A 102283-nucleotide genomic window follows, 5' to 3' on the forward strand; every position below is an offset into this window, starting at 1 on the left:
GTTTAGTGTCAGTTAAGGCTGAAAATGCTGCAACCAGGGCTGCAACATGTCTTCTCAGTCCCCAGGAGGTCTTGTCTAGTGGTTCAATTGGGACTGGGCCAGAATGATAACTAATTCATGGTTTCAGTGGAAGGCAACTCTCATAAGTATTCCAAGTGGAAAACACAATGACCAATCAATTAAATTGATTTCATCTTCATCAATGATGTGTCACACGGGATGGTGACATCAACACTGTGTGTAGTTAATGAAAGGGCATCCTGGCAAGTCCATATATATTGTTCGGGTAACTATATGTTCACAAATGATAAAAATAATCTGATAAACTACATCCCTTTGCTTGGTAAAAGTAAATTTTTTATGCAATATGCACTAAATCATTATCACACACTGGATATTGTGCTCATTCATTCACAACCCCAAAGGCTAGAATCCTGATGATGGCCCTTCTGGTTATTCTTTCAAGAATCCTGTGTCCAATACTGATTCAAGCCAGGTTGAGATGCCATGCCCTTCTGTGATGGCCAACTTAAGACATTGGACATTCCAATTAAAACTCAAACATAAGACACTGAGCATTCCCAATTAAAACCTGAACATGACATTGGACATTCCCAATTGAAAAAAAAATAGGGTTTGGAAAAAGGCAACTAAATGTGTGCACTGTAGGGTCCAAAAGGCTGGAAAACTGAGACCTGGATGGCTAACAAGTCATTCTAAAAAGTGAAAGTGAAAATCACTCAGTTGTGTCCGACTCTTTGCAACCCCATGGACTATACAGTCTATGGAATTCTCCATGCCTGAATACTGGAGTGGGTAGCCATTCCCTTCTCCAGGGGATCTTCCCAACCCAGGGAGCAAACCCAGGTCTCCCACACTGTAGGTGGATTCTTTACCAGCTGAGCCACCAGGGAAGTCATTCTGAAGTTTTAGACAAATCTGGGCTCCAAAATATTTATTGCGTCTCTTATGACCTATTTCTTGGCCTGAATATCAGAAACAGATACTTGTGGCTACATTTTCGCTTCTGGATTTAGAATGAAATCTCAACATGGGTGAAGTTTGCCCCTAGATTCCTAATATCAACTGAGCCAAAGCAACGGAATCTGTAAGCAAACAGAATCTCTTTCAGTCTGCAAATTTCACTCACCCATTTCCAACTGGAATATAACTGGGGCCTGTGGCAGCTACCTGAAGGGCCACCACAATTCAGTGTGGGACCTCATCCGCTATACAGGAAGCCAACGAATGGGTATTTCCTCCTACTATGGCCAAAATTCGCTCTGGGGAATCATGAGACTAGAAGGAGTGAGTGTCACTCAGTTCCAGATTTTGTTTACAAAATTCTTCCAGGAGAGGTTAAGTCAGTCTCCTGGCACTTGACCTTTCCCTGGTCTGCTCTGAGAATTGTACCCTAAGATCTGTTGTTCTTTCATTCTATGGGAACAACCAATGTTTCCTGCTCCTTGCCATCTTCTGATTTAATATTGTGAGATATGTTGAGATGAGTGTGTTTCTCTATTCTGAACACAAAGCCAGCAGAAGGAAGAATGTGAAAAATTAGAGCAGAGATAAACAAAAGCAATGAAAATCAAAAGAAGGCAGTAAGAGAGGAAGGGAGAAGGGGAAAGATACAAGAAACACATAAAACAACAAAAGGACAATAGTAAGTCCTTCCCTATTAGTAATTATTTTAAATGTAAATTGATTCAGTTCTTCAATACATCAATGTATAGACATCATGGAAAATAGATAGGGAAACAGTGGAAACAGTGTCAAACTTTATTTTTCTGAGCTCCAAATCACTATAGATGGTGATTGCAGCCATGAAATTAAAAGATGCTTACTCCTTGGAAGGAAAGTTATGACCAACCTAGACAGCATATTAAAAAGCAGAGACATTACTTTACCAACAAAGGTCTATCTAGTCAAGGCTATGGTTTTTCCAGTGGTCATGTATGGATGTGAGAGTTGGACTATGAAGAAAGCTGAGTGCTGAAGAATTGATGCTTTTGAACTGCGGTGTTGGAGAAGACTCTTGAGAGTCCCTTGGACTGCAAGGAGATCCAACCAGTCCATCCTAAATGAGATCAGCCCTGGGTGTTCATTGGAAGGACTGATGTTGAAGCTGAAACTCCAATATTTTGGCCACCTGATGTGAAGAGCTGACTCATTGGAAAAGACCCTGATGCTGGGAAAGATTGAGGGCAGGAGGAGAAGGGGACGACAGAGGATGAGATGGTTGGATGGCATCACCAACTCAATGGGAATGGGTTTGGGTGGACTCAGGGAGTTGGTGATGGACAGGGAGGCCTGGCGTGCTGAGGTTCATGGGGTCACAAAGAGTCGGACACGACTGAGCGACTGAACTGAACTGAATCCGAATCTGATCTGCCAGCAATGTGGGAGACATGGATCCCTGGGTCAGGAAGATCCCCTGGAGAAGGGAATGGCTACCCACTCCAGCACTCTTGCCTGGAGAATTCCAAGGACAGAGGAGCCTGGTAGGGCTACAATACATGAAGTCGCAAAGAGTCGGACACAGCTAAGCAACTACTACTTTCACCTCTTGCCCTATTAGTACTTATTTTAATTGTAAATTGATTCAGTTCTTCAATACATTAATACATAGACATAGATTGACTAAATGAGGAAAAAGCAACCAGGATACAAGTACATGGTATTTGTAAGAGTCTAAATTTAGATCTATGAACATATACAGTCAGAAACTGAAAGAAAAGAATAATGGGCTCCATGAAAATAGTAACAAAAATATAGCAGGGGATGGAACTATCCCAGTAGTAGATAAAATAGAATTGAGCTTAAAAAACTGATACAAGAGTCAAGGAAGACATTCAGTTCATAGTTATCTACTTCCACAGATGTTGGAACCTGTAACAGGTGAGTTGATGGGAGCCTTAGTCTTAGAGATGAAGAAGATGGGAGCCTTCCTGGACTGGCAAGAGGAATACAGGACAAATATAAAAGTTGCACGATGATCCAGCCTCAAGGGAGAGTTGTGAACCACCATTTTTATTCCAAATGTGAATTGGAATTCTCAGAGGTTTCCAATTCTCATGCTTTATTTAGTATTATTTGAAGTTTCTCCAAGTAAGTTCCTTAGGACCCTAGAAGTGAGGGTTCAAGGTATGGAGGTGGGATAAAGGTCAAAGTTTTGAGACTCAAACTTCAAAGAACCTCTACATAAACTGTTGTGTGTCAGTTACCACAGGGACATGGTATGTCCTTGGAATGAATACAGAAAGTTTGATTAAAATCAACTAACAGAACCTATCTGGGACACTTGGATGTACCTACTAGTAAGCCAGATGAATGTGGGTATGAGGGAGAGTTCAGAAACTGGTGTTTGGTGTAGTGGGTAGGAACTTCTTTTCTGATTATCATAATTAACCCAGGCCAAGCAGAGTGTCTCTCATGCAGTAGGTACTCAAAAAATATTTCTCGAGTTAATAAATGAATGTTTTCCCCTACAGATCCTGCATACTCTATAATACATTGTCTCCTACTCTGTGCAAGCGGCTCAAGTAGAAAGAAGCTGTGAGGACTGGAGGTGACCCAAGACCCCCCCTCCACCGCCACAACCTGCCCTCTGCCAAATTCACCTCCAACACACACATGCTCTCTTCCACACACCCTCTTACATTCCTTCTCACTGAACTTTGTAGCTGAGTCAAGGATGGTAGTTGTTGGTGTAGATCTGGAATGTCTGACCCTGAGGCATTGAGCTTGAAACTGGCCTTTCCTCCACCTTATAGAGAATCAAGTAGATCAATAAAACAGGTTTCCACTGTGCCTCTGATCATGAACAACCCTTAATTTTTCAGAGCACTTTTACTTTCATCCAGAGCATTTGCAAGTGTGATTTCATTTTGACATGTAAATATTTAAAATCACTAAGTTTGAATAAGCATTTTCTATCCTGAAATACAAAAAAATGTAAAAAATATCCATGAAACTATCTGCCATACCATCTTTGCAAACTGTCAACATTTTTCTGTTATAACCTGTTGTTCCTTTTAAAATTACTATCCTGCATTTGGTGTCCATTATTTCCAACATGATTTTATTATTCTGTAATATTTGTATAAATCCTCAAGCAATCTATATTACTTGCATCTCTTAAATGTCATATAAATTCTATTACACTGTATACAGCATTTTTTTTATACTTAACAAATTTTGCGGGTTTTGTTCATGTTGATTTTCAGATTCCACTGCTCTATGGTTTCTATTTTAAGAATATGCTACAAGGTATTGATTCTTCTTGTGACTGGTATTAACGCTGTATCTAATGTTTTGCTAGTACAATTTTACACAAATATTCTCTTTTCTTCCTTGGCACATATGGGAGAGTCCCTCTTCCTTTGGTATGATCCACAGAGTGGACTGTTGGTATCATTCGGAGAGCTAGATATTTTAAAAAAAAAGGTTTTGATCTTGATCAAGTTTTATTCTTTCCATTTATGTCTTTGATATCATTATTTGTGTGTGTGTGTTCGTGTGTGTGCTAGTATATAGGTTGGGATCTTATTTTTTTTCTTCCACAATGATTAATTATCCAGCACTCACTGATGGGCATGGCCACTTTGCCATACATCACTTTCATAAATTTCTGGTTCCTTTAATGAGGATTTTGTTCCTTTGAGCTACTTGGCTCTCTCTGACCAAACTACTCTGTCTTAGTTAGACTGACATTATAATAATTTTTGATATCACAGTGGGGCAAAATTTCCCACCTTTGCTTGTTGTTTAAAATGGTCATGGCTATTTTTGTCCCAAATGCATTTTGCTTTGTTTTCTGCTTTTTTAAAAAATGAAGTATAGGGATGCGGCAGAAGATGGCGGAGGAATAGGACGGGGAGACCACTCTCTCCTCCACAAATTTATCGAAAGAACATCTGAACGCTGACCAAACTTCACAAAACTACTTCTGAAGGCTGGCTGAGGACGTCAGGCTTTCACAAAAACTGCGCATTATCTTCAAAAGAGGTAGGAGAAATTATAAAAGATAAAAAAGAGAGACAAAAGAGTTAGGGACGGAGACCCGTCCCGGGGAGGGAGTCGTAAAAGAGGAGGAATTTCCAAGCACCAGGAAACCCTCTCACCGGCGGGTGTGGGGGAGGATTTTTTATCTCGGAGGGCAACGTAACTGGGAAGAAAAAATAAATAAAATCGACAGATTACGTGCCTAAAGCAACTCCCAGCAAAGAACCCCAGACGCTCGCATCATCCGCCACCAGCAAGTGGGGGCTGAACGGAGAGGAGCGGGCGGCATTGCCTAGGGTAAGGACCGGGCCCGAGTGCCCCGAGGGCAATCTGAGGGAGCTAACGTGAGATAGTAACCTAAACTGTGGGACAGCGAGAGAGAGAGAGAACTATCCCGCGAAAAGCCCAACTCTAAGGCACTGCCGGCCCGCTCACAGAACAAAGGACTGAGCGATACCAGAGGAGAGCTAGCCGGCTGCGGACCGCGCCATCCCCCGCCGGACACAGCGGGCAGGCGGGGCCCGCCAGAGCCGGAAAGGGGCAAACTCGGCTCCAGAGAGGGCACCCCCTACCAAACTGCAAACAGGCTCCCAGTTTTTAAGCAAAGACTGCCTGAGATCCCGGAGGGTCGACAGCAGCCGGGAGGGTCGCAGCCAGAGACCAGCTCCCCAGAACCGACACAAAGCACACCGGAGCCGGGCGCGCCCGTAAACCGAGGCGGGGACCAGGGAGGTGATAAGCCGCACCGCCCCAACAGGGGACAGCGCCCTCGCCAAACTCCTGGCCGCCTGGGCAGCTCCGACCGGGAACGGCACAAGCCGCGGGCAAAATCGAGTCTGCGCCTTTGTGGAGTAACCGGGAGCCTGAACCTGAGCGGCTTAGACCTGGGAAGTGCACGCAGCTCAGGGCCCGCTCCCCGGCCGAGTAACCTGAAGCCTGAGCAGGGTAGACGGGGAAAGCACACACGCCGTGAGCGGGGGCGAACCCAGTGCGGCCGAGACACTGCGAGCTTACCACACACACGCCAGAATTGCAGTGTTCCTTCCTCCCCACAGCACGATTGAACAAGCGAACCTAAAGAGATCACCTCCACCGCTTTGTTGCAGGGCGGAAATTAGATACTGAAGAGATCTCCAAACAGAAGCCAAATAAACAGAGGGAAGTGCTTTGGAAGGGACAGGCCAACAGATTAAGATCCCTGTAGTTAATACCGACTGCATTAAAAAGGACCTACAGATCTTGAAAAGTATAAGTAGGAATAAGGATCTATCTAAAACTGAGCAGATCCCACACTGCTCACAACAGCTCCAGAGAAAGTCCGGGATATATATATTTTTTACTATTATTATTATTTTTTTTTTTTTTAATTTTTTTTTTTAATTTTTTTTTTAATTAAAAAAATTTTTTTTTCTCTTCTTTCCTTTTTCTTCAAGTCCTCTATTACACCTTTAACTTTCATTTTCATAACCCACTATTAACTTGCAAAAAAAAAAAAAAACCCCTATTTTTGAAGCAAACTACATACATATATCTTATACCTTTTGTGTTTTCTTTTTTTTTAATGTTTTTTTCCTGTTCTACATTTTTTTACTGTTTCTTTTTTTACTGTTTTACTGTTTTTTTTCTTTTTACACTGTTCCCTTTTTTTTTTTTTTTTTTAGATTGTAAGTTTTATAAGAGTCTAACCTCTACTCTAGATTTTTAATCTGTGTTTTACATATTTGATATCAACTTTGTACATTTAAGAACCCAATCTTTAGGACCCATTTTTACTCAGGAGTGTGATCACTGGCCTGATCACTCTCTCCCCCTATTGATGCTCTTTCTTCTCCCCCAGGGAACCTCTATCTCCCACCCTCCTCCTTCTCTTCTCAACCCAATTCTGTGAATCTCTGAGGGTGTTCTGGGTACCGGAGAACACTTCAGGAACAGGATACTGCCCAGATCTCTCTCTCCCCTCTTAATTCCTCCCTTTCTACTCATGCTCACCTCTGTTACCTTCCTCCCCCCTCTCTATGTATCTCTGTGAATCACTCTGAGGGTTCCAAACTGTGGAAAGCACAGAGGGAAGTGCTTACTGGCTAGATTGCTCTCTCCACATTTGAATTCCCCTCTTCCCCTCCTGGTCACCTCAACACACCCCCCCCACCTCATCTCTCCATGTAACTCAGTGAACCTTTCTGGGTATCCCTCACTGTGGAGAATGTTTTCACCATTAACCTAAAAGTTTTATTATTGAGGCTGTATGGAAGGAGAAGTCTTGAGGCTACTGCAAGAATAAGACTGAAAGCCAGGGGAAACATTAATTAATAAGAGACCATCCAATAGCCTCCATAAATTCACTGAAACCAAGCTCCACCCAAGAGATAATAAGTTCCAGAGCAAGACATACCACGCAAATTCTCCAGCAACGCAGGAGCATAGACCTGAGCATCAATATACAGGCTGCCCAGAGGCACACCAAATCCATAGACATCTCAAAAATTAATACTGGTCACTCCATTACACTCAAGAGAGCAGAAATCCAGCTCCACCCACCAGAACACCGACACAAGCTCCCCCAACCAGGAAACCTTGACAAGCCACCTGTCCAACCCCAACCGCAGTGAGGAACCTCCACAACAAAGAGGAACTTCATACTACCAGAATACAGAAGGGCCACGCCTAACACAGCAATCTAAACAAGATGAAAAGGCAGAGAAATACTCAGCAAGTAAAGGAAAATGAGAAATGCCCACAAAGCCAAACAAAAGAGGAGGAGATAGGGAATCTATCCGAAAAAGAATTTAGAATAAGGATAATAAAAATGATCCAAAATCTTGAAAGCAAAATGGAGTTACAGATAAATAGCCTGGAGACAAAGATTGAGAAGATGCAAGAAATGTTTATCAAGGACTTAGAAGAAATAAAAAGGAATCAATATAGAATGAATAATGAAATAAAGGAGATAAAAGACACTCTGGAGGGAACCAACAGTAGAATAACGGAGGCAGAAGATAGGATAAGTGAGGTAGAAGATAGAATGATGGAAATAAACGAAGCAGAGAGGAAAAAAGAAAAAAGAATCAAAAGAAATGAGGAAAACCTCCGGGATCTCTGGGACAATATGAAACGCCCCAACATTCGAATCATAGGAGTCCCAGAAGAAGAAGATAAAAGGAAAGGCCATGAAAAAATACTCGAGGAGATAATAGTTGAGAATTTCCCTAAATTGAGGAAAGAAATAGTCACAGAAGTCCAAGAAACCCAGAGAGTTCCAAACAGGATAAACCCAAGGCGAAACACCCCAAGACACATATTAATCAAATTAACAAAGATCAAACACAAAGAACAAATATTAAAAGCAGCAAGGGAAAAACAACAAATAACACACAAGGGGATCCCCATAAGGATAACAGCTGATCTTTCAATAGAAACCCTTCAGGCTAGAAGGGAATGGCAGGACATACTTAAAGTAATGAAAGAGAATAATCTACAACCCAGATTACTGTACCCAGCAAGGATCTCATTCAGATATGAAGGAGAATTCAAAAGCTTTACAGACAAGCAAGAGCTGAGGGAATTCAGCACCACCAAACCAGCTCTCCAGCAAATGCTAAAGGATCTTCTCTAAACAGGAAACACAGAAAGGATGTTTCAACACGAACTCAAAACAACAAAGTAAATGGCAACGGGATCATACTTCTCAATAATTACCTTAAATGTAAATGGGTTGAATGCCCCAACCAAAAGGCAAAGGGTTGCTGAATGGATACAAAAACAAGACCCCTATATATGCTGTCTACAAGAGACCCACCTCAAAACTAGGGACACACACAGGCTGAAAGTGAAAGGATGGAAAAACATATTCCATGCAAACGGAGACCAAAAGAAAGCAGGAGTCGCAATACTCATTTCAGATAAAATAGACTTTAAAATAAAGGATGTGAAAAGGGACAAAGAAGGACACTACATAAAGATCAAAGGATCAATTCAAGAAGAAGACGTAACAATCATAAATATATATGCACCCAACATAGGAGCACCACAATATATAAGGCAAATACTAACAAGTATGAAAGGGGAAATTAACAATAACACAATAATAGTGGGAGACTTTAATACTCCACTCACGCATATGGATAGATCAACTAAACAGAAAATTAACAAGGAAACACAAACTTTAAATGATACAATAGACAAATTAGATTTAATTGATATTTACAGGAGTTTCCACCCCAAAACAATCAATTTTACCTTTTTCTCAAGTGCACATGGAACTTTCTCCAGGATAGATCACATCCTGGGCCATAAATCTAGCCTTGGTAAATTCAAAAAAATTGAAATCATCCCAGCCATCTTCTCTGACCACAATGCAGTAAGATTAGACCTCAATTACAGGAAAAAAACTATTAAAAGTTCCAACATATGGAGGCTAAACAACACGCTTCTGAATAACCAACAAATCACAGAAGAAATCAAAAAAGAAATAAAATTATGCATAGAAACGAATGAAAATGAAAACACAACAACCCAAAACCTATGGGACACTGTAAAAGCAATACTAAGGGGAAGGTTCATAGCAATACAGGCGTACCTCAAGAAACAAGAAAAAAATCAAATAAATCAACTAACTCTACACCTAAAGCAACTAGAGAAGGAAGAAATGAAAAACCCCAGGGTCAGTAGAAGGAAAGAAATCTTAAAAATTAGGGCAGAAATAAATGCAAAAGAAACAAAAGAGACCATAGCAAAAATCAACAAAACTAAAAGCTGGTTTTTCGAGAAGATAAACAAAATTGATAAGCCATTAGCCAGACTCATCAAGAAACAAAGGGAGAAGAATCAGATCAACAAAATTAGAAATGAAAATGGAGAGATCACAACAGATTCCACAGAAATACAAAGGATCATAAGAGAATACTACCAACAGCTATATGCCAATAAAATGGACAACTTGGAAGAAATGGACAAATTCTTAGAAAAGTATAACTTTCCAAAACTGAACCAGGAAGAAATAGAAGATCTTAACAGACCCATCACAAACACGGAAATCGAAACTGTAATCAGAAATCTTCCAGCAAACAAAAGCCCAGGACCAGACGGCTTCACAGCGGAATTCTACCAAAAATTTAGAGAAGAGCTAACACCTATCCTACTCAAACTCTTCCAGAACATTGCAGAAGATGGTAAACTTCCAAACTCATTCTATGAGGCCACCATCACCCTAATTCCAAAACTAGACAAAGATGTCACAAAAAAGGAAAACTACAGGCCAATATCACTGATGAACATAGATGCAAAAATCCTTAATAAAATTCTAGCAAACAGAATCCAACATCATATTAAAAAGATCATACATCATGACCAAGTGGGCTTTATCCCAGGAATGCAAGGTTTTTTTAACATCCGCAAATCAATCAATGTAATACACCACATTAACAAATTGAAAGAAAAAAACCATATGGTTATCTCAATAGATGCAGAAAAAGCCTTTGACAAAATTCAGCATCCATTTATGATTAAAACCCTCCAGAAAGCAGGAATAGAAGGAACATATCTCAACATAATAAAAGCTATATATGACAAACCCACAGCAAACATTATCCTCAATGGTGAAAAATTGAAAGCATTTCCCCTAAAGTCAGGAACAAGGCAAGGATGCCCACTTTCACCACTACTATTCAACATAGTTTTGGAAGTTTTGGCCACAGCAATCAGAGCTGAAAAAGAAATAAAAGGAATACAGATAGGAAAAGAAGAAGTAAAACTCTCACTGTTTGCAGATGACATGATCCTCTACATAGAAAACCCTAAAGACTCTACTAGAAAATTACTAGAGTTGATCAATGAATATAGTAAAGTTGCAGGATATAAAATTAACACACAGAAATCCCTTGCATTCCTATACTCCAATAATGAGAAAACAGAAAGAGAAATTAAGGAAACAATACCATTCACCATTGCATCAAAAAGAATAAAATACTTAGGAATATATCTACCTAAAGAAACAAAAGACTTATATATAGAAAACTATAAAACACTGATGAAAGAAATCAAAGAGGACACAAACAGATGGAGAAATATACCGTGTTCATGGATTGGAAGAATTAATATAGTGAAAATGAGTATTCTACCCAAAGCAATCTACAGATTCAATGCAATCCCTATCAAGCTACCAATGGTATTTTTCACAGAACTAGAACAAATCATCTCACAATTTGTATGGAAATATAAGAAACCTCGAATAGCCAAAGCAATCTTGAGGAAGAAGAATGGAACTGGAGGAATCAACCTGCCTGACTTCAGGCTCTACTACAAAGCCACAGTCATCAAGACAGTATGGTACTGGCACAAAGATAGAAATATAGATCAATGGAACAAAATAGAAAGCCCAGAGATAAACCCACGCACATATGGACACCTTATCTTCGACAAAGGAGGCAAGAATATACAATGGAGAAAAGACAATCTCTTTAACAAGTGGTGCTGGGAAAACTGGTCAACCACTTGTAAAAGAATGAAACTAGAACACTTCCTAACACCATACACAAAAATAAACTCAAAATGGATTAAAGATCTAAACGTAAGACCAGAAACAATAAAACTCCTAGAGGAAAACATAGGCAAAACACTCTCCGACATAAATCACAGCAGGATCCTCCATGACCCACCTCCCAGAATATTGGAAATAAAAGCAAAAATAAACAAATGGGACCTAATTAAAATTAAAAGCTTTTGCACAACAAAGGAAACTATAAACAAGGTGAAAAGACAGCCTTCAGAATGGGAGAAAATAATAGCAAATGAAGCAACAGACAAACAATTAATCTCAAAAATATACAAGCAACTTCTGCAGCTGAATTCCCGAAAAATAAACGACCCAATCAAAAAATGGGCCAAAGAACTAAACAGACATTTCTCCAAAGAAGACATACAGATGGCTAACAAACACATGAAAAGATGCTCAACATCACTCATTATTAGAGAAATGCAAATCAAAACCACAATGAGGTATCATTTCACACCAGTCAGAATGGCTGCTATCCAAAAGTCTACAAGCAATAAATGCTGGAGAGGGTGTGGAGAAAAGGGAACCCTCTTACACTGTTGGTGGGAATGCAAACTAGTACAGCCACTATGGAGAAGAGTGTGGAGATTCCTTAAAAAACTGGGAATAGAACTGCCATATGACCCAGCAATCCCACTGCTGGGCATATACACCGAGGAAACCAGAATTGAAAGAGACGCGTGTACCCCAATGTTCATCGCAGCACTGTTTACAATAGCCAGGACATGGAAGCAACCTAGATGTCCATCAGCAGATGAATGGATAAGGAAGCTGTGGTACATATACACAATGGAATATTACTCAGCCATTAAAAAAAATACATTTGAACCGGTTCTACTGAGATGGATGAAACTGGAGCCCATTATACAGAGTGAAGTAAGCCAGAAAGAAAAACAACAATACAGTATACTAATGCATATATATGGAATCTGAAAGATGGTAATGATAACCCTATATGCGAGACAGAATAAGAGACACAGATGCATGGAACAATTTTATGGACTCTGAGGGAGAAGGTGAGGGTGGGACGTTCTGGGAGAATGGCATTGAGACATGTGTATTGTCATATGTGAAACAGAGCACCATTCCATGTTCGATGCATGTGACAAGGGCTCAGGGCCGGGGCAATGGGATGATCCAGAAGGATGAGAGGGGGAGGGAGGTGGGTGGGGGGTTCGGGAAGGGGAACACATGTAAACCCATGGCTGATTCTTGTCAATGTATGGCAAAAACTATTACAATATTGTAAAGTAATTAGCCCCCAACTAAAATAAATAAATTTATTAAAAAAAAAAAAAAAAAAAATGAAGTATAGTCGATTTACAGTATGATGTTAAAATCAGGTGTACATAGTGATTCAAGAGTTTCATAGGTTTTATTCCATTTTAAAGTTATTACAAAATAATGGCTATATTTCCTTGTGCTGTACAATATGCCCTTGTTGCTAATTTATACAAAGTAATTTGTATCTCTTAGTTTCATAACCCTACCCTTCCATAACCCTATCCCGTTCTCTCTCCCCACTAGAAACTACTAGTTTGTTCTCTGTATCTGAGTCTGTTTCTGTTTTGTTACATACATTCATTTATATTACTTTTTTTATAGCACAAGTGTTAACATAGATTATTTGTCCTTCTCTGTCTGACTTATTTCACTAAATATAATACCGTGCAGGTCCATCCACACTGTTGCAAATGGCAGAATTTTATTCTTTTTTAAAAATGCCTGAGTAATATTCCATTGTATACCACATTTTCTTTAGTTATCTGTTGATAGACAGTTAGATTGCTTCCATTTCTCAGCTATTGTAACTAAAGCTGTTATTAATATTTTAAAGCTGTAATTAATATTAATATATCTTTCTGGCTTAATGTTTCTGTTTTCTTTGGACAGAGTGGAATTGCTGGAAAATATGGTAGCTCTCTTTTTAGCTTTTTGAGGTACCTCCATGTTGTTTTCCACAATGGCTGCACCAATTTACAATTCCACCAACAGTGTATGAGTGTTCGCCTTTCTCCACACTTTTACCTGTATTGTTATTTGTAGAATTTTTGATGATAGTCATTTTGACAGGTGTCAGGTGATGTCTCACCATGGCCTTAATTTGCATTTCTCTAATGATTAACGATACTGAGCATCTTTTCATGTGCGTATTGGCCATGTGTATGTCTTCTCTGGAAAATGTCTATTCAGGTCTTTTATCAGGTTTTATTTATATTGAGTTTCATGATCTATTTATATATTTTAGACATATTTACATTTTTTGGATATATATTTTGTGTATTGGCCATACTATATGCAAAATATTTTCCTCCATTCATTTGTGTTATCACTTTGTTGATGATTTCCTTTGATGTGCAAAAGCTTTCAATTTTAATTAGGTCCCATTTGTTTATATTTGCTTTTGCTTCTTTTGTGTCAGGAGACAGATCTCAAAAATATTGCTACAATTTATCTCAAAGAGTGTTCTGCCTATGTTCACTTCTAGGATTTATATAGATTCCATGTTGCATTTATTTCTTTGATCCATTTACTGTTACTTTTGTGTATAGAAAGTAAACAGATTTTTGTACATTAATCTTCTATTCTGAAACTTTACTGAGTTCATATTTTAATTCTAATAGCTTTTTTTTGTGGCAATATTAGGATTTTGTCTTCAGTTCAGTTCAGTTCAGTTCAGTTGCTCAATCGTGTCTGACTCTTTGCAACCTCATGGACTACAGCACGACAGGCCTCCCTGTCCATCACCAACTCCTGGAGTTTACTCAAGCTCATGTCCATTGAGTCAGTGATGCCATCCAACCATCTCATCCTCTGTCTTCCCCTTCTTCTCCCACCTTCAATCTTTCCTAGCATCAGGGTCTTTTCAAATGAGTCAGCTCTTCCCATCAGGTGGCCAAAGTATTGGAGTTTCAGCTTCAGCATCAGAATTTTGTCTAGATAATATCATATCATCTGAAAATAGTGACAGTTTTGCTTTTTCCTTTCCAATTTTGATGCCTTTTATACTTTTCTTGTCTGATTGCTCTGGATAGTCTTCCAATACTATGCTAAATATTATTAGAATTGGTAAAGGTGGGCATCCTTGTCTTGTTCCTAAATGTAGTGGGAAGGCTTTTCCTGAATGTAGTAGGAAGGCTTTCAGCTTTTCATCATTTAGTATGATGCTAACTCTGGGTTTGTCATAAATGGCCTTTATTTTGTTGAGACATATTCCCTTTATACCAAATTTAATGAGAATTTTTAGCATGAATGGATGTTGAATTTGGTCATAGTTTTTTTCTGTTTCTGTTGAGATGATCATGTAATTTTTATCCTCAATTTTGTTAATGTGGTATATTGCATTGATTGATCTGTGAATACTGAACCATCCTTGCTTCCCTGGGATAAATTCTACTCGCACGTGGTATATGATCTTTTTCATATATTGTTGAATCAGTTTGTTAATATTCTATTGAGGATTTTTTATCTATACTCATCAGGGATGTTGGGCTGTTATGATCTTTTTTTAATCGTGTGTTATCTGGTTTTTATGTCACAGTAATGGTGAACTCATAGAATGAATTATAAATATTCTGTCCTCTTCAATCTCTGAAATAGTTTAAGAAGGATAGCATTAACTCTTCTTTATATTTCCGGTAATATTCCCCTATGAAGCCGTCAAGTTCTATCTTTTAGGTGTGCTGGTAATTTAAAATCCAATTTCACTACCCATGATTAGTGTTCAGATTATCTATTTCTTCCTGATTCAGTCCTGAAAGGTTGTATGTTTTTAGAAACTTGTCCATTTCTTCTAGGTTGTCAAGCTTGTTGGTATAACTGGTCATCATACTCTCATGCCTTTTTTGCATTTCTCTGATATCAATTGTTATCTCTCTTTGTCATTTCTTATTTTGTTTCAGTCCACTCCCTTTTATTCTTGGTGAGCCTGTCTAAAGGTTTATCAATTTTGTTTATCTTTTCCAAAAGCCAGCTCTGTGCATTCATGCATGCTAAGTCACTTCAGTTGTGTCTGACTATTTGTGACCCCACGGACTGTAGCTCACCAGGCTCATCTGTCCATGGGATTCTCCAAGCAAGAACACTAGAGTGGGTTTCCATGCCTTCCTCCAGGGGATCTTCCTGCCCTAAGGATCAAAACTGAGTCTCTTATGTCTCCTGCATTGTTGAGTTCTTTACCACTAATGCCACCTGGAAAGCCCAAAAACCTGTTCTAAATTTCATTTATCTTTTCTGTTGTTTTTTGGTCTCTACTTTAGTTATATCTTCTCTGATCTTTATTATTTCCTTCCTTCTGCTGACATTTGGCTTTGTCTGTTTTCCCTTTTCCAGTTCTTTTAGGTGGTAGATTAGGTAGTTTATTTGATATTTTCCATGTATCTTGAGTTGGGCCTATATTACTATAAACTTCCCTTATCAAACTACTTTATCTATATCTCATAGATTTTGGAAAGTTGCATTTTTATTTTCCTTTGCTCATGATATTTTCTGATTTCCTCTTTAATTTTTTCATTGTCTCCAGATGTTTGTGCTTTTCCCACTTTTTTCCCCGTAATTGATTCCTACTTCCATATCATAGTGGTTGTCAAAAATGCTTACTCTTTCTAAATAGGTGCTTCTGTACTAGATGAATATATGTTAATGAGTTTAATATCCTTGTCTCATATTGATTGATTTATCCTTATATAATGCCTTTTGGTCTTTTGTTTTAGCCTTTGCTTTAAAGTCTTTGTCTTTCACGCCTGTCAGAATGGCTGCTATCCAAAAGTCTACATGCAATAAATTCTGGAGAGGGTGTGGAGAAAAGGGAACCCTCTTACTCTGTTGGTGGGAATGCAAACTAGTACAGCCACTATGGAGAACAGTGTGGAGATTCCTCAAGAAACTGGAAATAGAACTGCCATATGACCCAGCAATCCCACTGCTGGGCATACACACTGAGGAAACCAGAATTGAAAGAGACACGTGTACCCCAATGTTCATCGCAGCACTGTTTATAATAACCAGGACATGGAAGCAGCCTAGATGCCCATCAGCAGACAAATGGATAAGGAAGCTATGGTACATATACACAATGGAATATTATTCAGCCATTAAAAAGAATACATTCGAATCAGTTCTAATGAGGTGGATGAAACTGGAGCCTATCACACAGAGTGAAGTAAGCCAGAAAGAAAAACACCAATACAGTATACTAACACATATATATGGTATTTAGTTAATTGGTAAAGATAACCCTGTATGGGAGACATCAAAAGAGACACAGATAAATAGAACAGTATTATGGACTCTATGGGAGAGGGCGAGGGCAAGATGATATGGGAGAATGGCATTGAAGCATGTAAATTATCATATGTGAAACGAATCGCCAGCCCAGGTTCGATGCATGATACAGGGTGCTCGGGGCTGGTGCACTGGGATGACCCAGAGAGATGGGATGGGGAGGAATGTGGGAGGGGGGTTCTGGAAGGGGAAAACATGTACACCCATGGTGGATTCATGTCAATGTATGGCAAAACAAATACAATATTGTAAAGTTAAAAAATAGATAAATAAACTAATTAAAAAAAATAAAGTCTTTGTCTTTTATGAGTATTGATATCCCTTTTTTCTTGGCATTCCATTTGTATGTAAATGTAAATGTACATATATTTGTAAAATATAATTGTCATCCCCTCAGTTTCAGTCTCCAAATGCACTTTAGAATCACGCTTTCAAATTTCATGAAAAATTGTTTTAGAATTATTTTTTTGATCACATTGAATTTATATATTAATTTGAGAAAATTGAAATCTTCTCTAATATTCAGTTTTCTGTTCATGATTTGATATATCTCTATTAATTTGTTTTAAAATTATTTTAAATTCACAATTTTGCAATTGCTTTTTCCCCAAGTGATCTTATGCATCTCTAGTTACAGTTATTATTAATACTTTCTTATTCATAAAATTTTTAAAAATTATTATTACTGTTTTTAGTAGTTTTGAATACTGTATAGGATTATAATTGAAGTAGATCATGAATGTTAGATCAAGCCACATTACAGAACTTTTACCATTGCTAACAGTAAGGGCATTCTTTTTATGTGTAATGCTTTTAAGATTAAATCTCTAAACATCCAAATAGTTTTACCTTTATCAAAGACTCATATGCAAATAGTTTACAAGTCCAATAGTTCTACATATGAAGTTATACATATGAAAACTGGAGTCTCTAAATTCCTGCCATTTCCACTTCTGAGAGGAAGCCAACTTCAATTCTTTCAACTAATTATTTTAGCCACCTGTCATAAAACATGCTTCTTACTATGTCTTGAAATCTCACTGTTAAGCATTATTCATAGACATCTCAGTACGGAAGCCAGGGAGGTAATATTCTGTTACTCCTGACCTCATGTCACACATGCACATCTTATTCTTTATCACTCTAATACAATTATAATCTTGAATATGTTAATAGACAGTGTCTATGTTATGACTATGAAATTGTTTTTTATATTATAGCTGAGTTTGTTACATTCTTAGTTTTGGCTTATGTTGATCCTGTCTTGTGTATGTTTGTGTAACCACTAGCATGGTCAGATGCAGAATATTCCATAAGCACCAAGTCTCCTATGTGCTAGCCCTTTAAAATAACAAATATCCCCACCAAACCAAGACTCCTGCAAATACCTTTCTGTTTTCTCTATATATATAATTTTGGGAATGTTATACAAGTAGAGTTAATATTTTGAGACTGGTTTTGTTCACTCAACATAATGCCTTTAAGAGATTTATAATTGCCACACCCATATATAGCTCATTCCTTTGGATTGCTGATAGTATATCCTCATATGGAACGGTTGTTCACTTATTTTTAGATATTTTGATTTCTTCCACTTTTCTGCTTCAAAGTAAATCTTTTACAACATTTGTACACAGGTTTTGTATGGACACTGTTTTCATTTCTCTGGAATAAATGCCTTAGAGTGTAATTTCCGGGTCATGCAATCTACTTCCTCTCCTTAAAGAAGTGGAAAATGATTCCTTCTTTTTGGATTCAGGCCATAGCCTGAATAGGTGTGAGGTCCACATTGCACTGTTCATTTGGGCTAAGTTTTGCCAGTTACATCGATAAAATGTTGGAATAAGAAATCATTTCAAGAGTACATCTGGTTCCATCCCAAAGTTGAGAAGGCGCTGATGAGCCCCCTTCCTTTATCCAGGTCAGTCAGTAGATCTTCACTGAGGCAAGTGCAGAATGAGACTGAAATCCAGCCACAACCTAGGGTCCTGGAATTGGAACTCAGCCCCCAGCCGCAGATCCTTCTTGGGGTCTGTGAGTTTGCCTGGGGCTCCCAGCTAGGAATCGCCATAAACGTGGAGAGGAACCCAGTGGAGGAAACAGAGGCCTTGGGTGGAGAGAGAGTTTTATTTCTGCTAGGCCTGTTCTGTCTCTGAAAATGTAAGATGAGTAACTAGCCACATTTTCTGCCTGATTTCTATTTCACATCTGAAATAGGAACTGTCTTGAACCTAGAAACGTATTGTAATCTCATAGCCATTTGACCCTATCACAGGCACTTCCTCTTATATCACGGGGGGTGTGGCTTCTTTCCTTTCCACAGAGCACAGAAGTTCATGCTCTCCCAGCTTACACATTTGGACAGAGCAGATTCCTCAGGCCTCCATGATGCCCATCCCCGCCTCCTCATTACACACTCCTCCTCCTTGCCTGCTAATGATTCTACTGCTGGGATTCATAGGTGAGCATTTCTTGGGGTAGAATCCCCTCTCCCTGCCCTCTGGACCTCCCCGCTGCCCTGTACTTTTAGAGTCTCCATGGAAACATGGGTGTGCCACCAAGGGCAGCCGCAGAAGGCCAAAGACTGGGCATTACCTGAAAGGATGAAATCAGGGATTTGACTGTTTTCTCTGTGGATCCATCACCTCCAGCTGCTTAGCAGAGGTATCCAAATGGATGATGCTTCAAATACCAGCAATGACAAATTTATGTCCATTAACTTGTATAATCCTCACAACATCCCATGTGATAAATGACTATTACTCCTGAATTGCAGATGGAAAGATTGAGGCAGAGAGTAACTTGTCTGATATTAAATGACCTAAGGCAGTGTAGCATCAGATTCAAATCTAAAGTGTCCAGCTCAAGTTGATTCTTTTAATTATATCATGCAACTCAGCTTCTCAGAGAATCCTAATGGCAGAAAAATCAGAAGATACTGAGAAATAAACAATAGACATCATGCCACTCAGAGAACAGAAGCATTCAAATCTTGCATTGTGTACTCCCAAGTTTTGATCAATGATGTGTTGGATGGTTCCCATGTGTTGAAGTTTGCACTGAGTCTTTAACAGGTATTGTAATTTCATTTGATCCTCAAAACAACCTGTATACTACAATGCTAGGCTATTCTCTAATACATGTTTGTGGATGCATGTATTTATATGTGTGTGTGTGTATGTGTATGTGTGTATGTGTGTGTGTGTATGTGTGAGCATGAGGAAGTCTTTCCAGACACATGGGATTTCAAAAAGACTTCTTTAGTTTTTAAGTCTATATGAAATGATATGAATATATGTTAAGTTTTTGCTGTCTTTCAACAACATACCTGCTTTCTACTTCTCTATAAACTTCTCTCACCCAAACTGTTACTTAAGACAAAACTTCTCTCCTGATAAATGAGTAGAATTCTATGCATTGCTATCTTAGAGTCCCCTCTTCCATGCTGGTTCAGGGTGAAGAGGAACGGAGGCTAAAAAGGACTCAGAGACTCTTGCCTATATGATCTGTATATCCATATCTATATCTGTAATTATAACCACATCCCTGTCTATAACTTTATCTATATCACCTAATGCTGGTTGAAGCTTCCATTCCTCAGGACATCTAATGAGTAATAACAATTCATTTTCTTAAACATTCATCATGGGCCAGAGTCGGAAATTCCCATAGTTGCCAACTCATGTGATCGTTATATCCAAGGTAGATCCTCTTGTCATCAATACCTTATAGATAATAAAACTGAGAAAGGAGAAGTTCAAGGACACTCAGTGTTACCTGATAGAGGTATGGTTTGAACTCAAGACATCTGGTAGTAGAGCTCATGAGTTTAACCACTGCTCTTCTTGATACTGTGGCCCTTCTTCCATCCCAAGATATTTCTGTGTCTTCTGCCAATGGGTCTGAAGAAGGGGAAGGGTGGGGTAGAGAGTTTGTGGTTTTCTTCTCCTAGGCTCTTTTTTTGCTTCCTCATACAAGCAAATTCCTTTTTGCTTCCTCATACAAGCAAGTTCCTTTTATTTTTCACCAAGTTATTTACATGGAAACTCACCTTCTGACATAATTTCTACAGAGATTAGCTGCTTAAAAATAGAGCTCACTGTCTTGGGGAGATATCACACTAGGCAGTTCACATATCATATGTATATTACTTTGATATTTAGTATATGACAGGAAGGAACTTGGGGTGAATTGTTGAATAAAAGAGACAAAGTAATTGCCTTCATTGATGTTTATCTTAGTGAAAGAAATGACAATAAACAATAGACTTATAATTCAGCAAATAATACAGAATATTAGAAAGTGCTACATGTTAGAAAAGAATAGCTCACATGTAAAAAATGAAATTAGTTTGTTCTTTAACTTCATACACAAAAATAAGCTCAAAATGCATTAAAGACCTAAATTTGAGACTTGACACTATAAAGCTCCTAGAGAAAAATATAAGCAGAACACTCTTTGACATAAATCAGAACAATATCTTTTTTGATCTAAGTCCCAGAATAATGGAAATAAAAACAAAAATAAACAAATGAGACCTACTTAAACTCAAAAGTTTTTGCATAATAAAGAAACAACAAACAAAATGAAGGACAACCCACAGATTGAGAGAAAATATTTGCAAATGATGTGACTGAAAATGGGCTAGTCTCCAAAATTTACAAACAGCTCATGACACTTAATAGAATCAAAGAAAAAAGCCACTCAAAAAATTAACAGAAGACCTAAATAGACATCTCTCCAAAGAAGATATACAGTTGGCCAAAAGGACCTGAAAAGATGTCAACGTAATTATTAAAGAAACAGTTTGAGATGGACACGTACAGTCTGCTGTACTTAAAACGGAAAATCAACTGTACAGCACATGGAACTCTGCTCAATGTTATGGGGCAGCCTGTATGAGAGGGGAGGTTGGGAATGAATGGATATACGCATATGTATGGCTGAGTCCCTTCACTGTTCACCTGAAACTATTACAGCATTGTTTGTCAATTGGCTGTACCCCCAATACAAAATAAAAAATTTAAAAGGAAACAAAACAAAGAATAATTGGATAACTGAATTGGGAGAATTTGCTGGGTGGGATGTATTTTAAACCTGGTAGTCTTGCATGGGCATCACAGAGATGGGGAAGTTTGAAAGAAAGTTCTGGGATGAGCATTGTGGTTATCTCGGGGAGGAGCCTTCCTGACAGAGAGCAGCATGTTGCAGAGGCCCTGAGAGTAGAATCATCCTCCTGTGTTGAAGGATTTGGGCTTTTGCCCTGAGTGAAATTATTGCCATTGCGGTTTTGAAGAGAGAAGTGACTTGATCTGACATGAGTTTTAATTTATTCGAGCATTTGATTGAGAATAGACTACACAGGGAACTTCCCTGGTAGCTCAGCTGGTAAAGAATCCACTCGCAATGCAGGAGACTCTGGTTCAATTCCTGGGACGGAAGATCCCCTGGAGAAGGGATAGGCTACCCACTCCAGTATTCTTAGGCTTCCCTGGTGGCTCAGACGGTAAAGAATCCACCTGCAATGAGGGAGCCCTGGGCTCGATCCCTGGGTTGGGAAGATTCCCTGGAATGATGTGGCAACCCACTCCACTATTCTTGCCTGGAGAATCCCCATGGACAGAGGAACCTGGCAGGCTATAGTCGATAGGGTCGCAAAGAGTTGGACACAACTGATTGACTAAGCACAGCACAGAACAGCAGAGACTACACAGGACATTAATAGAAGCAACTAGAGCATTTGAAGTCATAACATTCATTCAAAAAAAGTAAAAATGGCTTGCACTGAACAGTAGCTAGTAGAGATAAGAGAAAGAGGTCAGATACTGGATGCACACTAATGAGGAGACAACAGGATTTTCTGATGCATAGGACTTGGGATGGGAGAGAAAAACTTCAAGGTTTTGATAACTGGGCATCTGAAAGAAGAAATGTGGCTCAGCTGAAATATAGAGGTTGTGGGGGAAATTCAGATCAGTGTTAGATGTGTTAACTGTGAGATGTTTATTTCTGTCCAAAAAGTATGTCAAGTTGATAGTTGGACATACAAGTTCAGAGTTCTGGAAAAATGCCTGGGCCAGAGAGATAATTGGAGAGTTATTGATATACAGTTGGCAGAATTTTTGCAGTCTCCTGGCTCCTCTCACCTCTCTGATCCCTAGTCTCTTCTCCCTCTTCTTGTCCCTCCATTTCTCCCTCCAAAGTTCTTTCACATTTCTTCCCATTTTTGTCTTAGCAGTTCAACTTCCCCAACCTCACTTTTTCTCTCCAGACTTAACAATCTAAATCATCTGAAGCTGTTGGCACATCATAAGACCTGCCCTGTAATAGTTTGTCCCCTCCTTCGGAGGTATGATTGTTTACAAATGGTGCTTAGTGTATGGGTTTATCAGCTCACACTCCACAAAGTTGAACTACAAAGGAGTAGGGAAGAAAAGGAAAAGAACCCAGGGTTTATTTTGAGGCCAAAGCAGCCTGCTCCTCTTATTTACATCCCTGGAATGAAACCCATGCTTGTTTAATAGAACATTTCAGATAAGAGGGATTGTGTTTGTATTTCTCTATATCTTCAGAAACTGGATAGTCAATGAGGCAGTGAAATCAAGTGGATAGCTTGAATCTGTAGTGAAATAATTGGCCCAATGGTGACTCATGGCTATTCAACTCGTAACTTGCTGTCCAATCATAATCAATCACCCAGATTCTTTTTTTAAACGTTTTATTTTGTATTGGAATATACTCAATTAACAATACTATGATAGTTTCAGGTAGACAGTATAGGGACTTAACCATATGTACATTTGTATCCATTCTCACCCATCCAGACTGCTACATAACATTGATCAGAGTTCCTTGTGCTATACACTTGCATATATACAATGCAATACAGTACATTAACTCTATAGATTACTTTGGGCCAGTCAGTTAGTTCAGTCACTCAGTCATGTCCAACTCTTTCCAACCCCATGGATTGCAGCATCCGAGGCTTCCCTGTCCATCACCAACTACCAGAGCTAGCACAAACTCATATCCATTGAGGTGGTGATGTCATCCATTTTATCCTCTGTTGTCCCCTTCTCCTCCTACTTTCAATCTTTCCCAGCATTAGAGTCTTTCCAGTGAGTGAGTTCTTTGCATCAGGTGGCCAAAGTATTGGAGTTTCAGCTTCAGCATCAGTCCTTCCAATGAATATTCAGGACGGATTTCCTTTAGGATTGACTGCTTGGATCTCCTTGCAGTCCAAGGGACTCTCAAGAGTCTTCTCCAACACCACAGTTCAAAAGCATCAATTCTTTGGTGCTCAGCTTTCTCTATAGTCCAAATCTCTCACATCCATACCTGACTACTGGAAAAACCATAGCTTTGACTAGACAGACCTTTGTTGGTAAAGTAATGTCTGCTTTTTGACATGCTATCTAGGCTTGTCATAGCTTTTCTTCCAAGGAGCTAGCGTCTTTTAATTTCTTGGCTACAGTCACCATCTGCAGTGATTTTGGAGCCCAAGAAAGTAAAGTCTGCCACTGTTTCCATTTTTTCCCTATCTATTTCCCTAAAGTGATGGGACCAGATGTCATGATCTTAGTTTTTTGAATGTTGAGTTTTAAGTCAACTTTTTCACTCTCCTCTTTCACTTTCATCAAGAGGTTCTTTAGTTCTTCTTCACTTCTTGCCATAAGGGTGGTGTCATCTGTGTATCTGAGGTTATCAATATTTCTCCAAGCCATTTTGATTTCAACATGTGCTTCATCCAGCCTGGCATTTTGCATGATGTACTCTGCATATAGGAGAAGGAAATGGCAACCCATTCCAGTACTCTTGCCTGGAAAATCCCAAGGATGGAGGAGCCTGGCAGGCTGCAGTCCATGGGGTCACACAGAGTCGGACATGACTGAAATGGCTTAGCAGCAGCAGCAGCAGCACTCTGCATATAAGTTAAAAAAGCAGGGTGACAATATACAGACTTGACTTACTCCTTTCTCAATTTGAAACCAGTCTGTTGTTCCATGTTCAGGTCTAACTGTTTCTTCTTGATCTGCACACAGATTTCTCAGGAGGCAGGTCAGGTGGTCTGGTATTCCCATCTCTTTCAGAATTTTCCACACTTTGTTGTGATCCACAGTGAAAAGGCTTGGCATAGTCAATAAAGCAGAAGTAGATGTTTTTCTGGAACTCTTTCTTTTTGAAGATCCAACAGATGTTGGCAATCTGTCCTCTGGTTACTCTACCTTTTCTAAATCCAACTTGAACATCTATAGTTCACGGTTCACGTACCATTGAAGCATGGCTTGGAGAATTTTGAGCATTACTTTGCTAACATGTGAGATGAAGGCAATGGTGTGGTAGCTTGAACATTCTTTGGCATTGCCTTTCTTTGGATTGGTATGAAAACTGACCTTTTCAAGTCCTGTGGCCACTGCTGAGTTTTCCAAATTTGCTGGCATATCAAGTGCAGCACTTTCACAGCATCATCTTTTAGGATTTAGAATAGCTCAACTGGAATTCCATCACCTCCACTAGCTTTGTTCGTAGTGATGCTTTCTAAAGCCCACTTGACTTCACATTCCAGGATGTCTGGCTCTAGGTGAGTGATCACACCATCATGCTTATCTGGGTCTGAAGGTCTTTTTTGTATAGTTCTTCTGTGTTTTCTTGCCATCTCTTCTTAATATCTTCTGCTTCTGTTAGGTCCATGCCATTTCTGTCGTTTATTGAGCCCATCTTTTCATGAAATGTTAACTTGGTATCTCTAATGTTCTTGAAGAGATCTCTAGTCTTTCCCATTCTATTGTTGTCCTCTATTTCTTTGCATTCATCACTAAGGAAGGTTTTCTTATTTCTCCTTGCTATTCTTTGGAACTCTGCATTCAAATGGGTATATCTTTCCTTTTCTCCTTTGCCTTTAGCTTCTTTTCTTTTCTCAACTATTTGCAAGGCCTCCTCAGACAACCATTTTGCCTTTTTTCATTTCTTTTTCTTGGGGATGGTCTTGATCACTGCTTCCTGTATAATGTCATGAATCTCCATCCATAATTCTTCAGGCACTCTGCCTATCAGATCTTATCCCTTGAATCTATTTGTCATTTTCCCTGTATAATCGTAAGGGATTTGATTTAGGTCATACCTGAATGGCCTAGTAGTTTTCCCTACTTTCTTCAATTTAAGTGTGAATTTTGAAACGAGTTCATGATCTGAGCCACAGTCAGCTCCCAGTGTTGTTTTTCTGCTGACTGTATAGAGCTTCTCCGTCTTTGAATGCAAATAATGTAATCAATCTGATTTCAGTATTGACCATCCAGTGATGTCCGTGTGTAGAGTCTTCTCTTGTGTTGTTGGAAGAGGGTATTTGCTATGACCAGTGCGTTCTCTTGGGGAAATTCTGTTAGCCTTTGTCCTCTTCATTTTGTACTCCACGGCTAGATTTGCCTATTACTCCAGGTATCTCTTGACTTTCTGCTTTTGCATTCCAGTCCCCCATGATGAAAAGGACATCTTTTTTGGGTGTTAGTTCTAGAAAGTCTTGTATTCAGACCTTAGTGGTTTTGTATTCAGACCTTCAGCATTAGTGGTTGGGACATAGACTTGGATTATTGTAATACTGAATGGCTTGCCTTGAAAATGAACAGAGATCATTCTGTCATTTTTGAGACTGCACCCAAGTACTGCATTTGGACTCCTTTGTTTACTCTGAGGGCTACTCCATTTCTTCTAAGGTATTCTTGCCCACAGTAGTAGATATAATGGTCATCTGAATTAGATTTGCCTATTCCAGTCCATTTTGGTTCACTGATTCCTCAAATGTCAATGTTCACTCTTGCCATCTCCTGTTTGATCACTTCCAATTTGCCTAGATTCATGGACCTAACATGCCAGGTTCCTATGCAATATTGTTCTTTATAGCATCAGACTTTACTTCCATCACCTGTCATATCTACAACTGGGCATTGTTTTTGCTTTGGCTCTGTCTCTTCTTTCTGGGGAGAAGGCAATGGCAACCCACTCCAGTACTCTTGCCTGAAAACTCCCATGGACAGAGGAGCCTGGTGGGCTGTAGTCCATGGGGTTGCAAAGAGTCGGACACAACAGAGCAACTTCACTTTCACTTTTCACTTTCATGCATTGGAGAAGGAAATGGCAACCCACTCCAGTGTTCTTGCCTAGAGAATCCCAGGGATGGCGGAGCCTGATGGGCTGCCATTTGTGGGGTCGCACAGAGTCAGGCACGACTGAAGCGACTTAGCAGCAGCAGCAGCTTCTTTCTGGAGTTGTTTCTACACCCTTCTCCAGTAGCAATATTGGACACCTATCAACTGGGGGAGTTCAGCTTTCAGTGTCATATCTTTTTGCCTTTTCATACAGTTCATGGAGTTCTCAAAGGACGAATACTGAAGTGGTTTGTCATTCCCTTCTCCAGTGCACCACATTTTGTCAGAACTCTCCACCATGACCCATCCATCTTGGGTGGACCTACAGGGCATGGCTCATAGTTTCATTGAGTTAGACAAGGCTATGGTCCATGTGATCAGTTTGATTAGTTTTCTGTGATTGTGGTTTTCATTCTGTCTGTCCTCTGAAGGATGAAGATAAGAGGCTTATGGAAGCTTCCTGATGGGAGAACTGACTGTGGGAAAAACTGGATCTTGTTCTGATGGGTGGGGCCATGCTCAGTAAATCTTTAATCCAATTTTCTGTTGGGGGGGGCTGTGTTCCCTCCCTGTTATTTGACCTGAGACCAAACTAAAGTGGGAGTAATGAAGATAATGGCAACCTCCTTCAAAAGGTCTATTGAAGGTACTGTTATATTCAGTGCCCCTGACCCTGCAGCATGCCACTGTTGACCTACACCTCCACCAGAAACTCTTCTACACTCACAGGCAAGTCTGGATCAGTCTCTTGTGGGGTCACTGCTCCTTTCTCCTGGGTCGTGGTGCACACAAGGTTTTGTTTGTGCCTTCCAAGAGTTTGTTTCCCCAGTCTTGTGGAAGTTCTGTAATCAAATCCCACTGGCCTCCAAAGTCAAATTCCCTGGGGATTCTCTGTCCCAGATCCCCAGGTTGGAAAATCTGCTGTGGGTCCTAGAACTTAACAGTGTGAGAATTTATTTGGCATAATTATTCTGCAGTTTGTGGGTCATCTGCTCAGTGGCTCTATGGTGGGGTTAAGGGTAGTATAGTCACTTTAACAATATTCATTCTTCCAATCTGAGAACGTGGTATATCTTTCCTTATGTGAAGAACCAGAGATCAAATTGCTAGCATTCGTTGGATCATAGAGAAAGCAGGAAATTCCAGAAAAACATCTACTTCTGTTTCATTGACTAGGCTAAAGCCATTGACTGTGTGGATCACAACAAACTGTGGGAAACTCTTAAAGGGATGGGAATACCATAACAGCTTAACTGTCCTCTGAGAAACCTGCATGTGTCTCCAGAAGCAACAGTTAGAACCAAACATGGAACAACAGACTGGTTCCAAATTGGGAAAGGAGTACGTCAAGGCTGTATATTGTCATCTTGCTTATTTACTTGTATGCAGAGTACATCATGTGAAATGCTGAGGTGGATGAATCACAAGCTGGAATCAAGACTGTTGGGAGAAATATCAACAACCTCAGATATGCAGATAATAGCACTCTAATGGCAGAAAGTGAAGAGGAAATAAAGAGCCTCTTGATGAGGGTGAAAGAGGAAGTGAAAAAGCTGACTTGAAACTCTAAATTCAAAAAACTAAGATCATGACATATGATCCCATCACTTCATGGCAAACACAATGGGAGAAAAGTGGAAGCAGTGATAGATTTTATTTTCTTGGGCTCCAAAGTCACCATGGATGGTGACAGCAATCATGAAATTAAAATATGCTCCTTGGAAGAAAAGACAGCATATTAAAAACCAAAAGCATCATTTTTCTGACAAAGATCTGTATAGTCAAAGCTGTCACTTTTCCAGTAGTCATGCACAGATGTGAGAGTTGGACCACAAAGAAGGCTGAGCACTGAAGAACTGATGCTTTGAATTGTGGTACTGGAGAAGACTCTTGAGAGTCCCTTGGACTGCAAAGAGATCAAAGCAGTCAATCCTAAAGGAAATCAACTCTGAATATTCATTAAAAGGACTGATGCTGAAGCTGAAACTCTAGTCCTAGATCCTGATTCTGGGAAAGATTGAAGGCAAAAGAAGAAAGGGGCAGCAGAAGATGAGATAGTTAGCATCACCGACTCAATGGACATGACTTTGAGCAAACTCTGGGAGATAGTGAAGGACAGGGGAGTTTGGCATGCTGCAGTCCATGGGTTTGCAAAGAATTGGACACAAATTAGCAACTCAATGACATGTGACTTCTTTGGTTTCTTTCAACAGCATCTTATAGTTTTCAGACTACATGTCTTATACCTCCTTAGGAATGTTGATTTTAGGTATTATATTTTTTGTGATGTGATGGTAAATGGGATTGTTTCTTTCATTTTTCTTTCTGTTCTTTTGTTGTTGTATAGAAATGTAACAGATTTCTACGTATTAATTTTATATCCTGCAACTTTACCAAATTCTTTGATGAGTTCTATTAGTTTTCTGGTGGTATCTTTTTGTTTGTTTGTTTGTTTGTTGTTGTTTTCACTTTAATGAAGAGAATTTATTACAGAGAGTTCATTAAAGAGTTATTAAAGGATAAAATGCAAACAAAACAAAGCAGTAATATGTCAACCATGAGTGAGGAAAGAAGCTAGTACACCAAGGGCTTGAGTAGTGTAAAGGGAACAACTGAGCATTTAGGGCAAAGAGAATTTTACTGACCAGTATTGAGTCAAATGAGTATTTAGTAAATGAACAGAAGGCAGAATATAGAGCAGTGATTTCACAGCAAAAGCAAAGTATGCAAGTGTGAGTTTGGGTCAGAAACAATATTTTAATAGGCTAAGCTCTATAGTGAACTTCCAGATGTTCAAGCTGGTTTTAGAAAAGGCAGAGGAACCAGAGATAAAATTGCCAACATCTGCTGGATCTCGAAAAAACAAGAGAGTTTCAGAAAAACATCTATTTATGCTTTATTGACTATGCCAAAGCTTTTGACTGTGTGGATCACAATAAACTGTGGAAAATTCTGAAAGAGATGGGAATACCGGACCATCTGACCTGTCTCTTGAGAAACCTGTATGCAGGTCAGGAAGCAACAGTTAGAACTGGACATGGAACAACAGACTGGTTCCAAATAGGAAAAGGAGTATGTCAAGGCTGTATATTGTCACCCTGTTTATTTAACTTACATGTAGAGTACATCATGAGATATGCTGGGCTGGAGGAAGCACAAGCTGGAATCAAGATTACCGGGAGAAATATCAATAACCTCAGATATGCAGATGACAACACCCTTATGGTAGAAAGTGAAGAAGAACTAAAGAGCCTCTCGATGAAAGTGAAAGAGGAGAGTGAAAAAGTTGGCTTAAAGCTCAACATTCAGAAAACTAAGATCATGGCATCCAGTCCCAACACTTCATGGCAAATAGGTGGGGAAACAGTGGAAACAGTGTCAGACTTTATTTTGGGGGGCTCCAAAATCACTGCAGATGATGATTGCAGCCATGAAATTAAAAGATGCTTACTCCTTGGAAGGAAAGTTATGACCAACCTAGATAGCATATTAAAAAGCAGAGACATTACTTTACCAACAAAGGTCCATCTAGTCAAGGCTATGGTTTTTCCAGTAGTCATGTATGGATGTGAGAGTTGGACGGTGAAGAAAGCTGAGCACTGAAGAACTGATGCTTTTGAACTGCAGTGTTGCAGAAGACTCTTGAGAGTCCCTTGGACTGCAAGGAGATCCAACCAGTCCATCCTAAAGGAGATCAGTCCTGGGTGTTCATTGGAAGGACTGATGCTGAAGCTGAAACTCCAATACTTTGGCCACCTGATGCGAAGAGCTGACTCATTGGAAAAGACCCTGATGCTGGGAAAGATTGAGAGCAGGAGGAGAAGGGGACGACAGAGGATGAGATGGCTGGATGGCATCATTGACTCGATGGACACGGGTTTGGGTAGACTCTGGGAGCTGGCGATGGACAGGGAAGCCTGGTGTGCTGCGATTCATGGGGTCACAAAGAGTCGGACATGACTGAGCGACTGAACTGAACTGAACTGAACATTTAGCAATGTTGAGCAGCTTTTTATGTGCTTTTTGGTCATCTGTATGTCTTCTTTGGAGAATGTCTATTTAGGTTTTTTCCCCATTTTTTGTTTGGGTTGTTTGTTTGTTTGAGTTACTGAGCTGCATGACCTGTCTGTAAATTTTGGATTCTAATCCTTTGTTGGTCACATTATGTGCAATCATTTTCTCCCAAAATGTGGTTATCTTTTCATTTTGCTTATTGTTTCTTTGCTGCACAAAAGCTTTTGAGGGTGATTATGTCTCATTTGTTTATCTTTGTTTTTACTCCTTGGAAATGGATGGAAAAAGATATTGCTGCTTTTAGTTCAAGGAATGTTTTATCTTTGTTTTGCTGTGTTTTATTGTGTCTGGTATTAAATTTATCTTTAAACTAGTTTGAGTTTATTTTTGTTTATGGTATTAGAGAATGTTCTAATTTTATTTTTTTTAACATGTAGCTATCCTGTTTTCCCTGCACCATTTACTAAAGAGACTGTCTATCCTCCATTGTACAGTCTTAGTACATATAGTACTCTTGCCTGGAAAATCCCATGGATGGAGGAGCCTGGTAGGCTACAGTCCATGGGGTCGCGAAGAGTCAGACACGACTGAACTACTTCACTTTCATGCATTGGAGAAGGAAATGGCAACCCACTCCAATGTTCTTGCCTGGAGAATCCCAGGGACAGCGGAGCCTGGTGGGCTGCCGTCTATGGGGTCGCACAGAGTCGGATACGACTGAAGTGACTTAGCAGCAGCAGCAGTACGTATATGCAATGGATCATTACTCATCCATTAAAAAGAATGAAATAAAAAAAATAAAATAAAATAAAAAGAATGAAATAATGCCATTTGAAGCAATATGAGTGGCCCAAGAAATTGTCATACTGAGTGAAGTGAGTCAGAAAGGGAAATATATACTAATATGTGGAATAAAATATGAGACAAATGAACTTATTTACAAAACATGAACCTTATGTTTCTTTCAGACTTAGAGAATAAATTTATGGTCATGAGGGCAGAAGGGTTAGGGAGAGGGATGGATAGGGAGCTTGGGATTGACATATACAGATTGTTGTGTCTAACATGGATAACTAATGAAGAACTACTGTATAGCACATGAAAGTCTGCTCAATATTATGTAGCAGCCTAAATGAGAAAAGAATTTGAAAAAGAGAGATATTGGTCTGTATTTTCTTGTTATGCCTTTATGTCACTGTGATATCTGGATAATGCCAATAGAACTCTGAAAAAGTTGAGAGGTCCTGGGAGAATAGCATTGAAACATGTATATTATCGTATGTGAAACAGAACACCATTCCATGTTCGATGCATGAGACAAGGGCTCAGGGCCGGGGCAATGGGATGACCCAGAGGGATGGGATGGGGAGGGAGGTGGGTGGGGGGTCCAGGAAGGGGAACACATGTAAACCCATGGCTGATTCATGTCAATGTATGGCAAAAACTATTACAATATTGTAAAGTAATTAGCCCCCAACTAAAATAAATAAATTTATAAAAAAAAAAAAAGTTGAGAGGTCTTCTCACCTCTTAAGACTTTTTTGAAGAGTTTAAAGAGGAATACTGTTAGTTTTCTTTAAAAGTTTGGGACCATTCACTAATGAAGACAAGTGATTTTGGGCCTTTCTTTGTTGGGAGGTTTTTTATTATTAATTGAATCTGATTGCTAGTTACAGGTCTACTCTAATTTTTTATTTCTTCATAATTCAGCTTCAGTATTGTGTCCTTACAAGAATTTGTCCAATTTATCTGTGTTATCCAATTTTTCTGGTGTTTAATCATTCATAGAACTGTTTTAAAATCCCTTTTATTTCTTTGACATTATTAGTGTGTTTTTTATTTCTGATTTTAATTATTTGGGTTGTCACTCTCTGTTTTTTTCCCTTAGGCAGTCTAGCTAAATTTGCTTAATTGTGTTGATCTTTTTGAAGAACTCCTCTTGGCTTTATTGATTTTCTCTGCTATACTATTCACATTTTACTTTTCTCTTCAATAATCTCAGCTATCTTCTTTCATTTGCAAACTTTCGGTTTGGGGTTTACTTTACTCTTCTTTCTCTAGTTTCCTGCAGTATAGTTCTTCAATGTCTGCATTTTCAGCCATAAATTTCCCATAGGGATGCTTTCTGTGCATCTCATATGTACTCGTAGTATGCGTTTATGTTTTCATTTGTCTCCAAGTGTTTTTTAATTTCCCTTGTGATTTCTTCCTTGACATGTTGATTTTTGAAGAGAATGTTGTTTAATTTCTATGTGCCTGTGACTATTTTATTTCCTCTTCTGTCATTGATCTAGTTTACTTTTACAAACAGTTTGAAGAGCATTTCTTTCAATTTCAATAAGTTGCCTTGCCATTCTTTGTGTGTGACAATGACATATATATAGATTTTTTGTTATGGCAACTGGTTTATGTAACTGTAGACACAAAATAGCCCCCTGACATAGGAGGAACATCAAAATTGCTGAGTGCTAGGATGTGAAGCTCACTTCTTCCCACAAATACATCAAAAACACATCAACATGTGGAATGATTCTCACATAATGTCTACTGAATGCTGGCAGAGGATCTCAGACATCTGAAAGGGTAATAAAATCTTTTTGTATCTGGGTAAGACAAAAGAAAAGAGAAGAAAAAAAGAAAGAAAGGAATCAGGATGGGACCTGAACACTTGGGAGGAGCTATGAAAGAGGAAAGTTTCCTGTAACCTGGGAAGTACCCCCACCAGCAAGGAGATCAGCTGGGATATGGGGAACCTCAGAGCCTTGAAGGAGAGTGTAGCAACCAGTTTGCAGCAGTTAAACATTGAGAGATACGCACAAATGGTGGCCAGTGCAACTGCCCTACGCTTCCCAACCTGTTTGTCTGCTGGTAAGGGCAGGAGCAGGGTTTGAAGCTCACCCCCACTTTGGAGCAGTTGTTTTGCCACTGTCATCCTGGACTCCAGGTGGAGTCATGAGCTGCTTCTACTCCTATCGAGCGCTCTGGGGGCACGCATGAGCCACCACTGCCACCAAGAACTCCAAACTGGATATCAGACACCACATGGGCACACCCCCATAAGGGAATAATGGCTAGCTCATGCAGAGGAAAGAGGTGACAGGCATATGTACTAAAAACAGCCCTTGCATCAGAAATATTAAACCCACACAATCTACACGTGGATGCTCCCATGTATAAACAGTCCTCCAAGACCACAGGAGATAATTGTTTCTCCTAAACTTCCAGAATAAGAGAAATATAAGTAAAATGAAGAAGCAGAGGAACCACGCCCAGTTAAAAGACCAAGAAAATTCACCTGAGAAAGAAAATGAAATAGACCTCTTTAGTCTAATAGACAATAGTTTCAAAAAAGAGATCATGAAAACACTGAAGAAAACAAGAGACAACCCAAATAAACAAAATAAGAAATGAGAAAGGAGACATAAGACCAGTGTTACACAAGTACAAGAAAAAATAAGGAAATCTATGAATAGTTAAATGTGAACAAATTCAACAACCTAAAAGAAATGGAAGTTTCTAGAAAAATGCAGTCCACAAGCTGCATGTTGTGGCCAAAGAGAGATAAAGAGATAGGTGTACCTACGTATGAAACAGAAGCAGACTCACGGACATAGAGAATGGAGTTTCAGTTGTCGAGGTAGATGGGGTAGGGGTTAGGTAAGCTATTATATATGGAAAGGATAAAAAACAAGATCCTACTGTACAGCACAGAGAAGTATATTCAGTATCACGTGATAAACAATAACAGAAGAGAATATATTAAAAATGTATATGTATAACTCAGTCACTTTCTATACTGCAAAATTAACACAGCATTGTAAATTGATATACTTCAATTAAAGCAAGTTATAAATCAAGTAAACAAAACATAGACCACCAAAGAGATCTATGTCCTAATACTCACCAGTGAATGTTTCACTTTACATGGCAAAAAAAATTTGTAAAAGTGATTAAGAATCTTACTAGGGGAAGAATATTCTTGATTATCAATGTAAGCCCAATGTGATCTTATAAGAAGGAGGCAGGAAAGCCAAAGTTAGAGGACAAGTGACAATGGAAGCCCAATTGGAGTCATAAGAAGATAGAAATCTTGAGAAAAAGAATGTGGACAGTCTCAAGAATTTGGAGAGGCAATGATTAGAGCCTCTAGATGAAACGTAGCCCAGCTGACTCCTTGACTTTAGTCCAGTAATACTGGTTTTGGTCCCTTCATATCCAGAATCATAAGATAATAAAACTGTCATTTTTAGTCACTAAGTTTATATAATTTATTACAGCTGCCTTAGGTAACTAATATAACATGACTGTGTCATTGGAAAAAATCCCAAGGAGTTGAAACAAAGTTTTACTTTCTTCATAAACTAAGTGTTCATTGTGTTTTGGGAGCTCTGAACATCACTGTCACTCAAGTATACAGGTTGTTGGAGCCAGTTCTATCATGAGTATGGGGAGGAGAGAAGCTGGCCCGTAAAGTTACTTGCAGTTTAATGAATAACATACAAAATACATGCATCACTTCTCCTCACAACTCAGTGATCTAAGAGATCACCAAGTGGTCCCACCTAATGCAAAGGACAGAAGTGTAGCACTCCCTGAGGACACACAGTGAACACCCAGGAATATTGGGTGGATCATGACACTTCCAGAGAGGGCTCAAGTACTCAGTCCCAGTCTCTGCCACATCACTGACCTCTGTGCCTCGGCTCCTCTCTTGTGTTAGTGTCTCATATTACAGGCTCATTGTGCAGGCTATATGTAATGTACATGCCGTGTGCTGAGTTTAGGGCCCATTCATGGTGCATGCAGACAATGAAAGCTGTTGTTGATAAACACTTGAGAAAACCTACAGAATCACATGAGGATGAATAAATAACTACTTTGTGTTTTCCTCCAGGAGCGGCAGGTGATGGGGAGCTGCAGGTGATTCAGCCTGAGAGGTCAGTGTCTGGTGTAGCAGGAGAGACAGCTACTCTGTACTGCACTGTGACCTCCCTGAGACCCGTGGGGCCCGTGAAGTGGTTCAGGGGAACTGGACCAGGTCGGGAGTTAATCTACAGTCAAAAAGAAGCCCCCTTCCCCAGAGTTACAAATGTTTCAGATGCCACAAAGAGAAACAACGTGGACTTTTCCATCCGCATCAGTAACATCACCCCAGCAGACACCGGTGTCTACTACTGTGTGAAGTTCCAGAGAGGAGAACAGGGTGACATGGAGTTTAAGTCTGGACCAGGCACTCGTCTCACTGTGAGTGGTGAGTATGGCCTGGGTCTCCTTTGTCCCCTGGTCTCTGACAATAAGTCAACAAGAATATCCTTAACTCTTTACGCAAAGAAAAGGGAATCAGGTGCAACCGTACAACAATGATCTGGACACTATCTGGTTTTATTCCCTTCTACAAATCAGGGTATTTGAGTTCATGACAGTTGTGCTATTGCTCAAGGCCCTGTGCTGGTAAATGTGGGAAAAGTCTGGATCTCCAGTCTACCTGCCTCCACAGTCCTTGTCTTTTCCATCACTTTTAGCCCTTTGGTTCCAGGGATGAGGGAGATGAAAATCTGAGTGACTTGTTCCGTGGCAGACCAGATCTAACTTCTTACTTCTGGACAGTGCTCCCCTCAGTGTGGCTGAGTCTTCTCTTATTCAGCTCTTATTTAACCCCTACTGTGTACCAGGCCCTGCTCTGGATGCTGTGGAGGCAGCAGAGAACAAAGCTGACAAGGGCTCTTCTCCCATGAAGCTTATGTCCTCTTTCCCTTTCAAAGAGGAGAAATCCATCCAGGACAGGGAGGGGAGATGTGTTTCTTTATTTTCTATTCAGACTGTCACACTGGGAAGAGATTCTAAGAGACACTGTTTCAGTGCTTATTCTGATGGCCCTGATTGGAGACTATGCCGAGAGGCTGGGTGTTTCCAGAGGATCTGTTGAAAAAATCCTTCTATCATTCAGGGATTGACTCACACAGTCACTGAAGTCTCCGAGCAGCATTGGGTCATCTCAGAATGTCCCTCCTCAGGGGAGCAATTCTTCATGTGGGTGACTTAGGAGCTGGAGCAGCCCTGTTGAGGCAGAAAAGGTGTGTTTTTTTAATATAAATATACTTATTTTAATTGGAGGCTAATTACTTAACAATATTGTAGTGGTTTTGCCATACATTGACATGGATCCATCACGGGTGTACATGCGTTCCCCATCCTGAACCCCCCTTCCATCTCTCTCCGCATCCCATCCCTCTGGGTCATCCCAGTGCACCAGCCCCGAGTACCCTGTCTCATGCATCGAACCTTGACTGGTGATCCGTTTCACATATGATAATATACATGTTTCAATGCCATTCTCCCAAATCACCCTGCCCTCGCCCTCTCCCACAGAGTCCAAAAGACTGTTCTATACATCTGTGTCTCTTTTGCTGTCTCACATATAGGGTTATCATTACCATCTTTCTAGATTCCATATATATGTGTTAGTATACTGTATTGGTGTTTTTCTTTCTGGCTTACTTCACTCTGTATAATAGGCTCCAGTTTCATCCACCTCATTAGAAATGATTCAAATGTATTCTTTTTAATAGCTGAGTAATATTCCATTGTGTATATGTACCACAGCTTTCTTATCCATTCATCTGCTGATGGACATCTAGGCTGCTTCCATGTCCTGGCTATTATAAACAGTGCTGCGATGAACATTGGGGTACACGTGTCTCTTTCAGGTCTGGTTCCCTCAGTGTGTATGCCCAGCAGTGGGATTGCTGGGTCATATGGCAGTTCTATTTCCAGTTTTTTAAGGAATCTCCACACAGTTCTCCATAGTGGCTGTACTAGTTTGCATTCCCACCAACAGTGTAAGAGGGTTCCCTTTTCTCCACACCTTCTCCAGCATTTATTGCTTGTAGACTTTTGGATAGCAGCCATTCTGACTGGCGTAAAATGGTACCTCATTGTGGTTTTGATTTGCATTTCTCTGATAGTGAATGACGTTAAGCATCTTTTCATGTGTTTGTTAGCCATCTGTATGTCTTCTTTGGAGAAATGTCTGCTTAGTTCTTTGGCCCATTTTTTGATTGGGTCTTTTTCTGGAATTGAACTGCAGGAGCTGTTTGTATATTTTTGAGATTCTTTGTCAGTTGTTTCGTTTGCTATTATTTTCTCCCTTCTGAAGGCTGTCTTTTCACCTTGCTTATAGTTTCCTTTGTTGTGTAAAAGCTAAGTTTAATTAGGTCCCATTTGTTTATTTTTGCTTTTATTTCCAATACTCTGGGAGGTGGGTCGTAGAGGATCCTGCTGTGATTTATACCGGAGAGTGTTTTGCCTAGGTTTTCCTCTAGGAGTTTTATAGTTTCTGGTCTTATGTTTAGATCTTTAATCCATTTTGAGTTTATTTTTGTGTATGGTGTTAGTGTTCTAGTTTCATTCTTTTACAAGTGGTTGACCAGTTTTCCAAGCACCACTTGTTAAAGAGATTGTCTTTTCTTCATTGTATATTCTTGCCTCCTTTGTCAAAGATAAGGCATCCATAGGTGTGTGGATTTACCTCTGGGCTTTCTATTTTGTTCCATTGATCTATATTTCTGTCTTTGTGCCAGTACCATACTGTCTTGATGACTGTAGTTTTGTAGTAGAGCCTGAAGTCAGGCAGATTGATTCCTCCAGTTCTATTCTTGTTTCTCAAGATTGCTTTGGTTATCCGAGGTTTTTTGTATTTCCATATAAATTGTGAAATTATTTGTTCTAGTTCTGTGAAAAATACTGTTGGTAGCTTGATAGGGATTGCATTGAATCTACAGATTGCTTTGGGCAGTATACTCATTTTCACTATATTGATTCTTCCAATCCATGAACATGGTATATTTCTCCATCTATTTGTGTCCTCTTTGATTTCTTTCATCAGTGTTGTATAATTGTCTGTATATCGGTCTTTTGTTTCTTTAGGTATATATATTTCTAAGTATTTTATTCTTTTCATTGCAATGGTGAATGGAATTGTTTCCTTAATTTCTCTTTCTGTTTTCTCATTGTTAGTGTATAGGAATGCAAGGTATTTCTGTGTGTTAATTTTATATCCTGCAACTTTACTATATTCATTGATTAGCTCTAGTCATTTTCTGGGGGAAAAAGTGTTTATTTAGATTTTTCTGACAAAGACCCTGAATCCTGGACTCTCAGAACAGGATCCTCCCAAGCTCCCATGTACAGATAGTGGCCAAGGCCAAGAGATGACAGGGGTCCAGACCACAGTCACCTGGACAATGAGAGGATCCATTAAGAATCCAAACTGATTCCAAGCCAGTCTCTTTCCTGCACCAGCACTGGAACTCCTTTCATGGAAGAGACGTGCACACACAAGTTGCAGAATAAAAGTTCCTTGAGTTAACCATGAAACAGGCTCTTTTCATTGCTTTCCCCAATGTTCAGAAGGCCCCTCACATTCAGACCCTGAGCCTGAGGTGACTAGTAAACTCTCCGTACTTTCAGCTGTATGATCCCCAAACCCTCATTCCATATCAGCACCTAGAGCTGCCCTATTTTTCAACAGCTACTTAACACTCAGCATATGGCGACACCATCATTCATCTTACAGTCTCTTATTGATGGACACTAAGTTGTTCCTAACCTTGGGCTACTGAAACAGTTCTGAAGGGATAACTTTTCCATGTGTCACTCTCCTCAGAGGAGAAATATCTGCCAGAAATGGCATTGCTAGTTTAGACAGTATGAGGATTTTAATTTGTGTGACAGTGTTGCCAAATTTCCCTTCTAGTCATAGTAGCAAATGAATCTCCCCAAACATCTAGACATCAGCAGGGCAGGTGGCTTTATCATGATTTTGCAGATATTACTAAACTTCCCAGATGGTGGGTCCCCTGCTCAGTCTCAATACAGCTAGTAAGTGGCTCCCCCACCTCTCAGATCTGCTGGCTCCCAGGACTGCTCATCCTCTTCCGCAGGCTGCCTGCCCAGGTGATTCCCTGGATGAGAAAGGAGGGAGAGGAGGGGAGGAGCAGCCTGTCAGATGGTGAGTACTCCATATGGCATGTACTCATTATAAACAGTGTTCACAAGGAAAGGCTGTCTGTTTTCCATTTTACAGATGAGGACCCTGAGGTTCAGAGAGGGGTCTTGATTTATGAATAGGTAGAGGAGCCAAGATGGAGCCCTAAACACTCACAGTCATAGCCCTGCTCTCTGCACACCCCACTGTGCTCGTCAAAGTATGGAGAAAACTCCAACCCCATCCTCTTAAAATCTTACTTTGTTCTTTCCTTTAGAAATAAACACTTTAAAAAGTCCTGTAAGAGAGGCAAGTCCAGTTTTGCAACCCATATGAGATGGATCATTCAGTGCTGTGTGATGTGTTGAAATGTTCCTCAATGACAGGGATCAACACACTGAAAGACATCAGGAGATTTTCTCCCCATTGTTGTGATGTTGCCCCTTCACCAGACCCCTGTGGAGCAGGTCTGGGAAGGGTGGTGTGGACAGAGCCCAGAGGGGCCACTGCGATCCCAGCAGCACCAGGCATGCCCATTCCTGGTTCTGCAGACTGAGGATGAGGAGGGGGAGGTGTTTCCTAGAGGGAGTGGGGCCCCGTGTGAGCAAGAGTTCCTATTCTAGACTCAGGTGTCAGGAGTCCATGTCTTCCCTTCTGGCTTCAGGGTCCCCAGGCCTGGGCCCTCAGAGGCCTCTCCTCCCTGTAGTCTTTCAAAGTCAAGAATCTGAGGAAAAAGGGGAGGGTGGTGGTCAGTCTGGGGGCTCCTGAAGGTGGGCACTTGCTCTGCTAATGAACCTGAAGCATGTTTCAGGTTCACTTTCATGGAAAATGAAAGTCGCTCAGTTGTGTCCAACTCTTTGCAACCCCATGGACTATACAGTCCATGGACTTCTCCAGGCCAGAATGCAGGCGTAGCCTTTCCCTTTTCCAGGTGATCTTTTCAACCCAGGGATCGAACCCAGGTGTCTCGCATTGCAGGTGGATTCTTTACCAGCTGAGCCACAAGTGAAACAGAGGTGACAGGAAATACTGGGACACAGTGGGGAGTGAGAGGAGACAGTCTCTTCATTTCTCTCAGCGTCGGTTTTCTCTTCGTAGAATGGTGGTCCTCATGGTCTCCTTTCAGGAGAATTAGAAGTATTTGAGGTGCTCTGTCTAAATCACCAGCACAGAGTAGGGACTCTAAATAACTAAAGGTGTTATTTCAAAGCTGAGACATAGTTCCTTGTGCTTGTCCCCATTCCTCACCTGTAGAAAGAGGATAATCAGACAAGCTTTGCAGGGTGTCCTGGGGGCATAATGACCTGGTGACAGCACCACCCCTCAGGGATTGATGGTGCTATCCATGCCAGGAGGGCAGTGGGATCCTGGGAAATTCTCAGTTCCCTTTAGTCCTCAGTTTCCCTATCTGTGAAATAGTTGTAATTACATTACCTTTCAAGAATCAATGATGACTGGAGAGGGTCTAGAAAGCCCTGGGCTCAGGGCACTGTGGTTGAGAGCCTGGGCCTTACCCCTGCCCAGGCCCCCATCCCAGCTCTGCCCCGTCCCGGCTCTGGGACCTCTGACAAGTCCTTCCCTATCCTTCCCTACACTGTATCAGTGTCCTCGTCCCTCAATGTCAGCCCCATCCTAACAGAGTAGCTGCAGAGATTGAATGAGGGACGCATGTCAAGTGATTAGAGCAGAGCCTGGCATGTCATCCACCAGCATGAGCTCTGACATGCCAAAGCCAGAGGATGTTCTGTGGGCCACTTTCCCTCTAAGACTAAGTACAACTAGGGTTGGTGTGGAACTAGGTGCCTTTCAACTTCAACCATTCATGGCATCACCTGGGAGTTGGTGAAAAGATCCCCAGACCCTGGCTCCACCCTAGAAATTCTGATTTAAGTGCACAGACATGGCCTGGGCAGCTGAGTGTCTTAATTCCTGCAGAGGATGCTGGTGCCCAGTCAGGGCACAGGAGCCCAGAGCTACATGCTTTCTGGGGTCACAGAGGGAGAGCTGCAGTTTTTCCCTAATAGACATGGGCCCTTCTGGTGCCTGGGTTGAAAGAACAGCTTTTCCAGGGGCGGGTGCTTCAGAATAGGCTGTGATGTTGACAGATCTTAGGAGGCCCAAGAAAATCAGCCCAAGTGGAGTGGCAGGAACAAATCTCACCTCCAACCAAGCTCTCCTGATCTGAGAGGGTATTATTCCCCACTCAGACCACCCTGTGCAGACCTGAGCTTCATCACTGGGGAAACCTTCCCAATTTTAAACACAGGTGTCTAAACAGGTGCTGGAATCCCTGCAAACACTCCCTGCTCAGCCAGGAGCCCTCCTGCCTCAAACACCAGAGAGGCTCTGATGAAATCTGTCCTCCTTCCTTTCAACTTGCTTGCAGATTCTGTAATGAGCTGATCTGCAGGAAAATTGCCTGTGGTCTCTTGTGTGTTTTGAAAGCCAATTTCCCAAACTTACCTCTTGAAGGGATTATGTTTTTTAAAGGGGTCAGATTCATAATTTGGTGTTCCTACTATTTCTTTTCATGTTGATTTTTGCAAGGCAGCTGTATGGAGCAAGACTTGAGACTCTCCTTTGTACTTCTATTGTGGTTTTGTTTTGCTTTCTTTTGTCTAAAAAAGTAATTTCAGAACCAGAATGATCAGCTCATATGATAACAATCACAAATGTTACTAATTAAGCACCTACTGTAGGCCAGGCTTTGTGTCTTACATACATCCTCACTCATCTTACAGATGGTGCTTGTATCCACTTTGTCCAGAAACGGGCTCCAGGATAAAGAATAGAGACACTGAAATCAGTATGTCTTGTGTGCAGTGAGATGAGCTCTGACCTTGCCTGCTGGGTGCCCTAGGCCAGCTGCATCCTTCCTGAGCCTCATCCCATGTATAGGGCCACTCTCAGGCACCCCCTCAGGGCTGGTGGGAAGATTAGAGAGCTGAGGGTGATCAAGAGTTCAGCCCATCTTTAAGCTCTGAACAACTCTGGACAAGTGGTATCTAATCACAGTACCTTTAGGGGCATCCATGACGCTGATGTTTGTTCGATTTGACATATTAAGGTAACTCCTAACTATGTCCTCAAATGTTTGAGTTTTAGGAAGCAAGTTAAATATTTAGAAATGAAAATATTTGTTACATTTGCTGTCTGACAACTTATACAGGAGATGATATGTAATAATAAACAATTAAAGACGCCCTAGAGGAAAACAACAGATTGGGAAAGACTAGAGATCTCGTCAAGAAAATTAGAGATACCAAAGGAATATTTCATGCAAAGATAGGCTCGATAAAGGACAGAAATGGTATGGACCTAACAGAAGCAGAAGATATTAAGAAGAGGTGGCAAGAATACACAGAAGAACTGTACAAAAAAGATCTTCACAACCCAGATAATCATGATGGTGTGATCACTCGCCTAGACCCAGATATCCTGGAATGTGAAGTCACGTGGGCCTTAGAAAGCATCACTACGAACCAAGCTAGTGAAGGTGATGGAATTCCAGCTGAGCTATTTCAAATCCTCGAAGGTGATGCTGTGAAAGTGCTGCACTCGATATGCCAGCAAATTTGGAAAACTCAGCAGTGGCCACAGGACTGGAAAAGGTCAGTTTTCGTTCCAATCCCAAAGAAAGGCAATGCCAAAGAATGCTCAAACTACCGCACAATTGCACTCATCTCACATACTAGTAAAGTAACGCTCAAAATTCTCCAAGCCAGGCTTCAGCAATACGTGAACCGTGAACTTCCAGATGTTCAAGCTAGTTTCAGAAAAGGCAGAGGAACCAGAGATCAAATTGCCAATATCCGCTGGATCATCGAAAAAGCAAGAGAGTTCCAGAAAAAACATCTATTTCTGCTTTATTGACTATGCCAAAGCTTTTGACTGTGTGGATCACAATAAACTGTGGCAAATTCTTCAAGAGATGGGAATACCAGACCATCTGACCTATCTCTTGAGAAACCTGTATGCAGGTCAGGAAGCAACAGTTAGAACTGGACATGGAACAACAGACTGGTTCCAAATAGGAAAAGGAGTATGTCAAGGCTGTATATTGTCACCGTGCTTATTTAACTTATATGCAGAGTACATCATGAGAAACGCTGGGCTGGAATAAACACAAGCTGGAATCAAGATTGCCAGGAGAAATATCAATAACCTCAGATATGCGGATGACACCACCCTTATAGCAGAAAGTGAAGAAGAACTAAAGAGCCTCTTGATGAAGGTGAAGGAGGAGAGTGAAAAAGTTGGCTTAAAGCTCAACGTTCAGAAAACTAAGATCATGGCATCTGGTCCCATCACTTCATGGGAAATAGATGGGGAAACAGTGGAAACAGTGTCAGACTTTACGTTTTTGGGCTCCAGAATCACTGCTGATGGTGATTGCAGCCATGAAATTAAAAGACGCTTACTCCTTGGAAAGAAGGTTATGGCCAACCTAGATAGCATGTTTAAAAGCAGAGACATTACTTTGCCAACAGAAGTCCGTCTAGTCAAGGCTATGGTTTTTCCAGTGGTCATGTATGGATGTGAGAGTTGGACGGTGAAGAAAGCTGAGCACCACAGAATTGATGCTTTTGAACTGTGGTGTTGGAGAAGACTCTTGAGAGTCCCTTGGACTGCAAAGAGATCCAATCAATCCATCCTAAAGGAGATCAATCTTGGGTGTTCATTGGAAGGACTGATGTTGAAGCTGAAACTCCAATACTTTGGCCACCTCATGCGAAGAGTTGACTCATTGGAAAAGACCCTAATGCTGGGTAGGATTGGGGGCAGGAGGAGAAGGGGACGACAGAGGATGAGATGGTTGGATGGCATCACCAACTCGATGAACATGGGTTTGGGTAGACTCCGGGAGTTGGTGACGGACAGAGGGGCCTGGTGTGCTGCAACTCATGGGGTCGCAAAGAATCGGACACGACTGAGTGACTGAACTGAACTGAGCTGACAGCACCAATCAACAGAGAGAAACCACTCTCACTTTTGATTTGCTGATTTGTGAATCTACAGATTTAATAACAGTTAAAAAATTAACCAGACTTCCCTGGTTGCTCAGACAGTAAAGAATTTGCCTGCAATGTAGGAGACCGGAGTTCAATCCCTGGGTCAGGAAGATCCCCTGCAAAGGAAATGGCTACCTACTCCAGTATTCTTGCCTGGAGAATTCCATGGACAGTGGAGCCGGGCAGGCTACAGTCCATGGGGTCATAAAGAATCAGAGACAGCTGAGCAACTAACACAAACACATACATAAGAAATTAACCACCACTGGTTTCTCAGCACTCAGTAATCTTTCTTTTCAACCCAATACTAACCCAAGAGAAAAACCCAGACTCAAAAAAAACACCTTTTTGCACCATTCCTTTAAAATTCAGTGACTGATACATTGGTCCTACTGGAATATTCATGGAAAGAAAGACAACTGTGAAGGAAATTCATAAATTCCTGAGAGGACAGTTCTGCATATAAATACATTCTGGGTTAAACAGAGGTCTGTGTTTCTTTAGTTTTGTAAAGCATCTGACATTTTTCTCCCAGAAAAAAATGCTTCCAGTGCCTGATTTAACCCTCATTGCAATCGTGAATTTAAAAATAATATATTTGCAATTTCTTAACATTGTCACAAGCTTTTTGTAGTGATGATAATCACAATCATGTTCTTCATTTATAAATGTTCCTTTTGTAGCCAAGCCCTCTCCACCCCTGGTATCCGGCCCTACAGTGAGGGCTACACCTGAGCAGACAGTGAGCTTCACCTGCACATCCCACGGCTTCTCCCCCAGAAACATCTCCCTGAAATGGTTCAAAAATGGCAATGAGCTCTCAGCCTCCCAGACCAGTGTGGACCCAGAGGAAGACAACGTTTCCTACAGCATCTCCAGCACAACCAAGGTGCTGCTGGCCCCGGGAGATGTTCACTCCCAGGTCATCTGTGAGGTGGCCCATGTCACCCTGCAGGGGGGCCCTCCTCTCCGTGGGACTGCCAACTTGTCTGAGACCATCCGAGGTAGATGTCCCTTATGTCAGCCCTAGCCCACACCTGCCCCCAAGACCCCAGCCTTCCCCTCCTCCCTGCCTTTTGCTCCAGGCCTTGAATTGCCTGAAATCTACTTCCTAACAGTCCTGTCCAATCACTGGGCTCCTAGAAGAGTTGGTCACTCTATTTTAATGAAAGTGCCAGATGTATAACTGCCATGTGCCAGGCACTGTAATAAGTAGTTATCTTTACTTTATCAATAAGTATCTCCAATTACTGAGCACCTACACTAAGCCCAGGTCCCTATGTGCTTGGTGATTTCATTTATTTTGCTGCAGTCTTATATTCCAACTGCATGCCAGAGGCTGAGCTTGTTGATTTCACACATTATAACCCTAATAGGAGGTCCCTGTCCTTGAGCAGTGTACTTTCACTGTGTTCCGTGACTTCATTCATATGCAAACAGACCCTCAGTGTTTGAGCACCTACTGCATGCCTGACTCTGTCCTGGGTGACTCCCTTGCTGCGCTGGGAGCTGTTTTCCAGCCCCTCTCCCATGGTGATCTGTCTGTGTCATAAGGTCAGAGCTTCTTCCTGTGCTGTTTCAGTTCCACCCACTCTGGAGCTTACTGCATACCCCACAACGGAGAACCAGGTGTTTGTCTCCTGCCAGGTGAACAAGTTCTACCCCAAGCACCTATGGCTGATCTGGTTGGAGAACGGAAACGTGTCCCAAACAGAAGCAGCTTCAGTCCGCGTAGAGAACAAGGATGGGACCTTTAACAAGACAAGCTGGCTCCTGGTGAACTCCTCTGCCCACAGGGAGGCTGTGGTGCTCACCTGCCAGGTGGAGCACGACGGGCAGCCGGCGGTCTCCAAAAACCATACCCTGGAGGTCTCTGGTCCCCAGAAGCATCAGTGCACCCATGAACTTGCTGGTGAGGCTTCCATTACATCTCACAGGGCTTTTCAAATTTTATCTTTTTTAATTATTAAGAATAGTAATTCAAGTTTATTATAGAAGAGTGTAAAAGTCTGTAAATAAAAAGTAGAATTTTGAACTGAGCGCCTCTCCTCCAAATTTCATACTCCAACAGCCACAATTCAAAACAGGTTGGTACAATTCTTTATATGACTGTTGACATAAATATAATTAGAGAAGGAAATAAGATACGGAAGGAAATCATCTCATTCATACTGTCCTGCCTCTCGCTTTCTTCAGCTATTAGTAATTATGTTCACCATTCCGTGTTCGCACACCTCCCTCCTCCTTGTTCTTTCCAACCTCTGCCTACTCTGTCTCCAGCCTAGACTTTCCGTCCACATCAGGAACATCATCCCAGTAGACGTCGGCATCTACTACTCTGTGAAATTATGGAAGAGGAGCCCTGAGGACACGAAGTTTGAGTCTGGTTCTGGCACACAGTTGACCATGAGTGGTCACTGCACAGGGCTCCTTTGTCCTTTGATTTCTGACAGTGGACCAGCAGTGATCACAGTCACTCACTACACGTTTACCAAGTGCAGCTCTCAGTTCATTTCCTGCTTTAGCCACCCAAAGCATTTGGACCTTACAGAAGGGACTCATGGAGAAGTAGGGAGGGGGTGATGTTGTTGAAAATGTGTCACTTTTAGTCCAGATGACTGGGCTAACATAATCAAGGTGAGTCTGAGTCTCTGAGGACAGGGACCACCAGTCTATATAATAAATATGTGCTAATTAGAGACAGGTTCCCCGCTCAGCTGGGGGTTGTCCCAAGGACAGTCCCCCTTTCTACAAATAAAACATCTTGTAGGCTCTCATGTAACATCAAGAGAGGGTCAAGTCAGGTTCCAGGAATCATTACTCCAGAAGACCTATCAAAGGCCCACATTTCTTCCAACATACGTGTTGTCCTCATCTGCTGGGTCAATACTGGGTCACCGAGTGTCCATGTCCCTGCCTGCTGGAGGAATAAAGAGAGGAAGGGGAGAATAAACAGCTTTCCTTAAACAATAGATATAGAACAGTTTCATAATAATGTCCACTTTAATTTAGTCCTGTGCATAACCAGTCAATGGCTTCCACAGTAGTGTGGTTATCTGGTTAAATATATTGACTTTCTACAAAAATCATAAAAGGTGCACACTTAATATAATCAATTCTAATTGACTAATACCATTTCAAATGGAGTATAAATTCAAATTTTCCAAAATACTATTATTGTTGTTTTCTGTGCACCAAAATTGTTTTTAATTTATATGTAAGTTCTTGGCAAAATTTTCCCATGAAACCATCTGACCTTGAGAATCTTTTTTTTTTTGAAAATTAATTTGAATCAAATATTTAAGAGTATTCATATTATTCATTTCATATTGTATGAGCTGAGGTAGTTGTTTTTTTTTTTTTGAGGTGTTTGTTCCATCATCTCTGAGTTGTCAAATGTCTTTCTGTACAGTTGTTCATGACATTTCCTTATTATCCTTTTGTCTGCAGTATCTGTAGTGACATCCTTGGTTCCATCCTAATACTGGAAATGTGTCATTCCTCCTTTTTTATTTATCAGTTGTACTGGAAAATTTTCAATGTTATTGGTCTTTTAAAAAGAACACCTTCTTTCATTCAGTGATTTTTCTCTATTGCTTCTCTGTTTCTAATTTCATTGGTTTTTCTTATTTATTTATTCTTTCCTTCCTTCTACTTGCCTTGGGTTTATTTTGCTCCTCCTTTTCTCATTTCTTGAGGCAGTAATTTAGATCATTGGTTTAGACTTTTTCTTTTTTTTTTTTAATAAATTTATTTATTTTAGTTGGGGGCTAATTACTTTACAATATTGTAGTGGTTTTTGTCATACATTGACATGAATCAGCCCTGGGTTTACATGTGTTCCCCATCCTGAACCCCCCTCCCACCTCCCTCCCCATCCCATCCCTCTGGGTCATCCCATTGCCCCAGCCCTGAGCATTTGTCTCATGCATTGAACCTGGAATGGTGTTCTGTTTCACATATGATAATATACATGTTTCAACGCTATTCTCCCAGAACGTCCCACCCTCACCTTCTCCCTTAGAGTCCATAAGACTGTTCCATGCATCTGTGTCTCTTATTCTGTCTCGCATATAGGGTTATCGTTACCATCTTTCAAATTCCATATATATGCATTAGTATACTGTATTGGTGTTTTTCTTTCTGGCTTACTTCACTCTGTATAATGGGCTCCAGTTTCATCCATCTCAATAGAACTGATTCAAATGTATTCTTTTTAATGGCTGAGTAATATTCCATTGTGTATATGTACCACAGCTTCCTTATCCATTCATCTGCTGATGGACATCTAGGTTGCTTCCCTGTCCTGGCTATTGTAAACAGTGCTGCGATGAACATTGGGGTACACGCATCTCTTTCCTTAAAAAACTGGGAATAGAACTACCATATGGCCCAGAAATCCCACTGCTGGGCATATACACTGAGGAAACCAGAATTGAAAGAGACGCGTGTAGACTTTTTCTTTTTTCTAGTGCCACACTTGAGTCTCCTCTTGTACTGCAGAGTTAGGAGAGTGGACCTGACTGACTACTGTGTTCTTCCTCCAGATCTCAGATCCCTAGACGGTCTGCCTCCTCTCCCACCTCAGAGTCCTCCTATGCTTGTCTCTTGTGCTCTTTCTAGGGTTCAAGTTGTACTTAACAGAGAGCAAAGGAGAGAAAAACCCATGCCATTTTGTCTGCAGTGGCTTGGAAATGCTTTTAGTCTTCAATCGCCTGATGGGCTCAACCAGGGCTGCCTGATTCAGCATGCCTACTAGTGTGTTTTTTAGGGCATCTAGGGTGTCAGGCTGCAGAGAAGTGTAAGATGCTGATGTGACTTTTCTACTGGGACCCAAAACCTACCCTGGGCATTTGAGGGCTCCAACCACTCCAGTGCTGGGTCCAGTCAGTCTGGTGTAAGGATGGACATCTTATTGTTTGTTTTTATGGTATTGGGGTGTTTTACAATATATTCCTATCCTAATGACTTCTCTTTCTGCAGTATAGAAAAATCCAATACAGTAAGGGAGTTTTTGGCTGGTTGGTTGGTTGGTTTTGATAGAGGGAAAAAAGTTCTGAGTCCTCTAATTCTTTGGTTCTCTTTTATCTTTCAAGAACAAATATCTGAAATCCCTTCTCCCTATATTTTTCTTTTTCTCTTTATCACTCAATTGCCAAATAGCACTTCTTTTCTCTTTTTGACTTTTCTACCCAGAGGGTATGCATTTTAAATCATGCCTGTCTATAGAGTCAAATCTGTCTTCCTTGAATTATGCTCCTATAGTCACTGTGAGTAATTAATATGTTTAGTGATTTAATACAAGATAAACATATTATCATATAGTTGTAGAGGTCAGACATTATAATGGGTGACTAAGCTGTGTTCCTTCTGAAGATTCTAGAGGAGAATCCATTTCCTTGCCTTTTCCAGCTCCCAAGGATACCCACATTCCTTGGTAAAGGGCCCCACATTACTCTGACCTCTGCTTCTGATCACATCTGCCTCTCCAAATGATCTGCCTCCATCTTTTACTTATAAGAATCTTCATAACTACATTGGCTCCACTTGGAAAATCTAATTTAACGTACCCATCTCAAGATGCTTAACAAATCACTAGTGCTAATCCTTCTTGACATGTAAGGTAACGTATGCACAAAACCTGGGGATTTTGCGCCAATCCTTTAAAATCAGGCTTACCTTGAATCCCTTTCCTATATTCTGTGCTCTTAGGAAATTTCCCCAATATTTTCAAAGTTTAGATATATTCAATATTGATAGTGATAATTCCAAATAACTCTAGGCACCTGTTCTAGCTGCCTTGCCTATTTCTCCTGCAATTTTCCTGATGACTTCCAAGGATGGAATTACACCCTAATGAGAGATTGTGCAAAAAGATTTGCTGAATTTTTCTTGTCTCACAGTTATTTTCAATTCTGGCATTTTCTCTTCAAATAATAGGACTCTTGCACCCTGAGAAAAGAAAGAGGGAAAATGAGGGGATTCTGTACCTTGACTTCTGCCTTGAGCCTTAGCTCAGGTTGCAGGTCAAAGCCATAGCATATTGATGGGCCTAGGCAGCCTCAGATGGAGTAAGTGGAGGCCCCTGGGAATGGCTCCTGTGTGGCGCATCTAATCGCTCCTCTCGTCCCCTGATTTCCAGGTCCAGAGCTGTCTTCTCTTTGGGCAGCTGTCTTCCTAGTCCCCAAGGTGCTGCTGCTGCTCAGTGTCTCTGTCATCTTTGTCCGCAGGAAGTGTTGAGCCTGACTGTAAGTTATGGATGAGGGAAAGCAGAACAAAATCCAGAAGACACAGGGTCATTAGGGGGACCACCCACAGGCCACACAGGGGCAGGGCTCACATGGAGTTAAGAGAAGGAGGCACACCTCCCTCAGTACCCTCGGAAGTACCATGTTTCCCTCTAAGAGGTGCCCAGCTCCCAGGACATGGTGAGGTCCTGGAAGAGGTGGACTGGATCAGGGATTTCAAAGTGTTTCTCCTGGTGATTCTGTGGAGGAGGTAGGCAGAGTGTGCTGAATGAGGAACAGCTGGGTGGGTGGCTCCCTTGGAGACCATTTCTAGATCACTGAACTCAGGGGCTCCCTGGGGCAACAGGTATCCACACTTAAGGTAATATTGATTAGTCCCAGATCGGCTGTTCTGATGGCTGCTCCAACCATGACCTCTGTGTGACAGAGTGGAAGGCCTGGGGAGGGAGCGCGAGGACCTGGGGAGGAGGCTGAGGGGTCAGAGTCCTAACTCAGGGGCTGTCCATCCTTTCAGGACTGGCATCCCAGGAGGAGAATACCTGGGTATGTGGGAGGCATGCAGAGAACTTTTCCTGAATGATGAGCAGATAATTAAGTATGAAAATGTTTCCCACAGCTCCTTTCTTCCTCCCTGCTAGGTGCCACCATCAGCCTCTACCGTCTCCTTCCCTCACTGAGGGCCCAGCCCACAAGAAGGACCCAGCTGAAAGCTTCCACAACTCTGCTCCAAAAGTCTTCTGTCCATGGAGATCTGCCTGCCCACATGTTCATGAAACCCCCAGAGCTGGATCTTCATATGTGATCCTGAGCAGGGATCTTGGGAAGTAGTTCTGGAGACTGACTCACAACATCTCCCTGGGACGTGAGAATTAAGTCCAACAAATACAGATCATCCATCACCTTGGACTTGGCCATGGACTATACACTGATACCTGTGGAGAAGAGTTATTCTGTCTTCTGGATTCTTGCCTTCATTTAACTCCCCACCATTGAAGTGTCTCTTTAGTTTTAAACCAAGTGCCATCTTGGTTTTAAGAAAAACTTTTCTCCTTCTCCATTTGTCTAGATAGCCTACTTCTCAAACCCAGAAATTAGTGTTTCGTCCTCTTTCTGCAATGGAAAGAGTAGTTTTCCATCGACTTGAATCTTTCACAATCCTTATGAATTGCTCATGGAAAATATGCTGTGTCCAGAAGCTTTGAAGTCATCCTTGATTTCTCTTCCTTTTATACTGTTGTTGTTGTTCAATCATTCAGTCATATCTGACTCTTTCCAGACCCACAGACTACAGCATGCCAGGCTTCCCTGTCCTTCACAGTCTCCCAGAGTTTGCTCAAACTCATGTCCATTGATTTGATGATGCCAACCAACTCATCCTCCGTCACCCCCTTCTCCTGCTGACCTTAATCTTTTCCAGCATCGGGGTCTTTTCCAATGAGTCAGCTCCTCCCATTAGGTAGTCAAAGTTTTGAAGCTTCCACAACAGCACAGTCCTTCCAATTAATAATTAGGGTTGATTTCTTTTAGGAATGATTGGTTTGATCTCTTTGCTCTTCAAGGGACTCTCAAGAGTCTTCTCCATCACCAAAGCTCAAAAGCATCAATTCTTCAGCGCTAAGCCTTCTTTACAGTCCAGCTCTCACATTGGTACATGACTACTGGAAAAGCCATAGGTTTGACTAGTAGGATCTTTGTTGGAAAAGAGATGTCTCTGCTTCTCAATATGCTGTCTAGGTTGGTTATAGCTTTTCTTCCAAGGAACAAGCATCTTTTAATTTCCTGACTGCAGTCTCTGTCCACATTGATTTTGGAGCCCAAGAAAATAAAGTCTGTCACTGTTTCCATTTTTATCCCCATCTATTTGCCTCCATTTTTATCCCCATCTATTTGCCATTCAGTGATGTGACTGGATGCCATGATCTTCATTTTTTGAGTGTTGAGTTTTAAGTCAGATCTTTCACTTTCCTCTTTCACCTTCATCAAGAGGCTCCTTAGTTCCTCTTCACTTTCTGCTATTAGGGTGGTGTCATCTGCATATCTGAGGTTGCTGATATTTCTCCTGGCAATCTTGGTTCCAGTTAGTGCTTCATCCATTTCACATGATTTTTCTCTGCATATAAGTTAAATAAGCAAGGTGACAATATATAGCCTTGATGTACTCCTTTCCCAATTTGGAACCAGTCCATTGTTTTATGCCCGGTTCTAACTGTTGCTTCTTGACCTGCATACAGATTTCTCAGGAGGTAGGTAATATGGTCTGGTATTTACATCTCGTTAATTATTTTCCACAGTTTATAAGTCATATTCAATTCTGCCTTCAAAACGGTAAAGTCCAGTGGTGAGATAGTAAACCTTTAACACTGATTCCTTTTTTTAAATTAATTTATTTATTTTAATTGGAGGCTAATTACTTTACAATGTTGTAGTGGTTTTTGCCATACACTGACATGAATCAGCCATGGGTGTACATGTGTTCCCCATCCTGAACCCCCCTCCCACCTCCCTCCCCATCCCATCCCTCAGGGTCATCCCAGTGCTCTGGCCCTGAGCACCCTGTCTCATTCATCAAACCTGGGCTGGTGATCTATTTCACATATGGTAATATACATGTTTCAGTGCTGTTCTCTCAAATCATCCCACCCAACAACTGACTCTTAAAAACAAAGAAAAGCCTGGTTGGTAGTACATGCCAATTCTTTCTGTAAATACCCTCAATGTGGTCAATTTTAGGTCAGCATCAGTTTAACAACTTGCTTGCAAAATTCCTCAAAATGCAACTATCAAGTCTCACGAGCCAGTCCAAGCCTCTTCCAGCACACCACTGGGCTCTTTCCATAAGGTCCACATTCTCATCCCCACCAGCACTCCCTCGTCTCAGCCACCATCATCTCTTCGTGTACCATTGCTGTTATCTCTAACTGGCTTTCCTGTTTCAGGCACAGTGAATTTTTGGGAATGTCAATCAAATCCTACCACTCCTCTGCTCCCCACCCCCACACATATGCACCTCTCTCTCTCTTCTTTCCAACCTCTGCTCAAATGTGACTTTATCCAAGGCACCTTTCATACACTACCCTGTATAAAATGTCAGTTCCTCTCTTACCCTGGCATTCCATGAGCTCTTAACCTGGTTAATTTGTTTCCTAAGTACTTATTGTCTTGGTCTGTACGCAAGCTGGAAAAGAATTTCTAAACACAGAGTATTTCAGAAAGGAGTGAGTTAACTAAGAATAAAGATCAGAGATGATGAGGACACTGGAAGCACAGGCCAACTTCCTGACGGACCACAGAGAGCTGACTGTTAAAACAGTGGGCCGGCTCGAGGGAGAGCCATGCTTTTCATGGGTTAGTAGTCAGCTTTTACAGCCTCCGGAAAAATAAAATTCCTGCTGAAAGTGTGGCAATAGGTGATTGGTTAGGATCGGTATTTTTACCTAATGTGGAGTCAGGGAGAAGGCCAGTTTAGATCAGGAGTGGGGATGGGAGTCATGGTAAAGGTTGGTAAGAGGGTCAGTTGGTTCTGGAGATGACTTTTGTGCTGGATTCCGCATCTGTGGCATTGGTACAAGGCCTCCTACCTGCAATACTGGTATATGGCTCCATACATATTACCATCTGACATACAAAGCGTATGCAGTCCTCACTTTGCATGGTAGAAAAGGACCATAAAAATTACTGAATAAACTGATAGTGAACTCAGTAATAATAGGAAAGATAATGTTCATTCTATGATGTTTTAAATTTGTTTTCAAAACATTATAAACCCTCTGTCAGCTACTACTACTTGTACTTTGACAAATTAGAAACACTGAGAATTTAAGTAATTTATTAATATTTCTTCATAAAAAACATATAAAAAATGCTTGCACCCTACTTACATTCTTCTCGTATAATTTACAACACAGTTGCTGTTGTTCAGTTGCTATTTGTGTCCAACTCTTTTCGACCCGTGAACTGCAGCATGCCAGACTTCCCTGTCCTTCACTGTCTCCTGGAGTTTGCTTAAACTCATGTCCATTGAGTTAGTGATACCATCAAAACATCTCAGTCTTTGTCACCCCCTTCTCGTCCTGCCTTCAATCTTTCCCAGCATCAGGGTTTTCAGCATCAGGGTCTCTTCCAATGAGTCGGCTCTTCCCATCAGGAGGCCAAAGTATTGGAGCTTCAACTGCAGCATCAGTCTATCCGATCAATATTCAGGATTTATTTCCTTTAGGATTGACTGGTTTGATCTCCTTGCTGTCCAAGGGACTCTCAAGAGTCTTCTCCAACACCACAGTTTGAAAGCATCAATTCTTTGGGACTCAGCCTTCTTAATTGTCCAACTCTCACATCCATACATGACTACTGGAAAAACCATAGCTTTGACTATATGGCCTTTGTAGGCAAAGTGATGTCTCTGCTTTTTAATACACTGTCTGGGTTTGTCATTGAAGGAAAGTTACACGGCTCAAAATAGCCTGGAATTAAAACTCCCCCCCAGGTCCTTACCATTCTATGCAAAACAAAGAACTCTCTCACCCAAAGGGAAAAAAAAATGGACATTAAGGTTGATAACACCCAGCTCACAGCCCGTCCAGCCTCTGGCCAATCTCCAGAATTCCGTGCCCCAGCCGTTTAAGAGAACAACCTTGGAGAAGAACAGGCCCCGTTAAGACAGTAGCTTTCCACATATATGCCTATATATACTTACTCTTTTCTTGGGTTAGTGCAGCAGCTCACTAATCTGATTGCTGCTCCTTCTCGATTCATTAAAGGTGATCTGTTCCTGTAAAATGTCTGTCTCGTTCTTTTCCAAACCCCGTCTTCTCTAACTCCCTTGCCCTACAGTCGTACCTTTTCATTCAAGGAGCAAGTGTCTTTTAATTTTGTGGCTATAGTCACTGTCTGCATTGATTTAGGAGCCCAAGAAAATAAAGTCTGTCACTGTTTCCATTTTTCCCCCATCTATTCATCATGAGGTGATGGAACAAGATGTCATGATCTTTATTTTTTGAATGTTGAGTTTTAAGCCAGATCTTTAACTTTCCTCTTTCACCTTCATCAAGAGGCTCTTTAGTTCCTCTGCACATTCTGCCATTAAATTGGTATCATCTGTATATCTGAAGTTGCTGATATTTCCCCTCACAAACTTGATTCCAGCTTCTAGGTCATCCATCCCAGAATTTCATGCAGTACTCTGCATGTAAGTTAAATTAGCAAGGTGACAATACACAGCCTTAATGTACTGCTTTCCCAATTTTGAATCAGTCCGTTGTTCCATGTCCAGTTCTAAATATTGCTTCTTGCCCTGCATACAGGATTCTCAGGAGACAGGTAATGTGGTTCGATACTCCCATCTCTTTAAGAATTTTTCACAGTTTGTTGTGATCCACACAGTCAAAGGCTTTAAGGAAGCAGAAGTAGATGTGTGGGGTTTTTTTTTTTAATTACCTTGGTTTTTCTATGATCCAGCGTATGTTGGCAATTTAAAATTCAAGAAGGCAAAGTGGTTGTCTGAGGAGGCCTTACAAATAACTGAGAAAAGAAGAGAAGTGAAAGGCAAAGGAGAAAGGGAAAGATATACCCAACTGAATGCAGAGTTGCAGAGAATAGCACGGAGAGATAAAACAGCTTTCTTAAATGAACAGTGCAAAGAAACAGAGGAAAACAATAGAATGGCAAAGACTTGAGATCTCTTCAAGAAAATTAGAGATACCAAGGCAACGTTTCATGCAAAGATAGGCACAATTAAGGACAAAAATGGCAAGGACTTAACAGAAACAGAAGAGATTAAGAAGTGGCAAGAATACACAGAAAAACTGTACAAAAAAGCTCTTAATGATCCAGATGACCATGATGGTGTGGTCACTCACCTAGATCCAGATATCCTGGATTGTGAAGTCAAGTGGGCCTTAGGAAGCATTACTATGAACAAAGCTAGAGGAGATGATGGAATTCCAGCTGAGCTATTTCAAATCCTAAAAGATGACAGTGTTAAAGTGCTGCATTCAATATGCCAGCAAATTTGGAAAACTCCGCAGTGGCCACAGGCCTGGAAAAGTTCAGTTTTCATTCCAATCCCAAAGAAAGACAATGCCAAAGAATGTTCAAATTACCACGCAATTGCACTCATTTTACATGCTAGCAAGATTATGCTCAAAATCCTTCAAGCTAGGCTTCAGCAGTACATGAACCGAGGACTTCCAGGTGTACAAGCTATATGTAAAAAAGGCAGATTAATTTACAATTTAAGAGTATCTTTTTTACAACCTGGTGAATTATGCTCCTTTGGATCAGTTTCCAACATTTTATGCCTTGTACTCTCAATGTTGTGAAATCTTTTCAAAACTTTCTTTAATTTGAAGTATTTGCTGCTGTCACTTCTTTTGAGAAAACTTCACCCTTTTCCTCACCACCCCTTTCCTCATTCATGTTATAATTTGCCTTCACTAAGTTCTTCTGACCATATATCTGGAAGTTTTCCAACAGTATCAAGTTACCACTCCATGGTCAGCTATTTCTTCTGTAATCCATTTATTTTCATCTTGAATATAACTTCCGGTCTCGTCATTGTTTCCCAATGCACTTTCATCTTTGATGCCAATTCCCTATTATAATTACTCATTTTGTAAATGTCATGTGGGTTCATCACTGGAAGAGAGGAGACAACACAACTACACATCCTGCTGTTTCTGCCTAAACTGAGTAACAGAGTCACAGTGACCAAACTATAGACTTTCAGAGAATTGATATGAATGTTTATTGATCATGATGAGCATCTGTTATTACATAGTGATTTGTGGGTTGAAGTAGAGTAAGCAGCTTTACGCAATTATTAGTCATACTTTATGCAATTGTTCAGTTTTCTGTGGTAACTGAAATCTGAACTATGTGTTACAAGACTGATGTTATTTAACTAGACTGAAAGTCTTGCATCATGAAAAATGAACGCCGATGTATGTATTGTCTCTTCCTCAAACAAGATGTAAATTCTATCAGTTCTATGAGAAGAGGCTGAATCCTCAGCCTCCAGATCACTTACTGCCACATACCAGGCCATTAATGTTTAATTTAATAAATGAGTGAATCTGTCTTTACTAAATGCTTTATTTCAAAATAAAAATGATTTAATTCAATCACCTGGCTCTTCTGTTCTAAAGGCCTTTCATTAAAGGCTAATCTCTCTTCTTTGTGTTTAGAAATCCTATCAAAAATTCAATATCCTTCAGAAAATAAGGAAGTGAAAAACTAAAAGAAAACAAAACGAAAAAGCGAAAACCATTGATAGGAGTTTGTCAAAGAGGTTCAGGAACCAACAGAAAGATCTCCCAATGGAGAAAGCTGAAACAATTTGAACAACAAATATATCAAATGTTAGAGACATATTTTCATACACACACACATATGTATATATATTTCTGAATGTATTGTCCCTTCAAAATTCACATTTCAGAACGTTAATGCTCAAGGTGACCATGTCAGAAGTTGGAGCATTTGGAACACTACTAGTTCATGAGGAATTCTCTGTTATGAATGGGATTAATGACCTTGCAAAAGAGAACCCCAAGATCTTCCTAGTTCCTTCTGCCCTGTGAGATTACAATAAGAAGTCTGCAGTCCAAAACAAGGCCCTCATACCATCATGCTGCCATGGTCATAGTGGAATTCAAGCCTCCAGAACTGTGAGCAATAAATTTCTAAGTCACTCAGTCTGTGATATTTTGTCATAGCATCCCAAATAGACCAAGACAGATTACAACCTCATATATAAAATAAATATCTATGACTCCTTATTGATGTAAATAAATAACTGAATACATTAATAAATGGAGGAGAATATGTAAATATCTTTTGTGCAGGAAAGTTCCAAATAATTTGTATAGACAGTTCACTCTAAAGAAGGGGAAACCCAGTTTAACACTGCTCAACTATGGGCTGCGCATGGTGACTTCCTTCCAGAGAGGACAAAATGGAAGAAGGAAAAAAGAGTAACTTTACAGTGGAGAAACCTGACAAATACAAGTGAGCCACTTCTTCAATAACCATAAACCAATATTATTAGGCATAAATTATTTTGTTGATTTGATGAAAATGGAACTTTCCCTGTAAGACCATTTTTCCCAAAATACCCATAACTTCAGTTTAGTTACTGGAAGAGCATCAGAAAAACTGTAATCTAGGGACATACTAAAATATACTAGCATTCATCAAATTTGTCAAAATCATCAAAAGCAAGGAAAGTCAGAGAAGATTCACAACTGAGAGGAGCCTTAGGAGACATGACAAGTAAATGTATGCAGTATCCTGCGTGGGATCTTGGAAAGGACAAGAACTTTGTATAAAACTTAAGGAAGTCTGTCATGCAATGAATGTTTGTGTCCCTCCAAAATTCATCTGTTCAAGTTTAATCTCCGAAGTGGTGATATTTGGAGGTGGGTCTTTGGGAAGAAATCAGGTCATGAGGGTAGAGCCTTTTCCCAGAATGTCACATAGTTGGAATTATGCAGCATGTAGATTTTTGCTTTCAATTATTAGTAGCATTTAAGATTCCTCCACATTTTCTCAGGGCTTGAGAGCTCATTTCATTTTAGTTTTGAACAGTATCTGACTACCTGGATCTAGCAATTTCTTCACCAATTCACCTACTGAAGGTCATTGTGGTTGTTTTCAAGTTTTTGCAAGAATAAATAAAGCTGCTATGAACTTCAGGGAGAATCTTTTCCAGGCCTCTCTCCCAGCTCCTGATACCTCAAATATTCCTTGGGTTGTAGATGGCATTCCCCTGTGTCTTCACACCATCTTCTTTCTGCGAATGACAGCTAAATTAAGCTGTGCCTTAACTCCTGATTCATGCACAAAGTTTTAAATAACAGACTTTTTGTTATCCCCTATATTTATGGTAATACATTATTCAGCAATAGAATATACAAATGCACCAAGTTTGAGAAATCTGTCAGGAGAAATTCCTCCATAGATTTGTTAAATCCTGCCCCAAGGCCACAAATGTGAGGTCTAGTACAAAGGCCACAGAAGTAGAGCCCAGAACCAAGGTAACCTCCGAAGCTGACTGAAATCCTTTGTAACCATTACCAAAATCCTCCTGATAACCACCAGCAGGCTTCCTGACCCAAATTAGGCAAAAATGTTCCCTCAGTAGTCACTCAATAGTGCCCTAACCAATCACCTAGTGTCAACATTCCAGCAGGAATATCTTGTCTTGAGACTATAAAAATTGGCTATTAACCCACAAAAACTGTTGACGCTCCCTGATCTGTCAAGAGGTTGGCCTGCTACACTCACAGTGCCTACATTATCTCTACTTTTTGCTCTTACTAAACTCACTCCCATCTGAAAATCTCTGTGTCTGGAAATTCTTTTCCAGCTGGCACTCAAACTGCCTCAACATTTGGTGGCCCATTCAGGGACTCTTATGGGGCTCTCCCTTGCTCTCTTTTCCTCTCTTATTTCTTTTTCCTTGAACTCTCTGTGAACAGGCAAGTGATTATGGAACCAATTGAGAAACTCTGACCAGGGTTACTCTCTGGCATGTTCCAAAGGCCCCACATCACACTGCACCCCAATAACTGGCACCCAAGTGGATGAGGGTACCTTTCCTCCTTGTCCTTTAAGCTGAGGACCAGACCAATTAAAATTGCATGTGCATGGTGCTGTGCTTCGTTGTTCAGTTGTGTCTAACTCTCTGCAACTTTATGGACTGTAGCCCACCAGGCTTCTCTGTCCATGAGAATTCTCCAGACAAGAATACTGGAGTGGGTTGCCATGTCCTCCTCCAGGGGATCTTCCCAACCCAGGGATTGAACCCAGTTCTCCCACATTGCAGGTGGATTCTTTACCAGCTGAGCCATCAAGTTGTCAGGAACTTAAAAGCCATTAGGGTGACTACCACTTGAAGACTCCCATGACAGGATAAGGGGATTATGGACTGGGCCAGGCTATTAGAGGGTCTGAGAGATAGGGGAATTAGGAGGGGATTCTTTAGAATGTTAGGAGAGTTTTTTCAGGCTTTTGATTATAGCAAAAAGTCCTGGGCCAAAGGGATGATGGAGAGGGAGAAAGGAGGAGGGTTGAGGGGATAGGGTGGCAATAGAAAGATACAGGCATCATGAGTCCCTCAGATCTGGATTCTGACTGAGTGTCATAGGGTTTGAGCATAAGGAATGACAAAAAAAATCAAGTTGGAGGATTGGAGTTGGAGGACCTAGGTAGTAGCTAGGTCTGCTACTAGCAAGAAAACTTCTGTGCAATGTCAGACGCATATTCGTTCAAGCAAACACTGAGCCCACTTCCCTTGGTCACTGCCTTCCAGGCAAGACTACAAGGCAGATTCCTCAGCCTGTCTTCCCTGCTACTTTCACTTTTCCTTCCTCATTCCAAATTTAGCCTAGGAGTTGTTTCTGAGCCATCGCAAAGAGTGCCTTCCACATTTCAGGAAATCACCATACACCAAGTCACATTGGTCTGGGAACCTCTTTTCTGTCCTTTCCTGCCCTAGCCACCAGATGCATTTTCATACTGTTTGTGCCTAGGCTTGTGCCTAGGCTAGTTTGTGCCACTCTCTGTCGTATGCTCAAGCATCACCTCTCACTGTCGGGTGTGACTGTTGGGATTGTTGGCCATTTGTGCCATTAGATGTACAGTGCCTCAGTTGCACACAGAGGGTATATTGGGACAGTTGGGACGTCTGCTGTGGCCAGTGGATGCTCGGTAACCCCATCCTAAGAATGGGCTTAGGTACATCACAAGAACCTCCCTCAGGCTCACCTCAGGCTGTATTCTCAGGAATTGGAAAAAATTTGACCCTGAAAGTCTTAAAAAGAAGAGACTTGCAGTCTTTCACAATGAAACTTGGGAGTTGGTACTAACTGGGGAACCAAGAAAAATGGACTCTTAATAGCACACTAAATTACAACACAATCCTCCAACTTGATTTCTTTTGTCATTCCTTATGCTCAAACCCTATGACACTCAGTCAGAATCCAAACCTGAGGGACTCATGATGCCTGTATCTTTCTATTGCCACCCTATCCCCTCAAACCTCCTTTCTCCCTCTCCATCATCCCTTTGGCCCAGGACTTTTTTCTATAATCAAAAGCCTGAAAAAAACTCTCCTAACATTCTAAAGGATTCCCTTCTAACTCCCCTATCTCTCAGGGAGGTAGTGAGTGAAGTGAAGTCGCTCAGTCATGTCCGACTCTTTGTGACCCCATGGACTGTAACCTACCAGGCTCCTCGGTCCATGGGATTTTCCAGACAAGAGTGCTGGAGCGGGTTGCCATTTCCTTCTCCAGGGGATCTTCCCGACCCTGAGATTGAACCCGGGTCTCCCGCATTGTAGGCAGACGCTTTACCATCTGAGCTAGAAAATGGGAAGGAAACCAAGCTTCGCCAACTTCTGCAAGTTCCCTTATTCCTTCAGATTCTTCTGATCAAACTAAGACCTCAGCTCCTGCAAGGGACAATTTCTGCTGGGACAAAATCTTATCAGTCAGTCTGTCCTTGTCTTCAAAGCCAATTGAACACTTGATCTATATTTTAGCTTTAGAACTATGAATATAAAAAAGGGAGATGAATTGTTTGACACTGGAGGGCCATGACACTCTTCAGACTCAGGAGAAAACTGGTTAAAATGAAATCCTTTTAAAATTGCAAAACCTGTTCTTTTTGCATGTGCAATTAGAAAAAACTGACTTGTTAAATTCTTTTCTTGACTAGGAAATAGCCTGAAATTAACTCATCGTATCCTTGAGCTAGGCAACCCACTCTGCCTGAGACTTCAGCCTTGGGCAAATCGGTAGAACTTCAAGCCAAGAAACAAAAAATAAAAACAAAGGGACATTTTAAATCTCAAGGGGAAAACTAGGTGATATCTGTCTATCTGGATTTATGTATGTCTCAGTGTGTGTCTTTGTCTTTGGATATTATTGCTAAGGTTAATTTGTAGACAAGCTCTAATTTAATTGACCTAAAGAAAAGTAAGCACTTACAAATCAAACAATTCTAAATTCAAGAGAAATTAAATGAATTTCAGGTTGACATGAACTGGGAAATAATCAGTATTAAATTAATACCTGGTATTAATGCTTATTTGTTAATTTAATTAATATAGACATGTCTTAAGGTTCATCAACATTGAGTAATACTTTTATTGTGCTTAGATTTAATGTAGACTAAATATGATCTTATTATATCTGTTACAAATTTGTCAGCAAAGGAAGTAACTCAGTGTGAAGAACTTTTAAAGAAAGAAAATGTAAATGAGCTAAGAACTTTGGGTGATTTTTGTTTACCAATCTACAGAGCGCTGGTATAAAGGACAGTTCATGTTTGCCTAAGGAAAGTAAGATGTATGTTTTTAATAAAGAGGTATAAGAAATGGAGTTACATTTTATTAAGGGAAAAGGAAGTAAGTCTCACAGGTGGCTGTTTCTGAATGGACAAAGTGGTGGATACAGAAAGTGAAAAAAAAAGTTTGTGGACTGTGGACCCTGAGAAAAGTTTTCTAAGACATTGAACTGCCTTTGAAAATTTTTATTGCAAATAACTACTATTTCACTGTGAATATAAGCTTGTAACAGACTGGAATTTGGTTTTCTCTCTTTGTTAAGAGAACAAAATTTTCTTGGAATGTAGCTTTTGATTACAGACTGTATGAATTTCTTTGCCTTTAAGTGATTTCTATTTGTTTTTTAAAATCTTTGGTTAGTTTGGTAAAATAAATATTATTTCATAAGGATCTATGAATACTATGGCACAGGTAAAACTCATTCAGCTTCTACAAATGTTAACTCCTCTTTGTCAGTCTTTTGCTATCCTCATGTCCTTGAAATATGGCCACAGTCTGCTCCTAAATCAGGGAATTTAGAATCAATAAAAAATGGCTGTTATTAAACAGTCAGGGCTATAAGAAATCCAAGAAAGTTGTTTGGCTTTTCCTAGCTTCCTGACAAACTTCATTTTTTTACTTGATGAAATAAAGCCTTTCCTGATTTCAGGATGTTATAAAAGGAAACATGTTAATAATTATTTGTGATACATCAGCAGAGTGGAGGCATTTTTGCCTTTAAGCCATGAAGTTATTCTTTGGAGCTGACACCCATCGGGGAGTTTACTCGGTGCCCTGCTGGGTGGAAAAACCACAGGCTTAGGTTGCAGATAGATCCAGATTCAAATCCTGTCTCCAAGCTACTGTGTGACCCTGGGAAACTTAACCTAAGCTTTCTGAGCCTCAGTTTTCTTAACTACTGAGTGTGAGAAGTAACAACTATCATGCAGAATTATGAGGGTTTGCTGAGATATGTTATTGAGTCCAAGTTCATACCACTCACTGCATGTTGTTCAGTCACTAAGTTGTGTCTGACTCTTTTGTGAACCCATGGACTGCGGCACACCAGGCTCCTCTGTCCTCCACCATCTCCCGGAGTTATCTCAAGTTCCTATCTATTGAGTTGGTGATGCTATCCAACCATCTCATTTCTCATCCTCCCCTGTCTGCATGGCAGGCAAGTAAATTGAGAGATGAGTGTTGGGGCAAGGAATAGCAACTTTATTCAGAAAGCCAGAAGATCGAGGAGAGGGCAGACTCCTGTCCCAAAGAACTATCTTGTCTGAATTAGAATTCAGGCTTCTTTTATACTCAGAGGGGAGGGAGTAAAGTTGGAAGTTTCCTGGTTCCAGTCACCTCCTGTGTGTGTGTGTGTGTTAGTTGCTCAGTTGTCTCCGACTCTTTGCAACCCCGTGGACTGTAGCCTGCCAGGCTCCTCTGTCTGTGGAGTTCTCCAGGCAAGAATACTGGAGTAGGTAGCCATTTGGGCTGTGTTAATTTCTTCCTTCCTGCAGCTATTCACAGGTGGGCCTGGTCAAGATGTTTCTTGTGAGTTAAACAAAGGTATTTTAGCTTAATCCTCATTCCTTCGGAGGCAGGGTTCCCAGAGATGTGCCATTATGCATAATTTAAGCTTATAGACCACGTCCCTTTAATGATTAACTTGTAATAGAATACAAAGTTTCTTCCTGTTACGGGTATTAGACTTAAAGCTTCCAGTCCAGTGCCCCCAGCTTTCCTTTTACCTTTCCCTCTTTTCTTTAAGGTCATCAGCTTTTGCTGAATTCCTAGCCTTTTGCTCTGTTACTGTCTGGTAACAGGAAATGTATGTTATAAAAGCATCTCATTCCTATGCTCCCCAGGGATGGTCAGGCAGAGGAGTTCTGAGTTTTCTCCTGCTGAATAAGAGTCTGCCTTTGTTCTGCTGGTCCTTTATTAATTTCAACAATTTCTGTTGAATGCCTGTTCTGAACCAGGCTCTTTACCAGGCTCTGGGCTACCGTGAGAACAGGGCACCCAGGTTGATTCTTGGAGGTGTGTCAGCTAGGGTTCCTGTTTGCTGGGATGGATATCTTCCATTTCCCCTCGAGATCCATTTTCATTCTCTGTCTGTTCTGAAAGGCTGACCACATCACAGGCTCTCTTGCTGTCTGGCATCTTGTTGGACTCAGCCACTGGCCCACTGGGGAGAGCTCAGAGACAGAGAGATGAGTGAGGTTGGAGGTTTGGATTCTTCTGGACTGCCTCCCACCCCCCAGAAAGCCACAGATCCTTCTAAATTGTCGTTCTCTAACTTCTGCACTTTTAACCATTTGAGCCTCATCGCCTCTTGGATTTAGGGTCTCGAGTTACTGCACCATGCCTTGTGCTTTCCTCACATCTACACTTCTGCATAAAACCTTTTCAAGTACCTCCTATTGATATTTGAGTCATCTTGATTTGAAAGGTCCCTCTGTTTTCTGCTGGAGTCTGACTCAGTTGCAAATAATAAACTTCCACACTGGCTCTGATGTACATTAAGAAAGGAGAATTGCCCACATTCAAAACATTCATTGCATTTCTGTGCTGTAAGAAATTCATGTTGGTGTCTATTGAAGGTTAAATTGTAGTTAAAGGTTTCTCCATGTTGATTACATTGAAAAGGTTTTTTTTCCAGTATAAAATCTCTGATATACCATGAGGTATATAACTTTTTTCTGAAAAAGATTTTCCATGGTGATTACATTCATAAGGCTTCTGCCCTGTATGAATGCTATGACACTCATGAAATGTGACTTCTAGCTCTAGGCTTCTCACTTTGATGGTGTTCACAGGACTTCTCATTCTGGTATGGATCCTTGTTTGGTTAAGAGGTGAGCTACCATTGATTCCTCCCCAACCCCAGATTCATTACTTTCAGAGCAGATGTCTTCGCGGGGAATTCCAAGGTGTAAGATGAAGTTTGAATTTTGACTGGAAGCTCTCACTCAGTGGTTATATTCAGGGTTTTAATCTAACATGAATGAACCAGGACAGAACCATCTTTCATCTTTGTTACAAGCAGATGACTTCATCCATGTATAATTTGCCTCATGATCCACCACATCTAGATTATGATTCAAATTCATTCCAAGTGCATCACATTGGTGCGGGATTTATTTTTTGGAGAAGTAAGTATGGAGGTTAAACCAACAGGTGCATGAGTGTGTGCTCAGTCACTTCAGTTGTGTCTGACTCTTTGCAACCCTATGGACTGTAACTTTCCAGGCTCCTCAGTCCATGGGATTCTCCAGGCAAGAATACTGGAATGGATTACCATGCCTTTCTTCAGGGGATCTTCCCAACCCAGGAATTGAACTTGTGTCTCTTGCATTGCAGGCAGATTCTTTACTGACTGAGCCACCAGGGAAGCCCTTACACCAACATGTTTTCCAACATTCTCACCTTGGTCTGGATTTTCCTGTAAGAGAACATCTCTGGGGTGGAAAGCTCACCTGTTCTATTGTCAGTTTGTCAGGTCATCATCTTTTCAAAAAAAGTCATAAGCTGTTCTTTATGAGTCTTTCAATGTTATGAAGGAATAGACACATCTTCACAAATGTTTTACCATAAGGTGGGCTCCTTAGTTTTGCCATAAGGTGAGCTCTTTATATTACAGAAATCTCACATACAAATCTTTTCCCTCGCAGGTTCTTGGAGGGAACCTGCCAGTTAGCACCTACCTGGCATTTCTCTATCCTTGGTCCATAACTTTCCTCCTTGCTTCAACTTACAGATCACATCTGGTTTGCTGTCTTTTTGTTTGTTTGTTTTTTGGATGAGCTGCTTGACTTGAGGGATGTTAGTTCCCCAACCAGGGATCAAACCTGTGCCCCCTGCATGGAGTTCTAACCACTGGATCGCCAGGAAAGTCCTCGGTTTACTGTGTTGGTGCTCAGTGGAGAGTAGGGTCTGTAAGTCCCCAGCATTGTGTCCCTGTGGTCAGCCATCTGTGCAGTCCCTGCTGCCCCAGGGAAAATTCATGGCCACTTCTGTAAATGTTGCCAATGCCTTCTATTTGGTCCTTTCAAAGTCTTCTTGGGAAAAATCAGAGAAGGGGGATTATTTTGCAATTTATTTATTTTTGCTTATCTTGTAGTTCTTTCTGTGTTAGTTCACATTTCTTATTAATGGCTATGGGCATTTCATAGCATTGATATGTCATAATTTATTCAAGCACTTGCTTGTGGTACCTCAATAACTTCATAATAAAAAACAATCATTTCATAATAAAAATAAGCTGTTAAGGATTTAAAAGTTTAAGCCATTTCAAAAGGAAAAACTAGCATTTGTTTAAAAAAAGAAAATTACCAATCCTCAAAGTCTAAACCATTTAAGAGTAGATTTTGATAAGATGGGCATAACTCTTTAATGGAAAAAACCCAAACTTCTGAAAAGAAAAAGACCAAAGTCTGTCTGAATGTACATTTCTATGACTGGATAATAATTAGATGCTCAGTACACCAAAAAGTTAACTAATGAAATTAAATGGGACAAGATATGATTGTTGCTGTCTGGGGAAAAAAATTCAGGTAATTATACATTCTCCACCCAAACAAAAGGTCAGGCTGTCCTACCCTGTGAAGCCGTCACATGGGCCTTTAGCTTAACATTAAGCCAGAGAAGTTCTACCTTCAGTGTTTTGATCCATTTCAAAAGCTACTCTGAGCACCTGGCACCTTCTTCTGCCACGTCCTGTACACACTATGCAGGGAATGGACCCCAGGAGTGTACAAACCAAAGGAGCAAGTGAGCCCTTTATAAGTAAAGATGCTAAATCTGAAACACATGGTCCTTTTATCACTTGGAATCCGCAGCTTCTGCCTCTTGTCAGGTGCCTGAAAAGCTGTCGGAAGCAAAACTTGCCAACTGAAAGCGTTCTTGGAGATGGGTTTAAGTGAAACTGGTCCTCCGTCCCTGACACCAGTAAAACTGTAGGTGCTCCAGTATCTTCTGGGGGTGATTTAGACTCTTGCTCATCCAAGTAGCTGGGTTGTTGAGCAGTGCACCTGGGACAGAGCATCACATCTCATTTACATGTCTATTCTTTTTGCAGGTTTCCCTTTTTCAATAGCTTTGTTGTTGTTTAGTCACTAAGTCATGTCCGACTATTTGCAACCCCATGGACTGTAGCCCACCAGGCTTCTCTGTCCATGGAATTTCCCAGGCAAGAATACAGGAGTGGATTGCCATTTCCTTCTCCAGGGGATCTTCCCCACCCAGGGATTGAACCCACATCTCTTGCACTGGCAGGCAATTCTTTACTGCTGAGCCACCAGGAAAACCAGTTTTAACAACTTTATCTAGATAAAATTTACATGCCATAAAATTCACCCATTCTAAGTGGGTCACTGAGTTTTAGTCATTTTGCTGAGTTGTGCAGTGAGCTGTTTTTACTTCTAACACTCTGACACCAGATATGTGGGTTTTCGCCCCACACCAGTCAGTTCTCCCAATTACCAGAGACCAATCAGTTCAGTCGCTTAGCCGTGTCAGACTCTTTGCGACCCCATGGACTGCAGCACACCAGGCTTCCCTGTCCATCACCAACTCCCGGAGCTTACTCAAAGTCACATCCGCTGAGTCGGTGATGCTATCCAACCATCTCATCCTCCGTCGTCTCTTTCTCTTCTTGGCCTCAATCTTTCCCCGAATCAGGGTCTTTTCCCATGAGTCAGTTCTTTACCGGCTAGGCTGCATGTTCGTGCGCTGCGCGCCCTCCAGCCGCTACACGCTGCTCTTCTCACACAGCAACGCGGTGGACCTGGGCCAGATGTGCAACTTCTACATCGGTCTGGGCTCGTGCATCAACTGCAACATCTTCTCCTAAGGCCTACTGCTACTACAGCGTCAGCTCCGGCAAGCCCTCCAAGAAGAACCTTTACGCCGACATCGACGCCGAGTCGCAGGCGCTGCGCACCCGGAAAGATCTACATCATTGAAATGCACAAAACTTAGCTGTCTGCCTCCCAGCAACATCTTCTTGCTGTCTGTATCAGCCTGTGATGAGCTAGCTGCAGACGCTAGCTTTTCCTGGTGTGCTCTGGTATCTTAACCATCATTGGAGCACGGATTGCCATGTACGGCGTAAGTCCTGAGAACATCCTTTTGTATGGTCAGAGCATTGGGACCGCCCCCACGGTAAATCTGGCCTCCGGGTACGAGTGTGATTCTCCATTCGCCTCTGATGTCTGGATTGCGTGTGGCTTTTCCTGACACCAGGAAAACGTACTGTTTGACGCCTTCCCCAGCATTGACAAGATCTCCAAAGTCACCTCTCCCACATTAGTTATTCACGGCACAGAGGACGAGGTCATTGACTTCTCCCACGGCCTGGCCATGTACGAGCTCTGTCCCCAGGCCGTGGAGCCGCCCAGGGTCGAACAGGCCGGGCATAATGACATAGAGCTTTACGCACAATACCTAGGGAGACTAAAACTTCATTTCTCACAAACTTCCCAATTCCTGAAGACACGACTGGATCTTACCTCACTGTCTGTGAGCACGAGTCCTCTGTGTTACACATGCTTTCACTGGACGGCGGTCATGGTGTGATCACCACAAGGAAGCACCTAGCTTTCCGGGCATCCTCATCAGACAGCCGAGGCCTTCTCCGTCTTTCCTATCCAGAGATCCTACAGACTCACACGTCATGTTAAACGGAATAGTTGTGACTTCCAGCTTCATTGCCTTGCAGGGCGGGAATGAGAGTTGAGTGGGGGAACCACTTTCTCATGCTGTAGAAAAGGATGCTCACACCCCTTTCTCCACCTTTCCCTTCACGTAGGATTCATTTATGCAGGACTCAACCTCTCTGCACCCGTGTTCTCAGTATTTGACCTGCAGCTCTCTTTCAGCCACTGGATTCATGAGTTCAGTCCATTCGTGAAGCTGTGATTAGTTTAACTGGAAAACATTGTGATGAAAATTCCTTCTTTCATTTTTATTAACATGCCTATCTTTTCCCCCAAACAAATCAATTAAAGGGTAATTTACTGGAACTATGGTGATTGGCTTCATCAACTGGAACCATATAAATATAACTGGAATATTCTTAAACAAAATGAAACTTTTTTTAAGTATAAATTTATTACACTAGTCCACAGAGTTTTAATATTTTGATTGTCTGGTTGGTCTAACAAAGAACCTAGCCAACTTTCCTGTTTGTAGGCTTTTTTAGAGTACTGTACATACTTGCAATCACATTGTGAATAGATTCCTATTGAGTAATTTTCTTCTGTCAGGCCACAGCAATAAACTGAAGATTCCTTGTTTGTAATGTAAGTGATTGAATACATTTTGTTAATATGTTTTTATTCCTATGTTTTGCTATTAAAATTTTTTATAACATTTCCAAGACAAAAAAATGACAAGTTTATGCTTTGAAAAATTTATGTAATTAAAATTTCACAAAACTAGTATTTTTACTTTAGGAGTTTTGACACTGGGGTTGCACCAACAGCATCAGAAATGTAAGATGCTTAAAACTGTTATACTACTTCTGTTGGCTGGGGCTTTGGGTTTGAGAGTTCTTCGGTTTTATTAAAAAAACTTTTTTTTTTCCAGATTTGAAAGCCTTAAATGTACTGTAAGCCTCTGATTGTTGTACAGCTAGGTTACGGTTGACTGCCAGTTTGTGTAGTGTTGCCTGGATGCAGCACAGTGGTTGGTCATGGAATAAAGGATGCATGAATCTAAAAAAAAGTTTTGTAGGAGTTTGTGCAGACCCCACAGATGCCAGAGCTCAGTCCCACAGACAGTCCTCACGTCAGACGCCAGTCTCAACTCTCAGATTGTCACCTGTACTTCTCACTGACAAGCTATACATTGGGGCTTCCTGCAACATCCCCCTCCTCAGGTGTGATAACTCACTAGAGGGATTCAGAAAATACTTACTCTGACTGGTTTATGGTAAAGGGTACAACTCAGGAGCAATCACGTGGGCATAGGGGCAAGGTATGCAGGAGGGGCGCTGAGTTCCCAGCCTCTCTCTGGGTATGTTGCTCTCTCAACAACTTGGTGTTTTCACCTGTCTGGAAGCTCCCTGAGCCTTGACGTTTGGGGTTTTATGGAGCATCCATGACATAGTTCTGATTGAGTAAATCATTAGCCAGTGGTGATTAACTGTTAGCTCTTCTCTCCTCTCTGGAGGTCAGCACAACCCTCTAGTCGTGCTTACTAGCCTCCTTCCTAAAGCCATCTAGCGGCCCCCAACATGAGTCATTTGGCTACTAGCCTCCTTCCTTAAGCCATCTAGACCACTCATCACCCCAGAGACTCCAAGGATTTTAGGAGTCATGTCCCAGGAACCAGGGACAAAGACCAAATATTGATTTCTTATATCATGTCCAATAACACCACAATCCAGTGTTAGGGTATTTCTATCACCCCAGTAAGATCTCTTGTGTCTTTTATAGTTAATCCTCATCCCTAGCTCCAGCTCCAGGTAACCATGGATCTACTTTCTGTCTCTATGAATTTGCCTTTTCTAGATATTTTTGTATTAATGGAGTAATACAAAATCTCATCTTTTGTGTCTGGCTTCTTTCACTTGGCATACTATTTTTGAGGTCGTCCATGTTATAAATGTAGTTCATCCCTTTTTATGGCTAATATTTCATTGTACGAATGTGCCACATTTTTGTTTATCCCTCTATCAGTTGATGGACATTTGGGTTTTTCCATTTTTATTGTTGTTATTCAGTCGTCCAGTCGTGTCCAACTCTTTGTGACCCTTTGGACTGCAGCAAGCCAGGCCTCTCTGTCCCTCACCATCTCTGAAAGTTTGCCCAAGTTCATGTCCATTGCATCAGTGATGCCATCCAGCCACCTCATCCTCTGATGCCCTCTTCTCCTTCTGCCCTTGATCTTTCCCAGCATCAGGGACTTATCCAATGAATCAGCTGTTTGAACCATATGGTCAAAATACTGGAGTTTCAGGTTCAGCATCAGTCCTTCCAGAGAGTATTCATGGTTGACTGAATCCAGAGATTGACTGGTTTGATCTCCTTGCTGTCCAAGGGACTCTCCAGCACCACAGTTTGAAGGCATCAGTTCTTTGGCACTCTGCCTTCTTTATGGTCCAGCTTTCACAACCGTACATGACCACTGGGAAGACCATAGCCTTGACTATACGGACTTTTGTCAGCAGAGTAATGTCACTGCTCTTCAACACACTGTCTAGTTGTTATCTCTTTCCTGCCAAGAGGCAAATGTCTTCTGATTTCATGACTACAGTCACCATCTGCAGTGATTTTAGAGCCCGAGAAGAGGAAATCTGTCACTACTTCTACTTTCCCCCCCTCTATTTGCCATGAAGTAATGGGACTGGATGCCATGATATTAGGTTTTTTTTAATATTTAGTTTTAAGCCAGCTCTTTCACTTTCTTCCTTCACCCTCATCAAGAGGCTCTTTAGTTCCTCTTCACTTCCTGCCATTAGAGCGATATCATACACATATCTGAGGTTGTTGATGTTTCTCCTGCAATACCTTGATTCCAGCTTATAACTCATTCAGCCCAGCATTTCTCATGATGTACTCAGCATACAGATTAAACAAACAGGGTGACAACAGATAGCCCTGTTACACTCCTTTCTCAATCTTGAAGCAATCAGTTGTTCCATACAGGGTTCTAATTGTTTCTTTTCCAATTTGGGGCTACACCAAACAATGCTGCTAGAATATTTGCATGAATAACATTTATTTTTAATAATAATAATCTGTACAGAGGAGAAAAGTTTCGAAATGAAAGTGATATTTAGGTCATGATTCTTTGATTTTTTTTAAATTATTTTAATTGGAGAATGATTACTTTACAATATTGTGACAGTTTTTGCAATATATCAGCATGCATCGGCCACAGGTATATATGTGTCCCCACCATCCTGAACCCCCCTCTCACCTCCCTCCCTACCCTATCCCTCTAGGTTGTCCCGAGTGCCGACTTTGGGTGCTCTGCTTCATGCATCAGTTCATACTACTGTTTTTAAGTGCTAAGATGCTATTTACATATATTTCTGTCTGATTCATAGCACTTATCCATTTGGTTAGTTCTTAGGAGGACCATGGCCCAGAAAATTCAAAGCTGCCCCCTCTTGGTATTGTGAAACTAAGGACAAGACTAGGGATAAGAGACAAGCAATTCAGCAAACTAGCTTATGCAAGCCCTGAATGTTAGAAGCAAAGGACTAGAAAAAGCAAACTGTAGGTTGGCCTGATACAAAATGAAGTCCCTTTTCTTGCATGTATATTTGTGTTTTTGCATAAGGTCTTTTAAGCGTATTTCAGAAGTTTAGAATGAATGTGTTCAGAGTCACTTGAAAATGTGTTGTTGTTGTTTAGTCACTAAGTCATGTCAGACTCTTTTGTGATCCCATGGACTGTAGCCCACCAGGCTCCTCTGCCCATGGGATTTCCCAGGCAAGAATACTGGAGAAGGGCCATTTCCTTCTCCAGGGGACCTTCCTGACCCAGGGATTGAACCTGCGTCTCCTATATTGCAAGTGGATTCTTTACCACTGAGCTACCTGGGAATGGCAACCAACTCCAGTATTCTTGCCTGGAGAACCCCATAGACAGAGGAGCCTAGTGGGCTACAGTCTATGGGGTCACAAAGAGTTGGACATGACTGAGTGACTAAACAGGCAGGCATTTAGGCACCTGGGAAGCCCAGAAATGTGTTGCGTTACCTAGAAATTATCAAGTATATATATTTTTTAAATATTTATTTATTTGGCTATGCTGGGTTTTAGGTGTGACATGCAGGAACTTCATTTGCAGCATGGGAACTCTTAGCTGCAGGATGTGGGATCCAGTTCCTTGACCAGGGTTTGAACCCAAGATTCCTACAATGGGAGCATGGAGCCCCAGCCACTGGACCACCGGGGAAATCCCTATCAAGTGTGTCTTAAGGGAAGGACAAGAATCCAGGTAACTGGCAAGAATGAGTGGATTCTGCAAATCAAGCCTACAAAAGTACGGGGACAGGGCTGGAGGGTGAGTGGGGAGTGGACAGTGCCTAATTTTGGAAACAGCACTCAGGTGTCTGGTGTGGGACCTCCTCCCACACTCTCACCCCCTCACAGCTGATGGCCCTGTCCCAGCTCCCAGGTGGGAGTTTCATCCAGCCCTGAGCACGTGCACTTGCCACAGTGATTGGCTTAGAGATGGGGGTGGGCCTATAATTTAATTTAGCTGGTCTGAAGTTTTTCTCTTTTGGGTGGTGGGGCATGGATAGGGAGAGGATTGGGACAGAGAAGCTGGTTTTCTACTGGAGCCAGTGATCTGATAGAAGTCTGGTGCTATTGGGTCCACACTGTGGAAGAAAAAAAAAAAGCTGCCCAAGAAAGAAGCCAAAGGAGAGAAAATTAGTCTCATGAGACAGAGATTTCTGATGGCACCTCTTCAGTCCCCGGATGTAGGAGGGCCCAAATATTAATAAATTTTTCCCTCTTTTTTTAAATAAGCCAGTTAGAGATGGGTCTTTGTTGTTGGCAATTCAAACAGTCTTGACTCTCCTCTTGCTTGGAATACATCGAGGTCATCAGAATTAGATTTAAAAACACGAGAGTAACAAGATGTCTCTTGTTCCTAAGAGAGGTTAAGCAGATTCTTACCTGTTCAAGTGTTTCTGGCTGAGTCTTTCAATGCAGGGAGAGGTTTGTTTGCCTTTTCCCTGGATCTTTGCTTCCTTCTCTCTTCCTCTGCTGGGGAGGTGATCTGAGGTTGGGATGGAAGTCCGAGCAATTTAAAATCTACTTGGTGAAGAGTTCCTTACTCACTCAGGGAAGTTGATAAGAACAAGACCTACTCCTGTGACACAGATGAGAAAACCGAGGCTCGGGATGGCGAAATGATTAGGTCAAGGAGACACACACTGAAAAGATGAACCTGCCCAGGGCTATCTGTTTCTTTCCCTGCCGTCTCTCACTTTGAAAAGAGATCCAGACCTTGCTTGTCCAGGGCAGTCTCTTCACCTGTCCCCTAGGCTTCCTGAGGATGTGGCCTCCCCTGCCCCTGGCATACAGTACCTGGTCTACATTAAACACTAGACAGATACTTGTGATGACAGAAGACTGAGGAAGTGAGATGTGAAGAATAAAAGGTAGACTTTGAAGTGAGTACCTATTTTATGTGCCGAGTGGGATACTTGAAGCCTAACATCTTTTTTTAAATTAATTTTATTTATTTATTGTGGGTTGTGCTGCATGGTCTGCATCTAGCTGCCCATCATCCACTGACAAAGGCACATCTTTCCCTCCAGGTGAGGCTGCCCAGAAAACTCAGACTGTGTTAGCATCCTTGCATTCTCTAGTTATGGAATCAGACCAGAAGTGCTCAATCTGGGTTCCTCTAAAGATCAAGGGGTCAAGGAGGGGGTGAACAACACACAGCACTGCAAATGTTGATTTCGTTGTCTAGATTTCTGCTTCTTTTCATACCCTAATTAGAAACATTTCCCAGGAGTTCTGCTTGCCTTATCCTCAGTAGAACAGGAAGGCAAATAGCAAGTTCCCTTGAATCATCTCCTCTAGTGGTTTTTGTTTTCACTTCTAGCTAATTCTTTTTGTACATCGCATCTTATACGTAAACTCAATATGTAAGTCAGATCACGGAGAATCTGTCTCCCTGAGCCTGGAGCCCTTCTCTCTTCTCAGTCCCTGCCCCTCTTTTCTCCCCTTTCCCCACCTGCCTCCCGCTCTGTTCCAAGCCACCCCCATGGGCCTCTGTATTTGTCACCATGATATTGTTTACAAATGACAGTAGCTCCTAACAGAAAGTCCAGACATAGGACTAGCTTCAGGCACAGCTGGAGGCAGGTACTCAAATGAGAACAGCTGGCATCCTGTCTCTTTCCTCTGCCTCCTGCTTTCTTTGATGGTGGCTTCATCCTCAGATACCACTCCTGCAGCCCCGTGCAACTTGGTACCCAGTGGTCCACGGGAAGGGGGACTGCTCGTTCTCAGTAGTTCAAGTTCTGAGAGTCTCCCCGGGCTGCCTTGGGTCACATGTGGCAGCTGTTCCCCGGACGTTGAGGACTCATGGACCAGGCATCTCCCTGTGGCTGATGTTGAGTGGGGTCTGAGTCACCTGATTCACAGTCCTGAGGCAGCAGTCACCTGAGACCACCATGGACAGGGGCAAAGCTGAAAACCTCCCATCACGTCCAGTTCTGCCAGCTGCAGAGATGCGTGTGAAGCCCAGAGACAGTGACAGACTTACTCATGGCCACACCAGCCTAGAGACACGCCGGGTCCCAGGCACTCCTGAATTCCAGCTCAGCTTCCTCTGTTGACACCCCCAGTGGTTTCAGAGAGGGGCAAACCATTTTATTTCCTGCTAAACAGAGTTATTCAAAGCACCTCTTGTGGCATCCATCCTAAGGGACCATCAGTGACATTGCTCTTCTGTTCCCTCTGATGATGCATGAAAGTGCCAACCTTTTAAAATCCAGCACATGTCACCACATGAATAGAATAAACACAGGGAAGGATTCTTTCTCTCCTGCAATTAGAAACCAAGAAAGAATCTTCCTTTCTTCTTTGTTTCTCAGTATCTATTTTTCAGGTCAGACCTGCGCTCTATATAACATTCAGGGAAATGAGCCAATTATCCAGGTATTTCACAGGAGATGCATTTCTTTGGCTTGAGCAACTCACATCGTTAGCTGCTTCCCACTTCCACTCAACTGCTGGCTCTGGGGGTAAAAATGCTTTCTGTGTCACCTGATGAAAAGATGGCAAAAAGGAGAATATGTAAAGATTTATATATATATTCATTATTAATACTTCCATTAGAAAGTACACAAGTTCTCTATTGGGTCTGAGAGCTGCTTGAGTCCCTTCAAACCTGAAGAGCATCGCCACAGGCCACATGCTTCATCACACAATGGGTACCTGGGCAACCCATGGACCTAGGAGCCTGACTGTGGGCTGAGTTCCATCTCTGCTCCTCGAATTCTGAGTAGCTTGAGTCTGGATGATTAACCTCCTCTATGATCCTATTAATAAGTTTCTTTTTCTACAGGACAAGATTTTTTAATAGTGCTTATTACCTCATAGGGTTTTCATGAGAATTCAATGAGTTAATATACCTAGGTGCTTAGTCCAATGTCTGGCACATAATAATATCAGGTAATGCATTTTATTATTATTGTCACTTACTTATTTGACTCTCACTGAAGTGTTCTTATGTGAGAAAGGTTGAGTTCTTCATTTGAAGGGTTTGCTTGTTTTCTGCATTTTGTCAACTGTTTCTTTCCAGTTTCTGGATTTATATCGGTTCTGGGATGTTGTTGTTGTTGTTCTTTGGTTGCTAAGTCATGGGACTTAGCCTTACTTCCTGTAAGGAACTTAGCCCAATTCCTGGCATGTGGTCAGCTCTCCAGGCAGATGCGTATTTTTGGCTGTGCGCTGTGCTCATGTATAAGTGCTCTGTGTCCCTGCTATTTAAAAGGAGGTCCCCAGACCAGTAGCCATATCCTATGGGAGCTTGTCAGAGTCAGAAATTCAGAATCTGAGAGAATAACATTGACATATATACACTATCATATGTACAATAGCTAGTGGGAAGCTGCTATATAGCACAAGGAGCTCAGTTTGACCTGGAGGGGTGGGATGGTAGGGGATGGGAGGGAGGCTCAAGAGGGAAGATATAAATATACTTATATCTGATTCACATTGTTGTACAGCAGAAACTAACACAACATCGGGTAGTAATTATACTCCAATTAAAAATAAAGGATAAAAAAAGAAATTCGGAATCTCAGGCTCCACTCCCAAATCGTTGAATTAGCTTTAGCACTTGAACAAGATCCAGGGTAATTCCAGCAGGCATTTCTGTTTAGAAGCACTGCTCTCAGCTAAAACATACATAGAAAGGGCAGCTGGGTCTGTTTTGATTATGGAAAGCTGTTGGCAGCATCATGTTGGTGGAAAAAGACATCAGCACCAGGGCACAAAATATACAGTGACCCTGACTTAGCTGGGCATTTTGGGGCAGTCACATAACCCCTCTGGGATGAAGTTTCTTCATCTGTGAGATGACTCACCTATGTTGGAGATTTTAAGGTGAAAACTAATATAAAGGAGTGCAAAGTATGTTATTTTTATCTTGTTTACAAAGAAAAAAGACATCATAATCCCTATGGCTGTCAACACCATTTTCAAAGAATTCAATTCCCCATTTTCCACGTTAATTTGCTGAGTGGCAAAGACCTATTGTTTGGTGTCTCGGTTACAGAGTGACAGTGGCCCAGGAATTTCAGCCTGGTATGTTTGGAAACTAAATGGGAGAGTTTTGTAGTTTGGCTGAAAAGCATTACCCTAGAAAAGACCAGCAGTGTGGTCAATGGGGATGTTTACACCATTGACAAAATAGTCATGGAATTGCAATGTCACATGCGATGGCCACAGCAGAAGCCAGTAGGATGCTTCCGGGTGGTGTGGTTCAATGTGACACACGTTTATCAGACACAAAAGCCTTTAATTATTGCCAAACATCACAACCAAAGTGAGAAACAAATCATATTGTTCACATTAGCACAGATAAAATACAAAAAACCCCAAAACATTACAGCACAAGAAAAATATACAGTCGTATACTGAAGACACAGCATAATGTAAGAATCCATGGGAGAGGGGAATGTGGGGACATCCAGAAAGTACAGTCCAAAGTCCCGTGGGGTGGAAGGGGGTCTGATGGATGCATGCAGCACACAGCTTTGGACGGCGTTCATCAGGAAAGCTTGCCCTGAGTTCACAGGGGTGAATCACTTTACTTGATACAGTATAGACCTTGATAACAGGGTCACCCAACTTTAACACCGTGTCGAACAAAAGGAACTGTGAATTAGAAACCATCCTCCTTCATAGATCACATCAAATAGAAAACCTGTGATAGAGACGCAGGTCTTAAGAACAAAACAGCTTCCAAGAAAACCACAGGCAGCCAAGAGTCTAACACCCTGAAACCACAGTCCAGCAGTTTCTTGAAACACATGTCCTCCCACTCATGATTCCCTCTCTTGTTTTAAAGACAGAAAAGGAATCATAGGAAAAAATGCCTTAAAATAGCAAGATATCAAAATACTTTGTACACGGGTATGTTCTGATTCTCCAAAGCACTTTATTTCTTTTTCACTAGAGTCTTGCAAGCTGCCCTGTGTTGAATGCTTACAACCCAACAACAACAAAAACAATAACAATAACACAAAAATAGAAGTGGGTTCCATTCCCATGCTATTTTGGTGGTGGGGGGGGATGGAGTCAAGAAGAGGGGCAAACAGCATTGTATAACTTCTTCCACAAAGAGGTTGCTGTTTTTAGGAAGTTGTTTTACTGTAAATAGAGTAATAGATGAGAAACTCAGTCTCTTATGAGATGAGGGCAAAGCCATTTGAGCAGCCGGCAGCTAGGTGTTGGTAGCTGTAACAGGTTTGCTTGAGGGAGATTCCAGCCGCCCTTACTGTTACTGCAAATCCTTCAGTCTGTCTGACCTGAAGCATGAAAGAGTGAGTGGGAAGCATCACAGACTCTGAGTGCGTGAAAATGAATGCAGACAGCACCCGAGCGGCCCCCACAGGTCCTTCCCCCAACCAGTGACTATTCGAAAAATCAGAGTTTGTGACTTACCCATGGCTAAGCTAGTAAAGAATCTGCCTGAAATGCAGGAGACACAGGAGACATGGGTTTGATCCCTGGGTCAGGAAGATCCCCTGGAGGAGGAAATGGAAACCCACTCTAGTATTCTTGCCTGGAAAATCCCATGGACAGAGAAGCCAGGCAGGCTATAGTCCACAGGGTCACAAAAGAGGCAGACACGACTGAAGCAACTTAACACAATCACACAGCAGGTGGGCATCCTTTCAGAGAGCCTGTTATACCAATTTTTCCCTTTCAAAAGGCTCTCTGCAAGCTTAAAAACAAAAGACACATAGGATCATGGCTAATAACACATTTTTTTATGTCTTTTAAGTAGTTTTCTCCCTTCTTGCTAAACACCTGGGCTGGCTGGAGAGTCGAAGGTGACCAGACTGAGTAACCTTCCCATGGCCCCACGTCTTATCCCACGTTCATACTGTCGCAGCTACAGAGAATCTCCTTGAAGGTATTGCACAGCTTCAGGCTCCGGAAAGCATAGATCAGTGGGTTGATGATGGAGGTGCACATGATGAGGACCAGGTGGGTGTTGAAGTGGGCAGTGTAGCAGACACAGTGGGGTTGGTGGGGCAGGTTATGATGAGGACAAGGTGGAGGAAGAAGGAGGCCCAGCAGAAGATGGAGACCCCCAGCAGGATGGAGATGGTGACCACCCCCTTCATGCATGAGTGCTGCTGGCCAATGGGCCACCCCATCGGCGGGCAGCAGTGCAGCGATGTGCTCGATGTGAAGCAGGGTGAAGAGGAGAATGTGCACGTAGACGGTACCCATGAGCAGTAGCGTGGCAAGAAACATGGTGACCAGGCACACGATGACCATCTTGCTCTTGAAGCAGACGATGAACACCACACTGCAGACCCTGCAGCCCAGCCAGATGGCCACGATCAGGGCCAGCGCCTTCCACACGGTCGTGACGCTCTGGTAGCAGAGTATGTAGAAGATGGTGACGTACCTGTTGACTGCAATGGCCAGGAGGTTGCAGATGGGAACCACCAGGGAGATGCAGATCATGGAGTCAAAGACATTGTCCATGTGCTGGATGAACTGGTCCTCGAAGGCCAAGTAGTTGCTGTTGACCAGAGGGATCATGAGAGTCTCCAGGGCATTGGATATGCTCACCAGCATGTCAGCCACGGCCAGGCTGAAGAGGAAGATGTACATGGGGGAGTGCAGGTTGCCATTCCTGACCACAGCCAGGATGACCAGGATGTTTTCCAGAAGGCTGATGATGCCCAGGGCCAGGAAGGCCTCGGGCTTGATGAAGACCTATTCATCTTCATGAAGTTGCTGCTGCTCGATTGCTGAAGTAAGGGGCTGCAAGATGCTCTGAGCTGGTAGGCAGCGATGGTTGAGCAGAGTGCAGATAGCACGAAGCAGTCATTGCTCACAGATGGCTGGCTGATCGGAGCAGGGGCTCCAGCAGGGTCCCGAGGTCCCAGTTGCTGCTAATTCCAGGGGGAAAAAAAATTCCTTCCATATCCTTCTCTTAGATGCTTTTTCAGTGCACTCTTAGATTTTGTTCTTCCCCAGAATAAAATGATGGAAAGAGGGAGAGAGAGAATGAAACAGAGAGGAAAAAGTCAGCTTGGAGACATACAGAATACTTTGCTCTGCTTCTCCAGGATGAGCAGTTTTAATAGAAACTCTTCTCTCTCTCTCTCCCTTCTTACCTTCCTTCCATCTCTCTCTCTTTTCCCCTCTCACATCCCCATCTGGGAACAGAAACCCAGCCCCGGGCTGCTACAGTTATGGCAGTTTTCATGATAAGTCATGGGAGGTGGTACCTGTTGTTAGGAGTGAGGGGTGAACACTCAGTTTACATACATTGGCTGGAGGCAAACACCTCCTACTTAATCTTCAGTGCAGCAAAATGACCAGTGAGCATCGGGCGCCTCTCTGACTGACAGCAGTGCCGGCTCCCAGGGCTTGCACCTGGAGATTCAAAAGCAGCCGGGTGCCCTCTACAGACCAGACTGCTCATCTCTTCTTTGGCTAGGCTGAGCAGTTTTTATCATGAAAACGGCCACAGCCATCTTTTCATCCATTTATTTGCTCACTCTTTATTTTTTTTGATAGCAAACATTTACTAAGTGCCTACCATGTGTCAAGTTTCTGCCCCATGTAGGAACATCCTTGTTTCTTCCAAACTCAGAGTCTGGGGTGGGAGACGAGAAATCTGGCAGTTTTATTACAGTGTGATACATACTTGAATTTGGTAATGCCAGGGGCTGGGGAAGCTCAGAGGGGACCCCCTCACCTGAGGGGTCAAGGGAAGTTCCTGGAGGAAGGAGCCTCTCAGCTTTGACTTCAAAGAACAGGGGGGATGCCCAGTGGTGAGGCGGGGGCTGGGGTTGAAGGAGGTAGAAGAGGATTCCCGGCAGAGGGAATAACATGCTTACAGCCTTCAGGCTAAAGGCAGTGTTTCTACACCCTGGACATAGGAGTCATCTGTAGGATGTGGTCACGGGGATTGCATCTGACCTCCTGAATCAGAATCACCCAGGGGTAGGATGTGGGTAAGTGTGTTTTCAATTTTTAACGGGTGAGGGAGGACATAGCTAAGGTTGAGATCTAAGGAAAAGAAAGCTTGGTGCTTTTGAAGGACTTTAGTTTTCTCTGGCTGGAGTGTGGAGCCAAGAGACATAATTAGAGAAGTGAGCCTGAAGTTTTTTTTTTACCTAAGCAGAGAAGGGCCAGGATCCTGAAGGGCAGTCTCAGCCGAGTGTGGGAGTTTATGACTGTATCCAGAAGCGGACAGGAGGCTGTGGAAGAGAGGAGGTGGGGTTTGCAACTTAGAAAGATTCCTCATTGCCTGGTGGGGACTGCCTCAGGAGAGGATGAGTCAGGAGCCTGGGGGGCCAGGGCTGCAGAGATTCACAGTGAGATGATGGCGGCCTGAAGCAAGGAGGTGGCCACGGGGCCATGCAAGGAGTGGTCAGAAATGTTTAGGGTGTACGGTTCTGGAGATGTGAGTATGATGGATTGGGACAGTGCAGGGAACACCTCTGCTTCCTTCTTAAGTAACAGGAAGAACAGAGATGGAAAATGTATTGGTTGGCCAAAAAGTTCATTCAAGTTTTCTGCACCATCTAATGGAAAAACCCAAACGAACTTTTTGGCCAACCCAATAGAAGGCAGAATTTAGCAGCTGACTTTGATACTTAGTTCATGTCAGATGTGATGCTGGACAGGAAGATGATGTAAACTCTGGACACAATGAGTCTGCTTCCCTAGCCCTCCTCGCCCAGTACCTGCATATCAACTACAGGTAGACTGATGTTCTGATTATCCAACTATCAGCTAACTATGTATGTGAGTGTAACTGTGTGTGTATTAGATAGAAGAAATATGCATATGAAATAGAAGATAACTTAGAATACTTATGAAACTGTGGGGGTGGAGAGGTCTCCTTAACAAGATAGGCAACCAGATGGGAGAAGGGATAGATAGTTAGGGAGTTTGGGATGGACAGGCACTCACTGCTAAATGGAAAACCAACAAGGACCTACTGTAAAAGATAAAGAACTCTGCTCAGTCACATATGGCAAACTGGATGGGAGGGGAGTTTGGAGGAGAATGGATACATGTACATAGATGACTGCTTCCCTTTGCTGTCCACCTGAAAATATCACAACATTGTTAATCGGCTATATCCCAACACAAAATAAAAAGTTAAAAAAAAAAAAATAATAAGCAACCAGAAATTAAGTGTGAGAATGTCACCAAAGTCAGAAGACAAACAGGAAGAAAAGACTTTCCATAGGCAAAGATTACTCTCTTCAATACAAAGAATACTTACTTTCACATTAATAAAGAGATTATTTACTTAACTCTTAGAACATGGGGCAAAAAACAGGGATAGGAATTCACTGAAGAGGAAATGCAAGTGACTAATAAACTTATGAAAAGATGTTCAGTCTTCTGAGGAATCCGAGAAATGCAAATCAAACTTCATATTGACAAGGGTGAAAAAGATATCAAATTCAGCAGAGAGTGTTGGGAGAACACCCTCATGCATTTCTAGTGTTTGTGGATAGTCTTATCATTTGCAGTTTCTACTAAAATAAAAAGAAATGCGCCTGAGTGTGGATCTCAGCCTGTGAACTGAGGGGCATGAGAAATACTTTTAAGGATTTTCAGCAAGTGACTTCTTTTCTGATGCTAAACCTCTCATGTTCCAGGTTGCAGAAAACAACAGTCCTAATTCTTGTGGGGGTTTCTCTTCGTCACTCTCTGAGTCACATTCAGAAGTGTGTTTATACTGTTCTGTCTGTTGTTTTGGGGGTCCCCATCTTACGTGTAAAGATCAGACTACTGGGTTTTTTCCCTGCTCTGTGTTTGGCCTGGGCTAAGCATTGACCATCTGTCTCTGCTTCTGTTCTCTGTTTATGAGCATCCTTGAGAGTGAGCAGGAGGGACCCAGCACCCTCATGCTTAAAGAGTGTTGATTTGGTCTCCTCTAAGCTCTACTGTCCACTTTCCTGGGGGAGTAGCACATACACAGCTACTTTTAAACTGAAACTGTAGTTTGTTTTCTACTTCTGTGACTCTGCTTCTGTTTTGTAAATAAGTTCATTTGCACCCGTTTTTTTAGATTCCACGTATAAGCAATATCATATGATATTTGTCCAAATATTTGAATCCCATGACTTGAAGAAACTTTTATTACACAACTGCTTTTAAGATTCACTTCTTTGTTTTATTTTTATTTTGTTTTTGTCCACACCACGCAGCATATGGGACCTTAGTTCCCTCATCAGGGATTGAACCCACACCCTCTGCAGTGGAAGTGCGGTATCTCAACCACTGGAATGTCAGGAATTCCCTAAGATTTATTTTTACTCATACTCAAGGTTCCTAATATTTTTATGCCTGTAAATTTTGCTTTACCTTTTTAAAATTGAGCTATAGTTACCAGAAATGTCATGATTTTAAAATATACAATTCAGCAGGTTTTTGTTTGTTGTTTTTTTTTTTTAGCATCTTCATGAGGTTGCCCAGCCAACACCACTATCTAATTCCAGGCCATCGTCATCACTTCATCCCCATTAGCAGTCACTCCTCATTTGCTACTTCCCTCAGTCTCTAACAACTGCTAATCTACTTTCTATCTCTATGTGACAGTAAAAAAATATGCTCATCGAGGCTGTGTTTAACTTTTGGATCACAAAAGCCTCCATTTTCTGAATTTCTCATTTTTCAAATTCAAAAACAAACAAACAAAACCTATAGCTGTAGGTGAAGATGTAAACTGAACCAGCCAACTCTATGGAAAACAATGTGGAGGATCCTTAAAACACTAAAAATAGAGTTACTGTATGATCCAGCAATCCCACTCCCACCTGGGCATATATCTGGAAAAGACGAAAATTCTCATTTGAAAATATACACTCACCCCAGTGTTCATAGCAACACTATTTACAACAGTAGAAACATGGAAACAATCCGAGTGCCCAACAACAGATGACTGACTTAAGAAGATGTTTATATACAATGGAATATTACTCAGCCATCAAAAGGAACAAAATATTATCATTTGCAGAATGTGACTAGACCTAGAGATCATCATACTAAGTGAAGTCAGTCAGTAAGAGAGAGACAAATATTATATGATATTCCTTAAATGTGGGATCTAAAAAATAATACAAATGACTCTATATACAAAACAGAAACACAGACATAAAAAACAAACTTACGGTTACCAAAGCGTAAATGGAGCAGGGAAGGATAAATTAGGAGTATGAGATTAACAGATACAAACTATTATACCTAAAATGGATAAGCAACAAGGATTTACTATGTAGCACATGGAACGATCTTCAATATCTTATAATAACCTATACTGGAAAATAATCTGAAAAAATATATAATTGAATCACTTTGCTGTACACCTGAAACTAATACAATATTACAAACCAACTATACTTCAAAAAACAAACAAAAAGCAACAACAAAAACCCAACAACTATAAATTCTTCTGTATTAAAATTCAGTATAAAAGTAGTAAAGTAAGAACAATCAAAACAACAAAACACAAATCTCTTCCTCTTACTCTCTTGAATTTCAAGATCTTATGAATAGAGAGTGAGTTATTTTGTTTTCTGAACACTTCAGTGCAAGGAAGAGATCAAGATACTTTTGGGGGGAAGGTTTTTAAAAAGACCTTGGAGAAGGAAATGGCACCCCACTCCAGTACTCTTGTCTGGAAAATCCCATGGACGGGGAAGCCTGGTAGGGGCTGCAAAGAGTTGGACACGACTGAGCGACTTCACTTTCACTCACTTTTTTAAAAAGAACATTCTTTCTTTGCTCTCTGCTGAAACCTCTTTTGGAAACTTAGGGTAAAATTTTGCTTCTTCAAGTCCATTTTCCTATGGTTAGTTGACAATTGTAGCAATTGAGTCAAATTAATCATAAAAAGTAGTTTTCTGAGGGTAGAAAAACAAAAGATCCATGTTGTTCCCAGTTCTTCTGGTTAAAGGACTTGATATGATGAATAAAAGCCCTCCACGGTATACAAACAAAATCTCTCTATATTCTTGGTTGAAAAAAACCAGTCTTAGCACTTTGTGGTTGTACTGTTTTCTTCAATCATAGAATTAAGTGCCCTTAACTTTCCTCATTCCTCTTGTTATCTTTGCCTGTTTAGCACCTGAGTCCTATGTTCTGAGTGTTGTGTTTCTTGGTGAGGAGGGACATTACTCTGATGATACTACAGGACTGCGGACTATGCCTCTGAGTTGTCTCACACCAGGATGGATGATCTCAGACCAGAGCTTCTCAACCTTTTCTGTGCATCTGAATCACCCAGGCAATGCTGATGCTGCTGGCCCACAGGCTGTAGGGAGGAAAGTGGTCTAGCCATTTGCAGACAGATGGAGAAGCTATGCTAGGAGAGCCAGCCATGTGTGGAGTTCACTCTGTTGATGTGGTAAAGGAGCACCCCATTCTCAAAGGCCCAGCGGATGCCCCAGCTGCTGGACTCGGAGTGTGACCAGTGACTTGGTGTGTGACCAGTGTCAGTCACATAGGGGGTTGCCCAGAAGCATAACTCAGGCATCATTCCTGTTGTGTGGCCTCTAAGCTCAATGTTCTGACCTCCCCAGAGAGGTTGTGAGCCACCGAATATTATTTAGTAAGTTTCTCTTCTGTTTAAATTAGCCAGAGTGGGTTTTGTTACTTAGAACCAAGGATCTGACCCACTCTTGCATTCCAATTGGGGTCAATAGGTATTGACTACCTGGAGGGCTGGGTAGTGAAGAATCCAGGGCTTCATCCCACTTGGAAAAAGAGTTCTGGAAAAAGATACACTAGTGATGAAGACCCTGATGCTGGGAAAGACTGAAGGCAAAAGGAGAAGAGGGTGGCAGAGGATGAGATGGTTAAATGGCATCACTGACTCAGAGGACATAAATTTGAACAAATTCCAGGAGATGGTGAAGACAGAGAAGCCTGGCATGGTGCAGTCATGGGGTCGCAAGGAGTCGGACACGACTTGGCGATTGAACAACAAGAGCTGAGACAGGAATGGACGCCTGCACACTGCACCTCTGACATCCCTGTATCACAGTCTGTATGAGCTTCCTTTTCCTGCTCTAACAAGTCACCCCAAAGTTAGCAGCTTAAAATATCAGAAATGTACTCTCTCCCAGTTCTGGATCAAAAATCCAAAAGAGGTTAGCAGGGCTGCATTCCTCCTGGAGGTGACAGGAGAGAAGCTATTTTCTCGCGTGCCTCAGCTTCTAGAGGCCACCTGCATGTCCTGGCTCATAGCCCCTTGCTCCTGTTTCGAAGCCTGCCTTGTCACGTCTTTAAATCTCCCTCCGACTCTGACCTCTGTCATTACATCTCCTTTTGTAACTCCTGACTCTATGCTTCCCGAACTACAGGAACCCTTGTGATTACAATGGGTCTGCTAGGGCAATCTAGGATCACTTCCCATCTCTAGACCCATAACCCTTTTTTTTTAAGTTTTTTACTTTAAATATTTTATTTTATTAAAACATTTTTACTGGAGTATAGTTGATTTAAAATGTTGTTAGTTTCTGCTGTACAGCAAAGTGAATCAGTTATACAAATACATATAGCTACTCTTTTTTTTAGATTATTTTCCCAGATAGGTCATTACAGAGTATTGAGTAGAGTTCCCTGTGCTATACAGTAGGTCCTTATTAGTTATCTACTTAAACATAGTAGTGTGCATATGTCAATCCCAATTTTTCAATTTATCCCTCCCTGCCTTTCCCTCTTGGTAACCATCTGTTGTTGTGCAGTTGCTAATTCGTGTCCCAGTCTCTGACCTCATCCCCGCATTTCTCTCAGCCAGAAGTCCAGACGTGGTGGCACATCACCCGCTGTGGTAGCTCCTTGCTGTTTCCCGTGGGGACAGGTGCCAGGTCCTTGTGCCCAGAGCCTCTGAAAGATAACCCTCTTCAGGAGGGTGGGTGAACCTCCTCCCCTGCACCTGGTCAGAATCCTCCAGAGACTGTACATCCACCCTCTGGGGTTAAACTGAGAGTCAGAGCTTCAGGTACCTGTGGGTGGAGTAGGGGGGCCCCTGAGGGGGAGAAGGCTCTGGAGGTGTCAGATCATCAGTCCTTCAGCTGCCACAAGGACACTCCCAGACTGGGCAGTGCTTGTCTCCCACTTTAAGGAAGATCCTCACTGAGAACGGTGTCCAGCTCCGAGTGAATTCCACTCGAGGGTGTGGTCTGACTGCCTTCCTCAGCTTCTACACCGTTCTGCAGGGCTGTGGGGGGAGGTGAGGGGAACAGCCTGTTCTCTCTTCTTCTCTAGAATCAGGGTTTCCTACAGAACCAGGTGGCAGGCTGGGTTCTCCAGGGTGGAGGTGGGCGGGCGGGAACATTTCTGGAGGAGTGCTTGACTGTGTGGGGAGAAGGAAGCAGGATGGGGCGGAGGCGAGAGTTGAACCTGCCATCGCAATGCGGTCCTCGGCCAATCCTGCCGCAGCCCCGGAGCTGGAAGGGCTGGCAGAGCTGGACTGACCTGGGTTGGGGAGTTTGCACCCCAGCATCCAAAGATCATCTGTGTGGGATTCCCCTGCCCACACAGCCTCATGCAGACGTCCCTCTTCAGCTAATGGCCAGTGAGTCTCAGAGAAGGACTCGCCTGCTTGCTTTTGGCCCCCAGCTCTCCCCACAGCTGAGGAAGGCTCTTTCAACCCTGGAGGGGAGGGAGACTGTGTATTGCGCCCGCCCATCCATCACAACCCCATCTGTATCTATACAGTGAAAGTGCCTGAGACCACCCCGTAATCTGTCTCCTTCAGTCAGGTCTGCCTAAGGAGGATTCAGGTTCTAAACCCCAGAGAGATACTCCCGCCAGAAGAGGACAGAAACCAATAGAAGGAAGAGAAGATTCATGTCTTTCAGCTCTTGGGCATCTGGCTTATACTTACTGACAGCTGTACAGGCTAGAATCTCCATCACTATTAGATGGCTTCTCTTTCTCTCTGTAGAACATTCCAGAACACATGGAGTTGTGTTTGCATGTGCCAAATGTGTTGCTCTGTGACTCCAACACAAGAGCAATAACTTTTTAAAAAATTTATTTGGCTACTCTGCATGGCATGTGGGATCTTAGTTCCCTGATTGGGGATCAAACCCATTCCCCCTGTATTGGGAACATGATCTTAACCACTGGACCACCAGGGAAGTCCCCAACAATACCTTTTGGTAATATCACCCTGCCTGGGACACTCTTGTCCATATTCCTTGCGTGCTCTGCTCTTGAGGAGCCCAGAAGTGGTGTATGTGGCAGAACATAAAATATATAAAACAGAGTGTGCCAAGTGCTGTAAAAAGGTAATAATTGAGACTAGGTTGCTGTGCTGCGCTCAGTTGTGTCCAACTCTGTGACCTCATGGACTGTAGCCCAACAGGCTCCTCTGTCCATGAAATTTTTCAGGCAAGAATATTGAAGTGGGTTGCCATTTCCTCCTTCAAGGGATCTTCCCCACCCAGGAATCAAACTCCCATCTCCAGCATTGGCAGGCAGATTCTTTACCGCTGTGCCACCTGGGAAGCCCCTGAGACCAGATTAGAGGAATTAATTTTGACCATTTGACCTGGTTCCTCTGTGACTTTGGTCGGTTTTACTCTGAGAAAAGATTTTGTAATTGTCAGGCACACCCACCGAAGTTTTACTGAGTAAGATACAAGAGTCACAACAGGTAGAATCCTTCAGAGTCCTACGAGGTTGACCATGAAGGTTTTCCTGTTTCGCTGAATTCATAATTTGAAGGAACATTGGTTGACAAAAACAGATGTTGATCTCATGTAAAATGGAATGGGAAAGAGGAGCTTAAGTGCTTGAAGGACAGGGTGACTGTTCTGCCACCAGAACCTTTCTCCCTAAAGCAGAGGGAGAATAATAGCTCTCTGATGTTATCCAAACCATGGCAATGTGAATGTTTTCTTTGCTACAAATGGCTTTAAAAAAAAAAAAAAAAAGGCAAGGCTTTTATGGAAACATTCTTTTCAAAGGGAAAAAAAAAGACTGGGTTCCTGTCGATGATGAATAGTCTAGGTTTTGCCTCAGATGTGCCCACACTTCTCTGAGAATTGAGATTTGCCCAGTGGGGAGCACTCAGGTGACAGCTATAACATGACAGGCTTGACTTCATGTCCAAGTGGGTGCATTCCACTTGAGCACGTGATGCCCAAGAGCGACTGCGAAGGCTGCGTGCAGGTCTGGCTTGTGGTCCTGTCCTTGAGATGCTGTCTCCAGTTAGCATCAGCAGAATGTTAGCTCCCAACCTCTGCTTTCCTGGTGCTTCTCCGATCATCCACTTTCATTGGCTTTCCTCCTTTTGGGGATCAGTGGTGTGTTTTGCTGTGTAACACGGCACAAGTGGATGTGATGAAATGCCAATGCATTCAATCACATTCCTAAAGGGAGAACGTACATTTCTGGTAGGTTTTCCAGAAGTCAAAGCGTTACAAGACTATGTAAAGTTGGCCTCCAGAAGGACCTTTTATCATAGATAAATTTATAGTTGAGTTTAAGGATATCTGACCTCTTCATAATATTGAGATTTCCATTCTAAAAGAATATGCTTCACCATCTTAATATTGCTTAATAAAAATGGCATTTTCTACATATTCCTTAACTTTTTCTCTACATATTTTATATTTGCTGCTGATGCTGCTGGGGTAAATGGGGGTATTTTCCTCCATTTATTTTCTGTACTAAGTAATTCCACCTTAGGTTCTCGACAATGCAGCCAAACTGTTGAAAGTCAGAATCCTGAAATGACCTAAACCCCAGACTCCAAGCTGGTTTGAGCAGAGCTGCTTTGCTGCAACCAGTTTCCAAGGACTTCTTACCATAAAGTGGCTCTGACTCTCATGGCAGCCAGTCACTCAGAGAGGCAGAAAGGGAGCCAGAATTCTTTATCATGAAATGGGGCCCATAACCCCTCCCTCTCAGGTTGTTAGAGATAATGTTAAGCACCAAGCACAATGCTTGACATGTTGTTCATATTAAATTAATGGTTAAAAGTGCACATTCTGGGTCCAGGTCATATGGGTTCAAATTCCTGCAATCAGATGTTTCCAGCTGTGTGTCCTTAGGCAAGTGACTTGACCTTGCTGAACCTCAAGCTATTTAATCTGTGAAATGAAGATGACAATAGTATGGACTTTGGGGGCAGCTGTGGGAGTGACATGAGAATCCTTGTACAGGACTTATTGAGGCCCCAGTGTGAATAAGCTTCCCTTCCTTGGCCACTCCTGAGCCCCAAGGACACTGAATGAGTGACCTTGAATGAATGAAAGAACAAGGGAATGAAAATATTAAACTGGAGGAATACAATGGTTTCTGCATAAAACCTGAATCCATAGTTACCAGTTTTGAGTCTCTGTTACAAAATTCTAAAAGAAAATCAAGACCAGTGGTTCTAACTGGAGTCTCTTTTGCACCCAGGGGACATTTATCAGTGACTGGAGATATTTTCATTGTCACAATTAGGTGAGTGTGTTATTGGCATTGAGGGGGCAGAGTCCAGGGATGCTGCTAAACATCCCACAACACGCAGGACAGCCCCCACTGCAGCGAATCATCCAGCTCCAGATGCCAGTCATGCTCAGGTTGACAAACTCAGGTCTAGGCATGCATTTATTTCTGGTCCCTTATGGCTTATTAGATCATCAGATCATCTGGTTTTAGATAAGATCATCTGATCCAGAAATTCCTGGTAATAACTAGCAACTTCTCAGGCTATAGAGCAGGTGCTTGATTAGTTGTTCAGTCATGTCTGACTCTATGCAACTTTATAGACTGCAGATCATCATTCCCCTCTGTCCGTGGGATTCTCCAGGCAAGAATATTGGAGTGGGTTGTCATTTCCTCCTCCAGGGGGTCTTCCTGACCCAGCAATCAAACTTGTGCCTCCTGCATCTCCTGCACTGGCAGGCAGATTCTTTACCACTGAACCTCCTGTTGTTGTTGTTCAGCCACTAAGTCATGTCCGACTCATTGCAACCCCATGGACTGCAGCACGCCACGCTTCCCTTCACCATCTACTGGAGCTTGCTGATACTCAAGTCCATTGAGTTGGTGATGACATCCAACCATCTCATCCTCTGTCTCCCCCTTCTCCTCCTGCCCTCAATCTTTTTCCAGTATCAGGGCCTTTTCCAATGAGTTGGCTCTTCACATCACGTGGTCAGAGTACCACCTGGGAATTCCTATAAAACGGGTAACAGATGCCTAATAGGACCCCAAAGATGCCGTGTTTCCTCTTTGACTTGCTAATTTTCTAGATGCCCTGGTGGTAATGTACTGATTCAACTTCTTGGATCAAATATTCCTCAGGTCTAGGATTTGCTATAATTAAACCTTGAGGAAATCGAAGATTTTTCCTTTGAGAAAAAGCTCATGCGATGAATGATTCACACTTTCCAATGAACCGTGGCCTCCCTGTGATTTTTCTTGCTGCTTCTGCTAACTTTGCTATTCCCTCTTATTCACTGTTTCTTGTGTTTCCCAGTCTCCACTGATAGCTAAATGGTTCAAGAGCAGCAGGCAAGGCTCCTTGCAGCCCTGAGAATCTTTCCAGCTGGGGAACTTCAAGAGGACTTGGCTATTGAAGTAGCCAGTGAGTGACACCATGAACAAAGGTTCTTATACCCAGGGGTTGGGGAGGGAATGGAATGTGAGAAGTCACCATTAAATTTTAAAGGATTCTCAGAATGCAGGGACTAAAGTGATGAGCATGTTTTAATTCATCAAATACTTTCTCGACAATCATCTAAGTTCAAACAGACACACAATTGCAGAGACTGCTGGTTTGCCTTCCTCAGTATCTACTCTCTACCATGCTATAATAAAAAAAAGATTACACATGGTGACCCAGAGCAAATACTCTGTTTTCAGTCCTCCTTGCAGCTAGGTGTGTCCTGTGGCTAAATTCTGGCCAGTAGGATGGGAATGGAAGCTTTGTGCGGTAGCTTCCAACACCACTCCCTGGTGAATGCCTTTTGTTTTTTACTTCCATCCTACTTTCTGAAGATAACTGTGATGGCTGGAGCTCCAGCCAACATGTTAGATCATAAGTACTAGTGGTATAGTTCAGGGATAAGAATCGGAAAAGAAATGTGATTCCTAAGTACTTATTGGCACAGAGCCACCTTACCTGGCCACCTCTGGACTTTTACCTGAGAGCAAGAACTGTTCTATTTGTTCAAAGCCATCGTTAATCAGCCTCAATGTCCCCTTGATACCAAGAGCAGAAACTGAAGCTATAGCTCTCATCTTAATTATTGTGCCCGAGAATGTGTTTTCATTCCTGAAAAGTCTTCTGACTTTATGAAGTGGGTTTCAGAGGCTTAGGAATGTTGTCCATTGAAAGTTCCTGTGAGATGGCAGAAAATGGGGAGGTTTTACACTCCACAGTAGATACTCAAAAGATAAGTTAATTCAGTGAATGATGTAGGATGATGAAGCTAAACATTTATGAGCTGGAAATCTGCTAGGCTCAGGCAGGGCCGGAATCTGAAAAGCTCTTGTTCTTCTCAATTTATTCAACAATGACTTGAACAAAGGAAGGATGAGTTGGCCAAATGTGCCATGACGTGCTTTGGTATTTGTCAAGTTTTCCTTGAAATAAACACCTCCATACATTTGCCTGCCTGCTTGAAGGATATTTAATTTTTTCTCTTTGTAAATTTAATTCTGTTCATTGTAGAAAACAATACAGAAAAGTTTAAGAAAGAAATAAAATAAGTGATAGTACTGCTACCTTCTTTATGATATTTTCATTTTAGTCTTGATTTTGTGAAAAACAGGATATGTTTGTGACTAGAATTTACACCCCCTCCCTAAGTTTTTCTCCTGCTTTCCCTACGTTAGAGCATGTACAAGGCCCTGATCTTCTGTAACTGGGGACAGCCCTGTGCCGGGGCAGGGAGGCTGGCCAAGTTGCCCACGAGACCCTTCCTTTGTTGTATTTATTTCCAAATCAGTGCTCATTGATGGAAGAAAAGAGGGACTTCTCCAGACTAGTGATGATTAATCTGGGGTTCCCAGAATGACCCCAACCTGAGCTCTACCTGGGCTGTACCAGGCAGGTATGGTAAGGCCTCTTGTTAGTCGCTCAGTGTTTTTGACTCTTTGTGACCACATGGACTGTAGCCCACCAGGCTCCCCTGTCCATGGGATTCTCCAGGCAAGAATAAGAATATTGGAGTGGGTTGCCATTCCCTTCTCCAGGGAATCTTCCCCACCCAGGAATCGAACCCACATCTCCTGCATTATACCCTCTGAGCCATGGGGAAGCCCTAAGGCCCGAAACATAATATGCACATGAATCACTTAAGGATCTGGTTGAAATGCAGACTCTGATCCCGTGGTACCCAAGTGATGCTCATGCTGCTGGTTCAGACCACACCTGGAGTGGTGGGCCCTATGGGGTGTCAAGGTTGCTTTCGAGAATTTTGGCATAAGTGTCACCCAGACTTGTAAACTTTTCTGGTCAGAAAGACCAAAGCAGCTGACCTGGCAGAAAAACAGGGCCTTGGCAATGGGCATTTTGGGATAATGCTGTGCACACATGAGCAAACACCATGGGGTTCTGGGTGAAAACCTGGACTAAATCCTAGATGGTAGCTGAAGGAAGGGCTGAGCCCAAACAAGGCCAAATTTCTTAAGATCTTTGTAGGACTAGGGCTTAGAGGTAAAATTAAGTTGATTTATGAAAAATAAGACCTTCAAGAACTAACACCCGTAAAAGATGTCCTTTTCATTATAGGGGACTGGAATACAAAACTAGGACATCAAGAAACACCTGAAGTAACAGGCAAATTTAGCCTTGGAGTAAAGAAGAAGCAGGGCAAAGGCTAATAGAGTTTTGCTAAGAAAACACACTGGTCATAGCAAACACCGTCTTCCAACAACACAAGAGAAGACTCTACACGTGGACATCACCAGATGGCCAACACCGAAATCAGATTGATTATATTCTTTGCAGCCAAAGATGGAGAAGCTCTATACAGTCAGCAAAACAAGACCGGAAGCTGACTGTGGCTCAGATCATGAACTCCTTATTGCCAAATTCAGACTTAAATTGAAGAAAGTAGGGAAAACCACTACACCATTCAGGTATGACCTAAATCAAATCCCTTATGATTATATAGTGGAAGTCAGAAATAGATTTAAGGGACTAGATCTGATAGACAGAGTGTCTGAAGAACTATGGATGGAGGTTCGTAACATTGTACAAGAGGACAGGGATCAAGACCATCACCAAGAAAAAGAAATGCAATAAAGCAAAATGGCTATCTTAGGAGGCCTTACAAATAGCTGTGAAAAGAAGAGAAGCCAAAAGCAAAGGAGAAAAGGAAAGATATACCCATATATACCAAGGGAATATTTCATGCAAAGATGGGCACAATAAAAGACAGAAATGGTATGGACCTAACAGAAGCAGAAGATATTAAGAAGAGGTGGCAAGAAAACACAGAAGAACTATACATAAAAGATCTTCACGATGCAGATAATCACAACGGTCTGATCACTCACCTAGAGCCAGACATCCTGGAACGCGAAGTCAAGTGGGCCTTAAGAAGCATCACTACAAACAAAGCTAGTGGAGGTGATGGAATTCTAGTTGAGCTATTTCAAATGCTAAAAGATGATGCTGTGAAAGTGCTGCACTCAATATGCCAGCAAATCTGGAAAACTCAGGAGTGGCCACAGGACTGGAAAAGGTCAGTTTTCATTCCAACCCCAAAGAAAGGCAATGCCAAAGAATGCTCAAACTACCACATAATTTCACTCATCTCACACAAAATTCTCCAAGCCAGGCTTCAATAGTACGTGAACCATGAACCTCCAGTTCAAGTTGGATTTAGAAAAGGCAGAGGAACCAGAGATCAAATTGCCAACATGCATTGGATCATTAAAAAAGCAGGAGAGTTCCATAAAAACATCTATTTTTGCTTTATTGACTATGCCAAAGCCTTTGACTGTGTGGATCACAACAAACTGTGGAAAATTCTTAAAGAGATGGGAATAGCAGATCACCTGACCTGCCTCTTGAGAAATCTATATGCAGATCAGGAAGCAACAGTTAGAACTGGACATGGAACAACAGACTGGTTCCAAATAAGAGAGAGGAGTATGTCAAGGCTGTATATTGTCACCCTGCTTATTTAACTTATATGCAGAGTACATCATGAGAAACGCTGGGCTTGATAAAGCACAAACTGGAATCAAGACAGCCGGGAGAAATATCAATAATCTCAGATATGCAGATGACACCACCCTTATGGCAAAAAGCAAAGAAAAACTAAGGAGCCTCTTGATAAAAGTGAAAGAGGAGAGTGAAAAAGTTGGCTTAAAACTCAACATTCAGAAAACTAAGATCATGGCCTCCGGTCCCATCACTTCATGGCAAATAGATGGGGAAACAGTAACAGACTTAATTTTGGGGGGCTCCAAAATCACTGCAGATGGTGACTGCAGCCATGAAATTAAAAGACACTTACTCCTTGGAAGGAAAGTTATGACCAACCTAGACAGCATGTTAAAAAGCAGAGACATTATTTTGCCAACAAAGGTCCATCTAGTCAAAGCTATGGTTTTCCCGTAATCATGTATGGATGTGAGAGTTGGACTATTAAGAAAGCTGAGCGCCAAAGTATTGAAGCTTTTGAACTGTGGTATTCAAGAAGACTCTTGAGAGTCCCTTGGACTGCAAGGAGATCCAACCAGTCCATCCTAAAGGAAATCAACCCTGAATATTCATTGGAAGGACTGATGCTGAAGCTGAAACTCCAATACTTTGGCCACATGATGGGAAGAACTGACTCATTGGAAAAGACCCCGATGCTGGGAAAGATTGAAGGCAGGAGGAGAAGGGGATGACAGAGGATGAGATGGTTGGTGGTATCACTGACTCAATGGACATGAGTTTGAGTAAACGCTGGGAGTTGATGGTCGACAGGGAGGCCTGGTGTGCTGCAGTCCATGGGGTCGCAAAGAGCTGGACACCACTGAGTGACTGAACTGAATTGATGAAAAATAAAGAAATGTTCACTTTTTTACAAACATGAGTTTTGGGACTGAAACATTTCATACTCTATCATGATGTACATTAAATAAGTTTGCAGCATGCGGCATAAACATTTTAAAAATCTTGTTTTGCTTCTGATTATGATATAATGAAGGCTTCCCTGGTGGCTCAGCCGTAAAGAATCTGCCTGCAATGCAGGAGCCCCGGGTTAGATCCCTGAGTCAGAAAGATCCCCTGGAGGAAGGCATGGCAACCCACTCTAGTACTCTTGCCTAGAGAATTCCATGGATAGAGGAGCTTGGCAAGCTATAGTCCATGGGGTCACACAGAGTCAGACACTACTGAAGCGACTAAGCAGCAGCAGCATGATATAATGAACGTTTTCCCCACTCTGAAAGTAACACACCTTTAACAATTCCATTCTAGGACAGTGAGGACCTGGTCCATTGTGTTCAGCACTGTGTCTTCAATACTCAGCACAGTGCCTGGCATGGGGTGGAGGCTCATGAATTATTTGTTCATTCACTCAAGTGCAGACATGCCCTGATGGATGATCTCTCTGCGGTTGGCCACTTAGATTTTAAGGTTTATAAATCATGCTCTGGTACGCATTCTTGGTGGAAACTTTTGTCCACACACTTGACTGTTTCCTTAGATATCAGCAGAAGTCAGTGAATTTACCGGTCAGTGAATATGCAGAACTGAAGGTGAATTTAGTTCATCTTTCAGTTTCTCATAAAACCCTTGCTTATATCTCTGCAAAAACCCACATAATACAGACATAAACTCAATTTAGTATGACGTAGATTCTTCTTAAAATTTACTCCAAGGGTTAATCCACTGAAAGACTTGAATTACAGAGCTTAAGTTCGTATAAATTTAGCCCAGTTTAATAAGACGTGGCGCCATCTAGTGGTTACTTCAGAGAATGCAAGAACAAAAACTGGGAGATTAAAATGAATGGAGCTCATTTAACTTTCCTTCCCTTCTCCAATGGACCACAAGTGGAGAAATAGCTCCAGAAGGAATGAAAAGCAAGCAGAAACAATGCCCAGCTGTGGATGTGTCTGGTGGTGAAAGTCAAGTATGATGCTGTAAAGAACAACAATGCATAGGAACCTGGAACATTAGGTCCATGAATCAAGGTAAATTGGAAGTGATCAAACAGGAGATGGCAGGAGTGAACATCAACATTTGAGGAATCAGTGAACTAAAATGGATAGGAATGGGTGAAATTAATTCAGATGACCATTACATCTACTACTGTGGGCAAGAATCCCTTAGGAGAAATGGAGTAGCCCTCAGAGTCAACAAAAGAGTCAAAAATGCAGTACTTGGGTGCAATCTCAAACATGACAAAATGATCTCGGCTTGTTTCCAAGGCAAACCATTCAGTATCACAGTAATCCAAGTATATGTGCCAATCACTAATGCCGAAGAAGCTGAAGTTGAACATGAAGACCTACAAGACCTTCTAGAACTAACACCAAAAAAAAAAGATGTCCTTTTCATCACAGGAGACTGGAATGCAAAAGTAGGAAGTCACGAGATACCTGGAGTAACAGGCAAGTTTGGCCTTGGAGTAGAAAATGAAGCAGGACAAAGGCTAACAGAGTTTTGCCAAGAGAACACACGATCATACCAAACACCCTCTTCCAACACAACAGATAACTCTAGACATGGATATCACCAGATGCTCAATACCAAAATCAGATTGATTATATTCTTTGTAGCCAAAGATGGAGAAGCTCTATACAGTCAACAAAAACAAGACCTGGAACTGACTGTGGCTCAGATCATGAACTCTTTATTGCCAAATTCAGACTTAAATTGAAGAAAGTAGGGAAAACCACTAGGCCATTCACGTATGACCTAAATCAAATCCCTCATGATTATACAGTGGAAGTGACAAATAGATTCAAGGGATTAGATCTAATAAACAGAGTGCCTGAAGAACTATGGACAGAGGTTTGTGACACTGTACAGGAGGCAGTGATCAAGATCATTCTCAAGAAAAAGAAAGGCAAAAATGGTTGTCTGAAGAGGCCTTACAAATAGCTGAGAAGAGAGGAGAAGCAAAAGGCAAAGGAGAAACGGAAAGATATACCCATCTGAATGCAGAGTTCCAAAGAATAGTAAGGAGAGATAAGAAACCCTTCCTCAGTGATCAGTGCAAAGAAACAGAGGAAACCAATAGAAATAAAAGAAAGACTAGAGATATCATCAAGAAAATTAGATACCAAGGGAACATTTCATGCAAAGATGAGCACAATAAAGGATAGAAATGGTATGAAACTAACAGAAGCAGAAGATATTAAGAAGAGGTGGTAAGAATACACAGAAGAACTACACAAAAAAAGATCTTAATGACCCGGATAACTACAATGGTATGATCATTCGCCAAGAGCCAGACATTGTGGGGTGCGAAGTCAAGTTCAACACTATGAACAAGCAAGTGGAGGTGATGGAATTCCAGTTAAGTTAATTCAAGTCCTAAAAGATGGTGCTGTTAAAGTGCTACACTCAATATGTTGACAAATTTTGAACCCTCAGCACTGGCCACAGGACTGGAAAAGGTCAATTCTCATTCCAATCCCAAAAAAGAGCAATGCCAAAGAATGTTCAAACTACCACACAATTGCACTTATCTCACACACTATCAAAGTAATCCTCAAAATTCTCCAAGCCAGGCTTCAACAGTACATAAACCGTGAACTTCCAGAAGTTCAATCTGGGTTTAGAAAAGGCAGAGGAACCAGAGATCAAATTGCCAACATCTGTTAGATCATCAAAAAAGCAGGAGAGTTCCAGGAAAACATCTACTTCTGTTTCATTGACTATGCCAAAGCCTTTGACTATGTGTATCACAACAAACTGTGGGAAATTCTTAAAGAGATGGGAATACCAGGCCACCTTACCTGCCTCATAAGAAACCTGTATGCAGGTCAAGAAGCAACGGTCAGAACTGGACATGGAACAACAGACTGGTTCCAAATTGGGAAAGCAGTACGTCAAAGCTGTATATTGTCACCCTGCTTATTTAACTTACATGCAGAGTATATCATGGGAAATGCCAGGCTGGATGAAGCACAAACTGGAGTCAAGATTGTGGAGGGAAATATCAATAACCCCAGATATGCAGATGAGTCACTGTCATTCATGGAGAGATGTTAACTAGTGTGTCTCATTTCTTCTCTTTTTAATTTTCTAGTATTACTGATTTTGATTCACTCAATTTCTATTCCATACTCTGTATTCCATGAGAGCTTTACCAATAATTTTTTCAACATACAGATATATTATTAAGAAAATCTATATCTAACTTATTTTACACTTAATTATGCCTTACAATACTCTGTGTTCTAGAGACCTTGCTTTTAAAAACATTTTTAATGAATGCAACTACTTTAAATAACGTTACAAACCTAGACAACATTAAAAAGCAAAGACATCACTTTGTCAACAAAGGTCCGTACAGCCAAAGCCATGATTTTTTCAGCAATGACATACGGATGTGAGAGTCGGACCAAAAAGAAGGCTGAGCGCAGAACTGATGCTTTCAAAGAGCGGTGCTGGAAAAGACACCTGAGAGTCCCTTGGACAGCAAAGAGATCAAACCAGCTAATCCTAAGGGAAATCAACCCTGAATGCTCATTGGAAGGACTGATGCTGAAACTTAAGCTTCAATACTTTGGGCACCTGATGTGAAAAGCCGACTCACTGGAAAAGACCCTGATGCTGGGAGAGATTGAGGGCAGGAGGAGAAGGGGACAGCAGAGGATGAGCTGGTTGGATAGCACTGCTGATTCAATGGACATGAACTTGGGCAAACTCCGGGAGATGGTGAGGCACAGGGAGACCTAGCGTGCTGTGGTCCATGAGGTCACAAAGAATTGGACCTGACTTAGTGACTGAACATCACCAACAGCAACAACTACTTTAATTACAATGAGACGGTCTTTCCTCAAATTATCAATATCTTCAGAACTGATTTTTTAAGCCTTAGATAGACATCATAAACTTATATAAGAAATGCTAGCCTTGTGGGTGACTAATTGTTTCCACATGAAAATAGGATAAGTCTAGGACCACACTGGATCCAAAGAGCACAGTGCCGTGAGGCAAGAATGAATACAACACAAAAATATTCACTTTAAAAAATAGGAATTGTCAGGTCTAAATTCCTTAAGAGAAGTCAAAGAAAGAAGCAAGAAATGTAAAAGTGAAACTTTATAAACTCCTTGTCAACACAAGGGCCTCTTTATCATTTCACATCCAACCACGACAGTGGTTTAAAATGGTTGTTCTGAAATGTTCCCTGAGAATCCCTGAAGTCCAGAGACCCACTGGGCCAGGGGGTCCCAAGGTCAAAACTATTTTCACAACAACTCTGAATGTTACTTCCATTTTCATTCTGTTCTGAGTGCACAGTGGAGTTCTTCAGAGACAGGATATGTGATATCAGAACTCTAACGACTAATGAAATTAGCCATTAGGATTGT

At 41.7% G+C, this 102283-nt stretch overlaps 1 protein-coding gene, 1 long non-coding RNA gene and 2 pseudogenes across 3 annotated transcripts; 2 read left to right on the plus strand and 2 right to left on the minus strand.

Moving 5' to 3' along the window:
• The first annotated feature begins 19193 nt into the window (after positions 1–19193).
• On the plus strand, positions 19194–53092 carry LOC145532430 (tyrosine-protein phosphatase non-receptor type substrate 1-like). The gene is made up of 6 exons (XM_081557321.1): positions 19194–19301; positions 35891–36247; positions 45678–45998; positions 46577–46906; positions 51137–51242; positions 51881–53092. Exons 1-5 carry the CDS (start codon positions 19226–19228, stop codon positions 51232–51234), a joined length of 1182 nt encoding a protein of 393 aa, XP_081413447.1. The 5' UTR covers positions 19194–19225; the 3' UTR covers positions 51235–51242; positions 51881–53092.
• On the minus strand, positions 47075–77471 carry LOC145532433 (uncharacterized). Its single transcript, XR_014073233.1, has 4 exons — positions 76809–77471; positions 75203–75398; positions 50985–51240; positions 47075–47911 (listed from the first exon to the last, which is right to left on the minus strand). It is a non-coding gene; the product is annotated as an uncharacterized LOC145532433 (long non-coding RNA).
• On the plus strand, positions 61923–70054 carry LOC145532431 (alpha/beta hydrolase domain-containing protein 17C-like; annotated as a pseudogene). Its single transcript, XR_014073231.1, has 2 exons — positions 61923–69508; positions 69666–70054. The product of XR_014073231.1 is annotated as an alpha/beta hydrolase domain-containing protein 17C-like (transcript).
• A 3176-nt stretch (positions 77472–80647) lies between the features above and the next one.
• LOC145532435 (melanocortin receptor 3-like) lies at positions 80648–81641 on the minus strand (annotated as a pseudogene).
• Between the last annotated feature and the right edge of the window lie 20642 nt (positions 81642–102283).

The sequence above is a fragment of the Giraffa tippelskirchi genome, chromosome 13 (genome assembly GCF_054371585.1).
Source record: "Giraffa tippelskirchi isolate mGirTip1 chromosome 13, T2T-mGirTip1v1.2.pri, whole genome shotgun sequence".
Taxonomy (NCBI): Eukaryota; Metazoa; Chordata; class Mammalia; order Artiodactyla; family Giraffidae; genus Giraffa; species Giraffa tippelskirchi.

Coding starts and splice junctions, on each gene's coding strand:
- LOC145532430 (XM_081557321.1), top strand. CDS start 19,226: ATGATGCCCATCCCCGCCTCCTCATTACACACTCCTCCTCCTTGCCTG. Junction 19,302..35,890: donor TCTACTGCTGGGATTCATAG/GTGAGCATTTCT, acceptor GTTTTCCTCCAG/GAGCGGCAGGTGATGGGGAG. Junction 36,248..45,677: donor CACTCGTCTCACTGTGAGTG/GTGAGTATGGCC, acceptor TTCCTTTTGTAG/CCAAGCCCTCTCCACCCCTG.